At 36.3% G+C, this 144,179-nt stretch overlaps 4 protein-coding genes across 19 annotated transcripts in view; 2 read left to right on the top strand and 2 right to left on the bottom strand.

Moving 5' to 3' along the window:
• lrrc71 (leucine rich repeat containing 71) overlaps positions 1–603 on the top strand; it is an 18,405-nt gene extending 17,802 nt beyond the window's left edge. For all 4 annotated transcript variants that reach the window (XM_077744105.1, XM_077744103.1, XM_077744104.1 and 1 more), the window contains one exon: positions 1–603. This exon is cut by the window's left edge and continues 1,443 nt beyond it. The gene's annotated coding sequence lies outside the window, so the exon portion shown is untranslated.
• A 2,029-nt stretch (positions 604–2,632) lies between these two features.
• On the top strand, positions 2,633–13,334 carry tmem200b (transmembrane protein 200B). The gene is made up of 2 exons (XM_077743961.1): positions 2,633–2,927; positions 9,826–13,334. The coding sequence occupies exon 2, from the start codon at positions 9,876–9,878 to the stop codon at positions 11,073–11,075; it is 1,200 nt and encodes a 399-aa protein (XP_077600087.1). The 5' UTR covers positions 2,633–2,927; positions 9,826–9,875; the 3' UTR covers positions 11,076–13,334.
• A 31,828-nt stretch (positions 13,335–45,162) lies between these two features.
• Positions 45,163–102,775, bottom strand: epb41a (erythrocyte membrane protein band 4.1a). 13 transcript variants are annotated; one of them, XM_077742845.1, is made up of 22 exons: positions 102,668–102,775; positions 84,117–84,412; positions 81,603–81,911; positions 81,082–81,186; positions 80,903–80,945; positions 80,735–80,810; positions 80,070–80,288; positions 78,811–78,898; positions 77,377–77,529; positions 77,208–77,305; positions 76,670–76,845; positions 74,263–74,510; positions 73,833–73,907; positions 72,272–72,319; positions 69,856–69,918; positions 69,683–69,730; positions 66,898–67,068; positions 54,176–54,304; positions 53,864–53,980; positions 52,126–52,206; positions 50,915–51,031; positions 45,163–47,472 (listed from the first exon to the last, which is right to left on the bottom strand). In XM_077742845.1, the coding sequence occupies exons 3-21, from the start codon at positions 81,708–81,710 to the stop codon at positions 50,933–50,935; spliced, it is 2,145 nt and encodes a 714-aa protein (XP_077598971.1). In that variant the 5' UTR covers positions 81,711–81,911; positions 84,117–84,412; positions 102,668–102,775; the 3' UTR covers positions 45,163–47,472; positions 50,915–50,932. The 13 variants fall into 13 exon arrangements, with proteins under 13 accessions (XP_077598971.1, XP_077598957.1, XP_077598958.1 ...); XM_077742831.1 differs by lacking the exon at positions 102,668–102,775 and adding an exon at positions 92,861–92,994 and having other exon boundaries at positions 84,117–84,430; XM_077742832.1 differs by lacking the exon at positions 102,668–102,775 and adding an exon at positions 92,861–92,994 and having other exon boundaries at positions 45,163–47,329; positions 84,117–84,430.
• A 3,861-nt stretch (positions 102,776–106,636) lies between these two features.
• Positions 106,637–111,692, bottom strand: ccn2b (cellular communication network factor 2b). The gene is made up of 5 exons (XM_077744052.1): positions 111,456–111,692; positions 110,298–110,514; positions 109,364–109,615; positions 108,994–109,250; positions 106,637–108,063 (listed from the first exon to the last, which is right to left on the bottom strand). The coding sequence occupies exons 1-5, from the start codon at positions 111,507–111,509 to the stop codon at positions 107,758–107,760; spliced, it is 1,086 nt and encodes a 361-aa protein (XP_077600178.1). The 5' UTR covers positions 111,510–111,692; the 3' UTR covers positions 106,637–107,757.
• Between the last annotated feature and the right edge of the window lie 32,487 nt (positions 111,693–144,179).

Below are 144,179 nucleotides of genomic sequence, written 5' to 3'. Positions count from 1 at the left end.
CCTTAATGGTTGGAAGTATACATTTTTCTCATTCATTTATTTGCTATGCCACTTGTCCTCCAGAGGGTCGTTCGGGGTTCTGGAACCTATCTCAGCCAACTTTGAGCACCTGAATTAATGAGCCAGTTGCAATTCACTAGGAGACAGACAACCATTCACGCTCTCACTCAATTTTGAGTCTTCAACCAGCCAACCATACCTGTTTTGGGGACTTTGGAGGAAACCGGAGTACCTGGAGAAAACCCACGCAGAACATGGACAGAACATGCAAACTCCAGACAGGAAAGTCCGGACCTGTGATTGAACCCTTGATCAGTTGCCATTTTGCAAGGTGACTTTTTAATGCAGCAACATTCATTCATTAATAAAGCATTAGTATAATATTTTCAGCAAGTGTGGCTATCCCTTCATAAGCCTTAACAATAACAATTTTGTTTCTACAACTACTGTGACTTTAAGGGGAGGGACACTGACAATAGACAGTGAAATTAACCAAGTAATTAATATTTAAGTGACTGATTTGGGATTATGTTTATAAACAATGAACCCAAAAAAAGAAAACTGTGAGCATGATGAGCTGACGTTTAACAGAATAACCTTAAGTGCTATATCACATTACCTAGAGCTTTTTACTGTTTAATTTATTCAAAGTAAAATGTTATTTGGTCAGTTATCCAGTTTCTCATTGTTCCTATACTTAGTATAAAATATTTATTTATATAATAGTTATTCCCCATAGAAGTTACCAATTATTACAATAAACACATATTGCAGTCTTTCCCATTAACATCATATAATTTGAGAGCACAATGTCAATTTTGACTGACTCAGTATACTTGTAAAATAAGCATCAATAAGTCTATCACTGCTCTCTTGGGTTGTAAATGTCACTGTACAACATGTGAAATGATAAATCATTGTCTATTTGTGGAACCTGCCAAAGTCATTATGTTTAGAAATTACGGAACTGCTCTGTAGCGCAAAACAAATTTCCGGCAGTAGCTCTTGACTAAGGATGAACTTATGAACTAATAAAGAAAATAATGTTACATGTTATTGGTCTCATTGGAGTAAAAATAGTATAGAACAATCTTTACACTACTACTTGAATACACATGATATCTTTTCATTCATTAATTCATTTTCTGAACTGCTTTATTCTCGCAAGGGTCGTGGGGGGTGCTGGAACCTATCCTCGCTGACTCTCAGTCAGACTCACAGTTCTGGGTTTCTGGTTCAAACCCAGGTTGGTCCTCCTTGTGTGGAGTTTGCATGGGTTTTGTCAAGATACTCTGGTTTTCTCCCACACTTCAAAAACATGCAGGTTAGGCTGGTTGAACACTTTAAATTACCCCTAGGTATGAGTGCCTTGTGATTGGCTGGCCACCAATTCAGGATGTTCCCCGCAGTCAGTTGGGATAGGCTCCAGCACTGCCCGCGACCCTAAAAGCGATTCAGAATATGAATGAATAAATGTTCACCAATCTTTATCTTTTGTTTTTTATACTTACTGTACAGGCAAATATCTCCCCAAATGGATAATTCATTAATACATTTATTCATTCATTCTCATGAGGACCGCTGGGTTTCCAAACCTATCCAAGCTAACTATGGGCAGATACACATTGAACTGGTGGACCTACTATAAAGGGGTACTCCATTCATTTATTCATTGTTCATACCGCTTATATTCTCAACGGTCGCGAGTGGTGCTGGAGCCTATCCCAGCTAACTACAGGCATCATGCAGGGGACACCCTGAATCAGCCGTAAACCAATTGAATGACACAAGAAACGGACAACGATTTATGCTCACACTGATACCTAGGGAAAATCTAGTGTCCAACCTGCCTACCATGCATGTTTTTGGGATGTGAGAAGAAAATGAAGTACCTGGAAAAAACCCACACAAACCAAAGGAGAATGTGCAAATTCCAGACAGGAAGGCCCTGGGTTCGAACCCCAGATCTCAAAACTGTGAGGCTGACACGTTAACCACTCTGCCCTATATGAATGTGAATTAAAAAACTATTTTCAAAAACAATTGCATCAGTATGTACGGCAGCTGAGTGTTTAGTGTGTCTGCCTCGCAGTGGGGGTCCTGGGTTTAAATCCAGGTTGATCCTCCTGTGTGGAGTTTGCATGTTCTCCCTGGGCCGCGTGGGTTTTCTCTGGGTAGTCTGGGTTCCTCCCATATTCCAAAAACATGCATGGAAAGCTGATTGGACAGTACATTGCCCGTAGGTATGAGTGTGAGCGTGAATGGTTGTTTGTCTCCTTGTGCCCTCCGATTGGCTGACCACCGATACAGGGTGTTCCCCGCTTATGGCTCGAAGTCAGCTGGAATGGGCTCCAGCACCCCCGCGACCATAGTCATGATAAATTGGTTCAGAAATTCTCATTTTCTGAACCACTTAATCCTCACTAGGGTTGCAGGAGGTGCTGGACCCTATCCCATCTGACTAATCTAACCCATCAGTACATTAACAGGTTAATAAAAATGATGGCAACATAGAAAATCTGTAACCCGTTTTAGTTTCCTCACATTAAAGCGAGTATAATGAACTAACCTATGACCATCCTGGTCCATTGTGTCAAACATTCCATAAAACGTGCTCCTAATACACCCTTGGCTTTTATTGTGAAGGTCCGCATTAGTTTCACTCGGGTTGATGGAAGCGCGACTGCAAAGCAACCCGATTTTAGAGCGCGGTAGCGGCTCCCTGCTGAACGTCAGCTTCCTCGGGATGCGAAGAACTCGGCGTCGCGCATTGCGGAGGAGATGCAGGACGCAACTCCACCGTTCTTTTCCCGTCATCTCGTCTGTCAATGGATTTGGGCTTTCACGCCTCTATCTCGTTCTTCTTGACCAGGATCTTCTGTGTCTCCAAACTATGAACATGCTGCGACGAGAATCTGGGAATACAGGCAAGTTTTGCAGAAAGTCGCCGACCGTCGACTGTTGAATGGGACTCCTTGAGTATGATCATGTTTAATTGATGTGAGCATGTGGCGAGGACTGCAGCAGCGCACACCACCGTGTCAAAAAAATGGAGTTTGAAAAGGCTACATGTCATGGTTTTGCGGTATTTTGACACACGAGTTCACTGAGCGTTGAAACAGTGATTGCTATACTGTGTAGTATTTTATTATTAATATTATTTTTTTGCATTGTCAACTGGTGGCTTGCATGAGTGATATGGCCTCATCTCCTGCTCCCAAATAGGCAATATGAATCAGTTTTTTTTCACGTGTACAATGGAATATTAAATTTGACATTACATCATTATATACATTTAAAAGGTAATCCAATATATCAAATAATCCAGACCACTGTGAGACCAAATCTGTCATTAATTCAGTCACATGTACATGCATTATTTAGGCAAGTGATGCCCACACTATATATAAAAAAGCTCAAATAGTTTATCAGTGTTCATCTATTTATAGTGGCAGGTTAACAATTAAATGCTCCTAATATGCATTATTATGAACTTAAGATGACTATGCATCATTTCTTAAGTTGTATTAGTCCTCTTAAAATAAAATTATGCTTAAAAAATCCATTAGAATATATGCAGTTTGTCTGCTAGCGAACATTAAATATTAAATGACTTCTACAGGCAAAGTTTCGAGGCAATGTCTTTCAATTTGACATTCAAAATGTTACTGATCTTAATGTATGTAATGCCTATGCTTCATATGTGACTACTAATTAACCTACCTACATATCTCAGTGTCTTGATATTTGGTTATACTACTCAGTCTGCAATGTGTTTACCTTAGTGTTTTATTTATCTAACGTACCAGTGGGTGCAATCTGCAAAAAATGCAAAGCAGTCTGGAGTCAGTTGGCAAAGGGCCTAATGGCCTTGGCCATTTAATCATTTGTAGGTGTGAGATGTTCAAATGCAACACTTCAATTTCTTATACCTGGTCACAACCATTCATGTTTATATGGAATGTTTGGTTTCTATAAGGAACATACAGGGACGTTCCAAAAAACGACCATGTTAGATTAATGTTTCATGAATGTGCTTGTGAGTTATGCTTCATCTGAGTTCCAAGTGATTTATAGTAAACTACCGTATTTATTTGAGTGTAACACGCACCCGTGGATAATGCGGACCCATAATTTGTGACTAAAATTGGTATGAATTCACTTTTTTTCAGCTCACACCAAGGATTACGCCAGTACTGGTAACATTCATTCACAACATATGGTACGGAAACCTGATAAAACAAACTACTAACAATGTGAACACAATTTTTTTAATCCTTAAAGTTTAAATCATCATTATATTTAAAAATGTTCAACGTCTGATCATCATCAGATTCACCAAATAATTAACAAAATTCTTCTTGAGCAAGGATAGCGTCCATGGGCAGACTCGTTTCCCTGGAGCAACTTTAAAAACATTTTATTTTTTTACCCCTATTACTCTGTAAACTTACCAATGGCTATTTGGAGTAGGCTGGCTTTTGTCAAAGAAGGTAGATTATCGCCATCTGGCGGACAAATTCAGGTTTTACGTCTCTCATTATACATGACGGCTTTTTCACCAATGGAGGCAGTGTTTCACCAGGATTTGTGTATAACTCACACCCGAACTTTGCTTCAGGTTTTTGGTAGAAAAAATGTGCGTGTTATAGTTGAATAAATATGGTAGTTCAGTCAACTTTCAAGTAAACAGTCAGTTGGTTGCAGTCAAGTGTTGCATGTTTTCGCAGAAAAGTCATTGTAAAACTGTCTGTGCTGGATCATTTGGAACAAAATCCAGGACCCACAGCGGCCCTTGAGGATCGGTTTGGAGACCCCTGCTTTGCCCTTCTACCTGAGTCAATGTTTGAAAAAGCTTAGTAGTAAAAGAGCTACAATACTGGATTATGATGTACAGTGTTCCCTCGCTACTTCGCGCTTCAGCTATCGCGGACTCAGAGCTTCGCAGATTTCTTTCAGGAAAAAAATAAATAAAAAATTTAAAGTTATTAAATTAAAATTATAAATTACATCATTTTACAAGAGGTGGAAACAAAATATTCAATGAGAATTAGTAATTGCATCAAAAAAGGGCAAAGAAATGGTCAATAACATGGTGAGAGTTCAGGAATCGCATTGATGACGTCATGGCTGTTTACAGGCGCATCTTCACCGCCCAAAAAAAACAATGTTCACAACTCCCAATAATGATGTTTCTTACGTGCAAAAAAACTGCAGAATATCCTCCATCCGGACATGATGTTTTTGCTTGGTGGTGCTTTTGTGCACGTGATACATGTTTCTTTAAGCATTTTTGAAGGGGCACGCCTACTTCGCGGAAACGCAGCTATTGCGGGTGGTCCAGGTCCACATTAACCGCGATAACCGAGGGAACACTGTATACAATTATTTGCACCAGAGGGTAAATTGAAATCTAGAGCAAACCATGAAAAAAATTATGTCTTGTGAAAAATATTCAGTAATATTGTTTTAATAGCCTTGACAAAAGTTAATACATTAGTTTATTCTCGGCTAAGTGTAGAAAATGATTCACAAATGCTTGGACAGTATCCATGACAAAATTGTACAATAGGTGTTGGTTAGGTTGACGGTCCCCTAATCGCAATGTAAATTGGAATTGTTAAATGGCTAATCTGGACTCACCTGTTAACACAAAGAACATGTTTTTCAACCAAACTTTCGAGGTTCTTTTTTATGTTCGAACTGCTTTTGAATTTGCAAACATCTCACAGAGCAGAAACATTTGGAACAGTTCAGGTGGTTGTGCAATCATTGTTTTCATTGTGGATAAACATCGAGTGTGGAAGAACCAGAACATAATGGATGACTTAAATACATTTAAGTGGTCTGAAATAGTTCAGAATTCCTGGAATGCATTGCTGTATTGTGATTATCACGACACGATAATCGCTAAATGGAAAAAATATTTTTCTTAAACAGGAAAAGAAGAATTTAGTTGGCTGTGTGTTTGTGTCCAAGTTTGTAGTCAGCTTTCTGTATCCACTTAATTATAAGCAGAATTTTTGCACATACATGTAGAGAAATCTCAAATACCATTTGATAATTTGTTAGGCTTAAGAAACAGTTTTCCTTATTGTAAATCACAGGAATTGAGAATGTATGTGTGTGTATTTGGGGGGATTACTAATGCAGTGTTAGCCCAATGCTGTTACTAACTATTATTAACCCTTAGGGCAATGTTATAAAATAAACCGTAACATTCTTTGTGGTTGTGTAATTGTAAAACCAGGGTTAACCAGTGTTAATAGAGAAATCCCAACCCAGTAAAACCCTCAGCGTGAACTTCAAAGCTGTAATTTGAAAGTGACTCACACATTATTTAGCCTTCAGCACACAAGGTGACAAGTGCCTTTTCCTGAAAATTGTCTTTTTATTTACAGATTGCAATACCTAGAGGGGATTTCACAGTTCTGTATCACCAGCCTGGCTATTCGGCGTTTAAATTTATGGCTTGTTATCAGGCCACCCCAAAACTATGTACCGTATTTTCCGGACAATAAATCGTCTTTTTATTTCTATAGTTTTTCTAGACCTGTGACTTATACTCAGATGTGATTTACTAATATATTTTCACGACCATCCAGTGCACCGAATTAAAAGGCGCAGTCTTGGTTACACATTTGCAATTTCTGTATTTAACACATACATAAGCTTCTCTGTATTAATGGGCGCAACATACTGTAGCACAAATCCACACTGAAACATATATGTGAGTATGCATGTATATGTATGTTAGCCTCTATTATTAAAAACAGAGGATAGCATACTTGCTCAATTTTTTTTCTTCAAACATCGTCCCCAATATCATCAAAATCTTCATCTTCTGTTTCCAAAATGGACATATCCATCAAACACCCCACGTTCCCTCTTGTAATTGTCAGAGGGCTCCTCAGAAATGAATCCTGTTTTGCAAAAGCTCGAACAGCAGTGCAAACATCCCAAATCTCATAGCATATAATACAAGGGTGGCCAAGTTTGGTCCTCGAGAGCCGCTCTCCGGTCAGTTTTCCATATCTCCCTCTACCAACACACCTAAATCAAATTATCGGGATGGGTATCAAGCTTGTGGACAGCTTGCTGATGAGTTGATGATTTGATTCAGGTGTGTTGGTGGAGGGAGATATGGAAAACAGACCGGGTAGTGGCTCTACGAGGACTGGAGTTGGCCACCCCTGGCATAATCCATTAAAAAAATTGTGTGTTAACCCCTCTGCCTCCCAGTAAAGCTATACTATAGACCATCTGTCATCTATCACTTCCAGGCTGCTCGCAACTACATTTTTACCCAGTGTATTGAATTGAATTCTTTAATTGTCATTATACAAATACATAATGAGATTTAAAGCTTTCACCACGTTGTGCCCAAATAACAAGAAACAAAACAAACAAAACAAAACAAACAAACATAAAATAAATAATTAATAAATAAATAAGTAGTCCAAGTGAGATCAGCAGTCCAGGATGAGTTCCATGGTGTTGGGAGACTAGTGTTCAGCCCTATGTTGTTAAGAGTGCACCACTCGCTGAGTCTATGGACTCAACAAATAAAAAAACAAACACATAGATCATCTATATATAGTAATAATAAGTGCTTAACATAATAAACAGGTAGTTTAAGTAGTAGTCAAAATGGGTAAGTGGTACACTAATAGAGAGCGATTGCTTCGTCTTCTTTAGTTGACGGAACTCCTCATCCAGCTTCTTCCACTTGCATAACATGTATAAGTTGAACTTGAAATGTGCTTATAAAGCAATATAAAGTTATTTAAATACAGCCATACTTACGAAAATCTCTACCTAAGAAATATTTAGGTTATGAAACGGCACCAAGGGAATAATTTTGTCTTGGAATTGAAAGAAATTTAAGTTACAAATAATTAGTTAATAATAATAATAATAAAAACAATAAAACCTCCCGAAACGTAAATCAGCCTCCTGTATCCTTCATTGCACCGGCTTGCTTTGGATCCATTGTTTCTTCACTTAACTCTGCACTGATTAACGTAAAAAAAAACACGTAAAAAAGGCAAACTTGTAGACACTAGTCTACTGCTAATAGATATCTTCACGTGACGGAGACAGAGCGATGCTGTTCTCATTGTTCTCATGAGCATCCTCTTGCAAACTCGGCCACCTGGCGGCCGCATCGGGAACCTGCTTGAATGCTCGTATCTTAAATTTGTCTCATATCTCAGGGCGAAAATTTGCTCGGAATTTTTCTCATATCTCGTATGTCAAGGTATTACTATTATTACTATATACTATATACTACTTTTACTATAGAGATATATAGTATCTATACAAAATAGCAGGGAGGCAGTGAGCAGTAGTTGGCGTTCAGCCTCACAGTTTTGGGGTTGAGTGTTCGATCCTTGGTCGGTCATCACTGTGTGGAATTTGCTTGTTCTCTCCGGGCTTAAACTCTAAATTGCCCCTAAGTATGATGTAAGAGTGAATGGTTGCCCACCTCCTTGTGCCCTGCAATTGACTGGCCACCAATTTAGGGTGTCCCCTGCCTGGTGCCTCTAGTTAGCTGGGATAGGATCCATCACCCCACACAACTATTGTGCAGATAAGCATTTCAGCAGACGAATCAAGTAATGAATTGCATTATAAAGACCACATCTTTGTTCTTTCCTGTTTTGACTATGTCGATGCTTAGTCGGAAGGTGCACATATAATCTTTTGAATGGTCTGTATTACAGCAAAGTATCAGAGTACCAGTAATTGAATTTGGGTGAATAGCACAGGTTGCTTCTATGAGTCTCAAATGTCACATTTGTGATTCTCAAAGAAAACAGTTTAGCCCTGCTCCTTTGCAGACCACGTGACAAATTCAAAACAATATAAATCATTATGAAATATTTATGCTTTAACTGTAGCAGCAATCAACTGTAAATTAGCCTTTTTGTGCTCACACACAATAGTTTCTTTCTTATAAAAGAGCGCAAAATGATGGCACATTTGGTTCTTGCATCTGCTTCAAAGAAAAGTGGTCCCATATTCAAATTTGTCTGTTGTTTTCAATATTATTGAGATTTATGAGGCTGATCCAATTCAGATTTAATTACAATTATAGATTTTGGAGTGTCCACTATCCTGTTTGAACGTACATAATGCATATTTATTACTAAACCGATTAAACAACCAACATATCAAAATGCCCATGTTGCAGTTAAGTAAATTTACATTTTTGATTTTTATGAATGGAAATAATGTTATTGAAACTTTGAAAAAAGTGATCGATTGACTATTGCTATATATTAAACAACTGTATGAAGTATATTTAACAGTTATATAAGTATATAACAGTTCAGATGTTCCCTTTTTTGTTCTCTATGTGGTCTCTGAACTTAGTTTGTCACTATGGCAGTCAGGCATGCTGACTACTGAGGCAACAGCACACAGAACATTGTTTTCCTAAACTTAGATCACAAATCCAGTGGTCTGCAGTAACTCTGTAGTTAGTACGTTTCAGAGCGAATCAAAAATTATGGTTTCCAATTAAGTCATTCATTCCTTTTCCATACTGCCCATCCTGGAAAAGGTTGCAGGGATTACTGGAGCCTAACTCAAATGACTTTGCGTGAAAGGTAGATTACATCCTAGACTGGTCGCCCGTCAGCCGTTGGGGACATAGAGAGACAAACGACCATCCACACTCACAATCATACCACCTCCAGCGGGAATCAAGCCCACGCCTACCCAGCTTTAACAGATTGTTTTTACAGTATTGCCAATCGAATTCTGTCAAATGTTCTATATTCTCATTTCTAAATTGTGAATATGTTTCTGCTTTTGTAGGTCTCTGATAGGGTTATCACCTGGAGCAAAGCTCTGGAGTGACCCACACCATGAAGACCCAAAACACCAAAGGTGTTACGCCATCATCCCCTTCCCGACGGCGAAAGCCTCGCTTTACTCTACGAGGCCGAAAAAAGAAAGATGGTGTGATCCAAGGCAAACTCCGCCTACGTTCTATTGCCGGAGCCTTCCTGGTTCTAGGGGTCATCGTGGTCATGGTGGGCACCGCTTTAGCAGTCGCTGGATACAGAATGTCACGTCTGTCTGTTCTGGAAGCCACAGTGGGAAACCGCGATTCCAATAATCGGGGGAATTTTAGTCTGGGAGCTAGGAGTTTCTTATCAACTGTTAGCATGATACACAGTGAACGGATGAAGCTGCTGGGACCTGTCATCATGGGTGTGGGACTTTTTATTCTCATCTGTGCCAACACAGTGTTGTATGAGAACCGCGATAGAGAAACTCAGATGCTGCTGGCTCAAATGCGCAGTGTAATCTGCTCTGTGTCTGCTGCGGTGCCGTCGGCGGATCTTCAAGAAATGGCAGTAGCTAACTCGATGTCCAAACATCATTGGGTGAGCAGTTTGCCAGCCGCCCAACTCAACAGTTTCTGTCGGCAACAGCTGGCGAGTTCGGAACCCGTGCTGCAAACTAAAACAGATTACAACCGGGGAATCAGCGCAGAGGGAATTTACCGACAGCCATTACTGCAAACAGAAGCTCTCCATCATCCAGAGTCAATGCCTCCTGCTTCAACTGACTCCTCCTCATTTGGCTCCAGCCAGGTGGATTGCAACACACAGTGTGAAACCGAGCTGAGCTTCAACACCCAACCCAACACCCCAATTGTAAAGCTTAGTAACTGCCTGATGTCCGCTAGCTCCATGTCCACCTTAGGGTTGGACGATACGGACATTCCAGCCGCTCAGCCTCGGCGCTGCCAAAGTATGAGCTACAGGACTAAACCTTACGTAGCCCAAACTTCTTTGCGAAAAGAGAGACTCCTTAACAGGGAGGAAAGCCTCTCTGATCAAAGAGAACCTCTTTCAGTTTGCATTAACATTCCAGGACAAATTACGGATGTCACGGATCAGCACACCCGTCAGAGCTGGCCTCGGCTTGACCTGGGCATAGGGAGACGCTACTTGAAGCTGGAAAACCGAGAGGACTCGGTGGACAAACTATTGGATCAGTTAGAGCACCAGTGTTTGCACTGGGATAAGAGTTTTGGTTCAGGACCTTTTCAGTGATAAAACACTTATGGATACCACCGGATATTGCGACAACCAGGAAGTTATGAGTTTCTAAACTAGCCTACACGAACAGAGCCCAGCATCCTTTGGTGTGTTTGGATTTATTAACTGGAGTGTCTGAAACCTGAGCCTGTGGAGGCATTTATATTTGAACGGGGAGCAAGAAATCTACCATAATGTTGCTGTTGACTTTTGAAAATGGTCAAGTGGTTTAATTTCAAAGCCCACACAATAGGGGCAATGATTGAAAGCAAGGGGGGTTGTTTTCACTGTGAAGTCCTGTCTGAACCAAACTACCTGTTTCCCTTGACTCTTTAATTGTCATAAGTCATCGTAGTGTGTACTCATAGAAATGAGACGTGTCACTTTGTCCACAAAGATTTCGCTTTACAAATACAATGCATGTCAGTTATGTACTGTGGTGTATGTTACATCTCAATACTTATGCAAAGAAGTATAAATGTCGTTCTTATCTGCAAGAGATCAATGCTTGCTAACTAATGATCCCAATTCAATACAACTTTGGTCTTAATTGGCTTAATGTTAATTATTCATTCCATTATACAAACGGACAAAAATTACCACATCTTTTTGGTTGAAGTGTCCGATTTGGACCTTTATACACTGCTGTAAAGAGCCGGTAAAACTTTGAATGGCAAGGAAGATATGGGTGCTGAAATGCATTATTTTGAAGGATCATTTCAAACTTGAAGGCGACCCGGCGGATGAGTGTTTAGCGCATCAGCCTCACAGTGAGAGACCTGGGTTCAAATCCATGTCAATCCACCTGTGTGAAATTTGCATGTTTTCCTCGGCCCTGCATGGGTTTTCTCCTGGTACTCCGGTTTCCTCCCACATTCCAAAGACATGCATGTTGGCTAATTGGAGACTCTAAATTGCCCTTAGCTATGAGTGTGAGTATGAATTGTTGTTTGTCTCCTTGTATCCTGTAATTGGCTGGCCACTAATTCAGGGTGTCCCCCGCCTCTGACCTGATGTCAACTGGGACAGGCTCCAGCAACCCTTGTGCACAGCAAAAGTTCAGTATCCCATATCATAGAACTGATAGGATGGCCAACGCTGGTCCTTGAGAGCCCCAATCCAGTCTGTTTTCCAACTCTCCTTCCCATACCACCCCTGAATCAAATGATCAACTCATCAGCAAGCTGTCCAGAAGCTTCATACCAATCACGATTATTTGATTCAGGTGGTGGTAGGAGACATGGAAACCAGACTGGATGGGGGTTTAAGAACCAGAGTTGGCCACTCCTTGAACAGGGTACGTATGTTAAATGTTTTAATGTGAAGGAGAGAGAACAAAACAAGTTGATGATATGCAATTTACCATGCCTTTAACAAAATCTTTGGCCATTTTTACACACATACAGACAAAAACCCATCCCACAAACACAGAGTTAACGCAAGACAAATACATCAGCCAACTGATTGATTGGTTCCACTTTAATTCATTTTGAGGGATGAGTGATCATTTGATTTTCCTAAAAATATAACCACTCTTGTCCACCAATTACACCTAGATTCAATTAGCTACATTAGCCTGCTAGTATTTGTTTGCAAACATTCACCTTAGTTGCTGCATAATTTTACATGGTTTACAATTAAAAGATTGATTGAAATATTAAAGATGACTCCTGTTCTCGAAAAAAAAATGAGATTGGGAGACAGGAAACAGATTCCCCTATTGATGATAACAAGATTCCTAGGTAAGAGACCAAAGTTGTATTGAGTGAAATCCTCATCTTACAATCATATCTGTTAGTTAACCAGAATTTCAATGAAAGCAATGAGACAGACCTTTTCCCTTCAGTCTCATAGTCCTTGTCTGGCACTAATCATGAGAAGGATCCTCCCACAGTTCAACACAGGGACACACATGTAAATATGGACACGCATAGCCCTCTCTGATCTGCTAGACTAATTAGATTGTGCAGATGAGGCAAAACAGCCCTGTCCAGATTTTGTGAGGTCATCACTGCTAAGGAGGAAGGAGAGTATGAATCACTGTCTGTGCACCCCCCCAATCATTCCTACTCTCCCATAAATCCATGTGCAGAGGTGACCTCTCTATGTCTTTCCAGTTCTGTCTGTGCGTGATGCCTGTTGTGTATTTTAAATGTATTCTAAGCAATAGTAGCAGTCTGACAGTACAATCAATGGCTATGTCTTGCCCTTTGTCAACCACTGCATTAAAAGCCATTGCCACGCCTGTGTTGCAATTATAACGCTGGGCAAAAACTGTGTGCCATCATCTCTTTTATTCAAGCGGTAAATTCAGTGGCACCTGCTTGTTGATGTATGCAGCTTGTAATCTACTCTAGAGGCCAGCTATTGACAAACCCATTCCTCAATCTAAAGGAGCCCTTGGGTTTTTCCCTTTTTTCTCAAGCACACTCTATCCGACAGAGATCGTGGCGAGCCCAAAAGCCCACTTTATCATTTGATGAATTACAACGGCAGAAGGTAATGCCTTCCTTACCGCTTCCTTGCTCAATTCTTCGTATAAAAAGGTGTTCTGAGCTAAGATGGTGCTATAGTAGGTAGAGGGTGGGGGATTTTGGAGTTGATAGGGGGTACGTGGTGAACTCCCTGGATGCAATTAGCCTAAGCAGAGCTTCCAAATTTTTGCCTTCTTATGTGGTTTTATGGTTCTATCTGGGCAAGAATGCATTCCTTTGTGATCTCGTTTCACTTAATTGGTCATTTGGAAGAGGCCTCCTGGGTTTATAACAGCTCATAAAGCCAGCAGGCATGACAGACTGCCCTTTAGAGCCAAATTTTTAGGAGGCTTTGGGATGACTGTGCTGGTAGTTCGACTCTGAGTTTGTAGTAATTTTACTAGTTCAGCATTAATTCTTCTTCCATCTTTTAAATCCAATAATAATGCAATCAACACCGACACTATATATCACACCGCCATTTAGCAGTTCAAACACAATGTGAAACGAGATAACACATTTCTATGGCCACCGAGTGATGCACAATACCACATAAGACTGACAACTTCCTTTAATTAGTTGCTGTTAAACTTAATTGTAGCAGAGCATTAATGTTAACATTTAATTATTTTTGATGAACACAAAAAGTAACTAATCTAGTAACGTGATGATCACATATATTACAGTTAACTTTTTAAGGAATCAAAATCCATTATTTAATTTGAACAAAACCATCCTAACCTGACTCTCAAATATAATGCAACCAATGGTTTAAATTAAGTAAAAAATATTATTATCATTATTATAATTATTATCATTATCATCATTATTATCATTATTATCATAACTATCATTATTATCATTATTATCATAACTATCATTATTATCATTAGTATTATTATCATTATCATTATTATCATTATTATCATTATCATTATTATCATTATCATTATCATTATTATCATTATTATCATTATTATCATTATTATCATTATTACCATTATTATCATTATTATCATTATTATCATTATTATCATTATTATCATTATTATCATTATCATCATTATCATCATTATCATCATTATCATCATTATCATTATTATCATTATTATCATTATTATCATTATTATCATTATTATCATTATTATCATTATTATCATTTTTATCATTATTATCATTTTTATCATTTTTATCATTATTATCATTATTATCATTTTTATCATTTTTATCATTTTTATCATTTTTATCATTATCATAATTATGATTATCACCATCATAATCATCATTGTATTATCATCGTCATCATCATTGTCGTCATCATCATCATCATTACTATTATTATCATCATCGCCACCATTCTTATTATTATTAATAACATTATTATTATTTTTGCACATCAGTTTTGGTATAATGTTCCAAACTAATTTAGTTTGAATGTTCTTCTTGATCTTTGTCACTCAATTCAGACACTATAAAAAATACTTTTCAAGCCTGATTTCTGATGGGGTTTTGATTTACGACATAATTAAACCAAATTTACAAAAAAATATTGTTTTGTTTAATCTTTAGCAAAGAGATCGTGTTTTTTTTTTATGCCAGTGCAAGTTTAAACTGACACACTGTATCGGAAAAAAAACTTTGGACTCCTGTGGGCATTAACACCCTAATTGCTTTCGCCACCAGTTAAAACAGCCCATCTGTTTCCCTTTATTTGCACTTTTCCATTATGATAGTGAACAGTGCATGACATTGTCAAAGTGCTTGGCTTGCTGTAAAGATGAACCCATTTTTAAATTCATTCTATAATGGCACTTTTCAAAAAGACATGTTTTTCAGGAAAAGTTTCGGCTTGATCTTTTCAGCTACACAGTATGTCGTATTATACTATGTATAGGACTCCATCATACAATTGTACTAATTAAAAGAAGAAAAAAAGTTTGATTTCATTGGAAATATATTTCTTCTGCAATCGGTTAAAGAGACGGCAACATTTTCTCCCATTTTTCTCTACACAGAATTTTACAGTCACTTTTGTTTACACAATATGTAGCAACTTTAATACATACACATCATATTTACGACTGTAGCGCTAAATATGAGAAAACCCTGCCGTCTTTCTAAGTGAGCACACCTTTACAAATACGCCCCCTAGTGGAAACGCCAATACCAATGTCTAAATGTAGACGTGACTGTTTGTTGTCCTTACGTGTCATCAGCAGTGTGATTAACATCCGAGATGCAATATGATTGTTGAAATATTTATAAAGTTAAAATAAACTAGGCATTGCTGAAGCAAAAATATTTAGCAAGTTGTGTGAGGGTCTGCGTAATGCTGTTTTCCCTGTAGGCTTTGGGGGTCTTTGAGGACATCCACATCTCTGCTGATTTGTACTGACCAATCCGACATGTGCTTGGAGGGAAACAACTGTCCCTGCACGTTGAGGTCTTCACAGCGCTTCCTCTAATCACCAATTTAGTGAAACACGTCTAGGAAAATTTCCAAGTGGACTTCAAAAGTAATTTAATCCCCCTTTAGCAGTCTATATTGTTACTTTAAAGTTCATTAAATCTGCAGTTTAATGATTCAGTCCGATGAATGATTACTCTTTTTATTTCCAAGAGTTATTTATTTCATTTAGTTTTCACTAGCTTATGTAATTTTCCCTTGTAATGCATGTGGCGTGTATTCCAACCTTCAGCACAGAAAGGCTCAGTCAAGAGATGACTATGCTGTTAAAGAGTCACTCACATTGAACAACATCTTATCTGACCTTGTTTTCACATTGTCTTGCTTTAATATTTTGGCTCATTTCCCAAGGATGAGTTATTGTAAATGTGGAAATCTCACAGATCATTTCACAACCTCTTTGAAGAAAGTAGAAGCAGATTGTGCTGCCACAGTAAATGAAATGGTTGAGCTCCAATTATCTGGGTTTTACACTGCAGTCACACAGAAGTCATTGCGTGTCCATTTAACAGGAAGTCTGTCAGCTTCGGTTGGGGGTGAACATTTGCTAATGAATTTTAGGTAAGCCAGCTTGGGGTAAACAAGCTTCGAGGGTTGTAAGGGGGTCAAGAGAAATTGCAGCAATCAATGTTTGGAAAATCCAATAAAGCAGGTAAACTCTGATGGATGTATCTTGTAACCAAACAAGAGATGTGTTATATCTCATAAGGTACCAAACTCAATTCAGCTTTACAAGCTGATTTGTCGTTATAAGAAAGATAGTGTGACATTTTGGTCCCTCATTTACAAAAGGTTTTACAATTAGAAATAGAATCTACCTCCTTGCCATCTGAAATTTATGTCTAAGTACTTTGTATGAGAAAACTAACACGCATTAAAATGTCTAATCTCATCTCATTTTCTGAACCGCTTTATCCTTATTAGGGTCGTGGAGGGTGCTGGAGTCTATCCCAGCTGACGGCGCGCCAGAGGCGGGGGACACCCTGAATCAGTGGCCTGCCGATCACAGGACACAAGGAGAGGGACAACCATGCACACTCACGCCCAAACCTAGGGCTGATATACAGTGTTCAATCAGCCTATCATGCATGTTTTTGGAGTGTGGGAGGAATCTGGGGTACCCGGCAGAAACCCAGGACACCCCAGAAATGATACATATACATATACATACATATATATATATATATATATATATATATATATATATATATATATATATATATATATATATATATATATATATATATATATATATATATATATATATATATATATATATATATATATATATATATATATATATATATATATATATATATATATATATATATATATATATATATATATATATATATATATATATATATATATATATATACATATATATATACATACATACATATATATATATATATATATATATATATATATATATATATATATATATATATATATATATATATATATATATATATATATATATATATATATATATATATATATATATATATATATATATATATATATATATATATATATATATATATATATATATATATATATATATATATATATATATATATATATATATATATATATATATATATATATATACATATATACATACCTATATATATATATATATATATATATATATATATATATATATATATATATATATATATATATATATATATATATATATATATATATATATATATATATATATATATATATATATATATATATATATATAGATACATACATACAGTTGTGGTCAAAAGTTTACATACACTTGTGAAGAACATAATGTCATGGCTCTCTTGAGTTTCTAGTTATTTATACATCTCTGATTTTTCTCTGATAGAGTGATTGGAACAGATACTTCTTTGTCACAAAAAACATTCATGTGCATCTCCTCCAGTTTAGTTCCCATTTCGTTTTTTATTTTTGTATAGGGATTTTTGCACCAGCGCTTTTGCCGCCTTGTTCCTGCTCTCGCATCCAGGCTTCTCTCTCAACACATACCCGAGGCGATCGTGACATATTCAAAGCCAATCTCTGCCCCCCACCCTCCCAAAGTCAGGCGAGTGAACCTTCTACACTACGAGGCGACCCACGCTAATAAGTTAATTTGTCTTCATGTATACCAATGGATGAGTCTTATTATAACGCACAGATTGTGTGTGTGCATTTGTGGTCAGTGCATTGTGGAAAGGCTGTGGGGGAGCTTCACAAAATCCCTGACTTTTCCTCTCACATCTCAGGGTTGCACTCATGTATTAGTGCAGAAACTGCCAAGACAGAAAGGAAGGAGTGTGGAGAGTAAGGTGGGGGGTTTCGGAATTTCATAGTATCTCTGCTATTCAAACAGAATAATGAAGTTGGATCACTCTCTAGTTTAGCCCTGAATTCATGATTCTCTACGCTAAGGAGATTCTTGCATAAGGCTATAAATTTTGGATGGACAACTTAAAGGAGAGCTTGAAAGGAAAGTCCCTTTTCTCACATCCATCACCTTCCCCATTAGCACTCACTAATTCATGATAACTACACCTATTGGTAAGACATGCATTATCTCATTAGTTTAAAGAACATCCAAAGATATTTATTTGGCAGAGGTTTTGGATCTTTAGCACATTTTCAACCTACTGGCACTTTGAGGGCTTCTTTTCTTTTTGCAATTCGTGTTTCACGCACAAAATGTTGCGAGGCCTGTCGTCTTAAATGTGTAACTTGTCAGACGAAGGTGAAGTGAACACCGTGGCTGTTTCTGTCCTTGAAGATTTTTGCAGTAGTCCTTGAAAGATGCATTGGAAGGAAATGGATGGCAATGGGTTATTTGTCTTTGTCACTGACATTATGTTTACATGGTGGGTCAGCTAGTGATCGACGAATCGTCTGGGAGACTTTTTCGGGCCAGAGGTCCAGACATTTATTGAGACCACCCCTGCATTTCCCCAGCATGGTGTTCTATTATATGTTAATACCCAACAGAAATAGCTACTTTGTGGTTCTGCCCTTGCGTGCTTATGTCACATGTACCTTGAGATATGAGCTTAATGCGTTCCGGTAGTGAGCTCATTTATCGATTTACTCAAACGAACGTTTGAACTGAACTTAAAACAAATACATTTGTTTCAACCCTCTGGAAAAAAAACCAAAACAGGATATTGGATTGGAAAAACATTTGTATATGTACTATTTCACCATCTATTAAAAAAGTAACAAATAACTAGTGTTTTAATAGTACTAAAATGTGTTTAATAGTACTAAAATTAGAAGGATTTTGTGGTCCACACTGGCTTTCAGATGCAGCCTATCGAGGGTTGTTTGCTTTTGTCCTCTCTTCAAAGTACTTCCCAAATGATGCACACGAATGTCCTCATAATAGAATAACGCACAACCATTTGCTAACGAGAAGTAGTATATACTCCTCTCGTATTAGCAATCGGTCCGCCATTCACATTGACTAACGGGAAAAAAACACAGAAAAAAGGAGCTGCAACCAGAAAGACAGTGCCCATGATGTTTTTATTAGCAGCCCCTCGCGTCCGCTATATGCTCATATATCAAAATTTGTCTCGTATCTCAAGATAAATATTTGCCCGAAATTTTACTCGTATTTCAAATTGCTCGTGTGTCCAGGCACTCATATGTCGAGGTATTACTGTAAATATTTTTGTCAAGAAGATCTCAAACATCGGTGACTAGGCCACCCAAACACGTGGTAGAAAGCAATGGGACGATCAAAATTGGTTCTTGGTGAAATGGAATGAAAACGGATTCAAACTAGCTGTGATTAATCAGTAGTTCAGCTAGTCACAGAGTAATTGAGGTGGATATCATCACTTTATTAATGCATTGAGTTCTAGGGGCATTTTTGATAGGTGCAACAAAACTATCAATAATGATTCCCCATAAACAGAAGCAAGATTTATTCACTTCAAAAAGTTTCTGTGTTTAGATAGTCACAACTATAATGGATGTAAATACAGTGTTCCCTCGCTACTTCGCGTTTCAGCTATCGCGGACTCAGAGCTTCGCAGATTTTTTTCAGGAAAAAAATAATAAAAAATTTAAAGATATTAAGTTAAAATTATAAATTACATCATTTTACAAGAGGTGGAAACAAAATATTCAATAAGAATTAGTAATTGCATCAAAGAAATGGTCAATAAAATGGTGAGAGTTCAGGAATCGCATTGATGACATGGCTGTTTACAGGCGCATCTTCACCGCCCAAAAAAACAATGTTCACAACTCCCAACAACGATGTTTCTTCCGTGCAAAAAAGAAACTGCAGAAGATCCTCCATCCGGACTACTATGATGTTTTTACTTGGTGGTGCTTTTGTGCACGTGTTACACGTTTTTTTAAGCATTTTTGAAGGGGTACCCCTACTTCGCGGAAATGCACATATTGCGGGTGGTCCCGGTCCCGATTAACCGCGATAACCGAGGGAATACTGTATAGCAAAAGTGTGGTAGCAAACTGTGACAAAGTAGTTAAAATTTGTACACGCTTCTATCTAAAAAGCTTTAGTTGAAAAATTTGACAACGGAGCAAAATCTGACAGAACACCACATGTTTTGGCTTTTTTTTTTAAAAAAGCTCTCTAATATAAGCATTATAGTTACTACAAAACTCACTCAGGTAGATTAAAACATTTCCAGACCAGCTCTCGTCTGTGGATGTGGTCACCCACTAAATATTTTGAAGCAGAATATAAAATAGACTGTCATCTCCACACTATGGTAAATTCAGGTCTCTCTATTCCTGCTTTCATGTTTAAACAAACTGATGATCAAATACAGACTCAAGATCACACATATCACGCACATGTAGCCCTTTAGTTAGACCCCTCTGATCTTAGACTACAGCGTCTTCATGCAAAATGTTGCGTCATGTGGTATTTTACCCATGCTTTTTAAAAAATTATAAAGCTGATAGGATATGAAAAAATTGGATTATGAACGTAAAATATCGGATTATGGATCCAATTTTGTAAAAATGTAACAAAGTTTGATTGGTTAGTTAGAATTTTAGCTGCAATTTTAGATGTGAATACCTATTAAACACTTAAAAAGCAATCAGTCATTGAAATCCATGTATAAGGACTGCATTCCACTTTACATTTGCAACTTATCATCAGACCATTGTAGTTTAGTGTAACAGGAGTTAAGTGCATGTATATATATATACACTATTTCTATGTGTATCTCTTTTTCTTTTAATTTGCTGATAAGTCTCTCTTAACAGAGGCTGTTAGTCCAGCACTACATTGATAAAATTTGTTAGCATGCTGATTTAACCAGGTTAAGTCAGGTATTTCTATGATTTGTTTTTGCATTAATGGAAATAGTTTAGAAACAAATCTGTTTGCTCGCAAATGAGCCTTCATGTGAATATACATAGTACATTAGGCGTATACCAACTTTATTGACACTGGCCAATATAGAATGAAAGAAAAGAAAAATGAAAAACTCACACGAAGAATGTTGAAAGGCATTTGATATCTCCATTTTAATACAGTGTTCCCTCGCTACTTCGCGATTCAGCCACCGCGGACTCAGAGCTTCGCTGATTTTTTTGGGGGGAAAAAAAATACAAATACTATTACATTGAGACAGCATATTTTACAGTTGTTTTTGTTATAACACGAATTTCACTCTCTCTACCCGTATTCTATATGGTGTACTGTATACAGGGGGTAAAAAAAATATTAATAAAAATAAAATAATTGTTTTTTTTTTGGAATTAAATTCAAATTAAGCATTTTTGAAGGGGAATCCCTACTTCGCGGAAATTTACTTATCGCGGGTGGTCCCGGTCCCCATTAACCGCGATAACCGAGGGAACACTGTATATTTATTTTCTTGAAAACGAGGTAATAAACATGAATACATGTTGAAAAGGGTGGAAATAACATCTCAACCTTTACCTGAGTGTCATAAATTCTCTGCACATGGGGCAAAATGGAGACAAAATCTACAATACACAAGACTTGGAAGAAATAGGGATCATTTCATGTAAAAGGTTATCAAAATGGTAAAGATTTACACTTTTAAAGTTAGGTTTGCTGCACAGTACTGATATAGTACTTACCAGGCATTGCAACCCAACTGACAACACAATGTGACACGAGGGTGTCTATTATCATCTACATGCACAAGGTTCAGCCATGCCTGCATAGTCATCTCTATGTGTGACTGCACTCTCGTGGAGTTCAGTGCCAGATCAGCTTGCTATCACTATTCTACACTCATGCGATGCAAAGTCACAAAACTGGGTCTTCTAATCAGCTTGCAATGTTGAGCTGTAGTCTCTCTGGATGGAGGGAAAGTTTCAATAGCTTCAAAAAGATCAAAACTTGGATTACAGCCCAAAAAATTGTGTAATCTCATTTGAAACATGGAAGACTATGAGAAGATGTGGTTGTATAATTGTTGTGTTGTACCGTTGTCTTGTGATTATAACACCTAGAACACCAGATTACAATGCAACAACAATCCCTTAACACAATCTTAAATGTCTGTTTCCTCTACTTTACAATACTGTGAGAAACCTTGCGTATAAATGTGAAATTACTTAGTAAAAATCCAAATTATATTAAGTAAAACAAATGTTAATAAATATAACCTTCCCAGCATACAATTAAAACTATTAAACATTTGCAATCAAGTAATACTAAGAGACATATTCAATATTCTTTTTTTTCTTCTGAAAATGCAGAGCACAAAACAGCAATTAGAAAAACTAGACATCAAGTTTAACACATCACCCCAAAAATATAACAAAAATGAATAAATGAATAACAAAAGTTTGTAAACTATTTTCATTAATGCAGGTGCATAAGTGTAAGGAGGAATGTAACCTTACGCAACAGACACGGAACATAAACACATGCACATCCAAACACCTAAACAACATCAAATTATGAATTCAAAACAATTAGGCATTAAATATTAACATTTATTAACGTTCTTCTATGTTGTCATTCTTACCTGTTTGGGTTTACCTACTCCTTTGGTGATGCTTTTTCAGAAATCTGCAGCAATTTCTTTCCCCTCTGTCCCAAGGAGTGAAAGTCACGCTATCCTGTCTTTTTTTTTTTTTTTTTTAATCCCAGAGAGGCCACGCGAAGGAGTTGTCCTCTTTTAATGTATTTTTTTCTGCTTCACCATCATAGTGCTAGTAACTGACTTATGGTTGTTTTGTCTTGCGATATCAGTCAACATACTTGTGAACATACTACATTTTTACTTTTTTAACATGTGTTTTTTCGATAGATAACGTCATTTTAAATAGACAATAAAGTTGCTTTAACCAAACTTGGAAAAACTAACACAAGAACTCAGTGGCAACAAACTGTAGTTGAATGTTGTTTCAGACAGCCAATGGGAGGCCTACCGAGTGTAGGGAGATTGTCAAGCAAAATGCGATGCTCTCATGACAATTTCAAAACAAGATAACAGATACAGGAAAGTTATTTACACTTTGGAGGATTTAACTTGCATCTCGGTGTCGTTTATTGGAACAGTAATTTGCATGACAAAGGTTTCTTAACCTGATTTTTTTTTAAACGTAGAAGCATTCGTACTTGAATGTACCTGTATGTATTTGAAGGGACGTTACATTACGCATCATTAATGAGCACAACACTAAACAATTAATTGAGGATTTTCAGTCCAATTGTTTATGGAAAGAAAGAATAAAATCAATGTTTCTATACCCCAAAGTTGTCATTGAAAATGGCATTTGAACAACAGAAAACAACTATATACTATTACTAACATCCTTGTAAACTTTTTTTCAGTTTTCCTACCATGAAGCAGACAGGGTGCATTGTTTCACATGTAATTGAGCCTGGCATTGCTGTGGCAGGCCTTAGACCTGATGAAAGTAATGGAATTACTTTGCAATGCTGCAAGCAGTTTTCCTTTGGGGCAAGGATCAGAGGAAGGCTCTGCTGTGGTTATTGTTCTCTCTTCTCTTGCTATCATTCCAATGTTTCTCTGCATGACTGCAGTGAGATGGTGCTACCCTTGCATTATTCATGGGAGAATTTAAAGAGCAGTAAGATGTAAATCCACACTCTCCAGTTTGGGTATTTTCCTGTAGAGCTTCACAACCTGTAGATATGCCATGAGTTATAAGCTTAAAGCAAGTGTACTCAAATACAAATACGCAAAATCTCCTCCCATGGGTTAAAAGTTCATATACTGAGATCACTCAGGATTGATGGATGGTTAAGTGTGAGTGGTTGTGTTTTCGATGGATGAAAGGATGGATGTATGGAAGGATGGATGTATGGAAGGATAGATGGATGGATAGATTCATCCAAATCTAGTTATGCTTGCTTAATAACCTCAAAAATATTTTGTCACTGCAAAACTGTATTATAGTATTTCACTATGGTGCTCAATAGACACATCCAACCATTCACCCAACCTATAAATAAAACCATAAAACAAATATTAAATACATAAATTGTAAAACAATTTTAAAAGATAAAGAACACGACAAAAGCAAAATATTGACAAAATAATGTGCCTTATAAACAGGTGTTCCTTAGGCATGTTAGTGTAAGGTGAGTACTTCGGAAATGTAAAAACTATTGTACAGTCGTCCCTCAAATATCACGACTTCACTCATCGCAAATTGACTTTGCAATTTTTTTACTGCTATCAATTATTATTTTTAATTTTTTAAAATTTCTTTTAAGTTCATAAAAATGTTAAAAACCATGCTGAAAGTCGTAAGTGCTGGAAGCTTCTGCTACTAAGACTCAGCACTGGAAAAAAGGTAGTTTTAATAGGGGTGACCCTACCATGTCTGATCTACATTATCTGTGTTATTTGAGGTATTACTCTATACCCTACATTCAAAATGTGGATTCTATTATTATTTTTTCAAAACTGTATGAATAACTCTCGCTCCAGCTTTATAACAATTTACTATTTTTTTTCTTAATAAATTTTGAGTAACTTTCTGAACAATAACTTCTCTAAAAAAAGTGTTGTGGCAGCTCATCCACCAGTAATGAGTTGATGGATGGCACATTGTGCTGTGCTCAGCGCAGTGAGAAAACTATCCCTAAACAGTTCACTGAAAACAAGATGCCTTTAAACTCTTGTAGTGAACTCATCATAATCCGCTGTACTAACACTGCAGCGCAGGCTGCTTTCGTTTCATTAGGCATGCTGGTATAGCCTGTCAAAAATATAACGTGAACCTGACATAACGCCACCGTAATCCCAGCATCAAAGCGACTTGAAGTTAATGGTCTTTATTGGGAAGTGACTTGCATCTATGTGCTAAGAAGACTATGATGCCGTGCAGCTCATCCCCTCTCCAGTTTGTGGAGAAGCTGAGTCAGAGAAGATGACAGACGCTGTTGTCTCACACTAGCTTGTTGCAATTGACGTAAAATTCACACCTCACTCACAGTTACACTCACAAAAAGTAGTCCCATAGACACCATCAGAGAAAGTCATGTTACAACATTGCAGTGAGATCAGTTAGAGTATGTAGACATGCAAGAGTTTCTGTATATTGATATAGTTTTTAAAAATTTTGACTGTCTAAAATCCATTATTTAACATGTTTTATGGTACAATGTAATATGTACAGGAAGAGTGCATATTTTAAAGTACAGTAATATCTTGACACTAAAGTGGTTGGAAATTGAATTTGAAGTGAATTTAGGGCACAGACAAGACGCACCGACGGATTGGGCGCATCAATCATTTTTGAGAACATTTTAGACTTTTAAGTGTGCTTTATAGTTGTGAAAATACGGTACTAGCAATTTGAGATAAGACTAAAATTCAGAGCCAATATTTGCCTTGAAATACGAGACACATTTTGAAATATGAGTATACGAAATAGCCAGGTGGCGCATCTTCCTTGTGCAAAGATATCTATGAGCACCGGGTGGAGCATAGCATTTGTTCATGTTTTGTTTTGCGTTAGTTAGTGTAGAATTAATGAACAAAAATGGTTTCAAAGCAAGCCAGTGCAGTGAAGGGTAGTGCGATGAAAAGGCATATGATGACAATCGGTATTAAGCACGAAATAATCTAAAAACATGAAAGTAGTGTACGCGTGACTGAGCTGCCGCGCCAATACGTATGGAGAAGCAAGAAGTTCGCCTTGAGAGCCACTTTGGAATACATTAACCTCTTTGCCTTAGTTATTGCTCAAGGAGGTTTAAATTTTGTGTAACGTAAGATAAAAAAATTTTAAGTGTGTGTTTATAGGAATCTAAATTCATTTAATTTGATGTTATGTTACAAGCGCCTATGTGAAGTCTTTCTCTTTCTCTCCCTCTCTTTTTCTCTTTCTCTCCTTCTCTCCTTCTTTCCTTCTCTCTCTCTCTCTCTCTCTCTCTCTCTCTCTCTCTCTCTCCCTCTCTCTCTCTCTCTCTCTCTCTCTCTCTCTCTCTCTTTCTCTCTCTCTCTCTCTCTCTCTCTCTCTCTCTCTCTCTCTCTCTCTTCTCTTTCTCACCGCCCACTCTCTCTCTCTCTCTCTCTCTCTCTCTCTCTCTCTCTCTCTCTCTCTCTCTTTCTTTCACCGCCCACTCCCCATTGTACTGAATAATGTCTCATTTTAGTATTAAACATCATAACCATGTTATTTATTACTCTGTTGGTACATGGTGAATTCAACCAATACAAAAATATTTTCCCATTGTGATATTCTGTTTTTTGGTGTTTTTTTCAACGAGTCGGAACAAATTAATTAGTATATAGTTCATTTCAGAACGTTGATTTGAGATATGAGTAAATCGAGAGCGTAAATTAATGTATGATTGTATTCATCTTTAGAAAATCTAATGGTATTTTGGCTTGGAAATATTTACCTAAAAGTATTATTAGGTTAATATTTGTGGCAGTCAAATATTTCTCAGTTATGATTATTTGGGCTGTCATGAATATTGTGCACAATTTCACCAAACATTTATCAATTTATTACATTGTTGCATATCACTTTTGTAATATAAAATGACCTTAATTCTTACAGCATATTTCTTTCATAATGTAGAGCACTATTGAATACTTCTGCAAAATGTGTATAGGATTTAAATTCCATCATTTAGGACTCATTGTATTTCCCACACTGTTGTTTTGTGGAAAACCTCTAATTATCGATCACTCTATCTGTCAGTCCTCTTTATTGAACTGACAAAGCTTGTTTTCATAAGGAGTTGATGACTTGGCAGATGAAACACTATTTCACAATAATCAACCAGATTCTATTGACTGACACTGGCTCAAACTTTGATGACCTGGCTGTTTCTCTACTGTCTCTAGATTGCAGGAGAACAGAGGGAAATGTACTTAAATGTTTTTCTCTGCTCGGATCTCTGCACTCTTACATTCTTTGTGTAGTTTAAGCTATTGCCTCCTGGGTATTGTTCACTTTGAATTATACAGGCATGCTGTGCAGTCTTCCATATCAGAAATATGGCTGATGAGAACACATTTTCTTATTTTCTTCCTAAATATCAGTTGCTCCTTGAGCAAATATACACTGTACAGTTGTTTAGGATTAACTGATTATAATTGGGTCCCAAATAATCACTGGGTGCATTGCACACTACAATAAATAAGCATTTTTTTTAGGTGCACGTTGTTAGGTTCACTCAAATTGCGGAAAAAGTTTGAAATGATTTAACTAGGTCCCATTTCAGTATGTGACAAACTTGTATTTGCTCTTTATTTCCTTTCATCTCCTTTGTTGTATTATTGACAGGGTTGAAACAAATGTGTAACTGGGTGAATATTTTTGCAAACATACTGCACGGGGTAAACACAAGGCTTTGTGAATTGTGAGGATGATAGAATTACTAAAAGATGCCAAATTTAAATGATTAAAAACACACATATATATATATATATATATATATATATATATATATATATATATATATATATATATATATATATATATATATATATATATATATATATATATATATATATATATATATATATATATATATATATATATATATATATATATATATATATATATATATATATATATATATATATATATATATATATATATATATATATATATATATATATATATATATATATATATATATATATATATATATATATATATATATATATATATACATATACATATACATATACATATACATATACATATACATATACATATACATATACATATATATACATATATATATATATATATATATATATATATATATATATATATATATATATATATATATATATATATATATATATATATATATATATATATATATATATATATATATATATATATATATATATATATATATATATATATATATATATATATATATATATATATATATATATATATATATATATATATATATATATATATATATATATATATATATATATATATATATATATATATATATATATATATATATATATATATATATATATATATATATATATATATATATATATATATATATATATATATATATATATATATATATATATATATATATATATATATATATATATACTGTGTATTTTTGGGCTTTTGCGACTTATTGGCCAAAAATATGGTACAAAGGCCAGCCATTCACCTCCTCATAGTTTATGTGATTTCTTCTTAACCTTAGAGAGACATTTCACGTGTGAAACAGTTATTACAGGTGATTTATAATAGAAACAATGTTTTGAAAAATGACCTGGAGCTTATGTATTCATCCACTTAGCAATAGGCTGTGTATGCTTGATTAGGCACAATCAACAGTCAGTACACGTAGTGGCGCACAACTGAAAGCTTGAGCAGACCACAAGGAGTAGCACATGAATCCACTCCTAAGCTTCTAACAAAATGACTCAAGCAGTCTTAAAAATGCTGCAGAACATCAGAAGTTGTGATTGGCATCATTCTTGTGTTGCACTAATGGATGTGACTACTATAACTACTTACAGTAATAGTAGGGTGTGGATTACCAAAATGGGTTAAGTAGAGGTCAAATGTTTTTTGTATGTAAGCTTGTATCACAAAAAATGATGATTCATCTTCAAAACCTTCTTATTTTTATCAACCAATTGACCTTGCATTGTCAACCCATTTCTTTCTGTATTTTGAAAAAACAATGAAGGTTATATCACATTTTCCCAGAATATGAATCAGGCTATTTAAGAAAATAAGAAAAGCAAAACTAATGCCGGGATAGGCGCTAGAGAGTGGGGAGCCGGGAGGGGCACTTTAGACCGGAGTGCAGCCTCGGGTGTCGACAACCACCCCACTCTTTCTCGCTCAATGCCGCCTCCGGGCAAACAGGCCGGCCTGGTTAGCGGCCTGACGGCCATTCATCTCACGCCACAGAGTGGCGGAGAAAAAAGATGAAAAAAAACACTTTTCGGCTGTCAATGACCGGGAGTCTGAGTCGGGTGGTTGACAAACGCTTGTCGGAAGTTATGGGTAGGAGTGGGGTAAACTCCTACCTACTCCTACCCTAACCCACCACGCGGAGATCCAGGATAGAAGGCCAAACGGGACCCCAAGTAGAAACAAAACGGAGCCATGAAGTCATTGTCCGAGTCTTAGCCCAGGAAGTTGGTTAACTAGCTCCGGTTTGTCCTCATATTCAAAAAAGTCTGGGTCCAACTTAACAAAATAGCGTCAATGAAGGAAGATGGCGGCTGGCCTATATGTTCCGTGGCACAACAAAAGAAGGATACCATGAGCGAGCGGCAGTTGGGCGAGCAGCGGGCCAATGGCCTCCCGCCCACTCCCTGGGTGGAGAATGGTAAGAAGACCATACCTGTCAACCTCTGCCGATTACTGCCCTTATAAATGATTATGACTCCCCGTACAAACCCCCCAAAAAACGTACAAACACCGTACGACTCATGTTTACTCACGGTAACTTGTTTCTTACTAGGTGGCTCCTCCATGCTTGCTTCCACAATATTTACTCTATGTATATCTACGCATGCGCATGTCATTCTTTATCGATATTGCCGTACGCACCGCTAAAAAAATACATACGATTGAGGATAATTTTTGCTGGTATACCGTGACAATAGTAACGATCGATGACAGTGGCGTCGTTGGCTTCCAGCCTACGAGACTATCTGGATTTTAGCCAAAATGGTCTTGTTGAGATCGGTTGTCATAAATATTGGCGATTAAAAAAAAAAAACCCGTACTAAAGTCGGTGTACGCTGTACAATGTACATGATTTGAAATGGTAAAAAAAACGTATAAAATACGAGTAAAATGTGCAAGTTGACATATATGGAAGACTGGTGCATAATCCACCACCGAAGCAAGGGAGGTCCTGCTGCGTCCATTTTACTGTTGGAGTATTTTGAAATGATTCATTGTGTCAGTGAAGTTGAGTTGGACCCAAAACCAGGTAAAAAAATGGACACAATTGAGTGTGGGTGTTTTACCGTTAGGTTTACCAAATTTTCTCGCACATACGTGGCATTTGTCGCCCAAAAAAATTATGACTGAATCAAGGGTACGGCTTATATGCGCACAAATTAGACTTTGTGTGCAAAAAATGGGTTACCCGATGCAGGGTGTGGGATGTAGGATTAGCTCCAGCACCCCCCATGAATGACTGAATATTGTATTGGTAGTTAAATTGACTGCTGACTAAATTGGTTGCGGGTATCCCTTTCCTACTCAACACCAGCCAAATGTGTGCATGTTCTTCCTGGGCTTACTTCAAAAATAAGAGAATAAAACTTAATTTTCACATCACTATATATGCTACATGTCCATAAACAACTTATATTTCATCTCCTTAAGAGCAATTATGATGTGAATTCATAATTTCAACTTGTTTTTAGAAATATGATCATCTTTATTACTTTTTTAATGATGTATGTTGCAGTGCATGTTTAGTTATCTTGTAGAAATGAACTAATATTACCTTTTTTTTAAATGCACATTGATCATTTAGGGTGATTTAATCTGTATAATGCAAATTTTGGGCTGTTGTCTTATACATTTATGAGTCCACTGATTTAGCTGTCAGAATAAGAACGCCACTAAAGCTGACATTGTTACCAAACACCCACAGGGGAAAAAAGGTGAGATTCATGTTTTAGTCATGCTGACCATGAAGCTACTTTTAATTCTTACACTTGCACGCACTGTCTGCATGTGCAACTTTTATATAACTCTCGTCTTAGTTATGTATTCACTACCTCGTGTTTGTTTGCGTGTGTACTTTCCCTAAAATAAGGCAAAGCTAGATAAGGCATATTTGTTTGCGTAGCACATTTCAAGATACAGTAATTCAAAGCATTGCAAGTAACTCCAAAAAGGCAAATAAAAGGTTACATAAACGTCACATTGAACCAGTTAGGCTATATTCGGCAAACAATAACGTTGTTAGCCGTGATTTAAAAGAACTAACATTTGAGCATAGCTCAAATTTTAAGGTAACTTGTTCCAGAGGTGAAGAGGTAAGTATTCTCAATCTATGAATCTCTCTTCACATGCCAGTTTCCCCCACTGTACTTTTTTAGTTTGCTAGTTAATGTTTTCCTATGGCACGACTCAGATTCTTATTTTTTACCTTTTGTTGTTAAAGTCAGATTTCATCAATTTAGACCTCTGAGCCCAATCAGTCCTCAAATAAGTATTTTATGTCTGACCTTCTCTTGCACACCCTATTCTGGATAAAGTAAACATCCAAGATGCTTTGCCACGAGCCGTATATATGGGGAACTACTTAAATGAAATGCAGAGGCCTTTTATTTGGGCTGCAAACTTTTATGAAAACCCTTTTGCATCGTCAGCAGGCATCTCAGGGTCACAGGTGTTTCGCCCCTTAACCTGTATACCTCGCCTCAGTATAAAACTGAAAAACGGAATCATCAGTCTGCAGTGTTTCACTAAAACTGTTATCCTTCCCTGGTTCTGCTGACTTGCTTTGTGCCATGAGGTAAATCCAGAGGACTCTTTCTGTTGAAGGTGACCCCAGACATGTGAATCCTGATTTGCAATGATTTTAATCGTTAACCTGAAGCTTTTAAGACTGTACCAAAAACTCTAAAGCGTAAAAGAGAAACAAAACAGTTCATGATAACCTTGTGATTTTACACGAGGAATATTTCCTGACTATTTTTTTTAAATATTTGACATTAGTTATGATATTAAAATTTCCACAACAACCACATGGTGAATCCAAGCAATTTTAATCAGTTTTTCGACAATTCTTCTGCATCAACATATCTGGCATTCAGCCAGAAATTCAAAATCACATTTATTTATTTCATTTAATTTATTCATGTTTTTAATTAATTGCCAGGTTGCAGATGTCTGGAATTCAGTGAAGAAATATTCTTTTGGAAAATGATTGTGCTAGGTTTCAAAACTGTGAGGATATTGAGTCATTTCTGGAGCAAGGTTATGTGAAGCTGTTATGGCTTCTCTGAGTATGAACTATTATGACAGACTGTACTAAATCATAATAATAATTTATTTGTGAGACTATCCAAAAGATTTATTAAACGTACTTTTATGATCAGATGCAAAACAGGAGGAACTTGATCTATTTTTATAAAACAACACAGGATGCTGATTCATCTTTGCCACAAGGAACGCTGCTAGTCAAGCTAAGAAATGTGAATAATAACAAACTACACACCATCCAGATGGTCATTATTTTTTTCAAGTCTTATGACACATCATTTTTTGCCAGCGTTTGGAAGAGGAAGCTAATTTGCTGTTTTGATGAGAATATGTTGTCCATTATGAAGCACATGGTTCACTTATGGGTCTTAGTAAAAGGCTTTACAGGCCAATTAAAGGCAGAAGACGCATGTATATTGGAAGCAATGTTATGCAACATTGCTTTAAGTAGTTAACAATTTTCAAAAAGAGCAAGGGTTGGAAGTGCATTGAGTAAATTTATAGATTTTATTCTTCTTTTAGTGCATGTTTTATGAATAAAATAAAATATATGAATTGGATGCATCGAGTTTGCATGTTGCCTGTGTCGATTTTCTCCGGGTACTCCGGTTTCCTGCCATATTCCAAAAACATGCATGGTAGGCTGATTTGACACTCTAAATTGGCCCTAGGTACGAGTGTGAGCCTGAATGGTTGTCCGTTTCCTCATGTCGTTTAATCGGCTGGCCATCGGATGGTCATTTGGGATAAGCTCCAGCATCCTCCATGAATTAACGAATATTGTATATGTTGCACCCTGCATTTTCAAATTGCTTTAAACGCAGGGAGAAATAATCATACAGTGGTCAGTTGTTGTTGTCTTCAATCCAACTTTTACTGTAACGACTAAAAATCTTCCGTGCCTCAACCTATGTGCACCCAGACATTAATAATCGATTACCGATGCCTACTTTAACATATTACTCTTGCTATTTAGATGAAGGCATCAATAATCGAACAGTGATAACAATCCAATCCAAAACAAGTTGTAATCCCCAACATGCAATCATTTATAACTTAAACACTTTAGCATGTCACCTTCTATCATTAATAACTTACACACTTTAGCCTGTCACATATAGGTAGTTAAATTAACTGTTGTCAAAAATGTTTGCGGGTATCCATTTCCTGCTCAACACCAGCTAAAAGTATAAAAAGTTTGCATGTTCTTTATGGGCTTACTTCAAAACCCTGAATGGTACGTTGACAGTAAAGGTGAATTTTCAAGTGGCTGGTGGTTAATGTCAGATGCACTTCTATTTTCACCAAAGACAGCTGGAGTTTTACCGATGAGCGTAATGAGGACATGCATGCAAACTCCACACAGGTGGACCAAGCTAGATTTGAACCCAGGACACCAGAGCTGTGAGGCCAGCATGCTATCCACTCAACCGCCGAGACGCTTGGCCTCTGGCACATGCAGAGTAATTGTAAGCATGCTGTTCAAACTTCCTTACTGGTGCCCTGTCAGCTTTGCTTACATCATAGGATGGGCCAAGCCAATCTGCTGCGACTGATAAAGATATATCCAACAAATGCTGCGTTATCAAAGTGGGGGTGCAAAACTGACAATCTGTTCCACTGCATTGCCAGAGACGTGAGAGGAAATAAAAGACACCCACGCATGCCTTTATACACAAATCCTAAGACATCCACCCACTCAGAGCTCAAAAAGGTATGTAATAATGGGAAGAAATTAGTCAGTTGAGACTTAATACATTGGCCCCTAAAGCTTGATTTTTGACACTCTCATACTACAGTTGATTCAACTCAGGTTTAATAAATGACATTGCACTGCTATAGTAAACTATTTACATTTAGTAACTATTCCCAGAATGTGGAACCTAAACTGTACAATAATTTTGCACATTTAACATAATGGAGGGATTTTTAAAAAATGATAAAAAGAGACAAAACAAAACTATTAAAAAATCTTTAAAAAAAAATGCAGCATCACCCACTGAGTAGACAGGTGGAGGCTAGTGTTGGTGTGCCAGCAAAAGAGGAAGCGTATTTCTACAAAGAAGAAAAGAGAAATGGAAACCAATGTGAGGTGCCAGCATGTTTGCAGACATCTATAATGACATCAATAGTAATCATCACTTCAACTACACTCCAACATTTTGGCAGAAGCTCATTTTGAGTTTGAGATAGTGTCTAACAAGAAAAATACACTCAGCTTTGGAAATGAAGTTTCCAATGACCTTATAGCACAATATAGCATTTTTTCGCCAAGTATAAGTATTTTTGTTATCCATGTGAGTTACTGTTAGCCACTAACTGAGCGAAATACCGTATTTTCACGACTATAAGGCGCACCGCATTATAAGGCGCACCCTCAATGAATGACAGTTTTTCCATATATAAGGCGCACTGTATGATAAGGCGCACTGTAATATAAGGTGCACTGTATTATACGGTGCACTGTATTATACGGCGCACTGTCTGTTTTGGAGAAAATTTAAGACTTTTAAGTGCGCCTTATAGTCGTGAAAATACGGTAAATATGGCAAATAAAACATGTAATTTACTTATATAACTCCAAGTGAGTTTTTTTCTACATTAGAATTTTTTTTTAAATTAGAGGTTAGTACCTTGGAATCAAATTTACCTGTTCATGTATAAGTTAGTTTGTCATAACTACAACCACTTTTGCACGTAATTACAAGTTTAAAAAAATACTATATTATATATTATAATGGAAGTGTTTGTGCACTAAATTTAAAAATATTTTAATATATTTTAATTTTTTTGGTTAGCAGGCAATTGCAGGGCACAATGAAACGGACTACCACTCATGCTCTCAATCACACCCCAAAGAGTGGGAATCGAACGGAAGAACCACGACTTTCTTTTATAAATTATTGGTTAATTATGTTGTCGTTAAAGTGATGCTGTTTTATCCAGGACAGACAGTAATTCCTTCCATAAGCATCATTCACACAGTTGTATGGCCATCTACTCATCACTGCTAACTTTCTATAATGGCAACAAATGCAAATACAAGAAAGAAAAGAAAATACCTTTAATTTGTAGTAGTTTACATTTAATAGTGGGGTGCCCGGTGCAACGAGTGGTTAACACATGGGCCCCACAGCCCTGGGGTCCTGGGCTCAAATCCAGGTCGGTCCATCTGTGTGGAGTTGGCATGTTCTTCTTGGGCTTGCATGGGTTTCCTCCGGGTACTCCAGTTTTCTCCCAGATTCCAAAAACATGCAGGGTAGGCTAATTGGACACTCTAAATTGCCCCTAGGTTTGGGTGTGAGTCTGCATGGTTATCTGTCTACTTGCGCCCTGATGAGTCATTTATTTTATTGACTAAAGAGAGACAATGATAAATGGATGATGTAATTGTGGACTGTGTAACAGAGCATGCAGAATGCTGGCAATTGTACAGTCTAAAACATATGTCACATAATGTAGCCAATCATCTTATGTGGTTTCTATTTTCAGCACTACCCCACAGTGCTGTTCTTAAAACCTCAGAAGCTGCTTCATCCTTCTGTCAAGATTAGAGACAGGAAGTAAAAAAAATTAAAATAAATAAATAAAATGTGACAGTGCAATCTAACAAGATTATGGATCGACAAAAATGACCCAGATGACAAACCATTTATTCTTCCTTTTCATTTCAATGAGACTCGGGGAGAGATAAAGTCTTGACAATTAAGGCTTTTATTGTTGGGAAAAGCTTCACAAAATAAATTCATGCGCGTCATTCCATGATCTACAAAATACTTAAAGGAATAGGTGTCATACCTCTTCTTACGAATGCCTCTACATATGAAAATTTCAGGTTACGAAATCTTTTTATAAGCAAATGAGCGCCTCGAGATACTAAAAAGATCCAAGTTACAAAGTCCCCCAAAACGGAAATGCATTTACTTATCCGTTATTTTATTTTTTCATTTTCAAAACTGCTTTAACCTCATTAGGGTCGTTAAATTTTCTGTTCCTGGCACACTATCAGAGAAAAGTTGTAGAAATAACAGGAAACTCAAGAGAGCCATGACATCATGTTCTTCACAAGTGTATGTAAACTTTTGACCACAACTTTACCTTACATTAGACAACGTGTATGGAGTGGTAGGAGACGGGGTGAAAATCCACTTTCAATTCATGCTAAAGCTTACTGGGTACATCCCAAATTCTAAAGATCCTAACCAAGGAAACCAACAGAGTGGAAGGATGGAAATGTTATAGTCATGCGATCTACCAATAATATCTTGGCATTCTACCAATTTACCAAGTTTCTTGGCGATCTACCGGTAGACCGTTATCTACGTAATGCGCACCCCTGCAGAAGAGCAACATGCAAATGAAGAAAAACTTTCTGAGCTGGAAATGCGTGGAGGAAATGAATCCAACTTCAATGGTATTGAATGCAGACTTGATGTCAACAGAATTCTTGTGTAGGTTCTAAAACGTAGACGTGTTGGAGGATAGAGTACAACCCAGGTAAATGGGTTGACTAGGGCTGTTCTCATTAAAAATGACGATAACGAAAATATGTCGTTGACCATTTTGTTTTAATGACGAACACATGTCAGCTATTGGCAAAGACTGTGTCATTGAATGACTGGAACAGAGAGAGACAAATGCAAATGTACGTGTGACGTGACAAAAAGTACTTTCTTTCATATGTTTATCATCTATAACATTTGCTTTTTGTATGTGTAGTCAGTGAGCATGCTTTCTAGCCATATTTGGTCATTTCAATAAAATGGCTGTGCATGCCTCTACCCTTGCCCGCCACACAAAACTGTACTATAGATTAACAATGGCGATAAGTGGAGGTGGTAGTCGGAAACAGTGCGAGGATATATGGTCACATTTACAATATAATCAGAGCCAAAGAAGATTGCATTCAAAGACTAAAAACTAAAAAAAGTGGCCACAAACCTGATGAAAAAAATACCAATAATATCAACTGGCACCTGAAAGTTCACCATGCTGATATTTATTTAAAGACGTAAGTCTTTTTAGGATACCATAGAATATGTATTTTCTACATTTTTGTATAAATCTGATGAGTGCTAAAGGTCAGAATATATTAATACATTGTCTTGTTCATATTTGTGACAGTCTAAAACAGAGGAAAATGTTTTGCTGATCCCCATAAAAGTCTCTAATGTTTTATATATATATATATATATATATATATATATATATATATATATATATATATATATATATATATATATATATATATATATATATATATATATATATATATATATATATATATATATATATATATATATATATATATATATATATATATATATATATATATATATATATATATATATATATATATATATATATATATATATATATATATATATATATATATATATATATATATATATATATATATATATATATATCCATTAATTGCACTTGTAGGACACCAGATTGGTGAAAAGGTGTCCTCTTTATTGGTTGGAATCAAAACCCCCACTCACTGTGGCCCTTTGTGTAATAGTTTAGAGACCCCTGGTTTATAGAGACTGTTACTCCTTGGGATAGTGAAGTAAGAAATTGCAAGAGATTCTGTGATGGAGTCGACTATTTGGGCAAAGCAGTGCCAAAGCGGAACATAAAATCAAACTGGTTAGACGATTCATAAAAGGGACAAATTAAGCGTATTGACCTTGGAGGGGGGAAAAAGATATCACAGGGCCCGGCCAAGCAGTCTATCCTTTATCGTTTATTTTGAAACCAAATGTGTGCTAATGACCAATCTGTGAAGCTATCTGTAATGCATCAAATACTTGTTGACCCAGATGGTACAGTAGAATTAAGTGTTGAATTGCGTAAATTGTCACTTCATGGTCTGAAAGCAATCCACTCTGAGTTACTAATCACAAAGATGAACAGTATATCACTCGAGGGACAATGTCAGTCCTAATCACAGAGCACAGGACAACAGTAGCCAGAGGGAAGGAGCATAACAAAACAGTAGTGACTGAGACTGCAAGCTTGCTCGATGTGCCTTTTTCTTCACTGTCCTTCATAATCTGTGGATGGGACTGCAGTACCTTCCTGCAGAGTATCCCCTTTTAATTTAATAAAAACCTTTGGAATGTGTTGTCCAAATGAACCAATATGTAAACATTCATTTTCTGAACCTCTTTATCCTCACAAGGGTGGGGTGTGCCAGAGTCGATCCCAGATGTCTCTGGGCCAAAGCAGGGAACAGCCTGAATCGGTGGTCCGCCAATGGCAAGGAACGAGGGAGACAGACAACCATTCACGCTCCCACTCGTACCCAGCGACAATTTACAGTGTCCAACCAGCCTACCAAGCATGTCTTTGGAATATGGGAGGAAACCAGAGTACCTGGAAAAAACCCACACAGATGGACCGACCTGTATTTGGACCAGTTATATGACAATATTGTAGTTATTTTCTGTTTTGCAGTAAGAAAACAACCATTACTTGATGAATTACTAACTTCCTTATGATATTGAGCCTAATGATGTGCTTTTGATTCATACAGGATCTCAGAAATACCACGTGCGATGATTTCCCCATCAAAGTAACACATTTGTACTCCCTATTAAAACCATAAATATGGAGGTGAAAATTGTGAATCAGGGGGTTGCTTTTACACAAGAAATTGTAAAATTCAATGATTTTAAGTGTGCGGCTTATACGGTAAATGAAACCAGTAAAACACAGGACAGGACACTACAATAGACCAAAAATGACTGAACAAAAACTGGGAGCTTGTGTGCACCGCCAGGGGGAACAATGAGAAACCAGTGGATGACACGAGAGGCAGCTGATTGGTCACACAGGCAGCAGGAAATAACGGGTGACACGGATGAAAAATCCCAAGAACAAGATAGAAAACAGAACACGAACTAAGACAGAAACAATGTTCATCAAGGAACCAAATCACGCACAATAAACAAAGAAGCAGAGACCGTGACAACCCCAGAAATACAGGCTAGTTGAGTCTGGTGCCACAGGCGACAGTGTGTTCCATGGTGCATAAGATTACTTACTGTGCATGTTGCCTGTGGTGGTTCTGTATAGAAATGATAGGGAAAGCCTTGCACAAGTACTACGCACAATGTTTTTTATATGTATTTTTCAAATGTTGTAGTCCCCAGGGTGGTCCTGCTTTATGAGTATCAGGAGCCGGGGCATAAAGTATTTGTAAAGTAAGGCATCGTATTGCGGTTATTGCAGTAGACTGCAGTTTAGTTTATGTATGTATGGCATGATGTGCAAAATCCTAAGGGAATGTGGGGAGCAATCCAATCAACTATGCATGTGCAATTTATTTTATGGGAAATGTAATAGTCACAGCCCTAGAATATTTGACGTAAATCATCCAACTTCCATTGGATAATATGATAGTACGTAAGGCCTACCTTTGGTAAACACTCTGTGGTGGTGGGGTTTGTGTGTCCCAGTGATCCATGGAGGTATATTGTCTGAGGCCTAGTGTCCCTGGGATGGTAACCATCGCAAACTGGTCTGAGGTGAGGGACCAGACAAAGATTGGCTCAGAAGACTTCTTACGGTGTGAAGCACCGTTGGACTACATATTCTCTCGCTTGTACACAAGTCACCAGGGCCTCACTCTGGAGCCAGGCCTGGAGGAGGGGCACAATGTAAAAATAGTACTGAAATACAATCATTTTTTGTCATTAATTGTAATGTTTACAGTAATGGTTATTATTTCATATATGTGATGTATATTTCATACTATGAGAGCGCCAGAGGATTGTTGCCACATTAGGCAGCATATTTTAATGAATCAGGTTTCATGCGTAGTTAATGTTGCAATGTTGATGCATTGAATTGGGTAACTTTATTCATCCCGTATTCGGGAAATTTCATTGTGGAAGTAGCAAGAGGGTGAGAATGCAGATACAGGTAAGGCATAGTTACACATAGTTACAAGGTACACGATACAGTCACAAAGGCCACAGAACAACAAAGCAAAAGCACAAAGTACAAAGCATAGTACTTCAAATGCTATCCCTAAATTACTTGCGGACCGACTGGATAGAGAGGGGGATTAGTGGTGGTGTAAATTATAATGTTTTTGTGACAGGCTAAAGTGTGTGAGTTATTAATGATAGTGTGACATGCTAAAGTGTTTAAGTTATTAATGATTGCATGTATGATGTAAAACTAGTTTTGGATTGGATGGTTATCAGTGTTCTATTATTGATGCCTTCATCCAAATGGCAAAAGTAATATATCTATATCGGTATTTAATTATTTATGTCTCGGTGCACATAGGTTGAGGCACGGGAGATTTTTAGTCATTACAGTAAAAGTTGGATTGAAGACAACAACTGATCACTGTGTGATTATTTCTCCATGAGTTTCAAGGAATATTAAAATGCAGGGTGCAACATTTTTGTTAGTATTGACTATAGACTACAGAGGTCATGGTTCAAGCTTTCATTTGCAAATATGTTATTGGAAACCCTTATGAAGTTGCCGTTTTTTGTAGTCACTACAATATTGTATTAAAGGTCTTGTAAACCGAAACTAAAATTAAATACATTGTTGGATTGGGCAAAAGTAAAGACTGTGTTAACAACCCTGATCAATTTGAATGGATAAAAAAATTAACGCCACCCGATTGTGCAGCGATTCCTTCACCTGACCACCTGACTTTAGTGTGGGGAGTGTGGGTTCGATTCCCGCTCAGTGTGGTGTGATTGAGAACGTGAGTGGTTGTCAGCTTCATTCTGCTTGTCCTAACACTGTCTGCTGTCTGTTGTTGGCTGGGATAGTTTCCAGCACCCCTGTGATCTTTGTGAAAATGAGCAGTATGGATAATGAATGAAAGATTTGCAATTGGTTGTATCTACCAACTACTTTTTTCCACCTGTATTGAATCCTGCGACTTATAATACATTGTGGCTGTGAAATCCAGGTTAATGAGCTGCATATCCCATAGTATAACGGCAACATCTGAAGTTTTGTGTTAAACTAGTGGGTGTGTCTTATATTCAGATAACCCAGTAGTCACAGAATCATGGAAATTGTTTTAAATCGTTTAATTTTAGGATTATTAATAGCATTATATAGTCGCTTCGTGGTGTAGAGGTTCACTCACCTGATTTTCGTGTGCTAAGGGTGTCAACTTCTACCCTTTTTAATGACTCTTTCAATCCATTTTTATCTCCATTGTAACCTGCTGTTCACTGTCTGTGTAACTCTGAGGTTAGTGGCTATGTACCACCTCAGAAAATCGATTTCATCTCAAAATGTGAATTGTGTGATAAAGAGCACTATTTAAACACCAGTTCTAATTAACCCTGGGCATTTAGTAGATTATTGCTTTGTTGTCACAATGAATGGATTTGACTGCCACGTCATTTAACACCATTGTTCAACCTTACAGGGACTGTTCTTTGGATGTGATATATAAAGAAAGAAGTGAGTAGTTAAATTTCTATGAAGAACTGTTAAAAAATAACCAGATTTAATTTAAAAAAAAAAAATCATACCTAAAATGGTCAGGTACACCATGAAGCTAATTTTAATAGCAAATGTCACATAGAGGCAGACCAGTGGGGTTGTGGTAATGGAGTCAGCCTCACAGTCCTGAGATCAAGGGTATAATCCAAGTTTTTTTTTATTTAGACACTGTAAATAAAATGAATAAAGTAATAAACTAAAATAAAATTTTAGAGACTTAGGTTTAAATCCTGCCTGGATTAACTTTAAAAGTGATTTATGCTTCAGACTGACCTATACGTAAGTGCACTGAGTAAAGGGAACCTAAATAAAATTACATGTTGGTTCAATATTGTTTGTTTCAAAATTAGCATTATTGACTCATCTATAACACACAACCTTGGCGATAAAGATTGTTGTCTCCTCTTCTCAAGCTCTAGATACACTGCCGCCGACAAATGAGGGATATCAAGTGTGTCAATAACAGAGCGATAAAAATCCCAAATCAAAGCCGTATCAGCAGTGAGTGAGCATTTTATGGAAAGCCCCTCACTTATTGGAACAGTTGGCAGGCTCTATTTGCAAAATGTTTGTACCCCTAGACCTAATAAAAATTACATATTTATATGTCATTAGTAAAGTAAAATACTAACAAAATTAATAAAATGCAGATTCTGGCAAAGTACTGTCGTACCTCTACTTACAAAATTAATAAAATGCAGATTCTGACAAAGTACTATCATACCTCTACTTACAAAATTAATAAAATGCAGATTCTGGCAAAGTACTGTCGTACCTCTACTTACAAGAATAATTGGTTCCAGAACTTTTTCCTGACTTGAATATTTCGTACGTAGAGCAGTATACTTTATATATAAATTCCGTCATTTGTTCTACGGTCCTCAGAAAACTTCCAACTCAACCGTTTAAAAATTATCCGTGTCCCTATTTTGTATGAAAGATGCGAGAAACCGACAAAAATGAAAGAAAATTATACATTCACGTAATTAAATGAATTACACGCATTTGTTCTATTTTTGCAGTAGGGAAAAAGCTAACATTAGCACACATTCACAAGCACTTAAACACATCTAAACAACGTTAAAAGATGAATTCAAATAAACTGAGCTTTAAATACAACTAGAAAAGGAGTGAAAGTCTCTTCATTTTGCCATTTAGTATAGAAAGCCAATGAGTTGTCGCTTTTAATACTTTCTTCTGCTTCAAAACAGCAATCCTCGCAAGTGGGTTACGGCCATTCGTATCGCTTTTCAATATCCGCCAAACGCATGCCACTTTCTTTTCTTTTGATCAGAGAATGGAATGGCAAGACTGCCTGATTCTGCACGTCTGATTTGTGCAGCACACCGCAAGGCACTTTTGAGGCCACCCCTTTGTGGGGTACATACATGTTGGGCCGGTAGTGGGGAAACCGGTTCATAAGGGCCGCCGTTGTTTGTTTGTTCCAACTGATCTAGCAAAGACACTTTAACCAATGAAATTCCTGCAGAAAACAAGAAGCACCTGACTGCAATCCACTGATTGCAATTGTAGGACACCAGATTGGTGAAAAGGTGCCCTCTTTATGTGTTGAATGAAAACCTGCACCCACTGCTTCCCTTTGTGGAATAGTTTTTCACCCCTCTGTTAGACACTCTGAGGGAAATATGATATTTGCATGTAACTGGACTGGTCAGGGTAAGGTAATATAACTGTGTTTTGTGATTTTTCAATATTTCTGGACCCGGGACAAACTGCAGCATATGAGTATTTTTCATTGTATGATAAACTTGACTATTGAACATACTAAGGTTAACTCTAAGAAGGTGAATTACATGGCCATATTTCAAGTTCAAGATGTCCAGGAAGACCTTCATTTTCAACAGACCCCCTAAAAATATCTTCAACATGGCAAGAAGCAGAATTAAGGCATGTTTGTAAATGAAAAAGGACGAACATAAAAGTGTTTTTTTTTCCCTTCTCAATTTTTAGCATTGCTGCTATTGTACAAAAGCTGTCACTACAGTCGGCGACCCTTTTACAAAGGCTAGTTTTGTTAACTTCAAGCAGAAGCGACAGGGCTTCGCGTGTTATTTTATGCTGGTTAGACGGATAGGATCCTGTCCCTCTCATCAACGTCACTTCGAATCAACGCATACCCTCAACTCAGCTTCCCAGTCAGTGGTAACTTCTTAACTACATTGGGTGTTAAGTTGAAATTTGTTTCTCTATGACAATATTTAGGTATATCGATTCATTAATTTACGTGTTGACTTTATGGCTGACAAAAAAATGTAAGATAATGTTAAGTAAAAAACATGCCACTTATCCTCACAAGGGTCTTAGGCTTAAAGTGTTTAACCAGGCAACCATGAATGTTTTGATTTTGTAGGACGAAACTGGAGTATCGGGAAAAAAAACATCCAAGCCCGGCGAAAACATGCGAATTCCACACAGTGAGGCCCGACCTGTGTTTGAATCCTCGACCCCAGAAATGTGAGGCTGACGTGCTAACCACTCGGATACTGGGCCGCCTAGTACAAAAAAATAAAATAAAATTGTGAAGCACATGATGCAGGTTGTGTAAAATTCAACTAAATTTCAGATATCATTGTATTTTGGCTTGGATGGTTCCAACATGCAAGATTGTGTTGGCAGATTGTGTAAACCACCTAGTTTCAATGACACACCTACAGAATCTTAGTACTATAACAGGCAAAGCTGTTTTTCTCTTGTTAAAGCCTATTACATGTACTCAGTGGCGGGCCATCGAGGCCTTCAAGGCCTTCTCTGCTGGCCTAAGAAATATCTGAATCATATATTATTATATTTTGTCCATCAATACTAAATAATTCCAAAATAGTCTAAATAATTCCAAATAGTCTGTTAGCTTCCTTTCATTGCGTTCCCCCCTGGTTGCACTGCTTCCAGATGTATGTTTTCATATTGAAGCATTTAACCAATCACATTTCAGCCATTATTTGTTACCAAGATCAGAAATCCGCCTCAAGGCCTTCACAATCAGTCTGCAGGCCCTGTTGCATTAAACAAGCGTCGATAAGACTATTGCAGTTTAACCAATCAGATTTCGAGTTGGGAAGATCACAAAAGCCATTTTAAAATTTGGAATTTACAGTGATGACTCTTTAAAACGTGTAAATGCATTGGAAAGTAGTAGTAGTTTTTTCCTAAACTGTATACATATGTAAGGGATAGTGTAACAAATCATGTAGTTGGCAGTGAACAGGATAAAATACATTTTATTCAGTGTATGGTGCTTTTCTACAACATTTCTTCCTTGTGATGGTGCGGGTTTACATTTAACAAATAACAGAAAATTTGCTTGTTTCCAACAAGAAAAGAGCCACAATAAAACAAAAGCACAAAGAACAATCAACCACAATTTGAATAACTGTACATAATGTTGTACCATGTTGCAAAAGAAAAAAAAACAATGACATGGGCAATTGTACAGTAAATACTGTATGTGTATAAGTACTGTATATCAAAAAGGTTGTCCCAAAAGATTTTATAAACTAATCGCGCTTGCTTAAATGTTATGTAAAACTTGTGCATACTATATGAAAAATCTTATGACAATTTATTTCAATGTACATTCTTTTAGCAGAAATTGTATAAAAGGTCAGCAAGGAAATTCATTGCTGTCAATAATTAATCATTTGACATACTGTAGATATTTTGCTTAATCATTATACATTTCCCAATAAGACTGCTGCTCATCTTTCACTGCGTTTTAGGAATCACTAATGAAACAATTGAGAGCACACTTGACCTTTAACAGCAATGCAAAACAAATGTCAAGATAGCTACACCAAAAAAATGGTTTTAAACCTTACAGTGAAACATAGCTCTGAAGTTATACTAAAGGTCAAATTATTTTAAAGTCTTCTTCAAAAATGAACCGGTCATATTTTATGATTTCATTGCATAGTACAAGAAATCATTCGGGAGCCGTTTGCTCAGTGAGAATCTAAATGGCCCTACATGAATTATGATACCAAAACAGGATGTCTGATACCACCACATTGGCTAAGAGCAGTAATTTTTCTTATAACTCTATTACATTGATTTCCCATGTCTCTTTAAGTGCACCAAATGTAAAAGGAATGAGAGGATCTGCTTTGATTTGCTGCTAATGAGATCAGCTCTGTTCACAGCCACAAAATCACAAACCGTTTTTAAATTATGCCCTTTTAAACTTTTCTGTGGAATTATCAAGACCCGTAAAATATTTGTTCTCATTCAAGTTTGAATCTGTCAATTTTAAACTATGCCAGCTGACATATCACTACCGCAAATGTTAAAAAGCCACCTTCCTGTATTCTCCTTTTCATCACTTCTAAGTAAGAGTTGAAATATAATATAATTGGTGTAGATATTCCATTTAAAAAAAAATGTTTAGACCTGCTTCAAGTTCAACTTGTTTACTAATTTTCAATGCGAGTCTACTTAAGACCGTCATTTTTTTAAACAGCACCAAACATACCCAAATTTTTAAAACGTAATGAACAAAGGTCTATCACCAAAATATGACCAGACAGTAATCGTCACAATTTTTCTTATGCTTCTACACAAATTACTTCATGACCAAAAACTTTGTATCTTGATCATTGTGAGCCTTAACAATGGTAGGAATATTTTTTGTCCAACTTGAAGGAAAAGTATTGATATAAAATAATACTTTCACTCGAAGCAAAGCAACAAAAATCTTATTTTTTTTTGTATTCTGGTCATGACATTTGCCTGAAAGTGTTCTGGTTACTGGACTAAAATAAATAAAGCTACATATGTGTGTGTGGAGGACCTTTAACACATAAACAAACAAAGGCAAAGGTGAGAATAAATACATACATGTAAAGGTCTCCACGAACACTACAGCAAGTACAAAATGATAAAGTGATCAAAGAATGGAAAAACGGGAAATATTTTTTCTAAAAGTGATTGGAAAAATATTTCTCCACATTGAACAGTGTAAAATATATATGAATAATATACGGAGCAAGAAATTAACCCAATTAGGAAGTGAACCTTATGTGTGGCTATGTACAATCCCCCCAAAAATCACCCATATTCCCTTTGTTGATTTGTTTTAATCACATCATTATAAAACACTTGACTGAATTACTCCAGATTAATATTAACCAATTCTGAAAAGCTATACAAAAATAAATGTTAAATAATCTGAAAGATTAAAAGACCAAATGCCTCTGAAAATTTTCTTAAAATCTCCAAATTGGAGCGATATCATTACACAAGTTTTGTACCTTTTATCTCATTCCATAAAAAGCTTTTTTTTTTTGTCTTACGGTCAGTGTTTTGGCAGTAAGTAGAACAGGAAAGGGAATTGGGAGGGTCCTTGCGACGTTTCTGGTGATTTTTCTGGGTGACTCCTGGAACAGAGTTCATAGTTCTGTGAAGAAATCAGTCTCTCCAATGTTGTCTGACTTATATGTCCAAGGCAAAGTTGTATGGTGTGGCTCAGAGCTCTGAGGTAAAAATGATGTGATCGGGTTGGGAGAAGGATTTTGTAGATCTGAATGTACAGATGCAGATCATAACAAGAGAAAGGGATGAAAATAGAGATACAGAAAAAGGAATAGAATCAGTGAGAGTTTGACATTTGTGTTGGATTTCAGTTTTTTTTTTGTATATATAAGCCTTAGCTTGGCTGTTGACCATATCTTGAAGGTTATGTTTACCATTACAAAGACTTTTAAACAGTATTTACCACTGTACTTACAAGATTAGATTAGTATAAACGGTGCGTGAAAGTTTGACTGATGAAAAACTTTTTAAGCTGTTGGCGCTAAGAACCGTTGGCTATTACGTTTTTCCGTTTAAAACAGTATAGTTCGTGTCCAGATTTATTCCATGTGAACCCAAACGCCTAGTGATAACACAATAATAAGTCACAGCAGAGAAACATTGTGTAAGAAGAATTCTGTCTGACGTTTAAAGATATATTATGTGTGTATTCTATATGTAGAACCGTTCTGTTTGGCATTGTAGTCTCAACAGGGTTCATCAAGATGGTGTGGATGGGCCGGTCTGTTCTTAACTGGTTCAAAAATAATTTTTACATCATTTTTACAAGAATTATTTTTATATTCTTAGTATGATTAAATGTATAGTTATATGAACACTTATATGTTAAGAGATGCCTATTTAGCTAGTTCTTAATATTCTTACTTTAACATATATTAGTTGTCGCTTTCTTGGTTTTTATATATATATATATATACATATATATATATATATACATATACAGATACATATACAGATATAGATATATATATATATACATTTATATATATATATATATATATATATATATATATATATATATATATATATATATATATATATATATATATATATATATATATATATATATATATAAATATATATATATATATATCTATATCTGTATATGTATCTGTATATGTATATATATATATGTATATATATATATGTATATATATATATATATATATATATATATATATATATATATATATATATATATATATATATATATATATATATATATATATATATATATATATATATATATATATATATATATATATATATATATATATATATATATATATATATATATATATATATATATATATATATATATATATATATATATATATATATATATATATATATATATATATATATATATATATATATATATATATATATATGTATATATATATATATGTATATATATGGGTGTGGGTGGTGTGGCTTATACTCAATTTGGATTGATTTAAATGTATGTCACATTTTTTTTGAATTAATCCTGTGTCTGTCAGATTCTTATTGCTTTGAGCTACTCGAAGTAGGGAACTCCCATTACACATCCCTACTAAAGAGCAAAGTGGGAGGTAAAAATGTGTTTACATGGCAGTAGAGTTAGTCAGCTAAACAGTTCCAGATTCCCAGCCTGGACCTTTAAACATCACATTAACAGGGCTACAATTAAAGCCACATGGGCACCATTGTTTAACAAAGTTTATACTGGAGGTCTTTATTTCTTATTGGCATAAACTCCGCATTCTACTGTCACACAAACGGCTATTTCACAACCTTAATGCATACAGAGGAGGTAATGTTCTTTCCATCTTTATTACCGGCACACGTGATCATTATCCAATTCACACTCCTTGTCAGAGTCTGCTGAACTAGTTGGTCACATTTATTGTTACTATATTGGCTATTTAGAGGCTCATTTTGTGTTAAAATTAGGTAAATGGTGTTCTTCTATGGCCTGGTAAGGCTAACCCATTGCTGTATTTGAATATCTCCAAACATGAGAATATAGTGTGGTTACAGTTGGATTTAATTAGAAACCACAGGCAGTCAAGTTCAATTTGTGTATGTTTTTGGCAGGCACTTAGAAACTTGTTAGATGTTGTTGACTAACTTATAGTCATAGGAGTAAATACTGAGGCTCTGCTTTTCATACAAATGTGAGGACTATTAATAATATGAAAGTTAATGTTATTTGATTTTTCATTATTGGCAAAAATACCAAATTACATCAAATATGTTGTCTATTTATATAAAAGAACGTGTTTTCTTAAAAAAAAAAACGTCCAAAAAACTCAATAATTTGTATACGTTTTTCCCACTCGATTGTTAGACATATTGGAACGCATTGAAGGCCAGTCAGGATAATAATTTATATTAGGCGATATAATGTCTGATTAATTATTGCCGATTTACAATATCGTTGTAAAAAAGCCAAATTAATTACTAATGCAGTGACAATGTATCTTAATAAACCTCTCCTTCACATTTGGTGTTTATTTTTAAATTTAAAAAACACAAACTGCATTTAGTTTAATAATTCATTCATTCATTTTCTGAACCGCTTTATCCTCATTTAGGTCACGGGGGGTGCTTGAGCTTATGCTAGCTGACTCCGGGCCAAAGGCGGAGCATACCCTGAATCGGGGTCCAGCAGATAGCAGGGCACAAGGAGACAACCAACCAATCATGCTCACACTCATAACTAGGGGCAATTTAGAGAGTCCAATCACCCTACCATGCAAATTTAAAAATTATTAGCGGCGCCCCAGTGATGCAAGTGCTTAGCTAGGGGCCTGGGTTCGAATCCAGGTCATGTCCATCTGTGTGGAGTTTGCATGTTACTGCATGGGTTTCCTCCGGGTACTCCGGTTTCCTCCCACAAAACATGTATGGTAGGCTGATTGGACACTCTTAATTGGCCCTAGGTATGGGTGTGCATGGGTGTTCGTCTCTTTGTGCCCAGCGATCGACTGGCTACCGATTCAGGGTTTCCCCCGTCTCTGCCCCGGAGTCAGCTGGGATCAGCTCCAACATCCACCGTGACCCTAATGAGGATAAAGCGGTTCAGAAAATGAGATGAGATAATAGATAGCAGAAAAAAATCAATAAGTGATTTCGCGATAAGTGAAGTCGCGATAATTGAGGGATGACTGTATTGATTGTTTCTGTGTGCACTTCAGATCGAAGCTTTAAATCTAACTAAACCATATTGAAAATAACGGCGTTGAATTTAATTCGATTAACCATTAGTGTTCAACATTCGCTTTAAAGTTAGCTGGTACCATCCAGGGTTGTGAAAGGGTACAATGTGTAGCCCCCAAAAGTAAGATGCATTTCAATGCAAAAAACATCGGCTTATATTTGGGTCAAAACGGTAATATACACCTAAAAAAATCAATCGAAGGCCTTTAAATCAAATCAAAATTGAATGGCCTCATTGTTTCAGTCATTTCATAAGAAAGTTTATCCTGTGCATATTTTGTTAAAAAAAACTTTGAAGGTGGTCCAGCACTGTTCCCCAAACATATATAATGAGAAAGATGTTCACCCACAGTTAAAGAATTTGGGAATTTTCTCCAGTTGAGTAGAATGAGAAGGTATCTTAAAACATTTGACCACATGTGTAAAGGTGTAGAGTGGGCACAAACCTTCAAAAAGAGGAACTTTTACTCAGGAGAAATCTCAGTTTCTTGGTGGACAACAACTTTTGTGACCGACATATCCGGATGTTGTTCTTTAGCTTCTTTAATAGCCTGAGCCAGTGCCTGAACAAATGAAGCAAAGTAACCAAAGCGTGATTGTTCACTCGAGCAAGATAAATGACTTTAATTAAAACAGCTTGGGTATGAGATTTACTCTATATACAAGGCCATTTGCTCTATGAGGGGAATTTAATTTGCAAATTGTAACCGCTTCATCATGGGGAATATGCTCTATTGTCTACATAATGGGAATATTATGGAAACAAATACAATGAATTAGACCTAGGCGATAAAATGATGACCTTAACCCTTCCTTAAAATAGCCTCTTAAACACCAGTGTACAACCAGCAGCTTTGTTGAAAATATCCCTGACCCATTTTAACTTGGTCTTCTCATTTGAGGAAAGCCTGTAATTCTTTTCTTTATAGATAACGAGATGTTTCCCCATTTTATGCAAATGTTATGAAAACATTGCAGAATTCCTAAACTTGTTAGCGTGGGTTAAAATGGATAAGGTTCATGCAACATATTTTTTAAATGGTCATGTAAGGTAAATTAACATCGTTTCTTTTTGTGAGGCTGAAAATAGTCTGCTTGTCAATGGTAATGATGTCTTGATTGATTATTTTATTCATTTCATATTGCACACAACTTTTGGTTTAAAGGCAAATGTATAAAAATAACCAAGGCTGTCAACATTTCTGCAGGTTTTATTATTCATTACTTTTTATAGTGTAAGGAGTGAGTTATTCTATCTTTATTGCACAACGAAACAACAAATATACTTTTTAAAATACCAATTATTTATATTATTTCTTTTTTTTAAGTTAGGTAACATAGTTACTTTCATAATTGAATAACGAGGAAAATTATGTATTTATTCATCCCCTAACGTTAGAAGTTTCAAATTTGAAAGACAAAAGATATAGTGATAGTTATCATAGTAATTATCGATACACTTATATTATTTTTAATCGTGATAACAATTTTTTTTCACATTGGGCCTACAATGAATCAAAGTGAAGTGAAATCAAGCTGGGATGATTAGCCAGCTTGAAGAAAACATTACAAATATGTCTCTATTGTGTCTTCTATTCTCATTAGTCAATGCAAATATATTTTACCATTATTGTGAACCAAGAAAAGCACAATTTACCTTATCGTGATCAATCTCTGTATCTCCAGTTATGACAATCCTCTTTTCAATGCGAGTTTCTGAAATTCCTCCTTTCACTGTCTGCAACAGAAATGAAATTGGTTAAGTATAAAATAGAAATTGAAACAAATAAAATGAATCCCACAATACTCTGCGAAAAATACTTTATGGCAATTTAAATGTTTTTGACATTATTGTAATTCTCATACCTGTGAACTTGTACGTTTTATACGTATTTTATACGTTTTTTTTACCATTTCAAATCATGTACGCCGTACACTGACTTTTGTACGGGGAAATAAAAAAATAAAAAATCACCAATATTTCTGAAAACCGATCTCAACAAGACCGTTTTGGCTAAAATCCAGATAGTCTCGAAGGCTAGTAGCCAACGACGCTACTGTCATCGATTGTTACTATTGTCACGGTATACCGGCAAAAATTATCCTCAATCGTATGTATTTTTTTTAGCGGTGCGTACGGCAATATCGATAAAGGATGACATGCGCATGCGTAGATATACATAGAGTAAATATCGTGGAAGCAACCAAGGAGGAGCCACCGAGTAAAAAAAGAGTTACCACGAGTAAACATGCGTCGTACGGTGTTTGTAAGTTTTTTGGGGGGTTTGTACGGGGAATCATAATCATTTATAAGGGCAGTTATCGGCAGAGGTTGACAGGAATGAATTCTTTAATCCTTTTGATAAACTGTTATATTGAATATTCCTAATTCATATTATCAAGTCCCAGGCGGCCCGGTGGAGTGAGTTGTTAGCGTGTCGGCCTCACAGCTCGTAGGTCCTGGGTTGATATCTAGGTCCGTCAAACCGTGTGGGATTTGCGAGTTCTCGTGGGTTTTCTCCAGGTACTCCGGTTTTCTCCCACATTCCAAAAACATACATGGTAGGCTGATTGGACACTAAATTGCCCCATAGTATGTGAGCGTGCATAATTGTCTGTCTCCTTGTGCCCTGTGATCAGCTGGCTACAGATTTTAGGTGTCCCCGCCTCTGGCCCGGAGACAGCTGGGACAGACTCCAGCACCCCCCTCGGCCCTAATGAGGATAAAGTGGTTCAGGAAATGAGATGAGATTAAATATTATCAAGTACATATTGTAAATATTTATATTTAAAATATGCATTCAGTGTACTGTTAGTTAGTGTTATCAGTGGTATACAATGTTTGTTTTTTTTACTCTCAAGATTATTATTAGATTAAATATTTGTGAAAAGTAACCATGCCATGCACAATTGTGAGGTTTTCTATAAGATATAGTTGGGAAATCTGAGGATAGTTCTAGCACAGAATTAAAAAAATCTTCATCCTCTTGCAATTATTAAGAGAACTACAAAACAATTCGAAAGACAAATGAAAGAACTAACAGATTCTTGTCACAGCTGACCTCAGCGCTGGGAATGGAAGCTTTGCTGTTTTAAGAGAACTTTGGAAAATCTCCATTTGTAGGTTACTGACATTGAAAGACATCTGGAGGTTAGTTAAGTGTAAAAGATAGACGTCAATTGAAACATACATTATCTAATCCAGTTTTAGAACCTTAGTATGCATTGTACCTTTATTAAATATATCAAACTCAAGAAGCTGTCTATTTACCTCTTGTGTCTGTGTCAAATTGCTCCATTCAGATGAATGCAATAATTAATTACCTAACCACTATTAAGATGCTAACACAGCATTCAAACAACTGAATTGATTTGTATTGATCGATGAGACATACCTTTGTAATCTGGGTAGTGGTAGTAGTGCTGATGGTCTCAGATGTGATGGTCTGAGCACTCAGTAGGACTCCTGAATCTCGTTCTGCCAAGGTGTCCACGGGCTGTGGGATAGAGACCTTTTCAGTGTTAGACATTAAATAAAATGTGTATCTATGTTTTTGTCTAGTTTGTGATTATTGTGAAAACCTAAAATGCATTTAATATTCTCAAGAAGTCGAACTTGGCAAAAATCCAATATGGGTTTTGGCTGCACATACAGTTTAAGAATATTAAATAATGATTTTTGTTCACAAATTCAAAAAGGCTCTTACCTGGGCTGATTCGTAGGTAATTGTCTTGGTCTCAGTATGAACTAAGGGGATGTCTTTGTATGCCAGAGTTCCCCTCAGAGAGTTGGTAACATCTGAGATGGTGATTGTCTGGGTCTTCAGTACGGGAGACTGCAAACAGCAATGACAGTCAGTGACCAGCTCCCTGAGAAGTCTAATAAGACACCCTAACACATTAGTTCAAAGCTTTTTGAATGATTCATTAAGATGGTAACAAAGTGTGGCAATTAATGCAATAATTAAAAATGACTAAACAAAAGCATTTCTTGAAAATTGTACAACCAAGATTTAATGATCGTGAGATCCATTGACTGTCATAACGTGAAGATATTTGAAAATCCTGTTCACTCTCAATCATTTGCACTACACTTACAGGGAAAAAAATGTAACACATGATAACCCGTCTGTCTCGTAAGGGGGACCCAGTCAAAGTCAGACAAGCAACCTTTTTTTTAAGTGAAATACAGTGTTCCCTCGCTACTTCGCGGTTCAGCTATTGCGGACTCAGAGCTTTGCGGATTTTTTTGGAAAAAAATACAAATATTACATTGAAACAACATATTTTTCAGTTTTTTTTGTTATAACATGAATTTCACTCTCTTTACCCGTATTCTATATGGTGAAATGTATACAGGGGGGTAATTTTTTTTTCAAATAAAAAAAAAATTTAATAAAAAAATAATTTTTGGAATTAAATTCAAAATTAAGCATTTTTGAAGGGGAATCCCTACTTCACGGAAATTCACTTATCGCGGTTGGTCCCGGTCCCCATTAACCGCGATAAGCGAGGCAACATTGTATTTGAAGCACCAAAAAATAAAAATAAAAGTGTATAACTTCTAGGCATTAGCCAACAGAGGTTTATAGAAACACAGGTAAAAAATAGAGAAATCCTAGTTGATTTCCTAGTTGGATTGCCACCAGCAATTGTTTGGTTATTGTATTTATTGGAGAAGATTCATGAAATATTATTCATATTTATGTTTCCAAAGCCCTATTATTTTTGTCACTTGTCTTCAATTATCGTGCAAAGGGAATCTTAGTTATGTTACATACATATGTTATTGTTACAAACATACATTAAAGCCCTGGGATGTAGCTACCCTGCCTGAGTAGCAATTGTACGTATATAGGTGGGCAAAAAGGGCTATTTACTGTCAGCAGCGCAATAAAATCCTTAAGTAATTGGTAACATAAAGGAGGCATTTTAAATGACTGTGAGTAATAACACCTGTCAGCTCAGGCAATACCAAAAGCGTTTGCTTGTGGGAGAGCCAAGATTGGCTGATGCATTTGAATGACTGATTTACATATTAAACACATTGGGGCATACATATTTGAAAACAAAAAGTCTTATTATTTCTTGTTTAGTTACTATGGATACAACACATTTGCTGGCAAGTACAAAGGTTGTTTGATCCTATACAAAATGATGCATGCATTGCATAAATAATGAGCTGTGACCGCGGTGGCTTAGTGTGAGATTGGAAAACAATTGTTCTGGTACAAAGTGGTCATATTGTGAGCTAGGTACTGGAATAATTAATTTACTGTTTCTTGACCATGTTACATCTGATAACGCCAACATTCATATCAAATGCAGTTCCTATAATGTTAACTTGGGAAGCCAAGAGGATCAATAAATGGACGCAACCAAGAGCCTCCTTTTTATTTTCAGATCTACACACCCAAACCATTAGATCAAGACCAAAAACATCAAACCTTTGCCCACCATCAGTGTGACTTACAATCTTGACAACAATTTGGTTCTGACTGTAGATGTATTCAATCACTTTCCAATTCATATTAAATTGAATCCTTCATTTTTTTTACCACTTATCCTCACAAGAGTCATAGGGGTGCTGGAGCCTAACCCAGCCAACTACTATGGGCCCAGGCTCGGGAGACCCAGAAGTGGTGGCCAGCCAATAGCAAGGTAAAACTCATACCTACCTCACGCTCACACTCATACGTAGGAGTAATTTAGAGTTTTCAACCATCCTATGGCTATGGGATGGTTGAACACTCTAAAGGAAACCAAAGTACCAGAGGAGAACATGCAAAATCCACACAGGATGGTCAGAACCCACCTTGGGATTTAACCCTCAATCTCAAAACTGTGAGGATGACTTGCTAACCACTCATCACCAGCCTGCCACTATACAATTTACAGTTACTAAAAACTGGAATATGTCTTATTTAGTCAGAGAACATTTAATGCTCAATAATACAAAGAAAATCCACATGCAAAATCTTCATCCTCTGACCAACACACAGCCTAACAAATTAATCATAAAAATAATATCGTAATTTACCACCCAAGTATGATGAATTATTGCTACAACAAATATGAAGAAAAGTTAAAAAAAAAAAAGTTGAATATCTGTCAATGATATTTCTGGTTTCTACAGAACGAACTGTTGCTGAGTTCAAAGATCCTTCCACCAAGTCTGATGACCAAAAAAGTAGACTCCTAATACAGCCTAAAGAGACAAATTCTTGCAAATTACAGTTTAAACATTACGTTCTGTCAGTAGTAGCTGTTCATCCTCTTTTACGGCCATTACATGTAACATAATTCACGTGCAAAATGCAAAGATTTGTAGTTTATACAAGTACATTTACTTGTCCTGAGAGACAAAAATAAAACCTTGCAATCCTTTGATCCAGATTTAAAAATTCTGATTACCATATGTATTCGAGTATAACACGCAAAACTGAAACAACTTTTGGGTGCGCGGTATACATGAATTCCAGTGAAACACTTCCCTCCGCAGCTGTTATGTATAATGGGAGACATAAAAACTATCTTTTGCTGCCATAGTGATAATCTACCTTCTTTTCCGAATGCCGGCCCTGTCAAAATAACCTTTGGCAAGTCGTTTATAGGGTAATAGGGGTAAAAATAGGAAAGTTGCTCCAGGGAAACGAGTCCACCCAGGGAGTGCTATCTTCGCTCAAGAATAATGGAATCAATTATTTGGCTGAATCTGATAATGGTGACTCAGCTTCACCAAATAATTGATTACAATTCTAATTATTAGGATGATGAATTAGGCTTTAAAGATTTAAAATTGTAAATTCCATTTGAGAATTGTGTTCATATTGGTACTACTTTGTTTCACCAGGTTTCCATACCATATGTTGTGAATAAATGTTTTGTTATGGTCACGTGTTGAGCATTTGCCAGTTACCAGTACAGGTGCAATCCTTGGGCGCGTTAGACTCAAATAAATACGGTATCTTGTGATAATTCTGATTAATCTGGCAATACTGAAACCTGGTGGTGAAAATGAGAAGAATGGATCCTGTTTGTCATATTTCTAGCAATTATGAAGGCATTCCTCGAACAATAGTTAATTTCTTCCCTGGCCAATACGCACTCCCCCAATAACCTTGGTGACTTGCATGAATCATAATCTCCAAATAAAGCTGGTCTGACAGAAATCCAAACAGGCTGACAGAGAAGATCCATGTAAATTACAGTGTGATAAAATTATTAATGATTGTTCAGAAATACATTAAATGGTCATATTTGTGTGCTAATTTCATTTATAATGACTTTGAGTGTGATTGGATTGAACACATCCATCTATTTATAGGAAGGTGTGCACACTCGTGTACCATATTTCACTGAACGTCACTATATATACTCGATTGAAAAATGTTCAAATAAATGCGTTAAAAAATATGTTCCGCATCTTTTCCTCTGGGAAATTAACCCATTGTAAACATCTGATATCCAACTCAATCACATTTTTCTTCTTTTTTCAGTTCAGACCCATGCAACACATCAGATTTACAATAAAATGTGGTTTCGCAAAGCTTGACTGATGTATTTCTATACAAGTGTAAGACAAATATCAATATTCTTTTACTGCTTTTTCTCCAAAACCTAACACATTTGCATTCTTCATTTACCAGTTCAATAAACCAGATAAAATATCCAACAAATAGTTGGACCCAGGTTCAGTAGAAACAGTAATGCATTCTACTTTGAATGAAAAAGGTATTGGACCTCTCATCATAGAATGTTTGTGCCTTATTGTCATGTTTATCAAATCAAGCATCAGGCCTTTTTGCTAAGATTTTTGTGAAAGAACATCTAGTTTAAGAGCATCCATAATTGGAGCACAATACTGTAATGGAAGCAACTGCTGCAACAAATCAGTTTAGTGTCTTTTTGAGTGATGAATCACACTTCTCTACTTGGCAGTCTGATGGATGAGTTTAAGGTTGGTGAATGCCAACAGAACATTACCTGCCTGTCTCGATTGTGCCAACTTTGAAGTATCCCGGGAGGGATAATAATATGAGCTTGGCCATGATCGGTATTCTGTATTGACTGCTTCCCAACAGTTATTTTTAGACCTTTTATGATTTCTGGAAATAATTTTGATGCGGCTTTATTCTGTTACAGTATAATTATACCACGAGTTTGGTATGGAAAGATTTGAGATCCTTTACCTCAATACCATCAAACACTAAAAAATAATTGATGAACTTTTAAATGACACGTCTGGAACATTTCCAAAATCTTTTACACTGCTCACATCAATATACTCTAAATAACATGTACTGGGGTACACTCCATTGTAATAGAATGCCAAAAACCTCAAGTGTGGCTTGAGAGAAACCCAATACCTTTATCCTTCGTGTATGACGGAACAAGTAGACTTAAATAGCCAACATGAGCACATATTAAACATTAACATCTTGACAATTTCCTTACAAATCCTTTCTCAAGCATTAATGCCTTACCCACTGTTTTCTGTGCTGCAATTGTCAAAGTTCAGCTGGGCATGAAAAAGGTTTTAGTAAGATAAGAACCATCTTGAACTGTCATGCAGTCAACAATATATGCGATAGTTTACACATTTCGAGCTAAATGTCTTGGCACCACATCGCTGTAATTTTATAGTAGTGCAAAACTTTTTTTCCCCAAAAGCTGATGCCCAATGCTTTCAACCTCTGAATGGGCAGATTTGATACTGACTTATGCCTGGTCAAAGAAATTATTCAACTGATTTAAAAGACAAAAATGCTGGATTACAGTCCTGAGAAACATGTCCAGCGATTGTTTGTGGTCGTGCATATGGTCTTGATTGTCTGCTTCAACTTGGTCCAACATGAACATGAGTGTCACTCATGCACATTTCAATGAGTTGTGTTTACTTCAGAAAAAAAACTAAAATCAATGTGCATACTAAAAAGACAAACATATCTCCACCAAAACCAAGTAAAGTACAATCATTTTCCATTTTCGATCCAAAAATACCACTTTTTTGGGTGATAAAATTATTTGTTTTCTTGTTGAATTGATCTAGTTGATTAAATTTCCAGGTTTAGTTACATATACCATATTATTCGGACTATAAGTTGCATCAGACGAAGAATACACAATGAAGAGGGAAAAAATAGTTGCAAAGGAGTATGAGTTGCATTTTTAGGAGGGCAATTTTTTAACGTTATCAGAAATCAAGAACAAACACGTTAAAGTAACAATAGTAAAACGGAGAACATCAAGCTAAATCTGTTAACACAAGTTTTTCAGCTTACTATAACCTGAAAAAAACAAGATACCAGGATGTTGGTGGTCAGAGAAAGAGAAAAAAAAGTCGCACTTGAGTATTAGTCATAAACTATGGAAACAGTGCGACTTATAGTCCAGAAAATATGGTGGTGTGAACATTGCTTGATGAGGGAGTCTCAACCAAGGTAAATTACATAGATTAGATAGAGCAACAATCAAAAACAGACGTGTGTATTTCTGCTAGTGGTTACCCGTAGATAAAACCGAATATCCAGTGTTGAAAATGTAGCAGATCGCCCGAAGACGGAGAGAGGAGCAACAACAGATAGTTGATCAAAACAAAACTATGATGTGCATTGTATCCACACTCAAAAATCAGTGCAATCCCAGCACTGAGGTGACGTGATGAAATCAGAAGTCAAATAAGGAGACCTTTAAATTGCTTACGGTCCTTTTTTGTCTTGTACTTTTTTTGCATTTCAAATAAAAGCCAACCACAGCATGGTAAGGGCCATTGCAAGTAGGCCTGACAGGAAGAATGACATCCGAGAGTGCCTATAGTGTGTGTGGAGCCTGGATGGGCTGACCTCACCAGTGCTGTCCAAGCGCCTTGACTCATTTGGCACCCTGATCGCCACCTCTAAAGAGTGGCCACAGGCTTGTTCTTCCTCATCTTCCACCTCCTCCTCTCCTTCATCTACCCAGAGTACCTCACTGTCCTCGTCCAGCAGAAAACCATGCCTGAACAGCGGCGATTGCCCAGATGTAGGGGACAAGCTACATGCTCTTACCTTTGGTTGAAAAAGTGACTGCTCCCCTTGCTGTGCTCAGCAGTGGATGACAAGGAGAGACAAATAACAATGAAAAGACAAGTGGTAGGTGGTCAGCTCACAAGAGCAGAGGGGGAATGGATAAAGGGAAAGGAAAATGGCCCAATAAAACTTCATAAAGTACCGTTTCTCGCATATAAGCCACGCCGGTATATAAGTCCTACCTTTAAAATCATTGAATTTTACAATTTCTCGTGTATAAGCCCCCCCCCCCCCCCCCCATTCACAATTTCCACCTCCATAATCAGGGTTTTTTAGGGAGTACAAATGTGTTACTTTGAAGGGAAAACCATCACACATGGTATTTCTGAGGTACTGTATGAATAATCAAAAGCACATTTTTAAGGTCAATATCATAAGGAAGTTAATTCGTCCAGCAATGGTTGTTTTCTTACTACAAAACAGAAAATAACCAACAAATAGTAAATGTTAATTTTCCAACATCTACTGGTGAAAAAGAGTATAGCAACGTTGTACGATGTGTGCGCATATAAGCCGTACCCTTTATTCAGTCATCATTTTTTAGTTACAAATAAGGGTTATATGCGAGAAAATACGATAGTAAAAAATTGGCAGTCTCAGGGGATATAGGTATTTCATAATATCGGCACTAGTTTGAGGATTATGGTAATGATACACAAAGAATCTTAATGATCATAATTCTGCAAGTAGTGGCCTTTGTGGCAAAACTTAACAATTTTTAAGTAATAATAACACAGTGCTAAAAGATGACTGCGAATACCCTAACCCTAAGACTTACTCTAAATTAGACATGAAATCTGACATATACTTATGAACGGAGGGAAATATGAGGATTTTGTTAATGTTAAGATACTTTTCAAAATTAACATATTTAAGATAACTTTTGAACTTTCAAACGGTGCCAAATGAAAGTGAAGAGACACACAAGACCAACAGCTGAAACAATGACAAGTACACATTTTCAGTATATATTGTACAACACTAACTTCCTATTGCTACATCTAGATCTAAGGTAAATTTTGGTTTTGTATCTCTTTTTGTAAATGTACTATTTTGTTTAGTTAAAATGACTGGAGGGGAAAATACCACAAAAATAAACTATATTTGCACTGCATTGTATGTATTGTGTTTGTCTATGTATGTATTTGACTTGCGACTTGCACATGATTTATAAACGGAAAATACTGATCCGTCTCTATGAGAATTTAATCACTGATAAAGTGGAGGTTTCTCATTTTCAACTAGGGTGTCATCATAATTCCCAATGTTGTATACATTAAAATGAAATGGCCTGTTGGGCCTCAGACACTGTTGAAAAGCGGCACATAATATATATGATTATCTTAAATCTTAGATAGGTCATTTATCACTGCCAGTTAGACTTGACATGCTCATTAATGTCAGATTGTTTTGTTTAGTAGCGGCGTTTCCCCTTTATTCTATTTATAATTCTGATGATAATCATAAAAGGAATATTCAGCACACTAGCTATATCTCGTTTAGTACTCAATAAATAGTGTACCAGATCACACACATCTAAAGACTATGTGCTGACAGAAGAGCTACTGCTGTCTGTGTAAATAATAGTGTCTATAAACAAGAGTAATTACTGTTTCCACCATTTTCCCTGAGGTACTAAGCTGTAGCTGTCCTGTAGCTAATTAATTGAGTATGAAACAGAAGGCCTATTGTTGAGTTATATGCTTTAAGAAAGACCCTCACTGATCTACATATTTTGTGGATGTGAAATATTCTGGAAATTTAGCTCAATTTTTAAAAAGACGGAAGCCTACATTTTCCTCTGGAGGGAACAACAGGGACCAAAAGAGAGACATGAAAAGACAATGTGGGCGAGAAACGAGGGAGTGGAGAATGAGACTGATTAGAGGTGAAGTAAGGCTAAATAATAGTTCTATCTACTTGTCTTGGGCTTTTCCCTAGTGCTTTATTCCCTCTTTGAACTCCAAGGAGGCTCAAACATGCGAGGAGATTCTCATGGTCAACCCAGCCATGCGCCTTATTGCTTGATGAAACAATATGACAGCAGCCATTGAAAGAGCAAACCCAGCGCAAGGCTTTTTTCAAAAGTTGGGACACAAAACTTGATACAATATTGGTATGCACCAAATTGCCTCGCTGGCTAACTTTACAATGTTTCCAAATACAGTCATTTCAAATCTTTTGCCTGGCCTTGTATATGTCTAATTCTGGCGCGGCCGCAAGCAAAATTATATTTCTCTGCATTTACACCCATTCTGACCACATACAGGTGAGTTTTGTATTAGAATATTGTGTAAAATGCCAAATGAGAAAGTGTAGTTATATTTGAATTCTTTACAAACGGCTCAAAATTTCTAGGTTTTAAGAATTCATTTCCATTATCCCTACTGCTTATCCTGTCTAAGATTGCGGGGGGTGCTAGAGCATATCTGAACTAACTATGGACACCAGGCGGGGCATACCTTCAGTTGGTGGCCAGTCAATCGCAGGGCAGGAGGAGACAAAAACCCATTCACATACACATTCTTATCTAGGAACCTTTTACAGTGTCCGACAGCCAACCATGCATGTTTATGGAATGTCGGAGGAAATCAGGGTATTCAGACAAAACCCAAGCAAGCCAGGGGAGAACAAACAAACTCAATAGAGGAAGGTCTGAACCTGGAATTGAACTGTTGATCTCAAAACTGTGAGACCGTCCCACTAACCATTCCGGCAGAAGGCCGTCCTTATAGGTTTTAATTCTTGTGATTTTGATGATCATGGCTTTTAGATATTTTAATGGTAATTTCATTATTTCCCCCAAAATGTTAATATACGAGTAAAATAAAAAAAATGTAAGCATAAATCTCTTTTGAAAGTTATGTTAATTTTCATGCACATAATACTTGGTTGTGCCTTCTTTGCATAGATTAACGGAAGAAAGCAAGTATTATGTTGTCAAGTTTGTCTAAATGTTTGTTTGGAAGAGCAAGTCAAGATAGGGCAAGTGCAGGAAAGAGGGACGAAAACAGAAATGTTTAAAACAATAAGCAAAAAGTAACTGCTAGAAAATCAAGTTAAACAGAAAAACACAACTATGAAGCAAAATCGATTGTAACAAAGATAAGAACTAAATACACATTTGGACGAGACAATGAAGGATGTTCAGACTGATTACCTGACACAACAGAAAGGCTGACAAGACAGGTGGGAGTGAAAACCTAATCAAAGAAGACAGGAAGTAAAACTACCGTATTCGGTCACATATAAGCCGCCCCGCGTATAAGCTGCGCCCTTAAAACTGCCTTAAAACCGTGTATAGCCCCCAGTGCTATCAACGAACACGTGTCAAACTAAGCTATTTCGCTAATTCTTTTATCTTTTTATCTTTTCTATATTTTGAAATAAATGACTGTATCGGCTGCATTGTCTTGTGTTATAGCGTTTCATCTTTTTATACGCACATTAGGCCCATACCTTTGTTTCATTCATCATGTTTTTTTCTGACAAATGCGGCTTATATGCGAGTAAATATGGTAAGAGCAACAAACTAAATGGGAAAAAAACTAAATTAAAATCAAAATACAGACACATTCATGCATATAGACAAATATTTGGCACTGCGTACGTGTAATGAAAACCCAGGTTGCACTAGTAATGTCTTTAATCAGGTTATCTGTACTGTTGGGTCTAGTGAATTTCATTCTTAGCTTGGTTAAATCTTATAGATTTGGATTTCATGTTGAGGTAATTTGATTCCTTCTGTCAATGTGCCTTGATATAGCAGTCTGTTAACAGGCAGCTTTGTTGAGCAAAACATTTTCTTGCTTACCCTCCTCTTGGATAATATCCGCTGTCTATGACTGCTTTCTGGACATCTGTCAGATCAATCTTCCCTATCATTGTCTAGCCTTCTGACTCAGACAACAATTAGAAATCATTTTTGTCTGGGTACTCTGGTTTCCTCCCATTTCACAAAACAAGTCAGAATTGTCCCTCAGTATGTGTGTGTGCGTGAATGTTTTTTTGTGCTTGTGCCTTACGATTGGCTGGCAACTGATTCAGGTTAAACTACCGTCCATTGTTGGCTGGGAAAGGTACAGCACCCCCGCGACCCTCATCAACATGAGCAACTCAGAAAATGAATGAAAAAAGGCGAGGCGCTTTGACCAATGAAAGTGAAATCTGAAACTACCTGAAAGCCATAATCATCTGAATTAAAAGAAACATAGACTTGAAATACATTCATTTTCATGAATGAGTCTGAAAAATGAAAAAAAAACATCTGTACATTTACGCCATAGTCTCATTACCGTATTTTTCAGACTATAAATCGCACCTGAGTAAAAGTTACACCAGCCAAGTATTGCACATTGAAGAGAAACTAAAATATTAAATTTCACAGTTTTTACTTCATCAGAAACCAAGAAGAAACATTCTTAAAGTAACAATAGTAAAATTAAGAAAAATGGGCACCTGTTGACACAACTGTTTTTCATAAAACTACAACCTAAAATAATTAATTTAAAAAAGCACCCAGAGAAAAATTAGGAATGCACAAGTCGCACTTAAGAATTAGTTGCAGGCCAAGCCAAACGATCAATCAAAGTGTGACTTATAGTCCGGAAAATACGGTAGACGAGATGCACTTCTAACTCTTCTTCCATACTGACTGAATTCTTAATTTTGGCAAATAAGTGCTTTGTGGTGATGTTAGGCATGGGATGTCATTCTCACTAGTAAACCGTGGCTTCGTGATTCCATGCTGGGCGGCTTGGCAATTTGGACCTATTTGCAGCCTGCGTCAAAAACAAGGTAATGCACATTTTTCACTCAGATGCAGCACACTTATGCTTTGAATGTGCTGTAGCTGGTGTGGTACAACTGTGCACATCCTCTGCTTGCACAGGCACGCCATCGTCACATCAGCAAACAAGAAAACGATAGAAAGAAACAGAGAGAAGATAGCCCCCACGTGAATTGCAGTTACTCATGCAGAAGCATAAGAATGACAGAAGCCAAGAGCGCCATCAAGTGAAACATAAGAGTGTAGTTTGAAAAAAAAAGTGCCAAATTAACCATGGACTACACACAGCTTTTTATTTTGATTGCTTTGCTTATGCTCTTGTTCTTCGCATGCCCACATGCAAGTGTATAAATGACAGATTAAACATTTTAAATGCAATTTTGAACACAATGGAAGTGATCAACAGCAGAAAAAAAGTGAAAACCTATTAATTGTCCCATGGATTTTTACTTGCATGGTAGGGCTGGGCGATCTGTACCCAAAAAAGACATTTATTTCTTGTATGAGCTGATCTTGATTTTTTTTTTTTACTTTGGTTTTCTATTGTTTTTATTTTACTTGTAGTTTGAAATAATCTGCAACAAAAACAAGAAACTATAACGTAATAAACATTTAATTCAAATGTGAAGTAAGACGTTGGTTGTGGCAAGAAATTAGCTACAGTTATAAATACTGGAATATAATACATATCATGATTAATATCTGTAACTGACCCAACATTGCAAAGGTACAAAAGTAATAATAAAAAATATAAATGAAATAAGTTGATTAACTTTAATAAATGTATTTAATATATTGAAATCATTGCAATAATATAAAAAAAAATATTAATCAGGGTTATTTTTGTTGGTAACTATAATGAAAAAAATGAGAAACTGCCTCTCAGGAATAAGACACAATTTGTAAAACAGTTGCCTAATCTTAAATAACAAATGAACATCTGAAGGTTGATTAAAAGAGCCTAAAAAGAGTATATGCAAAAGAGTGGTGTTTATTTTTGTGCTCGAAGCATGCCTGTTTGGTCCCTAGTTTGCATTAGGTTAGCTAAAGGTCAAAGACAAAACATGTTTTGCATTTAAAACTCACTTATGCAATTTTCTTATTTTATGTGTGCGTTGTGTTACTTTTTACCTAAACCAGAGGGTAAAAAATTGCAGTAAAACCCTCAAATTTGGGATCTGTTTCAAGGACTGTTATATTCCATTAAAAGCAAGTTTTTTTCGATTTACAATAGGAATCTCAAGGTTTGGCTTGACATCACATACTCGGTCGAGGGACTTATCTGCTTTCCCTCAAAAAAGGTGTTGCTAAATCATTAATAATTCTAATTTTAAAGAAAAAAATTGCTACACGCAGGAATTGCAAATGCTAGTTATCCAAACCCAGTTAGAACGAATATTGTGTGAATTTGCTCAATTCAGATTAGCTATGGTGTATGTGTTTTTGAAGAGTAAACTTAATAAAATCAGGTGCTTTATATACATGTTTGTCGCAGTTTAAAATGCAAATGACAGTACATTTTTGTTACTTTTGCATTAAAATGGGACAGTCAAGTGACTGTATGACTCACCGATGGTTGTAGCTGACCATTGATACTTGCTGTTCGGAAAGGTGAGTTGGTGGAAAGACGCTTGTCCCATTCACTAGGGCGAGGTTCTGGGACAGACTCCATAAAACTCCTTTTTAATTCACTGACACTGGTATGGTGACGCATAATCTCAGTCTGAGTCTTATCCACGTCCTAAATGGAGAGCAAACAATATTTTAAACAAGACAATCATTGTAATAGTAAAAAATAAAAAAAACTAATAAAAAAACTAATTTTATATATATATATATATATATATATATATATATATATATATATATATATATATATATATATATATATATATATATATATATATATATATATATATATATATATATATATATATATATATATATATATATATATATATATATATATATATATATATATATATATATATATATATATATATATATATATATATATATATATATATATATATATATATATATATATATATATATAAAGTAATATATAAGGCAAGCTAATCCCTAATTAAAAGAATAAGATTTCATGCAAAACAAATTAAAATAAGCATCTTGTAGTAGTTCATAATTTATAAATCTATTGCAAATTAGTCTACCTTTTATTATTTGCGTGTTTTGTAGTTTGTAAAAGGTACTGATAATTAAGGGGTTCTTAATTTGTGTTAATGTCGAGAAATTCCTACATCAACTATTTCAAAAAGTAAAATTTTGCATGTAACCTAAAGCCAGTACAGTGGTGCCACGACATACGAGTGCCCTGACATACGAGCAATTTGAGATACAAGTAAAATTTTGAGCAAATGTTTATCTTGAGATATGAGACAAATTTTGATAAAGGAGCAGACAGCGGACGAGAGAGGCTGCTCATGAGAACATCATGGGCTTTGTCTTTCTGGTCGCAACTCCCTTGTGTAATGTCATAACGAGCACTGGGCGGAGCTTTCCATTTTTTCAGTGTTATTTTTCCCGTTAGTCTGTGCGAATGGTGTATATACTACTTCTCGTTGGCAAGTGGTCATGCCTTATCATATTCTGAGGACATTTGTGTGCATAATTTTTGGAATATTTTGAAGAGAATACAAAATCAAATAAACCTCGATATTGACTGAAAGTCAGTGTGGAGGCGGGGCAAACAGAGCCAACCCGGGAGAAGAAAAGTATCACAATGTCAAACAAAATAATAATTAAGTTTTGTGTTAGGTTAGATTAAATTTATTTTGGAGTGTGTCTGCATCGAATACAAGTTCATTTAAACTTGTTTATGTTATGTTACAAGCGCATTGTCGTGGAAAAATCCTCCCTCACCCTCTCTTCCGTAAAATCCGTCTAATTTTAGTAAACTATTAAACACATTTTAGTAATATTAACTAGTTATTTGTTTCTTTGTTAATAGATGGCGAATTAGAACAAATAAAAATGTTTTTCCAACCCAATATCCTGTTTTTGTTGTTTTTTCAGAGAGTCGGAACGAATTAAATTGTTTTTAGTTCATTTCTATGGGAAACTTTCATTTGACTTACGAGAAAATCGACATAGGAGCTCAGTCTCGGAACGCATTAAGATTGTATCTCGAGGTACCACTGTAGGCGTGACATGAGGCTAACTTTTTTTTAACAAACGGCTGACTGGATGGTTGAACACTAAACTAAATTAAGAAAGGTCATCCATCATAAGTCTCATCATCCAAATCAAATAGAAAGACAATCCTCTCAATGATATTCCGAGTTAGCCACCGAAACAAAAGCAGCTCATGACCACAGAAAACGTGAGTGATCTAAGTTCTATTAAAACTCAGAGGGCATGGCAAGATAGCAATTTGAGCAGAAAAATATGTTCCTTAACCAGTGATGTTATGAAAACTTTCACAATCAATGAAGGAAGATATAAGAGCTATTCATCACCTTAATACCTATATAATGTTTAGTTTTAGCTCATAAAATACAACCATGTCAAAGATGACATATGGTAAGTATTCTGTACAGTACATAGTATGACTGGAAAGCAGATAACATTAAATAAATTAGTTCACTTGAAGATTGTCAAAACCTACATCAATTTTGTTATTTATTGCATCATATATTATTTATAAGAGAGTATTTTAATATACAGTGTTCCCTCGCTACTTTGCGCTTCAGCTATCGCGGACTCAGAGCTTCGCAGATTTTTTTCAGGAAAAAAATAAAGAAATAATTTTAGATATTAAGATATTAAGATATTAAGTTAAAATTAAAAATTACATCATTTTACAAGAGGTGGAAACAAAATATGGTCAATAAATGGTCAATAACATGGTGAGAGTTCGGGAATTGCATTGATGACGTCATGGCTGTTTACAGGCGCATCTTCACCGCCCAAAAACAATGTTCACAACTCCCAATAACGATGTTTCTTACGTGCAAAAAAACCGCAGAAGATCCTCCATCCGGACTATTATGATGTTTTTGCTTGGTGGTGCGTTTGTGCGCGTGTTACACATTTGTTTAAGCCTTTTTGAAGGGGCACGCCTACTTCGCGGAAACGCAGCTATTGCGGGGGGTCCCGGTCCCCATTAACCGCGATAACCGAGGGAACACTGTAGCACAAATGTGGCATAGAGGTGCTAGGTACCATTGTGAATAAACTTCAGTGTTCATTCAAGACCAAACCAAGTCTAATTTGAGCCTTACATTGTTAAAAATCTAACTAATTGATAAATCACACCAGTCATAATCTGTACCGTATTATATGAAAACAATACATGAAAAGGACAATGGGAAAAGAGAAGTGATGTTACTTGCATTAGAGTCAGAGAGGAAAATGGTGCATGCCAAGCCTTTAGGGTTAAGCTGAAAACAATACAATGGATAAAGAGAAACATAAGAGTCAAAGAAATAAAAGACCTATGGAAATATGAAGCAGGCAGAGAATATATGAACACAACTTTAACAACAGAATTGAATATCATACAAACCTCCAACATTAAATTGCTATGTCTGATATAAATAGTTTCACCCTCAAGTTTCTTAGCTCGTTTCTGTAGGAAATGGGGAAAAAAGAACAAGTGATTGAGAAATGTTTCAAAGTCATTCACAATATTGAAGATTGCAATTAGCTTGCAATAAAATGAGAACAACTGGGAGTGCCATCCAGGGGGTAAAATTATGAACTGTGAAAAATAAAAAGGGCTGCAAAACCATGGAAATGTGATGCAGACACATTTGTAACAAAAGGTAAAATGCCTGCAACCTTATTACAGTTGTGTGTATAAAAGAACAAAGCACAGACCCACTGACAGGTTAAGTGAATTTGAGAGTAACATAAACAATGCACATGCAAAGCCTGATGCAGTGTTTTATAGACCTACAGAGTGAAAGTAAATACAGCCCCCTACTCCGCGCTTCGGTTATCGCTTCGGGTGAAAGGAAGACTACACCCTAGACTGGTCGCCAGTCAGTCATAGGGCACACAGAGACACAAACGAACATCTGCACTCTCAATCATACCGCGAGCCCAGTCAGCCAAGTGAACATATACACCATGAGGTGGGCTATTTTGTTATTTTTAATTTGTCTAATATTATCTATATTATTTTTATTCAACTTAAAAAATTTGAAAATCTACACTGAAACTTGCAAGCGGAACCAACTGCCCAGTCTTATGCTTACTACTAGGACTCAACACTAAAGAAAAAAAAATATATTATTATTCGACCGGAGGTCCTTGATAGGGAAGGTTCTGTAAGTGTCTGCGCCGTGTAAGTGTATGCGCCCCGTCTGTGTCGCAAAATTCATGCTTGGCTGGTGGACGTCACTAGGTGACGTCACTAGATGACTAATGTCACGATATTGTCCGCAACCACAGCCACCTCACTACAGTATGTAATAAAAAATATTATTATATTATTATATATTATATTATAAAAATTCAATTATTATTTTTATAAGTTCATAAAAATGTGAAAATCCACGCTGAAACTCATAACCAGAAGCCATTCTTGCTACTACAACTGAGTACTGAAGATTTTTTTCTTTTCTTTTCTTTTTTCAACAGGGGTGACCCTGCTTGCGCACTTTTATTCCCCTCAATAACATAACATGCTTGCACCTGATTCCGCAAACGTCCTCAACTTGTGTCACAGTCACAACCAAAAAAAAAGAGGCATTTTTTACTGGAGAAAGCGTGAGTGAGTCGATATTGTCCAAAAAAATCCAGCGGAATCTACATGGACTTGAAAGCAAAGCAATCATCAGAAAAAGTCACCACCATTCAAAGTGAGTCGTTGCTGGTTTCATAATTTTTAAAAAACGAACTGAGTAGGAACGGATTAATTTGTATTTAGTTATTTTCCATGGGAAAAATTGACTTGAGATACCAGTAAATTGACATACGAGCTTGGTCCTGGAACGCATTAAGCTCGTATCTCAAGTTATTACTGTATTCATCATTTTTTTTATCCCGCGCAAAATCACAAGGGTTTTCAAAATAATTTCACAGTATAATACGTAGTTTAAAAAATAATGGATAGCAGCTTATTTGATATGCGAAAAATTGCACCAGAAATACAAGGCTGCTATCATGTGTGGCTTCTGTGAAAATCTCATCTCATCTCATTTTCTGAAATGCTTCATCCTCATTAGGTTCGCGGAGGGTGCTAGAGTCAATCCCAGCTGACTCCGGGCCAGAGGTGGGGGACACCCTGAATCGGTGGCCAGCTAATCGCAGGGCACATGAAGATGGACAACCATGCCCATCACACCCATACCAATTTAGAGGGTTCAATCCACCTACTGTGCATGTTTTTGGAAGGTATAACCAGGCTGCCCACCTTCTGTGAATATGATAAGCAATAGGAAGGGATTTGGAAGGGGCATTAGACTTTAAATGGGCACACAGAGAGGTTTCTTAGAACTTTCACAAATTATCCTGGTGAAACTTTGCACCTAAGAACATTCTTACTATTTTCCTTTGACCAGAACTTGTTCCATATTAGCAAGCAAAAAAGTTTGAATAGCAGAAGACCCCTCAGAAGTAAAAAAAAGTTTAGAATCGATTTTTTTAAGAACATTAATTACAAAAACAAACCCTTTTGAGAGCCGTAATGTTACTGTTCTTTAGTTGATTTACTAGTACACAGACATAGCAGATAAAAATGCCTTATAGAATGCTATTGCTTTGTGGAAATTGAAAATTAAAATAAAAGCATGATAAATTAATTATAACTATAGTGAGTAAATTAGAAAATATATGAAAAAAATGAAGTCAGCCATATGGTATAGGCTTAATATACAAACAAAGCAGCCAAAGCAGTCTCATTGTGAATAGCAAGAAAATGAAAGTGGAACTGAACTGCAAGCATGAACAAAGCCAGTTAGGAGATGAATGCTAACCTTCCTTATGCGCATCGTCTCCATTTTTGTTTTGTCTTGAGGAGAGTGCTACTCCCCCATCAGAAAAAATAGTTATATTTGTGTTTTGGTTAAAAAAGAGGCAGGGAAAAGAGAAGACTAATGTTAGAGTACATGTCATTCAAGTGATCAAAAATGTAACCTTTGAAACACATTAAAAAAATGTAGGGACATTACTTATATTGACTTTATCTGTATACTAACACAAAACAGTAAATATATACATACATATAATTACCTACCCTAGTATATATATATATATATATATATATATATATATATATATATATATATATATATATATATATATATATATATATATATATATATATATATATATATATATATATATATATATATATATATATATATATATATATATATATATATATATATATATATATATATATATATATATATATATATATATATATATATATATATATATATATATATATATATATATATATATATATATATATATATATATATATATATATATATATATATATATATATATATATATATATATATATATATATATATATATATCTATATATCTATATATCTATATTTATATATATATATATATATCTATATATCTATATATCTATATATCTATATATCTATATATCTATATATCTATATATCTATATATATATATATATATATATATATATATATATATATATATATATATATATATATATATATATATATATATATATATATATATATATATATATATATATATATATATATATATATATATATATATATATATATATATATATATATATATATATATATATATATATATATATATATATATATATATATATATATATATATATATATATATATATATATATATATATATCTATATATATATCTATATATCTATATATATATCTATCTATATATATATATATATATATATCTATATATCTATATATATATATATATATCTATCTATATATATATATATATATATCTATCCATATATATATATATATATATCTATATATCTATATATATATATATATATATATATATATATCTATCTATATATATATATATATATATATATATATATATATATATGTATATATATATATATATATATATATATATATATATATATATATATATATATATATATATATATATATATATATATATATATATATATATATATATATATATATATATATATATATATATATATATATATATATATATATATATATATATATATATATATATATATATATATATATATATATATATATATATATATATATATATATATATATATATATATATATATATATAAAACTAGGGTAGGTTAATCAATTAGTAGGATGAAATTATTTATGATAATTCTTAGTGTAACGTATAATGCAGTCTAGTGCATGATATTGCCGTAGTGGCCACCATCTTCTGTTCTACATATGGTAGAACAGTTCAAAATCCATCTTATTAAGTACAATTATTCAAATAATCAATTCATTTACTCTCATCATGCATTCTTTGAACAAACCTGAGTCTTTCTCTCTCGTTCCCCATTGGCAGTAGTCCCAGAGGGGGAACGTCTCCGTTCTCTCCTGGCCAATGTCTGGTAGTACAGACACAGCTCACAAATACCGTTTCAAGTACAACTAGCCAAACATGGAGCCTATCACAGCTAACTACATGCACCAGGTGGGGGACACCCCAAATCAATGGCCAGCCAATCTCAGAGCAAGAGTAAACATACTCTTTGTTTACTTCAGTTATCCCCAAACACGATGCTGATGTTTGATGGCAGCATGCTGGACCTTATTAACATTCACACTGAGAAGTAGTTTACACTGTAATGTAATGTAGCAGTATTAATACATTGTTAATTCAATATCTACTACATGCCCTCCTTTAAAATCATATTAAGAATAAAAGTGCCTTAATTCACTTCAATGGTCCAATAATATTACCTTCATTTCTGGCGTGGACTCTGGTCTGGGGCTCTGGGTTTTGGTGGAAGTAGTCTTTCGACTATGGCCCTTATTTTCTGCTTTCCTGTCTGCAGATCGATGGAGCTTAGGAGTGGAGCTGTTGCTGCGGTTGGCGAAATGAAGGGCGTGTAAAAGAGGCGATGGTGTGTTTTCTCCAGGAGACAGTGGTGACATGATTGGCGCGCTAACTGGACGGCTTGCCCTGTTGTCTGGAGTGGACGCCATGGCTTGATTAAACCAGAGAAAGACACATGTTGGAACATTGGTCTCAACCTCAAGACGTGCACGCAACTTTGTGAATCTTAGCAAAAACATTAATTACCAAATTTTCCGGACTATAAGTTGCACATTTTACCTTAGTTTGTCTAAGCCTGTAACTTATACAGTGGTACCTGTATTTACGAAATGAATTGATTCCAGAAGTTTAACTGGAATTTGTTGTAAGTAGAGTAGAATTGCATATATTACAATATTGAATTTCCATAATTTGTTCCACAATCTTTAATATTACCCACTATAAACTATTCATGACGTATGAACATATACCCATTCTGTATAAAATGAATTTATGAGAAGTAGAAGAAGAGCAAAAATAAAGAAAAAATATTTATGAAGCCATTTAAATGATGCCACAACACAAAATCAAACAAAACCAAAGCAAAAGCACCTCAGTTTAAACATGCAATTGCTGAAGGGGTTGGTCTAGTCAAATTTCTCTCTGTCTCTTGCTCACTCATACCGCAAAGCTTCTCGTGGGGCATTACCGGGCGCAAGGGCTAACAAGTTTTAACTGCACCTTGAGTTTAAAGGGCTGTGAAGTTGCCTATGTGGCACAAGTGTTGGCAGAATCATGAGTTAATGTAGTGAGCATGGCATGTATAATGGTTGTAAAAGGTGAATCCATGGGAAGTGTTGGGGCATTACCTTGTTAAATATATAAACTATGCCTATTTTCATGTTCCCTCTTATTTTTCATTCGGCTGGGCATACAGACAACCTCCCCAGACACACAGCGGACCATTGTGATACACCAATATCTCACCTGTTGTAAGCAGGGGCATATCTAGTCCGCATAAATGTTGTAATCATAATAAAATTGTATAATTTTATATTTAATAAGGGACAGCACATATTAATGAACACATTTATGTTCATGTTAATGAACATATATTTGTAAATGATGGTAGCCGAGGGCTAATTTCCATCTTTAGGCCATTGTGTATGTTGAAGACAAACGATAACACAGCCTACACACACAACACACACAACACACGTTGCGAAGTTTTAGACAGTTCTCACCCAATTTCACCACTTGTTCTTCTATTTGCACATACTCCAACAGCCATTGCATCTTAAAAGAACCGCATTTCTTTCTTACTTTGGCTTGTTCAGCCATGATAAAAACTTAGCAGCAGCTGCACCGAACTGTTAACAATATGCTAACCTGCAAATCAAAGGCACCTGCGCAAAACGCGTAACTAACGAAGCCAATCAATATCATTAACATATACTGATGCTGAGGGAGTAAACACACGTGATGTGAATCGCATCATTTGATTGGCTGGACACCATGTGTTAGTCACAGTTTAATCCGTAATTAGGGATTATTTGGCATTTGTCAGTGACAGGCTGTCACTCTCAGATTTGCATTGGAAAATGGCACAGAAAAAATATATAATGTGTTCATTTTTTTTACAATTCAGGCTGGATTTATCTGCATGTGCACAGTTTAGAGGGAACATTTTTCCTAATCTAATTCATATGTTGAGGCATTCGTAAGTAGAGGTACCACTGTACTCTGGTGTAACTTTTTTCATTCTGAAAGCTGCGGATAGGGTGCTTTAAGCATGTATGCAAGTATCTATATATATTTTTTAATCCAGTAAAAGAATGAGTGTATAACACGAAATTTGAAGAAAGATGACGAAGTGGCTGCTGCTCACTTGCAATGTGTGGTTTGCTAAGGCAAAGGTAGCTTATGTTAGCACTACGGATGTGTCAAATGTGACTTCAATTCTTTTTAACTGCTCCTTTGTTGGTGAAGTAATACAACACACTATGTTTACGTATCTATTGGTAAAGACACATGGCAAATGAGATGCATATTTGCCTCAATATACAACGTATTATTTATTTCTTTTATATTACTATTTATTAAGTATGAACTACATCATTTTTTAAAATGTGTCATGTCATTTGACTAGCACAACTTAAACTCTGTTGCAACTTGTCGTCCAGAAAATATGATGTTCTACAGGAAGCAACCATATATTATTCCATACGGTCTTTACTACCAAGAGTCACATGTTGCGATTAAAATGGCAACCTTAACATTACCAGTGACTTAGTCAATAAACACAAAAATATAATAGAAAGAGTGTTCTACCTCCATCCATGCTGCGGGAGTTCCTTTTACTGGAAGTGCGCTGGAAAAGAGGAGCCGGCCTGTCAATGAGAGAGCTGGCCTGTTTGGTCTGAGCCTGAGTTCGTCCACTGTAGCGAAATTTAGAGCCCAGTGCTAGAAACTTCCTAGGAGTTGTAACCATTTCAGTGGATGTCAGCCTAAACAAAAGAGCAGGTTTCATTAGCTAGTAATTCTAAAATTTTAACACCGACTTCCATGGAGAAGGACTACAGTGTTCCTCCGCTACTTCGCGGTTCAGCTATCGCGAAAAAAAATACAAATATTACATTGAAACAACATATTTTACAGTTGTTTTTGTTATAACATGAATTTCACTCTCTCTACCCGTATTCTATATGGTGTACTGTATACAGGGGGTAAAAAAAATTGGGAATTAAACTCAAATTAAGCATTTTTGAAGGGGAATCCCTACTTCGCGGAAATGCACTTATCGCGGGTGGTCCCGGTCCCCATTAACCGCGATAAGCGAGGGAACACTGTATATATCCGGATAAAATACCTGAAAAAGGTGTGATGTTCTACACATACTTTCCATAGTTTTTTGGCTGCTTTGTAGTTTGGTAGTTTGAAGCCTATTGCACTCTCGTACTGTTCAACCTGATGGAGGAGGTGACAATAAAGACATTCAAGCAAGTGTACAATTTGGTAAAAGTTTTTGAGTTCTGTACCTCTGATGGGCGTATTTTGATGAAGAAGCTGCTGCGTTTGTATGAGACCTTCAGGACTTTAGGCCAGGGGAAACGGTTTATTCTCAGTTTGTCTTTATAAACCATCAATCCATTGGAGCAAACTCCCAGCGTTATGTCCACACCATCCAGATCCTGACAGCCAGAAACAAAGCACAATGAATACAGAAGAAAGATTTCTGTTCTAATTTATGATAAAGTTCCAAGCAGATTCTAAAACGGTTGTCTGTTTATTTCTGTTCTTACTACTTGCACACACCTATAAATATCCTCTTTTGTGATACATCAACATGTCTATCATGCCTGGCTCTTTAATATCTCAATGTATGTTTGTTATTATTTGTTTTATTTAAACAAGCACATACTGTAAGTAAGTTACAAGTTTACAGTAGTGTAGTAAATGTAATATATGTACAAGCGACTATATACACAATGTAAAAAATAAAACTTCCCATGGCGTAATCAACTTAATATTTAAGTCAAAATTTCCTCTTTACTTCAGTCACTTATTAGTAGAATGGTAGCTCTTCTTACAAATCCTTCTACACACAAAATATTCATGCTATGAAAACCCTCTATGGGAACCATTTTATCCCAAGATACAAAAAAAAATTGCAGTTTTGAAACATCAAACGAACAAAATGTGAGTCCCCTAGTCATTATTTAAAGCATGCACATTTATAGGAAACAACATGGATGTTTCTTCTTGTGTTCATGGAACTATATTCAGCATGTATATGTTTTGTGATATAATAGTATCTACTAATGTAAAATAAACAAATACATAAACAACTTTCACTATATGCAGGTTTCCTGCATTTGTATGATTGCGTCGCAACCACGAGGGGGCAGCCTAGTGTTTTCTAAGACACTACACCTGTCGTATATCCCTGCTCTGATGTAAACAGATTGACCTGATTTCTGTTATAAAATCTATCAAGTCACATGTCCTGTTGTTGGGCCCACACAGATTTATGACGTGTTATGTTGCCTCATGTTTGTTTTCCCCAATGCTAGCCATTTATTTATCTGAGCCCTTAGTATACTGTACTTCTTGCAAATAATGCACGTTATGTACAGTGTTCCCTCGCTTATCGCGGTTAGGGGGAACCGGGACCACCCGCGATTAGTGAATTTCCGCGAAGTAGGGATTCCCCTTCAAAAATGCTAAATTTAGAACAACTTTTTATCCCGTGTATACAGTACACCATATAGACTACGGGTAGAGAGAGTGAAATTCATGTTATAACAAAAAAAAACTGTAAAATATGTTATTTCAATGTAATATTTGTATTTTTTATTTCTTTTTCCCCAAAAAAATCTGCGAAGCTCTGAGTCCGCGATAGCTGAACCGCGAAGTACCGAGGGAACACTGTATTCAGTTTTTTTTATGATAGGTTTAGCAGCAATGTTTACCTTGGCCTGGTGGAGATCAACTCCATACATAGATAGCTTTTTCGCATTTTCCAGGAACATCAGGTCAGCCTGCGCGGGAGTCATTGACCTTCAAAAACAAAGCAAGATTGAATGATCAGACATTTACAACCACATTCATTCATTCATTTTCCGAACTGCTTCTCCTCACAAGGGTTACAGGTGGTGCTGGAGCCTATCCCAGCTGACTTTGAGCCGGAGGCAGGGGAGACCCTGAATCAGTGTCCACCCGATCTCAGGGCACTTCACCATACCTGTCAACTTGTACGTTTTATACGTATTTTAGATGTTTTTTTTACCATTTCAAATCATGTATGCCGTACACAGACTTTTGTACGGGGAATTTTATTTTTATTTTTTAAATCGCCAAAATTTATGAAAAGTGATCTCAACAAGACCGTTTTGGCAAAAATCCAGAGAGTCTCGTAGGCTGGTAGCCAACGACGCTACTCTGTCATCAATCGTTACTATCGTCACGGTATACCAGCAAAAATTATCCTCAATCGTATGTATTTTTTTTTGCGGTGCGTACGGCAATATTGATAAAGGATGACATGCGCATGCGTAGATATACATAGAGTAAATATCATGGAAGCAAGCATGGAGGAGCCACCTAGTAAGAAACGAGTTACCGTGAGTAAACATGCGTCGTACGGTGTTTGTACGATTTTTGGGGGATTTGTATGGGGAATCATAATCATTTATAAGGGCAGTTAACGGCAGAGGTTGACAGGTATGCTTCACAAACACAATGAACCTTAAATAAGCACAAGACAGATGTTAAAATGGAACCCTTATGCCTTAGAAACTTTAGAGGAAAAATCAGGTGTACATTGACAAATATACCTCCAAATTATGATATTTTTGTGCGGTCACAAATATTTCAGTCATGCTGCTGCTTCTTATGTTGTCATGAACTTATCATCATAATCTTCCATACCGCCCATTCTCGAAAAAGTTGCGTGGATTGCTGGAGCCTAACCCAGCTAGCTTTCTTTAGGCGAAAGGCAGACTACACCCAAGACTGGTTCCCAGTCAGTCGTAGGGCACACAGAGAGACAAACATCCATCCGCACTGCCAATCATACCGCCACCAGCGGGAATCGGGCGACAGGCAAGTGAACCTCTACACCACAAGGCGGCCCCTCATGAACTTATATATGACTATTTGGTAATGATGTAAGGACTTTAAATGATCTTAGCCCTTTTATCGATGACATACATACAGTAAATGTTCTAACCTGTAACTGTGGTGTAGCTCCATCATCTTTTCCTCAAGCTCCTTGGTCTGCCCATTAGCCATTTTCATCTCTTTAGCATATTCAGTGCCATGCACCTCAGGGTCATACTCGCCGAGTTCTGACTGCAGCGCGTAAGAGCCTAGTAAGGCCAGAGTGACAAAAGAGCAGGGCAGGCGCCCTTGCAGGATGTCTTTACGTAGTTGGAGACATAAATAGTACCTTGAAAATAACAAATGAGAGGATAATAATTAATGCAAACCTTGAAAACGCAGTCGACAATCCACTTTTTGTGCAGTAAAACAGTAAATATATATATATATATATATATATATATATATATATATATATATATATATATATATATATATATATATATATATATATATATATATATATATATATATATATATATATATATATATATATATATATATATATATATATATATATATATATATATAATATATATATATGTATATATATATATATATATATATATATATATATATATATATATATATATATATATATATATATATATATATATATATATATATATATATATATATATATATATATATATATATATATATATATATATATATATATATATATATATATATATATATATATATATATATATATATATTTAGCATTATTATTACCTTGTGATGTCTTCCGACAATTGGGCTGGATCAGGTGGGTAAAATTTCACATTGAAAGTGAAATCATAGTTGGCACCTTTAAAATACATGAATTTATTAAGAATAGAAGATATTTTAAAAATCCCATGAGCCAAAAGTAGGCACATTTGTGGCCCATATTAAATTTACCTTGCACCTGCCTGCGGATTTCCTTGCTTAGGTCCATCCAAATCTAAAAAAAAAATATATTAATTTATGATAATAGTAATTCAGGCAAGCGTGTATACCTTATAGTGTACCACAGTACAAAAAAAAACAAGGGTTACGGGTTAATCTAATTTGCTTTAGCATTAACAATATAAGCTCACCTTCACATTGGGTGTCTCCCAGACGACTAGTCCATAATAGTCTCTTTCTAGTAGATTGAGGTGGTCACATACTCTTGTAAACAGCTCTTGGCCTTTGATATGTTTCTGACAAAAAGAACAAAATTCATTTCGTTTAGTCCTCATAAAGAACAGTGATTTCATTATTGTGTCCAACAAGGTTGAGCTGATGGTGAGAACAGCATATTGGGCTCAGGGGAATAGTGTCCTTGCCCCAAAATACCACTACCAGCTTTCAGAGCCAGACGGAAGATCAGCAAATTAATGATCTTTCCTCCTCAAAATAGCACACATAAGTAGATGCCTCATAGGCTTGTCTTTCTTTCAAATGTTGGATTCATGAACTGTGATGTACTTGGTTGACATTTTGATAACTCTTGTGATGAATCATCGGAGTGTTTTAGATTAGGCCAACCGTTTATTTTCCTTAGCTTTTGTGGGGTGCTGAATGCTTATTCACTTTTTTGGATAGAATTTTACTAAAATTATGTTGTTTTTCTTACATCCAGCTCACACTCAAACAGAGTGTCATCCAGCAGGGTGACTTTAATCTGCATGGTTTTGGGGCGACGTGGAGCTTTTGGGGTTTTGGATTCCTCTTCCGTGGCCATTTCTTCTTTCTCTCCGTTAATGCTACCTTCCAATTCACCCTCCTTTCCCTCTTCTTTCTTCTTTTCCTCGTCCTCCTCCTCCTCCTCCTTCTTGTTATCCTCCTCTCTCTCCAGGGTAGCCACCTCTTCTTTCTCCTTGGTGATCTCTATGTCTTTTCCACCCTCCTGTTCTTCAGGTTCTTTTTTGTCTACCTGTGGTGCCTGTGGAAGACACCGTGATTAAAAATACAACGCATAATCCAAAATTCACTACATCAATGAAGTGTTTCAAGCTTCAAAACATTTTAACAATAATACCTCCTATTTTTGAAAGGAGGGGGGAGTCGTGTACAATTATTAGTACAGTCATACCTCTACTTAAAAATGCTTCTAGGTATGAAATGTTGAGGTTAGAAACCTTTTAAGATGCAAATGAGTGGCTCAAGATACAAAAAAAATCCAAGTTATGAAAATGTCAATAACTTTCCTAAATCTGTTATTTTATTTTGAAAATTTGGCGCATGCACTGCTTCGTGCTTGACAATTTCCCTAAACCCCTAGTGGGCTCTCATTGGCTGTCTCACAACAACCCTCCATATTTCTTTGACTGCCGTTGTCTGACAAAAAAGATATGCTTCGATGAAGTTGTGCCTGCCGAGTGCCTTCGATGTACTAACAGTCGAGCCTCAACTTGATCCACAGCCTGCCTTGTGCGAAATTGTCGCAGGGGGCAGGCGATGGGGTGTTTGATCAGTAAGGAGGACGTTGACGATAGATCGAGGGGCACCAAAACTCTCAATAGAGCAGGGGTTAATGCAACGCTCGGCAATACATGAGGAATTCAACGAGAAAGCGGCTGAGGGTGAAGCAGCTACAATTCCAACAGCACAAATCATAAAAAAACGGGGGGAATATTTTACGAGCTTTGCAACTTCATGGAAAAAACATTGTGGAAAAAGTATTTACGTGTCATACAATCGCCTACTTTGACGTTTGTCTTGTGCATTTTAGAAACATTATTAAAAGTCGTCACAGGCAGTTGTCTTTAGATTGATATTTCTTAAAACATTTCTCAACAAGCACTGCAGAGGGCAACTTGAATCCAAGCAGGTAAGAACCAGTAGCAGTTTACTTGGTACTTGTGTGAGGATTGTGGAACGAAAAAAAAGAATTTCCATATAAAATGCTGCTCTATACTTACAACAAAATGTCTGGAACCAATTAATTTTGTAATTAAAAGTAGGACTGTATTAACACAATTTATAAGCTGCAATTTATTATAAGCCACACCCACAAAATCTTAAACGCATGTTTTGTATATTTGTCCGGTTCACCATTTGACATTCTCAAATTCAACCACAAATAAAGAGGAAAAGACAGTCATCTGGAAATTTCGCTTGCAAGGAGAAAAACCGCTGTGACAGCTTCCCAGCTCGCTTTTGAAATTACGGGTGGTTTCTGTTACATTTGGTGACCCTGATTACATGGACGCCTCAACTCTAAAAGGAGGGATGGAAAACATAAGTGAGACGTCTAGTGTGTTATATATATGTCCACATTAGTCAAAACAGATGAGGACCATAGCTTTAGGAAGCCTCTTGGAACGCCTGCGAGGGAGAGCAAAAGCCACAGGTGCAGTGATCAGGGCAGGTTGACAAGGCTCCTGGTTCTTTGTTTCAATTAAACAAGGTTTTCAGGAGCAAAGCTTATACTACAAGTACAAGCAAGTATGATGATAAAATTGTTGTGCACATAACTAAGGGTGAACAAAGCATTTTTTAATAGCAAGGCCTAGCTTATAATAAAATGAAACAAAAATCCTCTATTTCTCTCTCTTTCCTTTTCTCTCTCTCATTCATCAATTTTTTAAAAATGTCTACAATAGGGTGGCCCAGTGGTGTGAGTGGTTAGTCAACCTCACAGCTCTGGAGTCCTGAATTCAAATCCAGGTCACATCCAACTGTGTGGAGTTTGCATGTTCTCCCTGAGCCTGTGGGGGTTTCCTTCGAGTACACAGTTTTCTTCCCACATTCCAAAGACATGCATGGTAAGCTGATTGGCCACTCTAAATTGCCCCTAGTTATGACTGTGAGCATGATTGGTTGTTTGTCTCCTTGTGCCCGCGATTGGCTGGCCACCAATTCAGGGTGTCCCCCACCTCTGGCCTGCAGTCAGCTGGGATAGGCTCCAGCACCCTCCACTACCCTAATGAGGATAAAGTGGTTCAGAAAATGAGATGAGATGTCTACAGTGGTTAGAAATATATGGTTAGCAGTTCTTTTCAAAATAGCTGGCAGTGAACGAGTTAAGGAATTAGATGATTTTTCAGTGCACAGTATCTATTGGAACACAGATAATTATCAAAATAATGCTTAGTTATTATGGTATTGCTTTAAATAGAGATGAATTCTGATTTAAAGTTCTAACCTGAGCGTCAGCACTGCTAACTGAATGCTGGTCATGTGCCACCTCTCCCTCAATCTTCAGCTCAGGTTCAGGGTCAGCGATGGGAGCTTTTGCTTCTTCTTCTTCTTCCTTCCCCCCTCCCTCGCTTTCACAGTGGGAGCGTCTCTTTAGGAAGGAAGAGAAGAAGCGGGAGAGGCCACGGCCGGCAGAGTTGCGATTGCGAGGCCGCAGGTGTTCCTCTTCTGGAGAGGTCGGCTTTGCATCCTGGCATGCCTCCTCCTGCTGACTTGGCTTCTTTTGATGGCTCTCTGCTTCGTCTGTCGTCATGGTGACCCCTGTGACAGAGGTAAAGAAAACACAGAAGATATTACTTATGATAACCAAGAGTATGTTATGTAGTAACAGTGGACAATTTCAAAAGAAATGTTAATAAATTACTTGCAATACATGCTTGAGAACAAAAACCAGAAAACCAAAAAAATATCAATTTGTGGTCTAGGACTAGAATTTTACTCTCACTATCACTCAGCGCAGAACTTTTTTTCCCCATAGACTTTTTCTTAGTTGTATTGTGAAGTCCAGTTTTTTGCTGAGCGAACAGAACAGTGGATTTCATATAAACGGTGACTGTGAAGCGCTCTGAGACCTTTTGTCATGATTAAATGCTATATAAATACATTTAACCTAATATATAAAATTAACCCATCCACAAAACCTGAAAACCAACTGACAAATTACAAGATTTTCAATGAATATACTAGAATATACTACCTCAAATGTGGAAATATGTTCACATACATATTTTGGCATTTAAATATAGTTCTGTATTTGAAACCTGCACAAGATTGTAAATCAAAATATCAAATTATGTACTTTGTATCTCATCAAGTGAATGATTATGTAGTTGATGTTTTTTTTTTTTTAGATTGACACTAATAAACTCACATGCTTCTGCGTTCCTTGGAAAAACTCAAATTGATAAAAAAATAAGTAGAGCAGTACTTTATATGTAAAAGAAAATTGCCTTCCTCCTCAAAAAGTCCTTTGAAGTGTTGTTCTTATCTCATTTTCTGAACCGCTTTATCCTTACTAGCTCCCAGCTGACTTCGGGCCAGAGGCGGGGGACACCCTGAAATGGTTGCCAGCCAATCACAGGGCACGAGGAGACAACCACTCACACTCATACCTAAGGGCAATATAGAGGGCCCAATCAGCCTACCATGGATGTGTTTGGAATGTGGGAGGAAACCAGAGTACCCCTAGAAAACCAAAACAGGCCAAAGGAGAACAGGTAAACAAGTGGACTGACCTGGATTTGAACCCAGATCCCCTACGGTGAGGCTGACACGCTAACCACTCAACCACTGGGCCACCTTGCCTTCATTATAAGACTTGTACATTGGTTTGGGGCTTCAGATATATTTGTTTTTTACTTTAGTTTTGGGTCCGATATGGCTCTTTCAACAGCTTGGGATGCCAACCCATAAGAAAATCTGGCTTGGAAAAATGTTGTTTATTATTTGAAACTATGACCGAACTACATATTTTTTCAATACTGAAGGTTAAATCTGGGAACGTGTGGATCTGCTAGTCTTCTGCAGTACTGTCTTTTTCTCTTTTTTGCTGTTTCACAGTCACACGAGTGCTGACAAAGCAGAGACAATGAGAGTGTGGGTGGCCTACATAGCACAGGTGTAGACAGAGAGGGAGGGAACTAAACACTTTTTTTTCTCAAAAATTGTTCATGTCCCTTTTGCTTAGTGTTGAGTCAACCGCATGTGGTGGAACACAGCAGCATATGGCTGTGAAGCTGACTCTTCATTTTTTTTCTTCATTCCTTATTGTTTTGCAATACCTGCTATAGATCCATAGTTAAGGTTGGCAGGAGGAAAAAAAGCACAATTACAAATGGTGACCTTTTCATAATCATTATACAAAGTAATTTTGTGACTGTTAATCAGTTGGTGGGTGAGTTGCTCAGTTAATTTGAAAATTAGTTATAAAACTGTCCTCTACCAACGATATCAAGCAACTGCACCGACCGTTATACAAGCTCACTCTCATACCTAGGGCCAATTTAGAGTGTTAAAACAGCCTTCCATGCATGTTCTTGGGAGATGGGAGGAAACCTGAGTACCCATATAAGTACAGGGAAAAATCCATTATGAAAAAAATAGTGCACAGTATTTCATATTTAAAAAAACCACAATTTTCTGTGATAATGTCCCTTCTGCCAGAATCTATTGGTAATTTAGTAATTGGACATTAACAGAAGTTCCAGAAGCCAGATGTTGTCAGGCGACTGAGTTAGCTTGAATTCAAAGGGTCTCGATTCATACCGGCTTCTTTCAGAAGTGACACTAAACATTGTGCAATCTATTAAGTGCAATCTATCATTTCAGAAACAGAAACGCAGTTCTATTTGTTGCCTCGGTGCACATTTTTCTTACCATGTTAGATGCTAAAAGTCAAAATCGTCTGGTGATTAGATTTTTAAAAAATTAAAGTTAATTTGATGTGAAAAAAAATTCTTGAAAATGAGTTTTTCTACTCAAAAGAATGATTGGTAAAGCATTTGCGAATATTAAGTGCATGCAATTGCAGTCGTATAACAGGAGTGTTGATGTCTGCATGTTAGCTTGAGTCAGAGTGCTGAAAGTGAGCTTAAAAACAGAAAGCGGCTTTAAAATTAATCGGGCCTTGTGTGGGATTAAAGGACACTGTGCGCTGATGTCGAGTACAGCCATCCTCCCCACCACTGCAGTCACCCACACAAACATACACACATGCTCAGCTGGCTCAAACTATGGAGAAAATCCAGAAACTAGCTTGACCCAGATGGAATTAGATAAAGCATTTGGTGAAAGAAACAAGAGGTTAAATAGCACAATAGTCAGATTGATTAGAAAAACGTAGTAACAATAGATTAAAAAATTAGAAGAAAGGAATTAAATATGGCTCACAACTATCATGCTTTAAATACATGCAGTTCAATCATAGACAGAGCAGACAGTTACGGTGAGGCAAACAGCAGGTGATAAAAGAAACAGAATATTTAACATCAATCTACGTTTGATCATCTGCTGACGACAGTTCATTTTTCAAGATCTAATGAATACACTTTGACTAAAATAGTTTACTCATGAAACATCCAAAGATGAGTCACTCCGTTTATTTGTACAGTGACAAATTAGAGTTGAAGCTGTCTATTATCATATTATCATATCTAGGCTAACAATAGTACCCCAATGGCCTAAAATAAACTATAAAGGTAACATAGTAAGTATAATCGACCGGAGGCGGTCGATGAGGTTTTTTATTTTATTTTTGTGATTATTTTCATCGTATGATTTTTTTGTGGGTAGAATTACGTAGACAAATATATTTGTAACTATTTTTTGTAAAGCTGCAATACTAAAAATATATTTTTGTACTCCCGTGATTGAGTAAGATTCCAAATTCCAAATTCCTAAAAAGAACCATAAACCACTAAAAAAGAACCAATTGAAAGAACTATTCATGAATTTTACGACGCAGACGGGGCGCAGACACTTAGCAATGTAAGAGTTCTGTTGATCATCGATGCAATACCGTAGTGACGCAGCAGGGGTTGCGGAAAATCTCGCGACATTCGTCATCTAGTGACATCATCAAGTGACGTCATCTAGTGACCAGCCAATCAGGAATTTTACGACGCGCAGACGGGCGCAGACACTTACAGAATCTTGCTTATCAACGACCTCCAGTTAAATAAAGCGTGCTTCTTTATCAATGAATGAAATATATCATAAACCTCAATGCAGCAAGGGATTACATCAGCACGTGTTTTTCTTTTTTGTTGCATTAGCCCCAAAAACTGGCATTAAGAGAAGTCATGTATACCACAGCACACAAATATTAGCTGAATCACATTCCAAGTAGTAAAAGTCCATTTGCGCCTTATCAAGTTTTTTCAAACTTAGGGTACACTCAAGGTACACTGATTCCCTCCCAAATCCCAAAAACATGCACAGTAGGCTGGTTGACCACTTTAGATATGGGTGGTTGTTTGTCCTTGTGCCCTGCCATTGGTTGGAGACCAATTCAGGGTGTCCCCCACCTACTGCCCATAGTTGACTGGGATAGCACCCCCGGTCCCTTGTGAGGTTGAGTGCTATGGAAAAGGAACCAAACAGCCAATCCAAGACCTTCCCAGAGAGGTGGTTTCAGTCCACTTCCAACCAGACCAAAGCAGAGCTCGCACAACTATTTGAACGTAACAGGCTTCCATAGCCAAATGCATTATTTGTGCATTGGCAAACATGAGTTAGGGTTCGACATGAAGCGATGAGGAGACGTAAGGTCTATTATTGATCCTTCCCAATGATCAAACCCAAGACAACCAGAGCTAACAAGAAAGAATTATGAGTCCTAAGATACAGTAGAATTTAGCAGAACAAAAGAGCACTGTGTTTAGAAACAGCTGCAAAGATTAGGCTTTAAAATATAAGTGTGAGGGCGGCAGTCAATGTTAACCAAGGAGTAAAATAGACATTTCACTGTAAAACATATGAAACATACTAATATAGCCAAAGGTAATCCAGCAGAAGCCAGAGGACTGCTTATGCCTTTCCTATATTATACAGTATATGTTCAACTGAGGGGCGGCCCAGCGGATGAGTGGTTAGCGCGTCGGCCTCACAATGGGGGTCCTGGGGTCGAATCCAGGTTGCTACACCTGTGTGGAGTTTGCATTTTGTCCCCGAGCCTGCATGGGTTTTCTCCACGTACTCCGGTTTCCTCCCACATTCCGAACACATGCATGGTAGTCTGATTGTGCACTCTAAATTGTCCCTTAGGTATGAGTGTGAGCGTGAATGGTTGTTTGTCTCTCTGTGCATTGCAATTGGCTGGCCACCAATTGAGGGTGTCCCCCAACTTGTGCCCAAAGTCAGCTGGGATAGGCTTCATGACCTCCCTGGGACACTAGTAAGGATATAGTGGTTCAGAAAATGAAAAAAAGAAAAACTGACTCCTGCAAAAATCCCAGAATTGTAAATGCTTTACAAGCCACAAACATCTAGCATGTTGTACACTCAATTCAATTGCATAACTTAATTTTAAACTGGAAAAGAACAAGTACACCAATTCCAATAATTTTTCCATGGAACGCATGAAAAACATTAGCGCTTATGAACACAAATTAATGCAGTCCTACCTCTACTTGAAAAAATAATTGGTTCCAGAAATTTTTTTGTAAATTGAAAATTTGGAAGTAGAGCAGTACTTTATACGTAAATTCTCTAATTTGTTTCACAAAACTGCCAACTAAACCCCTTTAAAATTGATCAAAGTGTCCCAATTTTGTAGGAAACACACAAAAATAAGAGAAAATAATCATAAAATCAGTATGTAAGCCAATAAAATGATTAACATGCAAATTCTATTTGTGTTTAAGCGCAGGTGTACAAGTGTGAGGAAGCTAACGTTAGGCAAAACACTCAGAGCATACGAACAAATGAACATAAAATAATGAACACAAAATTAAGAATTCAAATTACATTGAAATTTTAATCTTTTTCATTATTTTTTTATGATTTCTTTTAGTTATCGCCACTGCTTCTTACTTGTTTGGATTTAGCGCTTGTTGACGGACATTTTGAGAAAAATCGATCTAATGACAATTGTCTTTGCTAACTTTTAATAATGTTTCTAAAATGCACAAGGCAAACGTCGTCAAGGTGGGTGATCACACGACTCGGGAACACTTTTGCAGGATGTTTTTTTACGGAGTCCGAAAGTTCATAAAATTTCTCCCCCATTACTTTTCTTATTTGTGCTGTTGGAATGATGGCTGCTTTTTCTTCAGCCACCTTTTGTCGTTGAAATCTTCATATATTCCTGGACATTGCATTAACGCCTGCTCTGTTCAGAATTTGTTTTGGTGGCCCCCGACTAACTCGTCAATGTCCTCTTTCCTGACCACCACTCCAACGCCTGACCCCAAAACACAATTTTCAGGAACCTTTGACTGAAGTGTTTTTTTTTCGGCATAAATATAAATACATTTTGCACACTTCCAGCAAAGAAGAAATGAAAATTAATATATGTTTAAATTCTCTGCAATTGTCCTTTTTAACAGTCTTTCTCAAAATCCTTTACTCCATATAATCAAAAGATGTCAAACTGATTTAAACCTGTTGTGATGTAGACAAAATAATTTTTAATTTTCAAAATGACAATTGACATTGACATTTGCCAACTTTGAAGCTAAGCACTAAAAAGGCATTAAAAAGATCAATCTTCAGCAGCTCCTCACACTTTGTTTTTCCAACAGTAATCTCTTCAAAAACAAGGAAAAGGATAAATATAGAAACGTGCACTAATTTTAGCATGAATCAGCTGCTTAAAATTCATTTGGATGGCACACTGGTTTTCTCTAGGGAAAAGAAACACTGCAGTTCATGAACTCTAAATATGTGGATCCTTTTTTAATATTTAAATATTCCATTAATCTATGAATTTTATGCATTTTATGCATTATTTATTTCAGTGTTTTTCAACCTTTATTAAGCCAAGTAAAATATTTCCCATTTAAAATAATTTAATTGCACACCACTTAATTAAAATGTCCCAATTTGTGGATAGGCAATTTATTTTGTAACTTCTTCATCCATTTCTTTGCTCTGGCTATCAGTCAATGGCATTGGAAAATAAAAATATTTTGTGGTTGGTAAAGATAAAACGTTTTCCATCCAAATAAATAACGTAAAACACTGGAATGCACAAATCTAAATACTCTTATAGCACACAAAATGCCACGGCACATGGGGGATACATGGGATAACTTCATAGAGCTTATCCTCACAAGGTTTGCAGGGATACTGAAGCCTAACTATCCAAGCCAAATATGGCCAGTAAACAGTGGACATTCTAAATTGGTCACCACACAATCACAGGGCACCACGAGAGGGACAGCCATTCAGGTACGCACTCATATCTAGCGTTTTTAAAGTGTTCCAATAGCTTACCAAGACTGATTATAGCCGAAGAAAACCCACGCGTGCCAAGGTAGATCATGAAAAATATCACACAAGAACCCGAGATGTGAACCTTCAATCAAAGGACTGTTAGCGGGCGTGCTAACCACTCAAAACCCAGGGACAACTACCGTATTTACTCGCATATAAGCCGCTTTTGTCGGACAAAACAATGATGACCCAATCGAGTGTATGGCTTATATGCCCATAAAAACATGATACACACAAAACTGCAAGTTGACGAAGCCATGACACGATGACGTCATGAAGAAAACGCAAACAAGCCTGGGGAGAACATGCAAACATGAGGACCCAGCTGGGGTCAAACCCTCAAATCCAGAACTGTGAGGCCGACGCGCTAACCGCTCCCCCGGCCGGGCCACCAAATCTTCCATCATGCCACGTATAATTATGATTTCAATATATAACACTGTAATTTGCCGTTGTTCCCTGGCATTTTCTATTTGCGCCTTGCAATTGGGTCTGCACTTCTGCCTTACTCCCTACTTCCAGACAATCCTATCTTCCTTGGTCTGTCCGTGACATTGGGTTTTTTAAACCCTGCACTCTTGAGGTTGTTATGGATTATAAGGATTGTGTGGATTACGTGACATTCACAACAGGTGTCATGTATGACAAGAAGCAACAGTTTTGGTATGATTAATGACTTGCACTTCCCAAGTCTCCGATATCATGCGCTCAACAATGGCTCTCACTCTTCAGGTAATCGCTTAAGTGTCAGTCACAACTGTGTCACAACACTTACCAAGACCTCTCCCTGATGACAGCCAACAATAAAATTGCCTTTTCTCATTGCCCCAGGACATGCAAGCATTTTGTGCACGGCGCTTTTAGCCACGAGAGGGCGTTGAAACGCTTTTTATATTTCTAACACAATATCTGGTCAGTTTCCATTGACGACGGTGACAATGTCTGTGAAATTGTCAATGTATCATTGCACAATCAGTTTACAGGCAAACACGCGATACACTGAAGCACTGATGACACATCGTATCCTTCATTACAAATGCAACACTCTTGCCACAAAATATGCATTCACAATTGTGTTTTGTAGAGTACTTCATCTTTATGAGTACTTTATTTAGTGACACAGTGATATTTATATTTATATATATATATATATATATATATATATATATATATATATATATATATATATATATATATATATATATATATATATATATATATATATATATATATATATATATATATATATATATATATATATATATATATATATATATATATATATATATATATATATATATATATATATATATATATATATAGACACAAAAATAAACTGAAAATCATTTATTATCATTAAATATTACGCGGGCAGTATTTTTTCTTACTCCAGGAGCTGATATACATTACAACTCTCGTCCTAACGGTACATTAATCGTAGGAAATGTGGAATTCACAATTTTCTCTTACGACAAGCCACCATCAATCACATCTACTCATGTGCGCACTTGTAACGTACAGCAACGAAAAAGAAATCAGGTCCGATTCAAATGATCAAAAAAACAAAAAACACAAAGAAATATACTTTTATCGACGTATGCTTTTGATATCGAAACAATAATAAAACGGCGCATTTTGTGGCATAACAATAAAAGGGGCGGTGGGTGCACCTGTCTGCAAATGGCGCTGAATGTGAAAAAATATGTCAACAAATTCGCTGTCTAAACAGGCGCGCTGAGATTTAAAATCACTCACCCACTCAGTTCTGGAGATCCAGCAGTAAAATAACAATGCTAGTGTGTTTCCTAGTTATAAATTGCTTTTTTTTAGTAGAATGAGCCAAGTAGTGATTCATATGCTGCTTTCAATGTGTTGTACCAGAAACGGGATTGCCGACTTTGCCCTCATCGAGGTCTTACAGGCATGAGCAGCTCACTGACGTGTCAACTGTACTATTAAAATCCTTCCATGTAATCAATCTTAGCATCTTTGGGTAAAAGAAATGTCTTAAGTAGAGTTTAATAATAGTAAGATATTGATATTTTTCATTTGTTTTTACTCTTGGAAAGCAACGCTGATTTTTGCTGCTGTCTATTATTTAGATTTTTAAACCATACAGTTTTGTCTTACTTTCATGGGTTTTGCTAAATATTCTGCAAATAATTTTTCACATTTAAATATTGAAAGATATCTTCCACTATGTGTACTGTCGTCAACCTGTTGTTAAAGTTGTTATTAAGCCTGTGAGACACAACTCGGGTTTCATCCCATGTTAGCCATATTGTAGTGGGGGGAGGGTCGGGCGGGGTGGTGGGGGGTATTAATTTTGGAAGCAAGTGTATTTGTGGTTTTAGCCAATGAAAGGAGCTCAAGGAAAAGGCTGCACCAATCGCCATCCTTTGTGACGCTGTTTTTTTTTTTTTTTTGCGGAGCTTCACCATCAGTAACCAAGGATACTGATGGTCTCCGTTATATTAAAATCAATAAAATCATTTTCACCCACTGATCGAAGCTGTAAGAGAAAAGAGGGAAAGCATGCCGCTCAAGTCATTTGAAATTGAAATCACAAAGAAGTGGTCCCTTGCTAATTTCATTCCAGACAGTCGATCTATATATTATTTAACAGACTGTGTGAGGCTGAGAGGATCATTGCTATGACTGCTTTTGGACTGCATTGGTTATATAATGTCATATGGTAGCGCTGGATTACCAGTCAGAACACTTTCAATATGTAAATGATAACTTAAGCAAAATTTCAAAAGAAATAAAAGCACATTCTTTAAAAGCAGGACGGCCCGGTGTTTGAGTGCTTAGCGCGACAGCCACACAGTGGGAGACGTGGGTTCAAATACAGGTCCCTCCACCTGTCTGGAGTTTACATGTTCTCCATGGACCCGTGTGGGTTTTCTCCGGGTAATCTGGTTTCCTCCCACATTCCAAAGACATAAATAGTAGGCTGATTGGACACTCTAAATTGCCCCTAGGTATGAGTGTGAGCATGAATGATTGTCCGTCGCCTGCCCTGCGACAGGCTGGCCACCAATTCAGGGTGTCCCCCACCTCTGAATCAGCTGGGATAGGCTCCAGCACCCCTCACGACCCTAATGAAGATAAAGCGGTTCATAAAATGAGATGAGATGAGTATTATGAAGCCAAATTCAAAGAAAGAGAGAAAGAAAGAGAGAGAGAAAGAGAGAGAGAAAGAGAGAAAGAAAGAGAGAAAGAAAGAGAGAAAGAAAGAGAGAAAGAAAGAGAGAAAGAAAAGAGACAGAGAGAGAAAGAAAAAGAGACAGAGAGAGAAAGAAAAAGAGACAGAGAGAAAGAAAGAGAGAGAGAGACAGAGAGAAAGAAAGAGAGAGAGAGACAGAGAGAAAGAAAGAGAGAGAGAGACAGAGAGAAAGAAAGAGAGAGAGAGACAGAGAGAAAGAAAGAGAGAGAGAGACAGAGAGAAAGAAAGAGAGAGAGACAGAGAGAAAGAAAGAGAGAGAGAGACAGAGAGAAAGAAAGAGAGAAAGAAAGAGAGAGAGAGAGAGAGAGAGAGAGAGAGAGAGAGAGAGAGAGAGAGAGAGAGAGAGAGAGAGAGAGAGAGAGAGAGAAAGAAAGAGAGAGAGAGACGGAGAGAAAGAAAGAGACAGAGACAAAGACAGAGAGACGGAGAGACGGAGAGACGGAGAGACGGAGAGACGGAGAGACGGAGAGACGGACAGGCGGACAGACGGACAGACGGACAGGCAGACAGACGGACAGGCAGACAGACAGACGGACAGACAGGCAGACAGACGGACAGACAGGCAGACAGACGGACAGACAGGCAGACAGACGGACAGACAGGCAGACAGACGGACAGACAGGCAGACAGACGGACAGACAGACAGACGGACAGACAGACAGAGAAAAAAAAGAAAGAAAGAGAGAAAAAAGAAAGAAAGAGAGAAAAAAGAAAGAAAGAGAGAAAAAAGAAAGAAAGAGAGAAAAAAGAAAGAAAGAGAGGAAAAAAGAAAGAAAGAGGAGAAAAAAGAAAGAAAGAGAGAAAAAAGAAAGAAAGAGAGAAAAAAGAAAGAAAGAGAGAAAAAAGAAAGAAAGAGAGAAAAAAGAAAGAAAGAGAGAAAAAGAAAGAAAGAGAGAAAAGAAGAGAGAAAAAAGAAGAAGAAAGAGAGAAAGAAAGAAAGAAAGAAGAGAAAGAAAGAAAGAAAGAAAGAAAGAAAGAAAGAAAGAAAGAAAGAAAGAAAGAAAGAAAGAAAGAAAGAAGAAAGAAAGAAAGAAAGAAAGAAAGAAAGAAAGAAAGAAAGAAAGAAAGAAAGAAAGAAAGAAAGAAAGAAAGAAAGAAAGAAAGAAAGAAAGAAAGAAAGAAAGAAAGAAAGAAAGAAAGAAAGAAAGAAAGAAAGAAGAAAGAAAGAAAGAAAGAAAGAAAGAAAGAAAGAAAGAAAGAAAGAAAGAAAGAAAGAAGAAAGAAGAAAGAAAGAAAGAAAGAAAGAAGAAAGAAAGAAAGAAAGAAAAGAAAGAAAGAAAGAAAGAAAGAAAGAAAGAAAAGAAAGAAAGAAAGAAAGAAAGAAAGAAAGAAAGAAAAGAAAGAAAGAAAGAAAGAAAGAGAAAGAAAGAAAGAAAGAAAGAAAGAAAGAAAGAAAGAAAGAAAGAAGAAAGAAAGAATGAAAGAGTTAATATTTTGAAATCATATAGGGCCACAACACAAATTCAATACAGTTCAAATATAATACAAATGCCATACAGTTCAAAGCTTGAATTCAGCATCGTCACCATGACTAAAGACAAAAAAAAAAAAAACACTACTTGTTCACTTATACACCACAAAGGTGACCAAGCAAGCCCGTATGGCAACAGTACATATACAAAGTGGCTTCAATCCCATGCAGCAGTCTGCTAGTAATTGCATATCTAAGCCATTTTGGACGCTTTTGTCTGGGGAGCAGAATTTTCAGAACAACACTCCTTGGATCAGCATGCTGTACAGTTAGCTTTCCTTAGACATTTATACACTCCTCCCCCATCACTTGCACAAAAGGCCACCCTTGGCCCCACCGTCTCCCTCCTCCGTTCACCATCATAGCAGCTTCCCCTCCTCCTAGTATGAGGAGCAGGTGCCGTGGCAGGCTGTCTGTTGAGGTGAAGTGACAGTAGCAAGCTTTGCGGCTCCCTTTGGGGGATGCTGGGAAAAGGCCTCCCTTCAACATTAAAACGCTACCTTTCACTCAAGAACGTGTTCACAAGAGATTTCTTCAAATATGGAGGTGTAAATAGCCAAATTTCAAATTGGTGAAGTGTTATAATAACATACTTAGCACACAAAATCATCCACTTTTGCACAATAAAAAATGGTTGCTTCCAAATATTATGAGATTTTCTGAATGAGGTAAATTAAAGATGATTATGGTTCTAAATTTAGTAGGTCCAATGAGTGATTAATATTTTGTTTGTTCAAAAAGGCCATGATGGAATTAAAAAAAAAAATGGGATTATGTTGCATAAACTACTCGGGCAATGACAGTGACCTTTTTTTGATGTATTTATTTTTAGCATTATTATTATTTTTAGCATTTTTATTGAAGCTGTATAAAACAAATGCAAAATATTTTTAATCGTCAAATTGGAAATCTTATGTTGTCGGTGGCATTGAAAGATTCAGTAAAGGAATACGTACCATATTTATCATTCTTATTGGCAGGCACAAAGTTAAATATTGTAAAATTAAATTTAGAGCGGTATACTGGGCAATAAACAATGTGTTTGTATATTTCTATTTTTATTGGTATTAATGTTATTACATTTGTTTTGAGTTAAAATGTTGTCAATTTTTTTTTTTAATTGTTAATTATTCATTTGTGTTTTTTACAAACCGCTTTTCCTCACAAGGGTAGTTAGTAGTGGGTGCTGGAGCCTATGCCAGCTGAGTATAGGCACCAAGTGGTGGGGGGGGGGGGGGGGGGGGCACTCGGATCAGGCAAACACTACACCACGGGTGTCAAAGTGGCGGGCCGGGTGCCAAATTTGGCCAGCCGCATCATTTTGTACGGCCCGAGAATGTAAAGTGCCAACTTTTTGTTTTAGGGTCAAATTCAAATAGAGATTATAGATGTATATTAGGTTTCCTGCTTTTTCCCTTTTTGAATCAATAATTGCTATCTTTTAATCCATTTTTTCTATTGTTTTTAGTTCAAAAAGCATTTGGTAAAATCTAAACATAAATATATAAAAATATTTTTCTTTTCTACTTTAATACGGAACATAATTTAAAAGAAATGATTCCCTTTTGAAATGAAAAACCAAGCATTAAAAGACGTTTTCTTCACTAAGAAAAAAACCCTCAAATAAACATTGTTTTAGATTGAAAAAACGGAACATTTGGGCTCTTCATACCGTTCTTTTATATTGATTTTTAAAGAAGAAATCTATATATTAGATCTAAAAATATGTACCCTGATTTTCCCCTTTATAAATCAATAATTGCAATTTTTTAATCATTTTTTTTTGTTTTTAGTTGAAGAAGAATTTTCTAAAATATAAACATAAAAATATAAAAATATTTTCTGTTTTTAATATGCAACATAATTGAAAAAAGATTTTGTTTGTTTTTGAAACTCCTCACTAAGAAAAAAACTCAAATAAAATTTGATTTGGATCTAAAAAAAAACCCTTAATATTTAGGGCTTTTCATTCAGTTATTTTAAACTGATTTTAAAAAAGACTTTAATGCAGTTTGACACCCTTGCGCTACACTATTTGGAGGCTTATTTTGTCAATTTTAGGGGTTGAAATACTATATATTATAATAATTCAGAAAAACATGTTACAGAGCAAATGAATCAATATTGAAAACCAATGGTTCAAATTGAACAACTTCACAATAATTAACCATTGAAGTCTGTGAAATTGATCAGTCAGCTAACTTTTTTCGTAGAGAGTCTCTTGACTGTCTATTACTGGCAAAGTGAGGTATCATTCCAAATTTTTCCAGTTTACCCCATGTACAGATATTTAAAACTAGTTTCATGTAAAATGTGGGGGGATTTTTTCAATCTTTATGAATGAAACTATATGGGATATCATTTATTTCTTTCTAATCCTGACACAATGTAATATTGGTAAATTTTGTTAAAGTATTTTAACAGAGGCAAAGGTCGAGACTCTCAATCCATGGCCCATGTAATTTTGCTTAAAACAAAGGTATTTGTAATTCTAATTCTACAATATATATTTCACTTATCCATGCCAACACACTGTATTATAGTAGTGATGCTTAACCCAGTTTCAGTAAATATAGGAAGATTTGACTTATAACATAAACCTGACACAAGATGACCATTTCCTTTAATCATATACAAAATATATTTAAACTGCGCACAGTGCTTTGTGCCCTAACAAGTAAGAATTTTGATTCAAGAACAGTTTAAAGTCAAGAATGTACTTTATGGCCATAGTGGATCTACAAGATGTAATTTGACCATTATAATCTGGTGTAAAATAGATCCCCTGTTTTGTGGTACATCTGTATCGATTTTTGCTGCCACCGTCTGGTTGTATTTGACACAACATGATGTACTGAAAACTGCATTGCAACACAGCTTTGCATAAACACTGAGCAAACTATCCTGTGATGCAGTATGTGCACGCAGTATTTTTCTGCAGAAAAAGTAACTACAAAACAAAAATAAATTGAACTGGATTTTCCAACTCCTTGAAAAAGGACACCTCATTTGTAAAACTGATCGGTGGATAAACGCCAGTCTTTTTACTTTTTTTGCATGTGTAGTGATTTTTTAAAATTTACTTGACTCAAACCTGAATTAATTACGTGAGATTTGAGTGATACAAGCACTTGAAAAACAATACTCACTTATACATAATACTAACCTTTTTGACTTTACCCACACTGATCCTGTATCGTGTTTGTATTAGACCTCAAATCATGAATGTATTAAGACTTAATTCTCTTTCTCATTTTCTGAACCGCTTTATCCTCACTAGGGTCGCAGGGGGTGCCAGAGCCTATCCCAGCTGCCTTCAGGCACGAGGCGGGGAACACCCTGAATTGGTGGCCAGCCAATCGCAGGGCACAAGGAGACAAACAACCATTCATGCTTACACTCATAACTAAGAGCAATTTAGATCGTTCAATCTACCTGCCATGCATGTCTTTGAAATGTGGGAGCAAACTGGAGTACCTGGAGAAAACCCACACAGGCCCGGGGAGAACATGCAAACTCCAAGCTGGTGGACCGACCTGGATATAAACCCAGGTCCCCCACTGCGAGACCGACGCGCTAACCACTCATCTGCTGGGCCTTCCCTCAGTTGAACATATACTGTATAATATATAAAAGGCATAAGCAGTCCTCTGGCTTCTTTCTGCTCGATGACCTTTGGTTATCTCAGTATGTTTCATATGTTTTTACAGTGAAATAGGCTAAGGGAACTCTACTCATTGGCTAACATTGACAGCAACAAACGTCAAATCTATTTGTACTGTAAGGGGTGCCAGTAAATGATCCTGTTTCAGAGGCTTTTACATTCTTAGAATGAAGCATCAGAAAATGTAAAAACAACAAAAGATGTTCATTTGTTCGTATGCTCTGAGTGTTTTGCCTAACGTTAGCTTCCTCACACTTATACACCTGCGCTTAAACACGAATAGAATTTGCATGTTAATCATTTTATTGGCTTACATACTGATTTTATGATTATTTTCTCTTGTTTTTGTGTGTTTCCTACAAAATTGGGACACTTTGATCAATTTTAAAGGGTTTAGTTGGCAGTTTTGTGAAACAGATTAGATAATTTACATATAAAGTACTGCTCTACTTCCAAATTTTCAATTTACCAAAAAAGTTCTGAACCAATTAATTTTTCAAGTAGAGGTAGGACTGCATTAATTTGTGTTCATAAGCGCTAATGTTTTTCATGCGTTCCATGGAAAAATTATTGGAATTGGTGTACTTGTTCTTTTCCAGTTTAAAATTAAGTTATGCGATTGAATTGAGTGTACCACATGCTAGATGTTTTTGGCTTGTAAAGCATTTACAATTCTGGGATTTTTGCAGGAGTCCGTTTTTCTTTTTTTCATTTTCTGAACCACTATATCCTTACTAGTGTCCCAGGGAGGTCATGAAGCCTATCCCAGCTGACTTTGGGCACAAGTTGGGGGACACCCTCAATTGGTGGCCAGCCAATTGCAATGCACAGGGAGACAAACAACCATTCACGCTCACACTCATACCTAAGGGACAATTTAGAGTGCCCAATCAGACTACCATGCATGTGTTCGGAATGTGGGAGGAAACCGGAGTACCCGGTGGAAACCCACGCAGGCCGGGGAAGAACATGCAAACTGCACACAGGTGTAGCAACCTGGATTCGACCCCAGTTGAACATATACTGTATAATATAGGAAAGGCATAAGCAGTCCTCTGGCTTCTGCTGGATTACCTTTGGCTATATTAGTATGTTTCATATGTTTTACAGTGAAATGTCTATTTTACTCCTTGGTTAACATTGACTGCAACAAACGTCAAATCTATTTGTACTGTAAGGGGTGCCAGTAAATGATCCTGTTTCAGAGGCTTTCACATTCTTAGAATGAAACACCAGAAAATGCAAAAACAACAAAAGACTCATGAGTTTAAACCCAGGTCCCCCACTGTGAGGCCGACGCGCTAACCACTCATCCACTAGGCCGCCCTCACACTTATATTTTAAAGCCTAATCTTTGCAGCTACTTCTCAACACAGTGCTCTTTTGTTCTACTAAATTCTACTGTATCTTAGTACTCATAATTCTTTCTTGTTAGCTCTGGTTGTCTCGGGCTTGATCATTGGGAAGGATCAATAATAGACCTTACGTCTCCTCATCGCTTCATGTCGAACCCTAACTCATGTTTGCCAATGCACAAATAATGCATTTAGCTATGGAAGCCTGTTACGTTCAAATAGTTGTGCGAGCTCCGCTTTGGTCTGGTTGGAAGTGGACTGAGACCACCTCTCTGGGAAGGTCTTGGATTGGCTGTTTGGTTCCTTTTCCATAGCTCCTAACCTCACAAGGGACCGGGGTGCTATCCCAGTCAACTATGGGCAGTAGGCAGGAGACACCCTGAATTGATCGCCAACTAATGGCAGGGCACAAGGACAAACAACCACGTATATCTAAAGTGGTCAACCAGCCTACTATGCATTTTTTGGGGGATTTGGAAGGGAATCAGTGTACCTTGAGAAAACCAATGCAGGCATGGGGACAACATAAAAACTCCCCACAGGATGTAATCGTGTTAGTGTGGTCTATGTATGGGAGTATGTCTTAATTTTCTGTCTGTGTACTTCATTTCCCTTTCTGTTTTAATAGTAATGATAATCGGACATAGGCCCTGTCGTTATCATCAACAACAAAAGCCTACTTGTCATCTCACCCAGAAACTGCGCATGACGAAATTGGTAAATTTAGGTTTGGTAATTGGTAATTTCCCAGAGTAACTTAGTTTTGTTGTGTGTTGTCACTTTAGCCAGTTTTTGTATTTTGAGTTTATTTTGTGAAGCATCTTGTCATTAGGCGGCCCGGCAGACGAGTGATTAGCGGGTCGGCCTCACAGTTCTAGGGACGAAAGTTTGATCCCCGGTCCTCACTGTGTGGAGTTTGCATGTTCTATTGTGCTTGCATGGGTTTTCTCCAGGTATTCCACTTTCTTACCATTTCTCAAAAACATGTAGTGTAGGATGGTTGAACACTCTAAATTGCCCCTAGGTATGAGTGTGAATGATTGTGCTTCTCCTTGTGCCATGTGAATGGCTGGCGACCGATTCAGGGTGTCCCCCGTCTGGTTACCATAGTTAGCAGAGATAAGTTCCAGCACCCCCAAAATCCTTGTCAGGATAAGCAGTTCAGAAAATGAATGCATTAAAACCTTAAATCATCAAATTTTACGCTAGTCCACCCGCATTGTATACTGACTTATATATATCTTCTCTTTGTTGTGCATTATATGGCTGGTGCGATTTATAGTCCAAAAAATATGGTATATACATATATATATATATATATATATATATATATATATATATATATATATATATATATATATATATATATATATATATATATATATATATATATATATATATATATATATATATATATATATATATATATAATGTCTTAAGTAGTATTTAATTTTTTTAACACTGCTTCTTCTTTTACTTACCATTTAGCCAGAAGGACGATTTTAGATGTCATCATTGGCAGTCATGAGCCGGTGTTTGACAAAGTGGAGATGGAAAGACAAAAACAAAAATGTTATCAGATTCTATCAGTACATTTTTAGTCTTCCTGTTTCAATTAAATTATTTTAGTCCGTGCCGTTATGTTGTGATGAAGTAAACATAAATACAACAGTTAAAGTCATTCATTTCATTTCTTTCAGTAGGTGCAGCGGACAATTTTATTATTTGAGAATGGTGAGTTACCAATAGGATTTTTAATTCTAAAGACAGTTTGATTTTATCATGGTATACCTTAAGAAACAATGCCACCCCCAACCCAAAAGTTTCAATATGAGAAACCTACATTCAGTGCGAACCAAATTGAGGCAGAAATCAATATGCTGAATTTGATTTTGACAGGGTAGACAAGTGCTGACAAATGCCTGTAGTTCAGTACAATGAGTCAATGCTGTCTCACAGGGGTCATGACCTGGAAATGAAAACCTCAAGTGAATTTTAAAAGACTTTCAGTTCAGTTCAAGATACCAATCTCCACCTTTAACCGTGAATTTAAACAACACAACACTGTTCCCTTTTAGTTTCTCTATTATTAAACATTCAGTGGATATAAAGTCTTATGGATGTATAAAATTAAACCGAGACTAATTATTTCAAACATTTTGCCCATGATATTACTGCCCTAAAATTTATATAACAGGATTTTTTGAATCCTTTTGAGAGAGGAAGTAAAATATTAAGATGGCATAAAAGTGCAACCTTTCTTTCAATGGGAACAGGATGTGTTAATTAACTTAGAATATAAAAAAAAAATGCATCAGTATTTTGACATTGAGAGATGTCCAATGGCTTGACTATTTTAATCCTTCTGTTGTAAATTTAAATTATCAACTGTAGATATCTAATCTATTTGAACTGGGAGGGTGGCAGCGATTGAATATTTCCTAAATTCAAATTATTTGAACATCTATCACTTCCAAACCAATTAGTTCATCTAAAGCAGTGATTCTTAATCTTGTTGAAGATACCGAACCCCACCAATTTCATATACGTATTCAATGAAACCTACTTTAGTGTACCATAAAATATAATTTTTCAAATTCAAAATGTATAAATTCCTTGCAGCAATGATTGGTCAAGCAAAATCACGTGATCATCTCGGGCCAGTGATGGTAAAGCGGGGAATGTTATCCTGAATAGACATGATGAGTCGATGTGTCTTGACTCCATCGAACTCCTGAGATGGACTCACCGAACCCAAGTTAAGAAACACTAATCTCAATTCTAAAGTAGGTGTTGGGAACCCAAGGCTCGGGAGCCTTATGTGGCTCTTTTAGTGGGTTCATAGGGCTCCCAGATAACCTGTTAGTTAATATATGGAGTTCTGAATGCACCAATAGGAGCATTAAATCGGCACTATGTCAATGAAGTTACATCTAGTGCCGCTTTAATCATCATTTTTTTTAATTAGATTACTCTTTATGGATAGAGTGATTAGCAACAGCGTCAAAATAATTCAGAGTTTTTGTACATTCATAGGGGTGAAATGAGTAAAAAAAGGCGCACATTTTTCATGTCTCTTAAATTCTGAGTTTGACTCTCAGGAATAATATTTGAAAACATCAATTGTTTACGACTGTCTCTGTCAAAAAGGTTCCCCGACCTCTGTTCCAGAGTGTCAGCATTTATAGTGCCTCTTAATACCTTAATTAAAGTAACTTTTCTAACATTTTTAGCATAATTTCCATATCTATTTTTTATCAGGTACTCTCCAATTCTTTTCAAAGATTGTTAACGATGTGGGATTTTGGAATGAAACAGAGCAAAGAGTTTTGCCGGCCACAATCGCTGAGCCAGAGAAGCTTTAATTATGTGGGCTCCTCACAGAAGAACATGACTTTAGACATTTATCAGCTGTGGTGCAGGGTTATGTACACCCTGTACTCCACCTACGAGTGCTGTAGTGCAGAATTTGGAATCCATGCAATCCAAAATGATTGAGCAATATTATGAACAAATGCCAGCTGTCTCTGTGCCAAAGGAGGGGGATACCCTGAATCGGTGGCCAGCCAATTGCAGGGCACAAGGAGATGGACAACCATACACACTCATACCCATACCTAGGGGCAATTTTAGAGTGGCCAATCGGCCTACCATGCATGTTTTTGGAATGTGGGAGGAAACCAGAGTACCCGTATGAAACCCACGCAAATCCGAGTGAACATGCAAACTTCACACAGATTGACATGACCTGGATTATAACCCAGGACACCAGAGCTGTGTGGCCGACACGTTAACTACTCACACCATCGGGCAACCTGCTTCCAAAAGTATACAGTACAACGTTTACTATGTAGCCATGCAGTCAATCTAAAATTAAAGCTTTTTTAATAAATACTGAACCTCCAGCGACTTAAGTGGTTAGCACCTCAGCCTCGCAGCTCTGGGGTCCTAGGTTCAAATCCAGCTCCTGTGTGGGTTTTCTCTGGGTACTTCGGTTTCCTTCCAGATTCCACAATAAAAACATGCATCGTAGGCTGATTGGATACTCTAGGTTGCCCCTAGGTATGAGTGTGGAAGTAATTGATCGTCCATCTCCTCGTGCCCTGTGATTGGCTGGCCACCCGCCACTGGACCGAAGTCAGCTGGGATAGGCTCCAGCACCCTCTTGTGAGGATAAAGCATTTCAGAAAATGAATTAATGAATAAATGAAATAAATTTAAGTGTCTATATGCTTGTGCTACAAAATAAACTTTTACCTCGTAAGATTTTCTTTAAAATCTTGCTGAACTAGAATCCAATAATGACAATTTTAAAAATTAGTGAATAAGTGAAACAACAATATTGCAGTTATGCTGCAATTAAACAAAAAAAATGTTAGGGCATAGTTTGCATACCTTTAATATTGATCCTCTTCTCCTGCAGTAGGAATGTTATTATTCATCCACTCAGCAGCTTACATTTCTGCTTCTCGGCTATAAAAGCCGGATCTTTCTGGCCGTCATCACATCACACATAGGACCCCACGTCCACGCACTGAGATTATGCGTGGGAGTGGTCACCGCAGCTCCCACACTGCTGCATCAAGCTCACATGAACAACGGAAATGAGTCAAGCCTTCAGAATACACAACAACTATGCTAAAAGTTTATCTCTGTCATTCTGTTTCCAGCATTTAGGACAATGCCAGGTTTAAGTTTACAGTCCATGGTTTGGATGTGCCGAAAATAGTCCTGATGCTGAGCTGGAGACGGAAGAACATGAAAGATGGAGCTCTGAGCTGGTTCTGTGTCATTCGGGATGGAGCAGGCAGGGCAGATGAGGTGATCGCACTGCAGCAAAGCGAGCACATACAGCAGCAACATCCAGCAGCTTTTATGCACCAAAATCTCCTCGTGCACTCAATATGAGAACGGAGGTTGAAGCAGGGATAGCAACATCGTGCAGCAGTGGTGGGAAGTAATAAAGTACAAATAGTTGGTTATTGAAACTGATTATTTTCTAGTTTTCCCATAGTTACTACTGTTTTCCCCAACCACTTTAACGCCTCCCATATGACTTCAATTATACATCCAGGCCATTATTACATATATTGAAATATATGGCTGGTTTTAAATTTTCAGAACATTTTGAATTTAAATTCTTGAAAGAGAAGCTTTCACATATCACCTTACAGTTCAAACTTAATTTTTTATTTATATGATTTTGCTAATTTATGGAATGATTAAAGTAACAGAGTTGTATTATATGGCTCACAGATGTGAAACTGAAAAGCCACCCAATAGACAGTTCTAGGGTGTAAACAACCTCATCTCATCTCATTTTCTGAACCGCTTTATCCTCATTAGGGTCACGGGGGTTGCTGGAGCCAATCCCAGCTGTCTCCAGGCCATAGGCAGGGGACTCCCTGAATCGGTGGCCAGCCAATCGCAGGGCACAAGGAGACTGACAACCATGCACACTCACACCCATACCGAGGGGCAATTTATAGTGTCCAATCAACCCCACCATGCATGTTTTTAGAAATTGGGAGGTGTTACAACTCCCCGTGGGGTAAGATATACCAGAGAGTCGCAACTACCACAGCTGACGGGTTCGGTCAAGGATGAGTCCAGACAAACAATGCAAGTAGCCTTCAGTGATATTTGATTTACAAAAAAGTCCTCAAAAACCTAGACTACAGGATAACATAGGGGAAGCATGAGATATTAGAGTGGCACCCTCAAATAAACACGGTAAAATTCGTAAAATGCCTTCCAATTCTGGATTCACCCTTATAGCTACAAGTTTAACTCAATAAATGGCAACACCATATCTATAAAAATATACTTTGTTTATTGAAGGAAAAAGGAGACAAAAGTGCAAAAGACAAGAACTCAATATCTTAGTCAGGTGGTTACAGTGGAAAAACTTAAACAATATAATATACAATATACAGTCAGCGTTAAATATAAATTATAGTACAAAACTGTACACAGTCTCAAAGCATTCACAAAAGTTACGTATTTACTGGCTGCCAAAACTCGTCTTATGGATTTAAAAAAAAAAATACATTGGATAATTGCCTTCATCGGCAATCACTTAGTCGTGCTATAAGTGCGTCTTTTGACCATTCAGGATGCAAGATACATATATTTTTTTATCATAGACTAAAAGAGGCCGTAGAATCTTGACAACGTCATCATTTTTTTTTCATTAAACTACACATTGGGGGTTGTGTATGAGACACCCCGAAGTCTTTCAGCATCTCCACATTGCTGTGGCTTTTTGTCAACTACAATTATTAGTTGGGCACATCAATACACACTTGTGCACCGACTTGTCTGTATGAGGCCAGAATGTAGCCCTGTTTCTTAAATCATTTTTAAACTGGAAAAAAATGTAAAACATTACATTTAGCTTTATAGTCTATTATCACTCATTTGTATCAGTTCATTCACTTTCTAATCTTATTCAGAGATTATAGTCATTTTTGGCAAAAGGCAACTGCACCCTGAATTGGTCACAATTCAATCACATGGAGACAGGCAGCCATCCATATTCACATTCACACTGTCACTGAGTGGGAGCAAAACCCACAAAACCTGCGTAAAGTCAGGAAAATGTACCACAACACCATCAGTGACTAGTTGTAGCTAGGTTTTTACAAATTATTCTAACCTGTATATTTTTCATTTGAGCCAAACCACACATTGAGAGACTCTAGGAGGCATTCTAAAATGGGGAGGCAGTGTCCTAAAGACACAATAGTTAAAAATCTGTCACTTGATGATCCAAATTGCCCGTATAAACCTATTGTAGATGCAGTAATCTTCTATGATACCGTACAGCAACACATTACAAATTACTGTAGGCATTTTTTGATGAATTGAATATGGAATCTGTATAGTGGTCAGACTGAGAAGATGCAATTACTAGAAAATGCCTTCTCAATATCACATGTTGTGGTCATAATCACCAATCATCCTCCGTTTGTTGGAAGCCAGAAAGATGTCATTGTCTCGCGGACAGTCAAAGTGGCAGGAACATGTCTTGATGAACATAATTTTTTTCCTAAACACGTCACCCTCTGGACAGCGAAACTCAACCTCAGCTGTGGTGGTGGTGTGAGGCGTGCAGCATCGGTTGTCAGTGCAAACGCCGCAAAACTTTGGTTTGTAGAGCCTGGTGCTTGTACAGCCTGACAACTCGAACCGCATCCCTTGTTGGGCCTTAGGTGTCCGTACACATTTCTTGCCCCGCTGTGGGTGAAAATATCATGGCGTTAGTTGGCTATCCCCGGAAATACAACTTCTACAGGCTACACCAATGCCTTTGGGGGTGGTGCGATACCTGGGGGGGCGCGTGTAACCCTGGGGAACAGGATTTTATTTGGCCGTACTAGTATAAAGTGTAATTGCGCATCCACTACAGTAGCTGGCAGTGGCGCTCTCATTTATTTTTTATTTCAGGCATTGATGCACTTAAAATCTTTTCTGTTGCAGACTTAAAACAAGATTTAATAAAGTTATTCTTTGTAAGTTTGATTATATTTCTTTTTTTTCTTTTATTTAATGTTAATAAGGATAAAATGTTGTACTTATAACAATTTTATAAAATGATTTTATTTATAGTCACGGTGGGAAGTGGGGGGGAGGGCGATAAGTTTTCTTCTTGCTAGGGGGGGCCTAACAGAAAATAATTGAGAAGCACTGGCATAAAGGTTGAGCAGTCTAAGTTGCCTTTATGTACGAAGGTGAGCATTAATGATTGTCTGTCTTCTTGTGCCCTACTATTGGCTGGCCATCAATTCAGGGTGCCTGCCTAGTGCCCATAGTTGTCCGTGACAGGCTACAGCACCCCTCAACGATTCTTGTGACGATAAGTGGAAGATGAATGTACAAAAATAAAGTAATATATTTCATTAAAACGGTTGTTGATTTGCAAGGTGTTTTGGTTTTTGGGTATTATGTTGAGAAGAAACTTTTAAAGATTTTTTTAAAGTTACTTCAATTTGTGTTATTAGTTGTGATAAATGAAAATGTCCAAAAAAAAGACCTTTACCGCTGTTACTTATCACATTTGTTCCGCCACTGATTAAACTTATTAGAAAAAAAATTGATTGACACTCCTAATTTAGACACCGTGAGGGCAGACATGATAACAATCCACAAAACAAGATGTTAACAAACCTTAATTTCTTTCTCTTGCTGGCTGTCGCAGGGTCGGATCAAACAGACCCTAGTCTGTCTTTCCAGCTGACAGTGCTGGTTGTCATTAGTGATGCGGGATGACACCCCCATGCCACAACTGGCTGAGCACTCGCTCCACTCTGTCGTCTGGACTATGCAGTTATCTCTGGGGTTCTCTGGTTCCAGTGCATGAATGGGCATCTCTCTAAATGCTGGGATGGGTTTTGAAGAAGGCAGTGGATGAATCTGAGAGCCACCTGTGAAGAGAAAATCTTAAAATAAGTCTTTACATCGGACAATGTGTATGCTTTAATAATATGTGTTATTACAATGCATAGAGTGTGTAAAATGCGACAAAAATTGTACTTACCGCCCATTACTGACTCATAGAGGTGGTCCTGAGGAGTCTGATCACACACCCACTCTTCACAGCACTTTCCTGGAATGTGGATGCGGCGAGGGTACGGGCAATCCGGAGATGGCAACCTGACGTTACTTGGACATGTGGGCACGCATCCAATCTGCCCATTCATACACACACATTGGTGTTTACAGCTCGGTTGGAAAGATTCTCCGCTGTGGTAGATGACGCCACCCAAGTCACATGGCTGACCTTCTTGAGCTGTAAACAAACATATAAATTAGAGCTGGGTGATAAAACGATAACGATAATTATCGCTAAGTAATTATTTTCAATGATAATATTAAAAACTTTCAATAAAAATACAATAAATTTAAACTGTAATTACACCACCCAACCACCACAGAGAATAGGTTTTTTTGCGAAAAGAGGATGATATGGAAACGTGTTTTTCGCATGTTAGCAATAAAGGCGAACACGGAGCATGGACGCAAAATGCCAGTAACACGGCAAAAATAAGCGATTATGAGATGCAGGAAAATACCAACCTAACCTACTAAAAGTGAATTCTGCTTGGCATTTTCTTTTTCTTTCTTTTTTTAATGCCTCGTACTTGTGCAAAGAGCAACCTTATTGAAAATGTCCTTAACCCACTGTTTTCATTTGACGACAGCCTGTAATATTTTTCTTACTTGATATTACAAGATTGTCTATTGTAAGTAAATGTTCTGAAAACGTTGCAAATATCAAAAACTTCTCTTGGGTTAAAATGGGCTATGTGAGTCTTGTTATTTGTGCACTAGTACGCGATGAAAGCTTTAAATCTCATTCTACCTGTTTAAAGACTATAAAAGCATTCAATTCAATACTTTCTAATTGTCGGAACTATTTTAATTGTTACCCAGACATAAAAGTAATAAACATAGTGTGGGTAATATTTTACCCATGCAGATGCCTGTGTCAGTATCGCTCAGCAGTGCATAGTCACAGTAGAGCTCCTTGTGATGGTCGCAGGGCTCAAGAAGGTTACAAGGCTCTCCTGATTGCCTGGCACACACTTTACAGCAACCACAGCCATCAAGCACCAAGCTGGTTCCCACTGGGCAGAGAGGGGGCTCTGCAGGGCAGGCGCAGGGCTGTGAGCACTCCTGGGCCATTGTCTACAGAAAAACATTTTTAAAGAAGCTTAAGTTATTACCAGATGCAAAATCATAAGCTGCAAGCAGACTTACATGTCAGTACTTTCATGGAACAGAAAATAAAAAGATTGTTAGGCACGTGGGTAAATGTATTACTGCTCATTTGAAAATGTTACAATTTTTGGTCTGTGGTAAGGACTTTTTTTTAAACTCAAATTATATAGACACAATACAATTAAAGGGAAATCTTTCATTTCTGATCTTGGTATAATAAAGCACTTTAATCTAACTGAGAAGTTTTCTAACAATTTGAGCCTTACATGTGGCGAAGAACAAATAAGGTAATAGAATTTAAGACAAAAACACATAACATTTCTTAAAGAAAATGTTAATTTAGTTATTGCTTGGTATTCTATTACACTGTCAATGTATACCAAATTTTGTAGCTTTAAAGTGCAGGGATCTATTTATGCATTTGAAAACTCAAAATAACTTAAAGTCTATGTAAATCACAACCCATAAAAGTGATTGTCATACTTCAAAACTGGATTTTTATTTGTATTAAGACTATGTATTACAGTACACTATAAAGTACCGTAGAGAGTTAAATATACTGTACAGAATACAGTATATTTAGCTCTTTACTGTAAAGTATAGTGTATTGTAATACATATACAGTCTAAATACAATATATACTTTACTCAATAATGAATGCCGCAAGAGGGCGACAACAGACTAAATTTACGGTAGTGTATACAATGTTTTGCTTCAACAGTATTTCCTCTGCAGTCATTGTGATGGAAAAAACCTAAATAACATTTTTCACTTTCGTATAACCTAAAAATCATATTTAAATAAGGTGATTTTAGCAGTCAAATAATATACACTGATATAATGACTAAATGTGTAAAATAGGATTAATTTGAAAACAAATGATGCTGTTTGGTTGAGTAAAAACTTACCGATGAGATTATGATCATAAGAAGAAAGAAAGTTGCTGATTTTTCTCCAGACATGGTTGTTTGTGAATTGCCGTCCACTTAGTTGTATTTTTTTTCCTGTTGCAGAAGTCTGGAGTCTTGTGCTTCTAGGCTGACTGATGAAAGGATGGCGGGGGACTCCAACTTAAATACCAGCCCAGTGGGTGTAGCCAGAAGAACAAGAACTCATGCCACACTGCTTTGAAAGGTGAAAATATTCTGATTCAGAAATTCTACATGTCTATTCAATCATTAATTCCAATGGGCGGGGTGGATGAAATGCCATAAGCATGTGTGCCAACTGCTTATAGCAGTGAGAACTTTATTCCAATTAACATGTGGTAACATGAGAAGGTTCTCTCACAGGCTGCCTGAAAACAACTCTCGAGAGGAAAAACCAGCCGGAGTTTGATGTCAATGTTCTACTCACTCTATGAACAATGATGTCATGAGGCGAGATGATGGGTCTGGGAAATGAGATGATGAGTGCCAAAATCTGACAAGCAAAGGCAAGCAGGGGCTTTTGAAAGACCACTGGCTCTAAAGGGCAGAGCAATTTCCAAAGAGGTTTTCATCAACTTCCATAATATATTCGAGTTGACTGAATTGATCAAAAATGTTTTCAGGCAATTTGTCCTTTAAAAATGAAAGTTTTGGAAGTGGTTAAACAATAATAGTCTGCAACATGTTAACATGTATTTTCTAATAGAAAATATGTTAACATCTATTTTCTAATAGAAAATATGTTAACATGTATTTTCTAATAGAAAATATGTTAACATCTATTTTCTAATAGAAAATATGTTAACATGTATTTTCTAATAGAAAATATGTTAACATCTATTTTCTAATAGAAAATATGTTAACATCTATTTTCTAATAGAAAATATGTTAACATCTATTTTCTAATAGAAAATATGTTAACATCTCTTATCTAATAGAAAATATGTTAACATCTATTTTCTAATAGAAAATATGTTAACATCTATTTTCTAATAAAAAAATATGTTAACATCTATTTTCTAATAGAAAAGATGTTAATATCTATTTTCTAATAGAAAATATGTTATCATCTATTTTCTAATAGAAAATATGTTAACATCTATTTTCTAATAGAAAATATGTTAACATCAATTTTCTAATAGAAAATATGTTACCATCTCTTTTCTAATAGAAAATATGTTAACATCTATTTTCTAACATGTACTCTAATCTGTTTTAAAATTCATCTCATCTCATTTTCTGAACTGCTTTATCCTGATTTGGGTTGCGGGGGGTGTCAGAGCCAATCCCAGCGGTCTCTGGGCCAGAGGCGGGTGACAGCCAATCGCAGGGCACAAGGAGACGGACAACCATTCACACCTATACCTAGAATAGATTTAGAGTGTCCAATAGGTTTACCATGCATGTTTTTGGAATGTGGGAGGAAACCAGACTACCAATAGGAAACCCACGCAAGCCCAGGGAGAACATGCAAACTCCCCACAGATGGACAAGATCTGGATTTGAACCCAGGATCCCAGAGCTGTGAGGCGAATGCACTAACCACTCGCCCCACCGAGCCGACTAGTTTACAAATTAAGATTCATAATTTCATAAAACCAAATCAAATATTATTTCAGATAGGAAATTGATCAAAATGCAAATGAGGCTTTTGTCATCTATGTTATTTGGTAAATATCATTTTCACGTAAATGTAGAACTATCTTAAGTTAGGTGAAATGGAACTAATTTTATTCTGAAAGTCATATTATTTTATTATATCGATGAATAAATCATATTGTGATGAAAATTTTAATATTGGTAAATATTGTATCATAGTCCAATGAATTTATCCATTGGATCATCATCAAACTTCCAATTTTTTATATATATATATATATATATATATATATATATATATATATATATATATATATATATATATATATATATATATATATATATATATATATATATATATATATATATATATATATATATATATATATATATATATATATATATATATATATATATATATATATATATATATATATATATATATATATATATATATATATATATATATATATATATATATATATATATATATATATATATATATATATATATATATATATATATATATATATATATATATATATATATATATATATATATATATATATATATATATATATATATATATATATATATATATATATATATATAATATTGGAAGTTTGATGATGATCCAATGGATAAATTCACTATCTCCCCGATTTTCCATTTTCAAACATTTTTCAAAAAACTCCAACGAGCCACTAGGGCTTGGCTAAAGAGCCTCATTCGGCTCCAAGAACATATAGAATAATTTTAGTTTGGAGGTTACACTTTACAGTTTTATGCATAGCAGCCAAATTCTAATTGTTATCAGCTTTTGCGCCTGCAAGGTCATTCTGACCAAAAGAACCATTTAGCTCAGACTTGCTGATTCATCCTCGCAGAAGGTTTGGATTGAGGTCTGATGACGTTCTCACCACAAATAACCAATTTGAGAAAGACAAGAGGGCCACCCAAGGGTCATAGCATGGGTTGTTTTGGTTTGTGTCCAAGCACAAGGGCAGTGTTCAGACCTGCATTAGTGAATCGTACAAGAGTGGAAAAAACCCAAAAGATTACACCAGACAAAAGGCAGGTTTGAAAACATTGAGTATGCTGACCTGTCCTCTACACTCACGAGGATTAAACTTAGAAAAGCTAGAAAGAATAAAATTATGTGTGTGAGCCGTTGCAAAAATCTTGATGAGGAAGTTGTGATGGATGGTTTGTTACCAGACAATATGAATACATAAAATGATGCCTCAATTGTCTGGCCCATTTGTTCCATTTACTCATATTTATTGACTTTTGACATCTTGATATTCCGGTGTCTTCAGGCTATTCAAACAATTTCCTGGATTCTCTTGAACCCTTTAGTTTAAAGCTAATGCATGTGATGTTTATTCTTAGGGTGTCTGAAATGTTGCAGTAATGACAAAAATGTTCAAGTCTAAACTTCCTATTCAACTGAGAAGCAATTTGAACATAGAAAAAGAACAAACCCCTTAAGCATTGAAGTAAATACTTCTTTAAAACCGACACCGTGAATAATAGAGATTCAGGATTGAAAATAAATCATGAAAACAGCTGTGCAAGATTGATTTAAGTATGAAAATTCCTCATTATATGTAATTAGTACTTGGAAAAAAATGCCTCTCCACGGTAACCACGTTCTTACATGTTATTTGTCTCGTTTTTTTCTGACACAAACATTGCATAAGCTATTTTAGTACGGACCATGGACTAATAGCTGCCATGACAGAAACATAGCTAATGCTTGCTGAATGACGTACATCTAGTTGGCACAACACTGGGTTTGACCCATCATGAATCAGCTTTGTGTTCTTTCTCCCACAGGTGTGAGGTTCCCCTACCGTGTGCTACACAAACAGACTCAGTGTGTTTGTCATGTATATTACTCTAACCATTAAATGGTTGGTTGTCCTTAGGCAAGGATCATAAGACCTGGAAGAAGAATCTCAAGATTACAGTGTTTATGCTTTGAATCCCTCTGGGTCAGACATTCGTTCTTCTTACGTACTACTGCTTAAAGTTATGAGGGTTGTTATAGTGGTGCGGCACCTTATCACAGGTGACACATTCAGTGAGTAAATGGAGGATAATCTGAAGCACCTTCAAAGGGAATATTAAAGTTGCAAACAACTTTGCATATGCACCTTATTAGATATGAGAACAGCCCGGTTTGCCAGAGCATAATGAGAGGTTACTAGATTTAGTTAAAAAATAATGACATAAAAACAAAAAAGGTGAACTTATTTTTTTTTTCTTGGTGAAAGAAGGGCATCTATTTTTTCATTATACTTAATATAGATAGTTTATTGCAATATGTTAACTGCACAAAAAACTAAACTGCCCTGCAATTTGGCGGCAAACTATTCAGGGTGTATCCTGTCTACTGCCCTGAATAGACTCCGGCACCTCTGCGACCCTCGTAAGAATAAGCGGCATGGAAAATGAATGAATTTATAAAAATTACACTGGTATATTTTGGCCCACTACTCGCTTTATTTCCACTGCATACAGGTCAGTAAATCTGAGTTTGAGCAATGTAACACCTCAACATCTACATCTGTCACTGAAATATGCATACATTCATGCCCCATTTACCTCAGAACTCAGAATTCATCACCTACCTCCCAACCATACTATGCATCTGGCATGCCTTTGCCTCAGTTGTACATTTACTACTTGTATTAGCCCATGAATCCATTCTGACTATTTATTTTCAATAAGCTAGTGTATTTTGGTCAAAAGTAAAAAGTGACATTCTTGGATTATTTGGAACATTCCTTTAGATTAGATTAATATAGATTAGATTAGTAATTTTATTCATCCCGTATTCGGGAAATTTCATTGTCACAGTAGCAAGAGAGTGAGAATACAGACACAGGAAAATAGGTTTTCGACAAACCGTATTTTCACGACTATAAGGTGCACATAAAAGTCTAAAATTTTCTCCAAAATAGACAGGGTGCTTTATAATCCAGTGCGCTTTATATATGGACCAATACTAAAATTGTTATCACGATAAAATAAAATAAATCAGTCGATAAGGTACACCATCCTCTAGAGCTCTTAAAACTACAGCAAGCAGCCCCCGACTATACTATTTTCCCTGTAGAAACTGTAGTACTGTGCAGTGACTGCTGGGATATATAGTTCTTTTGTCCATACACCCAATGGATTGTGACCTGGACATCGATATCAACACAGCTTTACGAAGCATGGATGAATCTCCAATAAAGTGTATTTGGTTTTTACATTTTTTTAATTATAGATTATATTTAGATATTAATACATAATAGTCTATTTACGTCTGTGATATTTATTAATTTCACTTCTTCATAATTGTAGTTGTGTATTTGTAGTTTTGCATATGCACGAAAACATGTCATTGTATGGTATGCAGTAATTATAGGGGTGGTCCTACGTCATGTTTTTTCGATCATCGCGGCCATGTCTGGTTTACAATAACCGTGAAAACCAAGGAATTGGTATATTGTTTTTCTCCTCTGATTATTCTACGCCTAGGGAGAGTAAGGTGTCTTCCGCCATTTTGTACAGTCAGGGGTCATAGGGCACTTTTTCATATTTTTGGGTGAGCAATGATTCCTTAACCTTGATCCCTTGTGTCTTCATATTCACTAGGGGGGAAACCAAACCACCTGACTGACAGATTGTTGGTCACAGCACGATATGCAATGTTAATTACATCCTGTGTTGCAATACGACAGCTGAACTGATTGAAGGTGTTTGACTGGAGCTCAGCTTGGTGATTTTGGCTTAATCTTAAAACTGTTCAGCCAAAGTAATGAAGCAAACTTTAATAGGGTCTTTTTCACAACAAACTTCCGGTGCATGAGTACCATGTGAGTCAGTCATGTTGTCTTAAAAGACTTTGAATTCAATTAAAACATTCTCTTTCCTGCTGCCATGCTTGAAAGCGACCACTGGTGTTTTGACTGGCACTGGTTATATAGGACAGTGTCAGGATTTTGCTAAAGAAAAAATAAATAAAGACAAAAAATAAAATAAAATCAGACATAGGCATTGTCGTCATCATTGACTTGACAAAAAGCCTAATTGTCATCATACCCAGCTGCGTATGACGAAATTTGTAAGATTTTTTTTTTTAAAAAGAAGAAAAATTATAATAAATAATAATGTGTATATATATATATATATATATATATATATATATATATATATATATATATATATATATATATATATATATATATATATATATATATATATATATATATATATATATATATATATATATATATATATATATATATATATATATATATATATATATATATATATATATATATATATATATATATATATATATATATATATATATATATATATATGTGTGTGTGTGTGTGTGTGTGTGTGTGTGTGTGTGTGTGTGTGTGTGTGCGTTTATATATAGGAGAGTAAACCATCAAGTCTGAAATTGAGGATGGAAAAAAAATCTGATAGAATGTGCAAGAGAGGAAGTTTTACCACTCATTCCTCAAACCACCTGGCGAGTAGCACAACCACTCTGGATCATGACCTTACATCATTCTTTTTATCTCAGCTGACTCGTATTTCCTGTGGCATGACCCCACCTGTTAAAGCCCCGACCAGTGTTATTTGAGCCAGATTAGCCTGTGACCCATGAGGGTGGAGTGCTTCTACATGTGTGATTTGGCTGAACAAGCTAATTACATTGTGCAATTTTGTTTGCTGGAATATAAAGCCAGTTCGTTTGAGTAGAGTTTTCTTTTCGTCTGTTGTACTGAAAGAAAAGGAATACCATTAATGTAAAGCAAGATTAGTATAATCTCAAAAAACCTATATAATAGTTGTTTTTTTCCACATGAAAACACATCTTTTAAGACCGATTCTAATCTCATTTTCTGAACTGCTTTATCTTCACTAGGGAACTAGGGGTGCTGGAACCTATCGGGCCAGAGGCGGGGGACACCCAGAAATAGAGGCCAGCCAATCTCAAGGCACAAGATAAACAACCATTCACACTCACATGCATACCTAAGGGCAATTTAGAGTGTCCAATCACCCTACCATGCATGTCTTTGGAATGAAAACCAGAGTACCTGGACAAAACCCATAAAAACATACAAACTCCACACTGGTGGACCGACCTGGATTTGAACCCAGCTCCCCCACTGTGAGGCTGACGCACAAACCACTCATCCAACGGCCCGCCCACTGATTATAATTACAAATTAAAAACATATGAACTACTTCCCAAAAATGTGTCACTTTGAGCAGATATTCATTAATTGATTCATTTTCTGAACCATTTATCCTCACCAGGGTTGCAAGGGGTGCTGGAGCCTATTTCAGCTAACTTCAAGCACCAGGCACGGGACACCCTGAAAAGGTGGCCAGCCAATCACATGAAAACTCCACACAGTGAGGAAAGACCTGGGATCGAATCCTCGAGCCCAGAACTGTGAGGTCGACAATAATCACTGTTCCGCCAACAAATATTTAATGAAGTTTTAATGCTGTACTGTGTTTTCGCAAGTCAGATGTTGGCTGAAATTTTCACATTTGGGCATGATGTTATATTTCTTAGTCAGAAATGCAAACATAACCCTTTTTTCCCAACATATTATGATTCATTTTGACAGGCCTCCGATGATATTTTGTGTGTTTTCATTTGACTCATGCAATGTAAAAATGCAAAACTGTTAGATTGGTCAAAGGAAAACAATGTTCCTTGACCCTGGCAAATTTGAATGAATAAAAATAAATCAACGTAATAAGAAATACGTATTGCAAAAAGGATTATCTTTTGACAAGCTACAAACAAAGAACATTGACACATTCAAAATGAGAAAAAAAGAAAGTTGATTTTAGGATATATTTATATATATATATATATATATTTTTTTTGAATATGACAGTGTCAAAACAATTTACAAATGCATCATAACCACGTTGCAATTGATGGATGTGCAATGTACAAAAAGAAATTCTAAATAATGATTCCATAACCAAGTGTGGTTATTAAGAATGCGTCATTATTTAGTCTGTTTTTGCCATATTGCAATGTCTAAAATGAAGCCAGCAAACAACGAGCTCGGACACGAAATTGTGCCTCGATTCAGTTTCAATCCAAGTTAATGTTCTGGTATTTACATCTGAAAGCAACTGGTGGGAGCAGGAAATACAGAAATTTATGTTTTCTTAACTGAGGCATAGCGGAACCTCAATACAAAGTATTAAGCAGCCAAATTCAAAGCATCACTCTTATTTAGTACAGTGGGTACTTACTCCCTTTAATCATCGTTTACCTTTGCCTTCCTATGTTAAAATGTCATCACTTTTTCTCTTCTCATCAAATATCCTATATTATAAAACAGCAAGCCATTTAGATTGGATCTGAAAACAAACTCAGAGGCAGGAAATAATGAACAAATTATTTTATTTAGCCACAAGGAGTACACCAAAAATAAGGTAAATGTGACAAAGTCCACAACCAATTCGTTAAGAAAACTAAATATAAAACCCCACCCAATGGGCAGAAAGCATACCTGTCAACTTGTACGTTTTATACGTATTGTAGATGTTTTTTTACCATTTCAAATCATGTACGCCATACATCGACTTTTGTACGGGTTTTTTTTTTAAATCGCCAATATTTATGAAAACCAATCTCAACAAGACTGTTTTGACTAAAAATCCAGATAGTCTCGTAGGCTGGTAGCCAACGACGCTACTGTCATCGATCGTTACGGTATACCAGCAAAAATTATTCTCAATCGTATGTATTTTTTTATCGGTGCGTACGGCAAAATCGATAAAGGATGACATGCGTAGATATACATAGAGTAAATATCCTGGAAGCACGCATGGAGGAGCCACCTAGTAAGAAATGAGTTACCGCGAGTAAACATGCGTCGTACGGTGTTTGTACGTTTTTGGGGGGTTTGTATGGGGAATCATAATCATTTATAAGGGCAGAGGTTGACAGAAGTGGAAAAGTCAAAACTAAGGTGCTGCAAAATCTATGTGGACAATAAGGTACAATCAAAAACAGCACGACCAAGTCGGTGAGTAAACTAAGGATATTTTGTAGTGAAATAATAACCATAAGAAATTCAGCCATACAAAGGTAAAAGGGATGTCGGCCCACCCACTCCTGTAAACCAGGTGCTGGAAAAGACGAACAAAACTAAGAGCAAAAAAATAAACATGACAACTTACCCTGCAATTAATTAATTCATTCATTTTCTGAACTGCTTTATCCTCACTGGAGTCGTGGGGGTGCGGGAGCCTATCCCAGCTGATTAGGACACAAGTGGGGTACACCCTGAATTGGTGGCCAGCCAATTGCAGGGCACGAGGAGACGGACAACCATTCATGCTCCCACTAATAACTAGAGGCAATTTAGAGTGTTCAATCTGAAACCGGTGTACCCTGAAAAAAAAAACAATTAAATAGTTATATCTTCTATCAAGTTATTGGAACATTCCTTTTTTTTTTACTTCATCATGAAAAAAAATCATCACATCTTCCATTTTATAACCAACATCTAAAAGTTTGAAAATAATCACTTTTTTTTCATTTTAAAAGCTTTACAGACAAATACCGTATTTTCACGACTATAAGGCGCACCTTCAATGAATGGCATATTTTAAAACTTTTTACATACATAAGGCGCACCGGATTATAAGGCACACTGTCCATTTTGGAGAAAATTTAAGACTTTTAAGTGCGCCTTATAGTCGTGAAAATACGGTAATTGCTATTGACTTCCAGGTATGAAGCACTCACTACACAGTCACCTCTAGAGCCAGCCATTGTTGATGTTTTGGATTTTTTTGTCTAAAATCTTGCAGTTGGGGAGGAGCTGTATGATGGAAGATTTTGTAAACGAAGATGACATCTGCATATTTAACAGTATTATTTCAGTTCAGGCGTTTGTGTTTTTTTAATATCCGACAGTGGTGGTTTTTCGTTTTTTGGTTTTCTGTTTTTTCCATATATACGCACTGGATTATAAGGCGCACTGTCTATTTTGGAGAAAATGTAAGACTTTTAAGTGCGCCTTATAGTCGTGAAAATACGGTACAAACAAAAAAGCAGACAGGCAGACAAACAGAACCAAATTCATACCCTCTGCTTCCGTAGGTTTCACCGAATAGCCGAGGTTATAATTTCCAGTCCAGTGGATATATACTACGGTCCACTGTGAAGACCGTCATCGTCAAGCTGGGAAAATGTGGCATACAAGTGAAAACTGGTCGATGGTGCTGGCAACAGGCCTTCAGCAACATTGAATGAGCTTCAAAAAATGTTGGCAAGTACAGATTTTATAAATTCTCTGACAGAAAAGTCCTGTATTTCTTTGGCAAGGCAGTCAGCTGGTCAGAAGGAAGCCTTTTTTTTAAGGAAAACATTCACGTCGGATATATTTTGGCAAAAACATACTCCCTAGTCTCACAGGAACATGGACTGAATTAACAGGGCCGAAGATGAACTTTTTGGCCAAAATATCAGAAGGTAATTCTGGCACAAAATTACTAAGAAAAACATCACCGCCATTGGTGAGGCATTATCGTGGCAGAATCATGCATTGGGTTTGTTTTTCTCCAGCTGAACATTGGACTCTATTTAGTTGAAATGAGCAGGTTTGTGGTCTGTGGGTCATTCCATAAAAATTCAATTCTACATAATCCTTCACCTGTCTGGTTTCCGCTCGTTATTAATTCGTAATATTTAATAAACTATTGATAGCTCACCTTACAAATCATGACTGATTAACATACCGTATTGGATCAATTAGGATTTTTATTATTCATTCATTTTCAATACTGCTTATCCTGGTCAGGGTCAAAGGGTGCTGGAGCCTATCCCAGCTGACTCTGGGCAAAAGGTGGACTACACCCTGAAATGGTCATCAGTCAATCGTAGGGTACACACAACCATTGGGAGACAAAGTTGGAAACCTTCACGTGGTGTCTCCTGAGAGGCCGCTCGCTGCGGCCTGCGAATTCCAACAAATACCACTCAGAGCTGCCAACAAGGACCGTGGCACCCTACGTTTTTCATCCAGCCGGAGACATTTGACTGCCCCTCACCTCCGACTACCCCCCGGATGAAATAATCCGCGTTCCAGTGGCAGCTCTAGCGCTATCTGAGGGCAATCCTCAGGCGCTTGTAGTGCAAAAACAAAACAAAACAAACAAACACACAACCATTTGCACTCACAGTCACTCAACCAGTGAGCAGGAATTGGTCCCACGCTGCCTGCACCGAAATCAGGTGAGTGGACAGCTACATAATTAAATGGCAATTTTCATTGCATGATTTGTTTAAAATATCTTGTTCTGACCTGAAGGATAATGAAGAAATTTTCTCGAGACAATCTTTTTGCAAAACTCTCTGATTGATGTCAAATCCAGCGTATCACGGGACTCACTGGTTTTTCTTTTCTTCTATCGTAATTAAAAAGGCAATGATTTTTCTGGCATTTAAGCCGCACCCTTAAAATTGCCGTAAAATCATTTAATTTTACAATTTCCTGCATATAAGCCGCCCCCTGATTCCCAATTTTCACCTCCATATTAATGGTTTTAATAGGAAGTACAAATGTGTTACTTTGAAGGGAAAACCTTAAGAAAATTTGCACGTGGTATTTCTGAAATGCTGTATGAATCAGAAACACAGTGTTATGGTCAATATCATAAGGAAGTTGGTAATTCATCCAGTAATGGTTGTTTGCTTACTTCCGAACTGAAAATATCCAACGAATAGTAAATGTTAATTTTAGTTACAAATATACGGCTTATATTTGAGAAAATGCGGCATATGCTATCATATCTAATTGACAATGATGCTAAATTGTTCTTAAAAGTACGACACTCTACTGCAAGTATTATTACTCAATTATGGTGTTGCTGTACTCTTTGAACACTACTCTGAAACATTAATGCCTTGCTTTTATCTGCGCAGTTTCCACTCTATAGAGTTAATAAATAAATAAATATATATATATATATATATATATATATATATATATATATATATATATATATATATATATATATATATATATATATATATATATATATATATATATATATATATATATATATATATATATATATATATATATATATATATATATATATATATATATATATATATATATATATATATATATATATATATATGCTAATCTAAACACCCTTACATGTTTGAATTTTATTTCTTAAAAAAAAAATCCAAGTGTTAGAATACCTATGCTAAGAATGATTCCAAAATGTGGTGGAATACTGTAAAGGGTATGAAAGTAATATGGCTAACTTATGTAATACTTGTCTGGTGCAAATATAAAATGGGTATAAAAATAGAATGCATTTGAGCAACCACTACCTCAAGTATGGATGCTTCTAACAGCCAGGCAAAACATTGTACTGTATCTTGTTCTATGTTTAGACAGTGATGTTGATGACTGGGATAAAAATCAAAAGAACAACAAAGCCAGTATTTTTACAGCCCCCTATTTTCTCCAGACAGAGACACACACATGCTGATGTCTTCTACATGTTGCCATCTGGTGATAGAAAACACCTCATTCATCAGGGATCCCTGTTTCTCAAGAACTGAACCATCTCTTTAAACTTCCTCTACAAATTTATGTCAATATTATTCACTTGACTCGGAACCAAAGCAAGTGTAAAACTAGATCTATAGTTTGAAAAAGAGGAAAGAAAAGCATGCTTGTAAGTCCAAAAACTGGTGTAGTAAGATCAAGGGTGCCGAAGTACTTAGCGCATGTTTCCCCAGACAAGAGTTCATGAAGTTCCACAAATCTTTGATTTTATCCTAATGCTTGATGCTTGATTTTACAGTCTCTTCTAGTTGGCTTATTAACCCTCCATTTTTCAACCCTCCGTGACCCTATGATTGTCCATCTAAAATATTAGCAGGCATGTCCTTTCTGTAAAGGTTTTCCAGACTCAAATGTTTTCTTTGTGTTTGGCATTTCAAAACGTGAAATGGCACAATGACTTGTCACATAGAATGAGACTGAAATGTGCTAGGTCTCATTTCATCTCATTTTTGAAACCTTTTTATCCTCATTAGGGTCGCGGGGGGTGGTGGAGCCAATCCCAGCTGTCTCCGGACCAGAGGCGGGAGACACCCTAAATTGGCGGCCGATGTGCTTGGTTTTATCTTGTTTTTTTTTTTCAGCATTGAGTAGGTCCACTGATGTCATTATTTAAAAGCAACTAGCCAGATAATATAAAGTTACAACTTAAAATGAATTACGGTATTTTTTTTCTCAAACATTAAGAAAATGTTATGATTGATGAAATGACAGTTAGATTGTTTTGAAGCAATTAGAAGTTGTTTAGAAGGGGTCGTCCATTGGCTGCACTGTTAGTGATTTGAGGCCATCGCCAATCCAGTTCTGCTTTTGCAAAATTAATATATTTATTATTATGCCAAAAAAATATCCATTATTGGTCGCCGAACCAACATTTTGGCTGTAATTTTCCGTGGCCATTCCCCATAGGGCGCTTGTACACATATTGCGGACATTTCACGTTGACGGCATACATTGCGCATCACTAATACCGTGTTCCCTCGCTTATCACGGTTAATGGGGACCGGGACCCCACGCAATAAGTGCATTTCCGCGAAGTAGGGGTGCCCCTTCAAAAATGCTTAAAGAAACGTGTAACACGTGCACAAAAGCACCACCAAGAAAAAACATCATAGTAGTCCGTATGGAGGATCTTCTGCAGTTTTTTTGCACATAAGAAACATCGTTATTGGGAGTTGTGAACATTGTTTTTATTGGGCGGTGAAGATGGCGCCGTTCAAGCGGGAGCCTGTGGCAGTAGCTCTGCACCAAGGGTATCAGACTCTTATGTTTTTCGTGTTTTACAGCCCTTCTATCTTTTTTTAAATGACATTTTAATATTTCCTAATACATTCTTTTTTACTTTACTTTGTACTTTATAATTTTTACTTTAATGTTTTTACAACTTTCCTTGTTCTGTTAGCCTGGCATCTTTCGGCCACTTCTTTTTTTTGGGGGGGGACCGGCCAGCAATGCCTACGCTGTCACACACATGGAACTAGCTGTTACAATACGCAGCAGAAGGAGCAACACCTCGGTACCGCCGGAGGTCTGGAGCTGGACTAAATTTCTGGGAGAAGAGGCAACGCTTCTGACCAACCATTCCATCCTGGGATGGGATGGAAGAGCTGTAGGCCCCTAACAGCAACGGAGTCGAGATTTTCTGCCCTGCTGCTGTTTTCTTCAGCTTCAGACTACTGAGTAACTGTGCGGATAAGCTTGCAAGAGCGTATTCTCCACCTTGGTCACAGTCTGCAGCAGTTCCCCATCTCGTGGAAGACTTCTTGTGTGTGGTTCCAGTTTTTGTCCAACTTCAGAAGGTCTTTTTGAGTCCGACTCAGTTACCGCAACCAAAATGGCGCTGTTTAAGCGGCAGCCGGCGGCCACGGTAGCTCTGTCCACTCTTGTTCTTTGTGTTTTTGCTGCTTTTATGTTTTAATGATTTGATGATTACATTTACTTTGATTTGCTTTGTACTTGTGCTTTTGCTTTGCTGTTCTGTGGGGTTCCAGTTTTTGTCCAACTTTACGCCTTTTTGAGTCCGATTCAGTTACCGCAACCAAAATGGCGCTGTTTAAGCGGCAGCCGGCGGCCACGGTAGCTTTGTCCACTCTTGTTCGTTTTGTGTTTTTGCGGCTTTTATGTTTTAATGATTTGATGATTCCATTTACTTTGATTTGCTTTGTACTTTGTGCTTTTGCTTTGCTGTTTATTCTGTCTAATCACCCTCTTACTACTGCCACAATGTAATTTCCCGAATACGGGATGAATAAAGTTATCCAATCCAATCCAATCCAATCCAAACAGCCAATGACGTCATCAATGCGATTCCTGAACTCTCACCATTTTATTGACCATTTCTTTGATGCAATTACTAATTCTTATTGAATATTTTGTTTCCACCTCTTGTAAGATGATGTAATGTATAATTTTAACTTAATATCTTTACATTTTTTATATATTTTCTTTCTTGAAAAAAATCTGCGAACCTCTGAGTCCGCGATAGCTGAAGCGCGAAGTAGCGAGGGAACACTGTAGTGCTTGTAGTGACTCCAAATGTAAAAAAAAACAAAAAAAACTAAACGCTGGAAAATCAGAATTTTTCGAGATTGATGCTTCCAACAGATGATGGCGTTGCAACTGCAGCAATGTAAATCCACAATTGCAAATCATAAAAATGCAATTTTCTTCTTGATTTGTGATGGGAATTTTGGAATTATTTAATGGTTAGTGGGCAGACTAGCCATCAAAATATGATGTAGATTTTTTTCGATTTTTTTATGAATTGTAAACGACGCAAAAGCGCAAAACATGAAGGTTATCACAAAAAGAACACTTTATTTCTAAACTTAGTGAGTTAAACAACAATTTTCTTTTGTAAGCATGCAAAAAATATTTAATAGTGGGAATTGAAAAATAATATAATCATTTTCAATCATTGCGTCAATTTTTTTTCTTTTTTGCGGCCCAAATTGGTGAGACAAATTCATATTTAGCACAAAAAAATGGTTTCTCTAGGCCTGGAATGTCCGGACTCTCCCTTATATATAAGGTGAGCTCAGTCATTTGGGAGGGGCTCGAAGTAGAGGGGTTCTGTTGGGGTTATTCTAGGCCAGACATGGGCAAACTACGGCCCGCGGGCCATATCCGGCCCGTTAGGCTCTTTAATCCGGCCCGCCGACGTTGTCCAAATAATCTTTTTAACTAAAAAAAAAAATCCCCAAAATGGCGCTGTCACGCGGAAGCCAGTGGCAGTAGCTCTGTCCACTCTTATTTGTTTTTCGTGTTTTACAGCCCCTGTATCTTTTTTAAATGACATTTTAATATTTCTCAATTCATTCCTTTTTACTTTACTTTGTACTTTATTCTTTAATGATGAGTGAGGAGTATGTTAATACTTTAGTCCTTTTTTTCTGTTTATGTTTCATATGTACTGTTAACGGATGCAGTTTTTTATATGTATCATATCTTGTGCTGACCCGGCCCATCTGTCAAAATTTTTAAGTCAATGTGGCCCCCGGACTGAAAAGTTTGCCCACCCCTGTTCTAGGCTAAAATTTCTCCCACCGCGACCCGACCTCTGATAAGCGTATGAGAGAGACATAAAATAACACTTTTGAATGATAGCTTCTAAACTAAATATGCTATTTTTGTATAAAGTATATATGCAAAAAAAGTAGCAAAACAATAAGAACATTATTTATTAAGCCATTTAGATGAATGAGAAACGCAAAGATATTTTCCGATGCAATTGGAATTGAATTGATTGGAATTGATTCCTTTACTGTCTGACTGAACAGTTACAAAATCACAATAAAATGCCTGCCTATGAGAGGCCACTTCCCGCAAATACTGAGATTTATTTACAGTTTTTCCCTGCTTTATGCATCAGAAAAACATATTTTTTCAATTTATGAAAGAAAATATTTTCCAATGCAATGCGTACTATAATAGTATTGTCTTAACCGTTAAAAAAACTTTAGTAGATTTAAATGGTTGGAACCCTTTGGCATACGAACATAATGAATGAATTACCTACATACTACTTTAGTTATTCACCTTGTCATTTACGACTTTGAGAGACTACTGTCGTTCTTAGCATATTTTTCTACATTTTTATGCCAGCAGGAGATCCATTGAGGTAGCAAAAACACCTTGTCTTTAATGAATTGGGTTGAAAAGCTAAAAATAGCCCTCTGGGTGGAAACACAGTAAGTACCCTCCTCCTCTGTTCAGGATGTTGTTTAAGTCTGCTACATTCCTTTCACGCTCAGCCAGCCAGCAAATTTGTCTCTTCCCGGTCTCAGTCTGTTTTTCTGCATCCACCCTCTAATACTGGAAGAATACTGTGCACCAGCTGTGGTTCAGATGCTTGTTCATATGCCGTGTTACTGCTCGAAAACGTTCTCAAATTGACACAGTTGTTTTGACTGGAATTCCTGTCGTTCTTTACCTAAACTATAAAGTGCTACAGTTAATTAATTATTGGGGCTGTGCCTAGTTTAAAGACATTTACAGGAATTGAGCCCCCTTCAAAGAGATTTCCACTACTAGTGTAAGCGTGCTGTCCAAATGTTTTCCATTGAGGTCTGCAAATACAAATACCTTTGTGTCTTTTTACGTAAGTGATTTTTAAGCATTGAACGTTGAAACTATTTAATGAAATTTTGATTTTCTTTTCAAATTTGTTTTCGTCAATGTGATCATGTTCATAAAAAACTTCTATTGACTATGAAATAGACTAATCATAGTTATAGTGTAAAATTAGACTGAGCATTTAGTGAGGAAGTTAATATTACTTTACTGTGTTTATTAGTCAACTCAAGGATTACAAGACACTTTCTGTTTATATATTCTCCGTCTAGAAAGCCATTAACATTGTCGGCCTTCTTGCAAGGAGTTTTCTTAACACTGAAGAAGCTTTATTTTGGCTAAACATATTGACTTAAGAATCAAAGGCATAGCTGATGTTGGCAGGAAGGACGTACATAATGAGTAAGCTGTATCTATTCGCTAAACTAAACTAAACTGGAGAACTCAAAGAAATAGTAATATTCCTGCCGTTTGAAAGGTTGCAGGGAGCACTTACGATTCGCCTCAAATGCAGCAGATTGATAAATTATGTTAAAACAACAAAACACCATTTTTTTGACTATAACTCACACCTAAGTTTCAACAACCAAAATATATATATACATGTGTAAATATATATATACATGTGTAAATATATATATATATATATATATATATATATATATATATATATATATATATATATATATATATATATATATATATATATATATATATATATATATATATATATATATATATATATATATATATATATATATATATATATATATATATATATATATATATATATATATATATATATATATATATATATATATATATATATATATATATATATATATATATATATATACACCAAGAACAAACACTAAAGTAAAAAAAGTAAAAAATAGTTCAATGGAAAACAACTGTATAAATAGGCACCTGTAATTGTATTATTTACATTTTTTCAATAACCATACCTTAAAGGTAACATAGTTTTAAGTCGCACTTCAATATTAGTCGCAAGCCCAGCCAAACAATAAAAAACAATGCCACTTATAATCCAGAAAATACGGTAATAAAGCCAAGTGTATAGTTATTGTTTTGTTTATTTTACCAGTGAATTTGATGCAGTTTTCGAAATGCAAATGTATGTTATTGTGAAGGTGTATCTTCTTCTGCATTTCTGAATGGCCATTTTTAAAAAGCAAACTTTTTTGAACTAACGACACACAGTCATACAGAACTCTACAATTAAAATCTCCCAGTTTGTCAGACTCGATTATTGTTCAGTTTTGTTTGACATCAGCTCTACCTAAACTGTCGTGCAAAAGTGTATTACGATGAACATGTATAATGTTTTTGTATCATTATTATTTTATCACACATTACTACATTTCACTGTATATTGTCCTCATTCCTCTACAAAGCGAAAGGTAGCTTGGAATAGTCTCTCTACTGCCTACTTTGCATAATTTTAACATTCCATTTGAAGAATACAAAGTATACATGCCAACTTGACTCACAAGATCATCTAAGAAGCCATTCAATGTGTCAGTTTTTCCTCCCCATCCATCTTATTGACCTTTCGCATGGATGAGGGATATTCACCTGACTTTAGTTCCAGGAAGGTGTAACCACATGAGATTAATATTTGTGAGGTTAAATTGTGTGAGTGGCTACTGAATTCCTGTAAGTATATGGAGGAATAAAACAGCAAGGCTGACAGAAAAAGGGAGCTGCTGAAACACTTGCTGAGAAACTTGGCATGTTTTTTTTCAGAATTTTGTCCTAGACATTTTTATTTTGATCAAAGAATTCTGAAAACAACCATTAGTACTAAATATTATTGCACAGAAGAATAGAACCAAATATCAGTCCATCTTTTTGAATACTCTAGCCCATTTTACAGTTGCTGGTAACCTGGAGTCTAGATTTGCACTGGTAAATCAATTCATTGCTTCTGTATTGTACAATTAAAATTATTAAAAACTTTTTTCCTAACCTCATCACTAAAGCCATTAATTCTGTAAGGCAAGGGTACCAAATGTAAGGCCCGGAAGACAAATCCCACCCTCGACATAATTTTGCAAAATTGCAGATTGGCACTACAGTAGTACCTCGAGATACGATCATAATGCATTCCGGGACCTTTTTTTTGCATCTAGAGATAATTATTTGCTTGAAAATTTACTCGTATCTCAAAATGCTCGAATGTCGAGGTACCACTGTATTTAAAAAGTTGTAAGATTCCGCGTCCTTTATGCTTCAAATGGTGAATGATTAAATTAATGTAATAATAAAATACAATCTTAGATTTTCATAGCTTCTCAGTCATATCAATGAAATCATAACTATGCAAAATGAATGGGTGTAACACCCCTCCACTTAAAGATCTGGGGTGTCGTAGGACACTGAAATCTTATTTAAGTAATTATAGTTCCTTTTAAGTTATTCTAAGCACATTATTGGGGTCAATATCATAAAGAAGTTTGTAATTTATCCAGGAATGGTTGTTTTCTTACTGCAAAACAGAAAATAACCAACAAATAGTAAGTGTTAATTTGTCGACATCCACTGGTGAAAAAGAGTATAGCAACGATGTAAGTCTTGTGCGCATATAAGCTTTATCCTTGATTCATTCAGTCATCATTTTTTAGTCACAAATAAGGGTTATATGCGAGAAAATACCATAGTAAAGAATTGGCAGTCTCAGGTGATGTCTTTTCAGTCTTTTTTTTAATTACAAATACGACTTTTATGCAAGAAAATATGGTAATTTCCAACGACACAATGACACACTGGCATAGGACACCAGTAACCCAACAAAATAGAACAATATATTAAACAGCATAAATCAACGCCACAGCAGACTAGCATGTCTTTTTCGTGATATGAAGACAAACTGTGTCAAACCCTGAATGAGCTTTAAACAAATGTGTGACAAAGAAGGAAAAGCAGTTCTCTTCGGTCAAATACAATTTGTTGTATTCGGATCAGACCACTGGCAAGTTCATGTTATATTCAGAATGATTCTTAAGCCACTATATCAATTTAGTAGCGTCATCAAAATTTCTGGTTTAATCTGTTTTTGTTTCACCACATTTTCTACATTTATATTCATTTGGACCTTTTCAAGACTCAAAATGGGTAACTGATGGTTTTGTGGTGCTTTCATCTGACTTGCAGTCTGGCTTCTGATAATGGAATGTGAATGTCAGTATGAAAGGTTAATAGACTCAGGGTGATTCTGGGAGAAAACTAGTAATATGCTCACTCGTACTCTGGAAAAAACTGCCCTTGAGCAGAGGAAAGATATGCTCTGATGGATCTTGATGTAGCATTATAGAGTTGCAGATGGTCTCCGGTAAGAATAGAGGCAAGTGAAGTGAGCCACCCACACGAGTGCCTGTGGGGCATGCCGGTCAGTCAACAATCTAAATATATGGAGCAAAAAAAATTCCATCTACAGTATATTTCCGAGCTTAAGTCGCACAGGGGTGCAAATAATTCAAATCATTTTATGAGGAATTTGGTTCATCCTAAAATATGTGTAAATATATCGTGTGTATGTATATATGTCGCTATATTTTACACAGCACACAGGTAGGTAATTTGTGAACATGACAAATCTCAGTAACAGAGCCCTAACAATTATCCATCAACCTTTGCGTGCGAAATACAATAATTAGAAAGGGCATGTTTTTAAGTAGAAATTTATTTTTTCGGAAATTATAATCCATAACGTTCAACGTTTATGTTCTGTGCCAACTATTTCTTTATAGTGACTATTTTAGCTGTTTCATTACTTGGTAGTTATTTGTTCATTTCAGTTATTTTATGATTACAGTTATTTGGCCTACAAAATAAAGTGCAAATAATTCCTCACTACGACATGAACGTCACAATATAGAACCAAAAAAAAATGTCATATCATTTTATTGTTTGTGCCATCCCTCTAAAAAGTTCACATTTAAATTCCTCCATAATGTAATTCATGCCACCTATGGAAAAAAAACATTAATTCATCAACATGTATAATTACTAAAATGTGTTAATATATTATTATGATTCAGACAATTTGAAAATATAAACCGTACTGGGATACATGTTTAAAAACATAAAGCAGGGGACTATAACCTACCATATTTACTCGCATATAAGCCGTATGTCGGACAAAAAAATGATGACTTAATCGAGGGTACGGCTTATTGCCGCATAAAAAGACGATGCGCATGAAACTGCGGGGTGACAAAGACAAAACGCCATAACACCATAATGCCATAACGCCATGATGCCATGATGCCATGACGCCATGACACCATGACGCCATGACGCCATGACACCATGACGCCATGATGCCATGACGGCATGACGCCATGACGCCATGACGCCATGACACCGTAACGGAAAACATTGCGGCCGATAATTTTTTTTTTTCAAAATAGAAAAAAGATAATCACGCTAGACAAAATCCAGTACATGGTTCACGAGCCAGTCATGTCTGTATGGCTGTCTGCTGTGAGCTAAAATGTGTAACCTGCTGGTGAGAACGTGTAACCTGCTTGTGCCACTGCATCGACCGATGAGTACAAAAAAATGCACAGATTTATATTTTAAATTCTGAATCTGGCTCTCAAGGTAATTCCATTTTAAAATATGAATTGCTTATGGCTGTCTCGGTCCAAAAGGTTCCCCACCCCTGTGTTAGGTCAATTGAAGATACTAAATTGACCATAACCAGTTGTGTGACTACAATAGTTGGGAAAGCACATACTCTCGTTTGACCAAAAGTTACTGGAGAAGTAAAACTTAATAGATTTTTTAATTATTGCCTTAGATACATATATACTACATCCCTAAGGACATTTCCATCTAAATCACAAAAACGAAGGGGAATGTGAGTATAGTAGAAAAACAGTCCTGAAAAATCTACATTGCTTGAAGGAATGTTCTCGTCTACCGCCTTAATTCTCGCTCATGGCAGGAAGTGCCAGTCAAGCCACAGGAATGCAAAGCACTAAAGCAGACATGGTTTTCCACAAGAGAGCAAAACCTAGGGGTATGCTTGTCTGAAGGAGAAATGAAAGGGTCGGACAATCATTTGTGAAAGTCAGACAGTCATAGAGATGGTGGAATTAATGGAGTAAGTGTCTGTATTGTTTCTTGTTGACTGACATGAGACTGGCATGTGTTCATCTAACTTTTACATTTCACATGAATGGATAGTGAACTACATTACTTAGTGATGTAGTGTAAACAAGCAAACAGGTAGGAATGTTTGGATTAAAAATGGGGTGAGGGAATGGGAAAGTATGAATTGAGAGTAGGGCAGAATCAAATCACAGTCGGCCTAAAAGACAAAGCACTTTATATCCTATGGAATCAAAGTATACAATGTTAGAAAACTGTATGACTCTGAAGGATTATATCCTGAGTGATTATCAACCATATTACATGCAATAAGTGTTCAATGTTTATTTTTTCTAATCCTTCCGAGTGCCCTAAACTAAAATTAGCCCTGCCAGTAGAAATGTGATTGTAACTTGAAGCTCACACTGTTGCTAGACACATCTAGTCGTGTTGAACTGCAGTAATGTAGGCACTCTTGGGATGATGGTGACGAGTATGCAGATAAGCAATTCCTGTTTTGTGTTGGTTTCTAACAGTTTGTGACTCTAATTTGGGAGCAGTCGAAGTGGTGGTCTCAAGTAATGTTGAAGGTGGAGATCCTGAAAACGATTGTTGTCTCCATGAACATCACCTTAATCACTACAACATAATAATGTTGTGAGTACCGTATTTTCATGACTATAAGGCGCACTTAAAAGTCTTAAATTTTCTCCAAAATAGACAGAGCGCCTTATAATCCAGTGCACCTTATATATGGAAAAAATATGCCATTCATTGAGGGTGCGCCTTGTATATGGAAAAAAATAAAATATGCCATTCATTGAGGGTGCGCCTTATATATGGAAAATATGGTATTTAGCTTCTACAGTCAAGTTTGAAATAGAATAAGGCTGGAAAACAACAAAATCTGTACTGACACTGACAAATGCAAAAAAATATATTAAATAAACAATAGTACTTCAACCAATAGTGGCCTCCACGCAGAATAAAAACAAAAAATCCTAAAAAAAATAAAAAAAACGTACTGTATTTTCACGACTATAAGGCGCACTTAAGTCTTAGATTTTTCTCCAAAATAGACAGGGCACCTTATAATCCAGTGCGCCTTATATATGGAAAAAATTAAAATGTGCCATTCATTGAGGGTGCGCCTTATAATGCAGTGCGCCTTATAGTCGTGAAAATACGATACCTTTACACAATTCTACTTGTATAAACTTAGAGTAGGGTCAAGGATGTTACATTTTGCATGTTAAATTGATAATATTTCTCATATCCCGCAACTTTAAATAATGTCCAATATTTATATCAATAAGCCCCTGTTTTGTGTCCAAGTATTTGAAACTGATGGTTTGCCGAATTTGCAAAATCAGTTCCTGGCAGATCTTGAAAACTGTGTCAGTCAATTTTAATTTGGAACCTATCTCCTTTAGCCTATCTGCCCAGGTAATGGACAAAAATGTTTTATATTCTCTAATTGTTGTGTGTCATCAAGGTTCAGCCTGCCTAAATACATTCATATACTATCCCATGCAGATATAATATTAGTCCCCACATTAGATGAGTTGGAGTCTGGTCACGTTAAACTAAAATAATCTCATTTCTGTCAAGGTTTTAAGGGTTCTTCATTTGATGGTTCCTTCCCATAGTTAGATGGGTTAGGCGCCAGCACCCCTACAATCCTTGTGATATAAGCAATACAGATAAAGATAAATGGAAGGAGAAACCGTAACTGTATGTTAAATCAAAGTGTTGTAGCCAAGCATAACAGAGACTGTCACAGACCCTCTTGGCAAATAATGTGTTCTGTCCTATCTGAATTGTGTTTTACTTCTTGGTGTCAGTTGGCTTTTACCTGGGTTTTTTCTTGGAATCCAGATGGAGTGACCAAGGAGATGTTCACCTGGGAGTAACTGCCAATCAGCTAACAGACTTGGAGATGTGCACTCTGTCTTGTTTGTCAATGTCTTCCTCCAGCATTATTTTTCTGTAGGTTTACTTTATTTTTGTCCATTTCCTGGAGAGTTTTGACATCTTCCTTGTAAGCTTCACTTCTCCTTCTACCTATCTTTACCAAGTACATTTGTTTTCGAGTCGTGAAATATATTGTGGTGTTCTTAGTTTGATTTATTTCCTTTTTTTTACTTTTATTGCATTAAACAGTTTTTGCTTTTATTTGTTAAAAGGGGTGAGGAGGTTGCTTATGTTACTTCTATACACTTGTGCTTTGGGAGCAACCTGTCACAAACTGTAACATTAATAATTCTTACACAGACATGATTACGTAATGACCATCAACATGGTTCTCAATGTAACCCAACCAGGCAAACAAGCAAAAGGTTTTCTCATTATTAGACTCATGGAGTTTGGGGATTAACACAATCGTCTATATGTCATTTTATATGAGTAGCGATGTTCCATTTATGGTCCCTTGACCATCAGTCAAACTGTCCACAACACTTTTAATACTGCTTATTGCACAACTACGGATGAAACACTGTGCTGGAGGTGATCATATATACATTTTATGGAAGTGACAGTAGTGAATTTGTAAAATTAATGTCAAAAGGTGCATTCTGCAAAACCTGTCAGTCTCAGACTTATTTAAAACTTTCAATCATTTCTCCCATAAGAAACATTTCTCCATAGTCATATCCACTGAAATATAAGTTTACTATCACCTGTTCAAACATTAAAATACTACAATTACTATTAAACACATTTTAGTACTATTAAACCACTAGTTATTTGTTACTCTGTCAATAGACGGCTAATTAGAAAAAAAATACAAACGTTTTTCCAATCTAACATCCTATTTTGGGTGTTCTTTCAGAGGGTGGGAACGTATTAATTTGTTTTTAGATCATTTCCATGGGAAATGTTCATTTGAATTACGAGTAAATCGACATATGAGCTCAGTCCCGGAACGAATTAAGCTCGTTTCTCGAGGAACCACTGTAAGCCAAATAAACACTACATGTATACAGACAATCTGCCTATAATTGTTTTTCTTTAAATGATACCTAGGAAGTAACCAGAAATAAATGTTATTTGTGTATCTGCAGAGCACAAGCACAAGAAAACCATGTACATTTTGTTGTACACAGAAAGTCCTCTACCTCTAAACCATCTTATGGTGAAATAACATCGCTAACCTCTGAACCTGTTAGGACCCCTATTGATAGATTGCAAAAGAATATAGTAAATGCTTGGACAAGAAGTCTGCTTGGACAAACCCCGGAAAGTAGGCTTTCCCACACCGAGTTGAAAGCTGCAGAGCCTTTTAAGGAACTGGCAGAGATTGATCTGTCCCGATGGACTGCAGTGGTAGCAGGTCTAATAGATGAGGAAATACCATTGGCATCAATCGAGGACATGCCTGCTTCGCCTTTAACAAATGGGATAAGACATACCATGTTGGCAGGAAAGCTGATCGCCTGAAATGTATTGCCATAAGCTGACAAGAACAAGAAAAGGGAATTTTCCAAGTCATCCAATTGGCCCTTTATTGAGGGTTAGATGGTATTTACCCGCAACCCACCCCCCACCTTGCCCACCCTTTTCCCCCCATTCCTTCTTATTGCATTTATACACACCCAGACGAGAGAAGCCCTTGAAGGCTTTCCAGCTTCAACATTCGGCCCATCTGGAAATAATTAAAGAGGGGAAAAGGTGGATGAGGTGGCCAGACCAATTTTCAAAGAGTCAGTGTGACCCACCCAAAGTGTGTAACGTGCATACTCTTAGCTCGCTCCCCACAATCCTCCAGTGACACCACTCCTAACACAATTTGGCTTCCCTGTTCGGGATCATTCAGTCATTCTTGTTTTTATCCGACTGTATATATGTTCACCTCCCAGTTCGCCAATTAACTGTAACGCACATAGATGGGGAAAAAAAGGGGAAATTCAGTTTCTAACTTTCCGGAAAAAGAGCCCTGCACATTGTTGCCTGCTAAGATCCATTCAAAAAGATTCCAAAGCTCCTATCACCACCCATAAGAAAAACAGACACATGGACACGTGCACACACTTTTCCTCACTTTGCACAAGGTTAAGTTCAGAGTTATTTTCATTCATTTCTTTTCTGTCCTGTTCATCCTCTCAAGAGTCGAAGGGGTTGCTGAAACCTGGCATATCCAAGCCGGCACAAGCCGGGAGACACCCTAAATTAGTGGCCAGCCAAGCAATCGCCGGTCACAAGGAGAAACACAACCATTCAAACATTCACTCATATCTAGAGTCAATTTAGAGTATTCAATCCACCTATACGTAGAGAATCATTTTGGGATGTAGGAATAAATCAAGGCGGCCGGGTGGAGCGGCTGGTTACCGCGCCGGTCTCACAGCTCTGGGGTCCTGGGTTCAAATCCAGGTCAAGTACTACTTGTGTGGAGTTTGCATGTTCTGCCCGGGCTTGCGTGGGTTTCCTCTGGGTACTCCGGTTTCTTCCCACATTCCAAAAACAGACATGCTTGGCTGATTGAACACTCTAAATTGCCCGTAGGTATGGATGTGAGTGTGCATGGTTGTCCATCTCCTCCTGCTCCGCGATTGGCTGGCCACCGATTCAAGGTGTCCACCCACCTTTGGCCCGCAGTCAGCTGGGATAATCTCCAGCACCCCTCACGACCCTAGTGAGGCTAACGCGGTTCGGAAAATGAGATGAGGAATAAATCAGAGTACATAAGCAAACTCCACACAGGAAGGTTCCAATACAGGATTCAACCCTCCCACATTTTGTTCAGGCCTTATCGGTATTTAAAACGGTCTCTTTGTGGCAATCCTGTAATGTCTTTTTAGTATGTGATTTTATCAAAAAATCTCCAAGCTCTTTGTAACTGTTTTGCTATGCTTACAGGAAAATAAGCGCTTTCACCTATAAATATAGCTTCACTGTTTCCGCACTGCTCTAAAAATGTATATAAAATGAATAGGGCACATGATATGATAAGTACAGGGCTTCCCTCAACTAATTTTAAACGTAGTTTTGGGAAAGTTTGACTGTCAAACAATAATCCTGGTCTCAACTCAATTTCCTCATGGGAGAATTTAGAATTGTTAATTAACAACTAGAAGACCCCTCCATCAAATTATATTTTCATCAATCTATAAAAAAAATTAAAAAATGCAGTACCGGGCATAGATTAGCGTGAAGACCATAACACTTCAACCACTATAGGGGGGACATTATCGCTTTAGTTTGGACTGAGATAATGGAACAAAATGCCCACCCGCAGGATTAGTACTAAAGGGTTTTTTGTTCCTCTGTTGTGCAATAAAGATAAGAGAACTCCCTCATTAGACTATTAAGAGTAATAAATAATAAAACCTCCATAAATTTTGACAGGCATCTTTATTTTTTATAAATTTCCCTTTAAACCAAAAGTTATGATATGAAATATGAGATGAATAAAATTATCAACTGAAGACATCACATTAGGAAGCAGACTATTATAAGCCTCACAAAAAGAAAGGATCTAAATTTAACTCACGTAGCCATTTTTTTAAAAAGTTGGATGAAATTAATTTCAACTTAACCATTTTACCCTAAGTTAATGAGTTTTAGATTTTTGCAATGTTTTCATAACATTTGCACAAAATTGGAAAATTACTTGATATAGAGCACAGGTGTCAAGCTGATTCCAGGAAGAGCTAAGAAGGAGTTTGATATGAGTGATGATATAGAGCAGGGATGTCAAACATACGGCCCGCGGGCCGGATCCGGCCCGTCTGGTGGTTTGGTACGACCCGGGGAAGAAAGCTGCATTGTATAAAAAAAATGAATGTTCTTTAAAATGTGTAGTTCTTGTATTATCCACTAGGGGTGCAGTGTTTTTCACTTAAACACACTTAAAAATATATGTTTAACTGTGTAAAAGTGTTGTAAAAATTGCATATACTTTATTTATGTTCTTATGTTATTCTCTTGTTCATAATATATTGTTCATAATGTAAAAGGAAAATTCTGTTAATAAACATTTTGATAATTTACTCATTCTTTGCAATAATTATTAGTATTAGTGACTAATACAAAGGAAAAAAGTGGGCTTATTGTTAGTTCTATGTAATTTTGCAATGAGTTTACTGGTCCGGCCCGCTTGAGCTCAAATTAAGCTCTATTCGGCCCGCAGACCAAAGGGAGTTTGACACCCTGATATAGAGTAAGAAAAGAATCGCACTTTCCTCAAATGAGGACAATTGGTTAAAATAGGTTAAAAAAAAGGGTGCTGTTTTTGCACAGGTATTTAAGAAGTTTAAAAAAAATAAAAGAATGAAAATGACAAGGACACTACACTTGGATCATTTACTGGGTCGTCTTGGTGTTGTCCTTCATCTCATTTAGAATTTAATTCAATAATGAGATTTAAAGCTTCACCATGAAGTGCAAAAATAAATAATCAATAAATAAATACTGGGAATAGCGTTTCTTTGAGGTGTTCGGTTGGTGTAATTGCAGTTTAAACATATTACAATTTATCAAAATGTTTTATTATTATTGTTGACAAAAATAGTTTGACGATAATTATTATCATTTTATCTTCCCAAGTCTAAAATAAATATATTTAAAAAGACTATTGAAATAATGATATGAGTAATACATTTTGAGGAGTTTGACTGACAAACTGGTCATGAAGATGAGGAACTGGCGTAGTAACATAGCGGAAATATGATTTGTTATTTAATGGTTGCATTATATTTACTAAGGCACCAGGCCCACTTGGGACAAAACATATCTTGGAAACAATCAAATTGGAAGGTTGTGTAGTTAATAACAAAACTTTTTTTTTCTTCTGAAAAAAACATTAGAGAGCAGGATGTGGCTCGCACTTGTAAGGTAATTATTTACACTCACTTGAGCAGGTAAAATGAATGTTCTGTAAGATTTAAATCAGAAGATTACAGTGGCCAGTCTTAATCTTTCCATTTCCGGACCCTGGCAACTACTTTGTTGTTTTGGTTAATTATATCTCTACATGAGGCAGGAACTATCATTCAGTTTGTTGCTGGCCATATATCTAAAAATGATATCATTAATATTCAATGAATTGCTTGTATTGTTCTTTGTAGTAGGACAAATGCGTGAGTAATACTTTTTTAAATCACAAAATGTTCCATGATGATTCTCTATTCTTAGCATCAGTATCCAGCCTTTTTTAAATACTTGACACATTCCAGTTGTTGGTTCTCTCTTGAGTTTCTCAGTGCGATCTTTTTTCTGTTGACTAGCCTCATGTTGATGGAAGTGTTACTAATTCTGGTGTTGTTGTAATACTTTGTTGCTGTGAGGCAAAACAGTCGTGTGACATCAAGTGCGTCAAAGCTTGGATCAGGCTCACATTCACATAGGGTGTCTGGCAGTACGAGTTAGTCGTGGTAAAACCACCACATCCACTCTGCACGGGAGGGGACAAAGTTGTGTGCGTCACTATTACATGATATTTGGGTGGGAATGATGCAGAGAGAAATGTCAAGCTCGTGTGAGAATTGAAATCAACACCTACATTTGAATGTTTTTTTTTCTGTGACAAAAGTAAATATTGGAGCCAAATTGACAGTGCAAGCCATCCAATAACTTTGCAATGTTCAAACTGTGAGTAAACAAATACTATGTGCATCATCAAAGCATGACTGACATCTGCTATCCATTGCTCCTGTTAATTACCTGCGAGTGACACTTATGGAAAATGTGATCCAAGTATTTGGAATGTAAACAGAACACTCCCTGCCTCATGCACACTGTATGTTGTATTGGCTCTTATCAGTCACACAGCCTGGTTATATTCCCACAGGATTACATCACTTGGTGAATATACAAACACAATAGTTTGTATCTTTATCACATCATTTATTTTTTTTCTTAATTAATAGCCAGTCTGGACACAGTTTGACTTTGCTAGGAATGGGAGACAAACAAAGATTTTATTTATTTTTCTAGGAAGCGCAAGTATTGTACTTCGCTCAAAACACACTTTATGTTAAGTTTGTTACATATAGCTATAGCTAATAAAACCATGCTATTGCATTTCTGGAATCAAAATGTACAAAAACAACTTCTTTAATGCAATACTGTATATAAAAATGGAACTTTGTACTAAGGCATTACAGTGTTCCCTCGGTTATCGCGGTTAATGGGGACCGGGATCCCCGCAATAGCTGCAATTCCCAATAGCTGCAATTCCGCGAGGTAGGCGTGCCCCTTCAAAAATGCTTAAAGAAACGTGTAACACATGCACAAAAGCACCACCAAGCAAAAACATCATAGTAGTCCGGATGGAGGATCTTCTGCAGTTTTTTTGCACGTAAGAAACATCGTTATTGGGAGTTGTGAACATTGTTTTTTTTGGGCGGTGAAGATGCGCCTAGAACAGCCATGACGTCATCAACGCGATTCCTGAACTCTCACCAGGTTATTGACCATTTCTTTGGCCATTTTTTGATGCAATTACTAATTCTTATTGAATATTTTGTTTCCACCTCTTGTAAAATGATGTAATTTATAATTCTAATTTAATATCTTTACATTTTTTATTTATTTTTTTCCTGAAAAAAATCCGCGAAGCTCTGAGTCTGCGATAGCTGAAGCGCGAAGTAGCGAGGGAACACTGTATATGAAGGCCACCATTAACTTTCTAATTTGAGCTCTGTGTTTACATTCGAGTTCCAACTTTTTAGTAGACATTGAGCAACAGAGCTAGTTAATTCCGGAGTACACATGTATAGCGTAGAATGGACTGGAGTGAGAGCTGCCACTCTTTGCCATACCAGTTAACCATTACAAGGTCTGTACTTAGAAAACCAGCAGACATGAAAGCAAAATCCCCAGAGTCGTAAACAGACTTTCTACATCACATTGTTGTTTCTTCTCACGCACCTTTGTGCCACTGAAGATTGACTCTGAGTCAGAGTAACTACACTTGTACCTCTACTTACAAAATTAATTGGTTCCGGAACTTTTTTCATAACTTGAACATTTTGTAAGTAGGTGTACTTTATATGTAAATTCTCTAATTCGTTCCACGGTCCTCATACAACTGCCATTTAAACCCTTTAAAATTGGTCCAAGTGTTCCAATTTTGTATGAAAGATCAGACAGAGAAACACAAAAATGAGAAAAAATATGAGAAAATGATTGATTAATGTCTTAAAATGAATATACCGTATTTTCACGACTATAAGGCGCACTGCATTATAAGGCGCACCCTCAATGAATGACATTTTTCCATATATAAGGCACACTGTATTATAAGGCGCACTGTATTATAAGGTGCACTGTATTATAAGGCGCACTGTATTATAAGGCGCACTGTCTATTTTGGAGAAAATTTAAGACTTTTAAGTGCGCCTTATAGTCGTGAAAATATGGTAATTGCTATTGACTTCCAGGTATGAAGCACTCACTACACAGTCACCTCTAGATCCAGCCATTGTAGATGTTTTGGATTTTTTTTTTGTAAAAAATCTTGCAGTCGGGGAGGAGCTATATGATGGAAGATTTTGTAAACTACGTTGGCATCTGCATATTTAACAGTATTGTTTCAGTTCAGGTGTTTGTGTTTTTTTAATATCCGACAGTGGTGGTTTTTTGTTTTCAGTTTTTTCCATATATAAGGCGCACTGGATTATAAAACGCACTGTCTATTTGGGAGAAAATTTATTTTTTTACTTTTAGGTGCGCCTTATAGTCGTGAAAATACGGTAATTTCTAAGTAGAGGTATGACTGCATTCTGATTAAAAATAGACTGATATAATAAATTATACAACTATTATTCACTCTTAGGTAATGTGACTTTACAGTAAAGAATCAACAAGTGGGACACAATCGTGAAGTGAAACAAAATTTATTGGACATTTTAAACTTTTTTAACAAATAAAAGCATTTGTGAACAGCTGTCCTCAGTTCTGCCCAAAGATTCTCGATTGGATTTATGTCTGTTTCTTGGCCATTCTAACACCTGGATACGTTAATTTGTGAATCATTCCATCATATCTAGATTTGGTTTTGTGTTTTGGATCATTGTCCTGTTAGGAGATAAATCTTTGCCCCAGTCTCAGATGTTTTGCAGACTCCAATAGATTTTTTTCCAGAATGGTCCTGTATTTGGCTCCATTTATCTTCCCATAAATTTTAACCATTCTCCCTGTCCTTGCTGAAGAAAAGCAGGCCCAACCCATGAGGGTGCCACCACCATGTTTGACAGTGGGTATTGTGTGTTCATGGTAATAAACTGTGTTGCGTTTACGCCAAACATATCGTTTCGATTTTGGTCTCATCTGACTAGACCACCTGCTTCCACGTTTGGTGCCTCCCAGGTGGCTTCTTATGGATATATTTGAGAAATGACACTTTTCCAAAAAAGGCCAGATTTGTGCAGTACACGACTAACTGATTGTTGTCCAAGGTTTGCAGTGGTCTGATATTCCTCAATTTCGTTCACTTTAGTTTTTCATTTGTTAAAGTTTAAAATATCCAATAAATTTTCGTTCCACTTCACGATTGTATCCCACTTCTTGATTCTTGACAATTCAAAAAAAAATCTTTGTTTGAAGCCTGAAATGTGGCAAAAGGTTGAAAAGTTCAAGGTGGACAAACTTTCACAAGGCAGGGTATACAGTCAGTTCAATAAGTATTTGAACACCCTGCTATATTGCAGGTTCTCCGACTTAGAAATCATGGAGTCTGAAATTTTCCACTATGAGATATAATATAATAAGAAAAATCCAGTATTCACAATTCATTGCTTGTTAATTAAATATTTGTGTG

Source organism: Stigmatopora nigra, chromosome 21 (assembly GCF_051989575.1).
Source record: "Stigmatopora nigra isolate UIUO_SnigA chromosome 21, RoL_Snig_1.1, whole genome shotgun sequence".
NCBI lineage: Eukaryota > Metazoa > Chordata > Actinopteri > Syngnathiformes > Syngnathidae > Stigmatopora > Stigmatopora nigra.
Note: the sequence above shows the minus strand (reverse complement) of the source record. Positions and strands in the feature narration are given on the sequence as shown.

Coding starts and splice junctions, on each gene's coding strand:
- tmem200b (XM_077743961.1), top strand. CDS start 9,876: ATGAAGACCCAAAACACCAAAGGTGTTACGCCATCATCCCCTTCCCGA.
- epb41a (XM_077742831.1), bottom strand. CDS start 84,422: ATGACGACAGACGAAGCAGAGAGCCATCAAAAGAAGCCAAGTCAGCAG. Junction 73,908..74,262: donor AGTCCACGCCAGAAATGAAG/GTAATATTATTG, acceptor CTGTACTACCAG/ACATTGGCCAGGAGAGAACG. Junction 54,305..66,897: donor ATGGTCAGCTACAACCATCG/GTGAGTCATACA, acceptor TGCTGTTTGCAG/TCTCCCGTACTGAAGACCCA.
- ccn2b (XM_077744052.1), bottom strand. CDS start 111,509: ATGTCTGGAGAAAAATCAGCAACTTTCTTTCTTCTTATGATCATAATC. Junction 109,616..110,297: donor TGACACAGGCATCTGCATGG/GTAAAATATTAC, acceptor GTTTGTTTACAG/CTCAAGAAGGTCAGCCATGT. Junction 109,251..109,363: donor CTATGAGTCAGTAATGGGCG/GTAAGTACAATT, acceptor TTCTCTTCACAG/GTGGCTCTCAGATTCATCCA.